Source organism: Triticum urartu, chromosome 1A (genome assembly GCF_056163025.1).
Source record: "Triticum urartu cultivar PI428250 chromosome 1A, HENAU_Tu73, whole genome shotgun sequence".
In the NCBI taxonomy this organism is placed as follows: domain Eukaryota; kingdom Viridiplantae; phylum Streptophyta; class Magnoliopsida; order Poales; family Poaceae; genus Triticum; species Triticum urartu.
This window is the reverse complement of record NC_141873.1, coordinates 530406796-530550974: the sequence shown is the minus strand read 5'-3', so window position 1 is coordinate 530550974 and position 144179 is coordinate 530406796. Positions and strand designations below refer to the sequence as shown.

Genomic DNA, 144179 nt, shown 5'->3' with positions numbered 1-144179 from the left:
CTTGTTGCTCCAGCCGCCCAAAGCAGCGTCGGTCGTGCCGCATGCTCCTGCCTCCCATGGTCGGTTGTGCTGCCGCGGAGGCCTCACCGCCCCCTACTATTTTCACCGCTGGCCAGGCCATCCCTCTACTCACCCACACCCCCTGTTATTTTGAGGCGACGGCAGCCTCACACCGCAGCGAACCAGTAAACCCTTGTACTCCTCTACGCGTGGGCATCCACTGCCGCGTCTTCCCCGGCTCCACGTCGTCCCCTTCCTAGGCCTCGCCGTCATCCACCGCCCTGGTGCTCTCGGTGCAGCGTGGTCAACGTGGTCAAGGAACGGCTTCCATCAGACGTGGACTGTACGTGGAGAGGCTGACAGCTGGGTCCACGGCCGCAGCAAGGAAGTGCCTCCTTATTACGCGCAAAATAATTATTCCTCCACCTGACAGCGGGGACCCACCGGACGGGCCACCGTATGTCGCGAAAAAAACATTTCCCCCTGACTGTTGGGACCCACCAGCAACATCTTCGCACGCAAGGAAGTGCGTCCGGGCAAAAAAATACCGATTTGCCCCCCTGACTGCTGGGACCCAACAGCTACATCTTCGCACGCAAGGAAGTGCCTGACAGTCGGAACCCACCTGGTCGAAGCGTACGTAGCGTTGTCATTCTGGTCGATGTAGAGGCGTGCACGTGTCGTAGCAGAGGCGCGCACGTAGCATGTACACATATGTACAGCGGCCAGGGTGCAAGAAAGTAAATACGGCCACGTACGTACACACGGGGCGGGGTCTCGAACGCCTACTTGCGCGTACGTACGGCCAGGGCTCGTGTACATGGCTGGGTCGGAACAGAGAAACAGCGTCGTCGTCGTGTTCATGGGGAGCCAACCGGCTGGGTCAGAACGGAATGCGTCGTCGTGTTCATCGGGAGGGCTTGGACGGAACAGCCGATGGAAACGAGGCCTGGCGTACCGCAGAATAGAGGAAACAGCCTTGTGTTAGACCGGCCACGTTCGAAACGGGATCCTGTTCATCGGGAGGGGTCTGGCGTACCACAAAACGGAGGAAACGGACCTCCTACGGTCAAAACAGGGATCCTGCTGATCGGGAGGGGTGTGGCGTACCGCAAAACGGAGGAAATGGACTTGTGTTGGAGCGCTATGGTCGAAACGGGTGTCCTGTTCATCAGGAGGGGTGTGGCGTACCGCAAAATGGGACTCCACGGGATACTGTTCATCTCCACCATCGACCCCCTCCAGCCTCCACGGGCTACTGTTCATCCACCGTCGACCTCCTCCAGCCTCCACCTGCGACTGTTCATCCACGGGCTCCTGTTCATCCATCCTCCACCGCGCGCTACTCCACCGGCTACTGTTCAACCAGCCCTCTCCAGGGCTCCTGTTCAACCACCCCTCCACGGGCTACTGTTCATCCTGCCCTCCACCTTCTACTGTTCATCCTGCCCTCCACGGGGTGGTCCTATTCATCCTGCCCTCCACGGGATCCTGTTCATCCAGCCCCAACCGGCTCGATCGATCGGGGTACTGTTCATCCAGAGGCAACACCACGGGGTCCTGTTCATCCACCCCCACCGGGAACTATTCATCCACCCCCCCACCCCCCCCCCCCCCCCCCCGCAACGCTCACTGTTCATCCAGAGGCAGCATCTATCGGCTTCAGCTAGCAGTAGTAGCGAAGAAATCGCTCGATCGGGTTCAGTTAACAGCCATCGATCAATCGCTCGGGTTCAGTAACGCGTAGCCTGCAGTGCAATCGCTCGGGTTCAGTTAGAGCCCAACGCCTCGCTCGGGTTCAGTTAGAGCCCAACGCCTCGCACACACGCGCGTATGTACGAGAGAAACGCGCATCGCTCGGCCCCCGACCACCCACCGTAATCAGAGACTCCCTGATATTTTCCGCGCCCTCGCTTCTACCACGGTTTTTTCCGTCATGGACGGCCCAAAGAATGTCATGCAGCTGCGTCTCCGGCCCTCCCGGGACGAAAAGCCCATTTTCTGTCATGATTTTTTGTCATAGAAGTAGGACCCCACCACATCTATGATGATACCGTGTTTTGTCATAATTATTGTCATAGAAGTGTCATAAGTATGCCAGAAAAAAATTTCGTTCGGCCCAAAATGTCATGCATGTGTCTTTTTTTTGTAGTGATCACATCACATAGCATACCCTACAAAAACAAGTTAGACGCCCTCTAATTGTTGTTGCATGTTTTACGTGGCTCCTATGGGTTTCTAGCAAGAACATTTCTTACCTACGCAAAAGCCACAACGGTGATATGCCAATTGCTATTTACCCTTCATAAGGACCATTTTCATTGTCGTCACCCGGTACTCCCAGAACAATTCTGGACTCCACTACCCTTCGTCCAATATATCGATATTCACCTCCGGACCATTCCAGAACTCCTCGTGATGTCCGGGGACTCATCCGGGACTCCGAACAACCTTTGGTAACCACATACTATTTCTCATAACAACTCTAGCGTCACTGAACCTTAAGTGTGTAGACCCTACGAGTTCGGGAACCATGCAGACATGACCGAGACATCTCTCCGGACAATAACTAACAGCGGGATCTGGATACCCATGTTGGCTCCCACATGTTCCACGATGATCTCATCGGATGAACCATGATGTCGAGGATTCAATCAATCCCATATGCAATTCCCTTTGTCTATCGGTACGTTACTTGCTCGAGATTCGATCGTTGGTATCCCCATACCTCGTTCAATCTCGTTACCGGCAAGTCTCTTTACTCGTTTCGTAACGCATGATCATGTGACCAACTCCTTAGTCACATTGAGCTCATTATGATGATGCATTATCGAGTGGGCCCGGAGATACCTCTTCGTCATACGGAGTGAAAAATCCCAATCTCAATTTGTGCCAACCCAACAGATACTTTCAGAGATACTCGTAATGCACATTTATAGTCACCCAGTTATGTTGTGACATTTGGCACACCCAAAGCATTCCTACGGTATCCGGGAGTCGCATAATCTCATGGTCTAAGGAAATGATACTTGACATTAGAAAAGCTTTAGCAAATGAACTACACGATCTTGTGCTATGCTTAGGATTGGGTCTTGTCCATCACATCATTCTCCTAATGATGTGATCCCGTTATCAATGACATCCAATGTCCATGGTTAGGAAACCACAACATCTATTGATCAACGAGCTAGTCAACTAGAGGCTCACTAGGGACATGTTGTGATCTATGTATTCACACATGTATTATGGTTTCCGGTTAATACAATTATAGCATGAACAATAGACAATTATCATGAACAAGGATATATAATGATAACCATTTTATTATTGCCTCTAAGGCATATTTCCAACAGGACCGACATTCCATGACCGCGTTCATGAGACTGGTTCTACCGACGTGCTTTGCACACAGGTGACTGGCGGGTGTCTGTTTCTCCAACTTTAGTTGAATCGGATTCAATGAACAGGGTTCTTTATGAATATCAAAAAGCAATCACTATACCACGTTGTGGTTTTGATGCGTACATAGGAACGGTTCTTGCTAGAAGCCCGTAGCAGCCACATAAAACTTGCAACAACAAACTAGAGGACGTCTAACTTATTTTTGCAGGGCTTGCTGTGATGTGATATGTTCAAGATGTGATGATATATAAATTGTTGTATCAGATGATTATGTTTTGTAACAGTTATCGGCAACTGGCAGGATCCATATGGTTGTCGCTTTATTGTATGAAATGCAATCGTCATGTAATTGATTTACTTCATCACTAAGCGGTAGCGATAGTCGTAGAAGCAATAGTTGGCGAGACGACAACAATGCTTTGATGGAGATCAAGGTGTCGAGCCGGTGACGATGGTGATCATGATAGTGCTTTGGAGATGGAGATCAAAGGCGCAAGATGATGATGGCCATATCATATCACTTATACTGATTGCATGTGATGTTTATCCTTTATGCATCTTATTTTGCTTAGTACGGTGGTAGCATTATAAGATGATCTCTCACTAAATTTCAAGGTACAAGTGTTCTCCCTGAGTATGCACCATTGCTACAGTTCGTCATGCCAAGACACCACATGATGATCGGGTGTGATAAGCTCTACGTTCATATACAATGGGTGCAAGCTAGTTTTGCACACGCAGAATACTCGGGTTAAACTTGACAAGCCTAGCATATGCAGATATGGCCTCAGAACACTGAGACCGAAAGGTCGAGCGTGAATCATATAGTAGATATGATCAACATAGTGATGCTCACCATTGAAAACTACTCCATCTCACATGATGATCGGACATGGTTTAGTTGATATGGATCACGTGATCATTTAGATGACTAGAGGGATGTCTATCTAAGTGGGAGTCCTTAAGTAATATGATTAATTGAACTTTAATTTAACATGAACTTAGTCCTGATAGTATTTGCATATCTATGTTGTAGATCAATAGCTCGCGTATAGATTCCCCATTTTATTTATGATATGTTCCTAGAGAAAACGAAGTTGAAAGATGATAGTAGAAATGATGCAGACTTGGTTCGTGATCTGAGGATTATCCTCATTGCTACACAGAAGAATTATGTCCTTGATGCACCGCTAGGTGACAGAACTATTGTAGGAGTAGATGCAGACATTACGAACGTTTGACAAGCTCGGTATGATGACTACTTGATAGTTTAGTGCACCATGCTTTACGGCTTAGAACCGGGACTTCAAAAATGTTTTGAACAACATGGAGTATATGAGATGTTCCAAGAGTTAAAATTGGTATTTCAGACTCATGCCCGTGTTAAGAGGTATAGGACCTCTGACAAAGTACTTTGCCTACAAGATGGAGGAGAATAGCTCAGCTAGTGAGCATGTGCTCAGAATGTCTGAGTACTACAATCACTTGAATCAAGTGGGAGTTAATCTTCTAGATAAGATAGTGATTGACAGATTTCTCTAGTTACTACCATTGAGATACTAGAACTTCGTGGCGAACTATAATATGCAACGGATAGAGGAAATGATTCCCAAGCTCTTCGCGATGCCGAAATCGGCTAAGGTAGAAATCAAGGAAAAGCATCAAATGTTGATGGTTGACAAGACCACTAGTTTCAAGTAAAAGGGCAAGGGAAAGAAAGGGAGACTTCAAGAAGAATGGCAAGCAAGTTGCCACTCCCGTGAAGAAGCCCAAAGCTAGACCTAAGCCTGGAACTAAGTGCTTCTACTACAAAGGGAATGGTCACTGGAAGCAGAACTACCCCAAATACTTGGCGGATAAGAAGGATGGCAAAGTGAACAAAGGTATATTTGATATACATGTTATTGATGTGTATTTTACTAGTGTTTATAGCAACCCCTCGGTATTTGATACTAGTTCAGTTGCTAAGAGTAGTAACTTGAAACAGGAATTGCAAAATTAAAACTAGTTAAGGGCGAGGTGACGATGTGTGTTGGAAATGACTCCAAGGTTGATAAGATCACCATCGCACACTCCCTTTACCTTCGGGATTAATGTTGAACCTAAAATAAATGTTGTTTGGTGTTTGCGTTGAGCATGAATATGATTGGATCATGTTTATTACAATACGATTATTCATTTAAGTTGAAGAATAATAGTTGTTCTGTTTACATGAATAAAACCTTCTATGGTCATACACCCAATGTGAATGGCTTATTGAATCTCGATCGTAGTGATACACATATTCGTAATATTGATGCCAAAAGATGCAAAGTTGTTAATGATAGTGCAACATACTTGTGGCACTGTCGTTTAGGTCATATTGGTGTAAAGCACATGAAGAAACTCCATGCTGATGGGATTTTGGAATCTTGATTATGAATCACTTGATGCTTGTGAACCATGCCTCATGGGCAAGATGACTAAGACTCCGTTCTCCGGAACAATGGAGCGAGCCACTTACTTATTGGAAATAATGCATACTGATAAACGAGTAGAGATACTTGCCGGTAACGAGATTGAACTAGGTATGCTGATACTGACGATCGAATCTCGGGCAAGTAAGCATACCGATGACAAAGGGAACAATGTATGTTGTTGTGCGGTTTGGCCGATAAAGATCTTCGTAGAATATGTAGGAGCCATTATGAGCATCCAGGTTCCGCTATTGGTTATTGACCGGAGATGTGTCTCGGTCATGTCTACATAGTTCTCGAACCCGTAGGGTCCGCACGCCTAACGTTTGATGACGATTCGTATTATGATTTTATGTGATTAGATGTACCGAAGGTTGTTCGCAGTGAGTCTCGAAATGGTTGAGACATAAAGATTCATATATTGGAAGGCTACATTCGGACACCGGAATGGTTCGGGTCTTTTCGGATAAGTTTCGGAGTACCGGGGGTTACCGGAACCCCCCCCCCCCCGGAAGTTATTGGGCCTCATGGGACTAATGGTGGAAGAGAGGAGGCAGGCCAAGGTGTGGCGCGCGCCCCCCTAGCCCAAACCGAATTGGACTAGGGCTAAGGGGGTCGGGGCCCCTTTCCTTCTCTTCTCCCTCTCCTTCCCTCTTCTCCTACATGGACTAGGAAAGGAGGGAACCTACACCTACTAGGAGTAGGATCCCCCCCCCTTGGGAGGGCCCCTTGTGGCTGGCCCTCCTCCTCCTCCCCTCCTTTATATACAGGGGAGGGCGCACCCCATAGACACACAAGTTGATCTTTAGCCGTGTGTGGTGCCCCCCTCCATAGTTTTCCACCTCGGTCATATTGTCGTAGTGCTTAGGCGAAGCCCTACGTCGGTAACTTCATCATCACCGTCACCACGATGTCATGCTGACAAAACTCTCCCTCGGCCTCAACCGAATCAAGAGTTCGAGGGATGTCACCGAGCTGAACGTGTGCAGATTGTGGTGGTGCCATGCGTTCGGTACTTGATCGGTTGGATCGCGAAGACATTCGACTACATCAACCGCGTTACTAAACGCTTCCGCTTTCGGTCTACGAGGGTACGTGGACACACTCTCCTCGCTCATTGCTATGCTTCTCCTAGATAGATCTTGCATGATCGTAGGATTTTTTTTGAAGTACTACGTTCCCCAAAAGTGGCATCCGAGCCAGGTCTATGCGTAGATGTTATATGCACGAGTAGAACACAAAGGAGTTGTGGGCATGGGTATATACATATTGATTGTCGTCACTAGTTGTTTCTTGATTCGGCAGTATTGTTGCATTAAGCGGCCCGGACCAACATTACATGACCGCGTTCATGAGATTGGTACTACCGACGTGCTTTGCACACAGGTGGCTGGCGGGTGTCTATTTCTCCAACTTTAGTTGAATCGGATTCAATGAAAAGAGTTCTTTCTGAAGATCAAAAAGCAATCACTATACCACGTTGTGGTTTTGATGCATAGGTAAGAACGGTTCTTGCTAGAAGCCCGTAGCAGCCACGTAAAACTTGCAACAACAAAGTAGAGGACGTCTAACTTATTTTTGCAGGGCTTGCTGTGATGTGATATGGTCAAGAAGTGATGATATATAAATTGTTGTCTGAGATGATTATGTTTTTTAACAGTTATCGGCAACTGGCAGGAGCCATATGGTTGTCGATTTATTGTATGAAATGCAATCGTCATGTAATTGATTTACTTCATCACTAAGCGGTAGCGATAGTTGTAGAAGCAATAGTTGGTGAGACGACAACGATGCTTTGATGGAGATCAAGGTGTCGAGCCAGTGACGATGGTGATCATGACAGTGCTTTGCAGATGGAGATCAAAGGCGCAAGATGATGATGGCCATATCATATCACTTATATTGATTGCATGTGATGTTTATCCTTTATGCATCTTATTTTGCTTAGTATGGCGGTAGCATTATAAGATGATTTCTCACTAAATTTCAAGGTACAAGTGTTCTCCCTGAGTATGCACCGTTGCTACAGTTCGTCATGCCGAGACACCACGTGATGATCGGGTGTGATAAGCTCTACGTTCACATACAATGGGTGCAAGCCAGTTTTGCACACGCAGAATACTCAGGTTAAACTTGACGAGCCTAGCATATGCATATATGGCTTTGGAACACTAAGACCGAAAGGCGAGTGTGAATCATATAGTAGATATGATCAACATAGTGATGTTCACCATTGAAAACTACTCCATCTCACATGATGATCGGACATGGTTTAGTTGATATGGATCACGTGATCATTTAGATGACTAGAGAGATGTCTATCTAAGTGGGAGTTCTTAACACTACTAGGAAAAGGGCTATAGATAGGATTGACACTAATGGCACACGAGGGAAGTAGTGCGCCACTACTATATACTAATAGCGCACCAGTTGGCGATGCGCCATTAGTGTGGAAGACACTAATGGCGCACCAGAAAATAGGTGCGCCACTAGTGATAATTTTTTTTACATACATACTAATGGCGCATCCTATGTCTGGTGTGCCATTACTAGTTCTAACTAGTAATGGCGCACCAGACATGGAGTGCGCCAGTACTGAATTTTTTTTATTCTTTTTTTTGCAAATCTACTAATGGCGCACCGCCTCACCGTGCGCCATTACTAGTTTAGACTACTAATGGCGCACCCTGTAAAAGTGCGCCATTAGTATATATATATTTTTTACTTTTCTGCAAAACTACTAATGGCGCACCACCTGTAGGTGCGCCATTAGTAACCGGGTTACTAATGGCGCATGTGCAGGTGGTGCGCCATTAGTAACCTGGGACCCCAACAAGATATTTTGGACAGCCCCACACCTACCCACTCACTTTCCCCACTTCATTCCCTCCACCTCCTTCTCCAAGCTTTCGGCTGCCTCCTCCTCCTCACCTCATTTCCACCATAGATTCATCAAAATTAAGTGGTGAAATTACCTTTTTTTGATAGGTAAGTAAGGGGAAAGCTATCTTCATGATGTAGATCTACTTTTTTTCTCCCTAGCTCGCTCCAACAACGTGCACATGCACTTTTTGTGGCCTAGCTAGATCTATGTGTGTTTGTGGTGTTGCATGTGTTTGTGGTGTTGCATATATGTTTGTGTTTGCAGGTACCGGTATTTGAAATGCGATAGTTGCCAATATTTTGCCGGAATGTTGATTCATTTCCGTTTCGGCGAGAATTTTGGCACTATGCATTCTTTTTGGTCCTATTTTTAGGGAAGGTCATGCCAAATTTTTTGTTGGTTTTAAAATATCGTTTTGCTCTACCCCGAAGGCGACCATGGTCCGCACGATGACCGAATAGGTTTTTGAGCTCCGCGAAGGCCGAGATGCTTCAAAAGAACAAGATGGAGATAAGATGTCCGTGTCGAAGATGCAAACTGAAGAGCCTTATTGCGGACCCGGATTCCGGGCAGGTGCGGGACCACCTGCTCTTGCGTGGTTTCATGGATGGCTATCGATGGCAAGGTGATGAAGATGACTATGAAGTCGTCTGTGGGGGCCGGGCAAGAAATGAGGAAGGGCAACAAGACAAGTACCACCGCGGCGAGGGCGGGCGAGAAGACGAAGAATCTCCAGGACATGATCACGACGGTGATGCTGTACACAGTCATCATGTAGAAGATGTCGTACATGATGATGAGGAAGATCAAGACGAAGGGCATGATCATGAAGATGAAGATGCCGGAGCAGAAGATGATGGAGGCTGGGTGCAGGACCCTCATATTCAAGAGCTGCTTCACAAGCAGACGGATAACGCAAGAGCTGCCGCCCGAGAGAAAGCCAAGCTGGATCAACTGGAGATAGACGCGGTTACTCCATTGTATGAAGGATGCAGGCCCGAGGATACCCACCTGAAAGTAACGCTCATGGCTCTGGAGATGAAGGTAAAACACAAAATGACCGACGCATGCTTCGACGAGAACATGTCATTCTGGCACGAACGTCTTCCCAAGGGGAACAAGTGCCCGACCAGTTTCGAGGAGGCGAAGAAAATCGTCTGTCCTCTGGATTTACCGCATGTGAAATACCATGTGTGCATGAACAATTGCATCATTTATCAGGACGAGCACGCAGAGTCTACCATATGTCCGGTGTGCGGCGTCACTCGATACAAGAAGAGGAAGAAAGCTCCTCGAAAATCGGTGTGGTACTTTTCGATCACTCCTCGTCTGCAGCGGTATTTCGCGGACCCTAAGGTAGAAAAGCTCCTGCGTTGGCACGCGGATAGGGAGGAGAAGAAGCGGGAAGATGACGGAAATGATCCGGAGATAAATAAAAAAGACAAGATGCTGAGTCACCCTAAGGATGCGAGCCAGTGGCAAGCGTTGAACTTCGAATACCCAGAATTTGGGAAGGATCCAAGGAACATCGTGCTGGGCGCGAGCATCGATGGAGTCAATCCGTTTGGCAGCCAGAGAAGCACACATAGCACGTGGCCTGTGTTTGTGTGGATGTACAACCTTCCCCCCTGGTTGTGCATGAAGAGGAAGTACATTCACATGAGTATGCTAATTGAAGGGCCGAAACAACCAGGGAACGACATCAATCTGTATCTGGGGCTGCTGAAAGAGGAGCTAGACACGCTGTGGAAAACGCCAGCCAATACGTGGGACGCCGCAGAGAAAGAATATTTCCCTATGAGAGCCGCACTGCTCACGACGGTGCACGACTATCTCGGTTACGGATATCTCGCGGGGCAGGTAGTCCATGGATTTTTTTTGGATGCGTAAGGTGCATGGATGACACAACGTATCGCCTGCTAGATAGAGATCCCGGGTCTTCAAAAACCGTGTTCATGGTGAAACGCAAGGATCTGTTCGATGGTGAAACCGAACCCCGAAAATGCCCGCTTATGAGGAGCGGCGAGGAAATAGACGAGTTGTTGAAACATTGGAAAGATTGCCCACTGCCGGGAAAGAAGCAAAAGGTGCCAGAGCCGGGAAAGAAGCGAAAGGCGCCAGAGCCGCTGCTGAAGGTATGGAAAACAAGGTCTGTTTTCTGGGACTTGCCGTACTGGAAGATCCACCGTGTGCCTCACAGCCTTGATGCCATGCATATCATGAAGAACGTGTGCGAGAGTCTGCTTGGTACCCTGCTCAACATGCCAGAGAGGACCAAAGATGGGCCGAAAGCAAGGGCAGACTTGAAATCAATGGGCATCAGGTAGGATCTTCACGCTAATGATGATGATGATGATGATGATGAGGCGAAGCAGGACACAGAAACTCGTCGCAAAGGCAAAAAGGCCAAGAAGACCGGAAGTGACTACCCTCCCGCATGCTTCACTCTAAGTCAGGAGGAGATCGAGCAGTTTTTCACCTACCTCGTAGGAGTAAAACTTCCTTACGGTTACGCGGGGAAGATAAGCAGATACCTAGACCCAGCAAAGCAGAAGTTCAGTGGGATGAAGTCTCACGACTGTCACGTGCAGTTGACTCAGATACTTCCAGTTGCAATCCGTGGGATCATGGACGCACACGTCCGTGAAACGCTATTTGGCCTATGCAACTTTTTCGACGTCATCTCTCGGAAGTCGATTGGCGTCAGGCAACTCAGAAGTCTATAGGAAGAGATCGTGGTGATACTATGCGAGCTTGAGATGTACTTCCCGCCCGCATTCTTCGACGTTATGGTGCATCTGCTGGTCCATGTCGTGGAGGATATCATCCAACTCGGGCCGACGTTCCTGCACAGCATGATGCCGTTCGAAAGGATGAATGGTGTCATCAAAGGATACGTTCACAACATGTCACGTCCAGAGGGAAGTATAGCCAGGGGCTTTCTGACCGAAGAGTGCATATCCTACTGCACGAATTATCTAGGCATCGAGAACCCCGTTGGTCTGCCCGTCAACAGGCACCTTGGCAGGCTCGCTGGATGGGGTCACCATGAGGGTCGCCGCGAAATGCATGTCGACTTCGAGGGTCGACTCGCCGACTTTGAAAGAGCAAACCTAGTCGCGCTACAACACATAGACGTGGTCGATCCTTGGGTGGTAGAGCACAAAACCTTTATTGAGAAGACGTACAATGACCGAGGCCAACAAAGGACGGACGAAGATATAATCAAAGAGCACAACTCATGTTTCACGCGTTGGTTCAAGCAGAAGCTTCTGTCATACCCTTTACATGAGGATTCTCCTGCGGAAGAACAACTCATATTCGCCTTGTCACAGGGCGCCGAGCACAACCTGATGACCTATGAGGCGTACGATATCAACGGCTACACATTCTACACCGAGAACAAGGACATGAAGAGCGATGGTTATCAAAACTCCGGGGTAACGATGGAATCCTACACCGGTAACGACAAGGACAGATACTACGGAAGGATCGAGGAGATCTGGGAGCTGAGCTACGCTGGAGAGAAGGTCCCGATGTTCCGTGTCATATGGGCCAAGAGCGTCCTAAAAGAAGACTGGTATTTCACCACCATGGTTATACCCGAAGCCAAATCCAAGACCACGGGCGCAAACGTCACCGCGAAAAATGAGCCATGGGTACTGGCTTCCCAAGTGGACCAATGCTTCTTCATTACCGACCCGTCAAAGCCCAGTCGTGTTGTCGTGAGGAGAGGCAAAAGGAAGATCATCGGAATGGATGGAGTAGCCAATGAGCAAGACTTCGACAAGTACGGCGACCCGAAGATCGAACATGACGACGACGATGAAGTAGCAGCACACACCACAAGAAGAAGCAGGACCACCCTACCTAAAGGACGTCCGTTCCATAGAAGAACTCCATTTGCGAAAAAGAAGGGCAAGAAGATTGTGAATAGATAGCTAGCTAAGATCGATTGTATTTAAATTGTAGTCTTCATTTCTCGATTGTATTTCATGGTCACTTTTTGATATCATGAATATTTTTAAATTTCACGGGCACTTTTTGAATTCATGAGGACACTCGATCTCGATCCCCCTCCACCGCCGCCGACGAGCACCCAGCCCCCCGCACCCTCCCCCGCTACACCACCGCCAACGGGCACCCCCCGCACCCTCCCCCGCTCCGCCGCCGCCAACGGGCACCCCCCGCACCCTCCCCCGCTCCACCGCCGCCGCCGATGATATTTTCAAGTAACAAATTTGAACATATTTTTTAAAAAATTATTACTATTTTTATGAAAAATATTACTGTTATGATTTAAACAATTTTGAACATATTTAAACACAAATAAATATCAAATAGCATTTAAAATGCAAAAAAAATTGTGAAGCCTAGGAATCAAACCCAAGACCTCCTGGTGTGTGTGTTGCATGCTGACCAGTCGAGCTAGTGGGCGGGTTCTAATGTGGATTGGGTTAGGTGCAATATAACCTGTGCTCGAACTGTAATAAAAAACATTCTAATGGCGCACCGCTGCGGGGTGTGCCATTGCTATCTAAAAAAACATTTCTAATGGCGCACCGAGGTGTGGTGCGCCATTAGTAAGCTTCCCCCTAGCTATCCTCCCCCTCCCTCGCCAGATCCCCTTCGACCCTCTCTCCCTCGCCACCAGATCCACCCGCGCGCTGCCCCGACCCACGACGCCGCCGCCCCGACCCTCACCGGACTCCACCCCCACCGCCCCCGCGCCCCCACCCCCGCCGCCCCCACGCCCCCGCGCCCCCACCCCCGCCGGACACCACCCCCGCCGCCCCCGCGCCCCCGTGCCCCCGATTCCATCTCTCCCTCTCGGTCCCTCCATCCTCCAGGCCTCCGCCACCGCCGGCCGCCAAGGCACCAACCACCTCCTCGGAGGCAGAGCCTCGGAGGTAGCGCCGCCTTGCCAACCATGACGCCGGCCACCTGCTCCTCACCAACCCCCATCAACGAGAGGAGCATCTGGTGCCCCTGCCCTCGAGTTCGTCGACGACGCCGTCCTCCATCCGCTGCCGCCGTCCTCCCGCCCAGGTACCTCTCCTCCTTCCTCCTTCCTCCCTCTCTTATGTTCCTAGGTTCCTAGGTTCAGACAGACAGTAATGACTGTGTTCCTAGGTTTAGACAAAAAGACAATGGAGAATGGAGATGCCATGCTAGTAATTCGTTCCTTTTCTTCTAAAATTGACAAATTTATCAGTCTCTGTTCCCTGGGTAATGATGAATGGATTCGGGATGGCTGCAGATAAACACCTGCAACGCCTTCTACTGTGACTACTTCACCCCCCAACTCCACCTGTAATGTCTGAATTTTGTTACTGATGATGATAACAGTAAAGTTTGTGCACTGTAAATTGACATATGGAAGTAATCTGTTAATCTGAATTTTGTTACTGATGATGACAGGAGATTTGTGCACTGTAGTTTGTTAATCTGGACAGCTTAGTAGCTAATGCATTCAGTTAACCAAAGTTTAGTTCTTGTGTACTGTTATTTGTTAATTTGTTACTCCATTTGTTACTGAGTTTTTCTCTTGGGGTTTAGTAGTGAGAACATGCATGGTCCAGCATTCAGTTGGAGTATTGCCTAGGTTCAATTAGGTTCAGTAGTGCTACTAGGTTTAATATCGTTGCTCCTGTGCTATACTTTGGCAGCCTGGAGTATTATTTCCAAATTGGAGTAGTAGTGACCATGTAGTGTAGTGTTGTGTACTGTAGTTCCCGCTCTTCTCAAATTGGGGTATGTAGTGTAGTGTAGTTCCCTCCTCAAATTACTTGCAAGCATATTGTAACTATTTTCACTCTGTCCTGAAGGTTTTTGACTACACAATCTATGGTGACCCACACTCTGTTGGTTCACACTCATTGAGTTCGCTCGTGAAGGTATTATATGTTCACATGGTACATTTATGTTTTTCAGCAGCTAATTGATGGTTTGATACATGATACATTTCATGCACAGGGTGCTAGAGCTGCACTTAACTTGCTAAAATCATCCCCTTGTTCTTACTGGTTATAGAAATTCATTGCTTGTCCTATGTTTTCTGTCAGGGTATTGTTCAAGAAGCTTGCTTGAGTTTGTGTCCTTTAATTTGTAAATCTGCAGTTCTAGCCACATTTAGGATAAGTTGTTGTATATACAGTCATAAAGTTCAGCAAGAACAGGGCATCAACAATGCTACTCTAGTATCTAGTTGGGGAGGGACAAATGGACAGGGCATCACTGTAGCTGTACTGCACAACAAACTATTAGTCTTAGGATTAACACTCCTCATATGAGATGAGAGGATTTTTTTTTTAAATGGCTTCTTGCAGTTTTGAAAATTCAGTTTATTCGGTTACTAAAAATTCAGTTAATTCAGTTAGGGAAACAAATTTCAGAACTTTTGTTTGCTGTAACATATTGATGTGCTTTGTAAAACTTGTTCATGTACTGAACTACTAATGCCTTGTGATGCTCTGAATTACTTGTGATGCCTCTAAATTACTTGTGATCACATTGAGAAAGACATGCAAAGATGATGATCAAAGATATATATTTCAGATTTGTATAGTTTCAGAGATTTGTATGACCAAAGATACAGTTCAGATTTGAATTGTTTCAGAAATTGGTATGACCAAAGATGCTATTGTATATAAATGGGCTGCTGTAGAACTGTTCTTCATCTTTACAGTGCTGTTGTATAGAAATATGCTGAATTTTCTGCTCTGATTGTTGCTCAAAGAAATTTAGCAAAAAAATGGGGTCCTGGGAGATGCCGCTGCTGCTTGAGGCCCTTGAGAGGCCCTTCGTGTCGTGATGATTTTGCAGGTACCCCGAGAGGCCCTTGAGTTTGCCGGAATGTCGATTAACTTCTGTTCCGGCAAATTCGGGTACTCCATATGTCCTATTTTCAGCAAAGGTCATGCTTAAATTTTCCGTGAATTTTAGCATGACTTTGCTAAAAATCGGACATATGAGGTACTTGCTACTAATGCATGGGCCGGGGTATCTTAGTACTTAATTAAGTAGGATCAACTGCCCCTTTATTCTTGCTGCATTAAACCATAGGTGGCAATAGAGCCAAGTGATTAGGCCCAACTTAGAAATTCTCCTCAGCATCGATAAACCCTAGATGATAAACCCAACATAGGTGGCAATAGAGCCAACTGATTAGTGCCAAGTGATTAGGCCCAACCTAGGGTGCCTCGGCATCGATAAACCCTAAATGATGAAAACTTAGCATTTAGGGTGCCTCGGCGTCGACAAACCCTAAATGATGAAACCTTGGCTTTTAGGGTGCCTCGGTGTCGATGAGAACCTAAATGATGTATGCTTAGGCTTTTAGGGTGCCTCGGTGTCGACAAACCCTAAATGATAAAAGCTTAGCTTTTAGGATGCCTCGGTGTCGACAAACCCTAAATGATGAGACCATGATCTTGTTCCTTGACAATAACCAAATTTTTGACCAAACTTTTTTCCTATTTAGAGCGAAACATGGCCCACAACGATGAGGCCGGCGGTTCGGGCGGCAAGCAATTCTGGGAGCTGTCCCAAGAGTTGGAGGAAGAACCTCACCGCTATGAGGACGCCGCGGAAGACACCGATCCTAACTACACAACCCCTAGTGGCGTCGGGGATGACACCACTGATGATGGCGCCGCGGATGCCACCACTGATGATGGCGGCGCACGCACAGATGGCAGCCAACCGAAGAGGCAACGGAAGGACCGGCGCCCGAACATGCTCGGCACCGCCAGGGAGGAATTTGCTGAAGTGAACTCCGACGGGCATCCGACGGCGCCCAAACACGTAGTCAAGGGGTACTCGATTCAGCTCGGGTGCATTCTCCAGAGCACCGCCTCGATCAACACCGAGAACCTAAGGCATAAGGACCGAGGGAATTTGCGCAGCCTCCTCTTCACGAAGCTGCATGAACGATACAAGTTCCCCGCTGAGTTCGCAAACACACGCCTCTCGGGTAATAAAGTGAACGGTGCCGCCCTCACGACGATGAGCACGGCCCTGTCTACTTGGAAAAGCACGGTGAAGGCAATGATTGACAAAGGTGATAGTTATGAGAAGATCAAGGCGAAATATCCTTTGATGAGCGAAGATGACTACAAGGAGTTCAAGATCAAGTGCGAGAGCCCCGCAACCTCCAAATCAAGTAAGTGGGGGAAAGAAATGCGGCAGTTGAACATAGGGGTCCACCAACTCGGTCCCGGCGGTTACAGAGTGGCGGAGCCTGTATGGGACAAGGAGGACGCGGAGCATGCCGAGCAAGGCCTACCGCCCCGCTTCGAGAAATACAGTGACAAGCAGACCAGGAACTTTCTCAGGGCCCGGTACAAGGAGGACCTGGTAACAAAGGAGCTTACCACGGATCCGAAGACCAAGGAGCTTGAGCTTGTTCTGGTAAGGAATACACCCCCGCGTAATTAGCTCCATATGGTTGCATTCTAATTAATCCCCAATATTTCTAAATGGTTCACGTTCCTTCCGCGGGACAAAGAAAGCAGTAGCACGGGGTCGTCTCAGAGCTCCCCTTTCAACACCCCTTTGAATAGGGCGTTGAACGTAATGAAAAACAAGGATAAGCTCAGTAAGCCAACGTCAGCTGGTCGTGTGGCCGGCAAAGGCTTGTCCACAAAATGGTCGTCATACTATACCGCTGGTGGGCGAAAGGAGAAAAAGACCAGCTCGGAAAGCTAGTCGCGCGAGGTTGAAGCACTCAAGGCGCAAGTGGCGCGGATTCCGGAGATGGTCCAAGAGCAAGTGCAACAACAACTGGGATCGACACTCACCGGCATTATGCCTACCTTGATTCATGGGATAACAACGTGGATTGCGGGTGGCCAACAGGGGCCGCCCCCGATTCCCAGCTTCACGGCCAGCAACTCGCACAACGCGCAGGCGGCGCCATTGGTGTCTCCGGCGGCGGCGGTATTGGTGTCTACGGCGCCGGCGCCATTGGTGTCTCCGGCGGCGGCGGTATTGGTGTCTCCGACGCCGGCATTGGAGCTTAATGCACCCGGGTGTACGCCGGCCGGCACCTCGCCAGCAAGCGGCCCCTCCGTCAGTTGCACGCCCGCCGTTGGCGGTGCCTCGACATTAGCCGAGCTCGACGGCATCACAGTAACTAAGCCTCTCGGCCGAGGACTTCATCTCCTTGCCTTTGACTGGGCATCCCTGACGCCCTACATGTTTTCGCAGGGCTTCGCCGACGTTCCTTGCACTCTCCTGCACTTCGTGGGCGGCGAGTTGGTCGATGTCGCCAAGGGCAGAATCGTTCAACCGGGCAACCCGTGTTCCATGGTAATCCGATGCCACCCACAATGTATAGGGTTGAAGTGGTTCGGGTGCTACCAGGCTGCGACGAGCTGTTACCTCCGATTCGACCCGCTGGGGCCGACGAAGAAGATGAGATGACCCTCGGCGCCTGCGTAAGCTGGCCCCTGCTTTGGCCGAAGAGCCAGATTCGTTTGGGGGCGGGGGACACCACCCCACAGACAAGACCGCCAGTCATGCCGGCACCAAGCCATGGCAAGAACGCCGCAACGCTACCAGACATGCCGGACATCCCTATGGCACAGGATCCGGACATGCATATGGCACAGGATCCGGATGACGAGACAATGACGATGGTACATTTACCAACGTTGATAAGTACTTTGCCGAACATGGGTACGGTGACGAGTTCTGCGGGCCTCCTTCTCAAGAACCCAAACAAGACGACCGCGATCTAGCTGGTACGGCGGAGAAACCCAATTGCAACAGGCGTCGTCTGGTGTTCAGTTCTCAGGAGACGCCTCCAGCTGCCGCCTTCACCGAGCCTCAGATAGCGGAGGTGCCAAATATTATCATCCCCAACACGCTCAAGAAGGCGGTCTATGAGCAGAACTCAGTCCCATTACAGCAGATCAAGAAGAAGGGCCGGAAACGGCCGACTAAAAAGGGCGCTGGTGCGAGCCAGCCGGCACCGAGTATGATCCGTGCTCAGGACGGGCCACCTTCACCTAAGGATATCTTGAGGAGGGTGCATGTGGCGGGTAGGGCGATGCTACCGACAAATATGCTCAATGCTACAACCGGTGCTATGCGGAGTCTGCACGACAGTGTTCTTTCTTTGGAGAAGCGGCATCTCAGAGAGAATGATGTGGCATACCCGGTTTTCATGGCCAAGGTGCCAGAGGGCAAGGGCTTTGTGGATGGCGCCATCGGGGGTACGATCGTCCTGCGGTTTGATGACATCTTTGCTATGTTCAACCTTCATCCGCTGCACTACACCTTCGTTCGGCTGTTTTCGCTGAGTATGGAGATGCGGATCATTAGAGACAAGACCCCGGACATCAGATCGTCGACCCCTTCTACATGCGTGCCAAGCTCTTGAGCAGCGCTGGGGACCGCCAAGTCGCGAGTTCACACCTCGAAGACGTCATTCTGGCAAACCCAGATAAGGATAACTTCCTTGTGGCTTACTTTCCCGAGTAAGTCATCCCTTAACCGCCCCATAACATATGATTTCTTAGATTTCGATCGTTCTTTTTTTTCTAACATTCCGTGTTCTGTGTAGTGACACACATTGCACACTCATCCTCTTAAGCCCGAAATATTCCATGGCCACGTATTTCGACCCGAACCATAACTCCAAGATAGACTACACAAATATCAAGAAAGTTCTTGATGATGTTCTCCCTGGCTACGCCAAATCTGGAGGCACCTTCATCAGGGCAGTTCGTAAGTACGGCAAGCACGTGTTCGCCCACAATACGATGTTCTGCTGCGTCAAGCAGCCGCCTGGCGGTCAGAAGGATGCCTACTACACCCTCCATCACATGCGGGCGATCGTAAGGGACCATCATCACCTTTTGCTACCAAATAATCTCAAAGATTGGGCCGCGAGCTTGTCGGCAATTCAGGACGCGGACATCAGACAAGAATTCTTTCGCATCCAGTCGGAGTTTGCGGACATCATCCATCAAGATGTCCTTCATACCTCAGGGCAGTTCTTCCTCAGATATCAACCGTCCAACATTGAGATAGATGGAATGCTACAAATGCAGGCTGACAACGCCCGCGATTTCATGACCATCACGACAGACGGCGGCTTCATCCACGCTCCTGTCCATGAGTCGAGTCGAAAGTAGTGATGTGTAGTTCTGAAACATTGATTGGCTCATGTTGTAATTAAACTTTAATGAATTGTATGTCTCTTTGGTTTGGACAGTCGTTCAACTTAGATGTAATCGATGCTATTTATTAGTAGGACCATGAATCGTGCTATTAATGTCTTGCTTTTCTCTTCCGATCCTTTTGTTGCATACTTATATATTGCTTATGTATGTATTGTCTGTTGTTTGGCTTGTGCATAGAGATGCCGTCGTATGTCGTGTACAAGGGTAAGGTTCCCGGAGTCTACGACGACTGGGAGGAGTGTCGGAGACAGGTTCACCGTTTCAGCGGTAACAGTTACAAAGGGTACACCACTAGGGCGGAGGCCGAATCTAGATACGCCCACTATCTAGCGGGAGAGAGGAGGGAGCGTTGGAGGAACCGGATGAAGACCAGTTTGATCGCGATGATGCTCATCGTGATGACCGCAGCTCTCTTCTATGTGATGGTAGTTTAGATGATTGATATCGACTTGTAATGTGAAGACAAACTCGATACTCGCGGTCTCGAGACTTGTAATGTTTTATCTTTGTTCGGTCTTTTGAATTCAGAGACTAATATGATGAATTGTACTCGGAGACTAATCTTCTATTGTATTCGATGAATCTGCTGTTGCTGTGTGCTACTGTCTATATTCTGTCAAATAATATATTTTGTAACCTGTGCAAAAATCAGAAAAGTAAAAAAATCAAATATTCATACTAATGGCGCATCACCACAAGGTGTGCCATTAGTATGCCAAAGGATACTAATGGCGCATCAAGACAGAGTGTGCCATTAGTATGCCAAAGGATACTAATGGCGCATCAAGATAGAGTGCGCCATTAGTATGCCAAGTATACTAATGGCGCATCTATCCGCAGTGCGCCATTAGTGTGCCAAAGCACATGGTTAAATATGGCCCCTGGGAGGCACACTAATGGCGCATGGTGTTATATACTAATGGCGCACTTGGTGGTGCGCCATTAGTAAAAATTACTAGTGGCATGCTACTAATGGCGCACCAGTGATGCGCCATTAGTAGGCAAAACTGGTGCGCCATTAGTAGGCCTTTTCCTAGTAGTGTAAGTAATATGATTAATTGAACTTTAATTTACCATGAACTTAGTCCTGATAGTATTTGCATATCTATGTAGTAGATCAATAGCTCGCGTATAGCTTCCCCGTTTTATATATGATATGTTCCTAAAGAAAACTAAGTTGAAAGATGATAGTAGAAATGATGCGGACTTGGTCCGTGATCTGAGGATTATCCTCATTGCTACACAGAAGAATTATGTTCTTGATGCACCGCTAGGTGACAGAACTATTCCAGGAGCAGATGCAGACGTTATGGACGTTTGACAAGCTCGATATGATGACTACTTGATAGTTTAGTGCATCATGCTTTACGGCTTAGAACCGGGACTTCAAAAATGTTTTGAAAAACATGGAGTATATGAGATGTTCCAAGAGTTGAAATGGGTATTTCAGACTCATGCCCATGTTAAGAGGTATAAGACCTCTAACAAAGTACTTTGCCTATAAGATGGAGGAGAATAGCTCAGCTAGTGAGCATATACTCAGAATGTCTGAGTACTACAATCACTTGAATCAAGTGGGAGTTTATCTTCCATATAGGATAGTGATCAACAAAGTTCTCTAGTCACTATCATTCAGTTACTAGAACTTCGTGACGAACTATAATATGCAAGGGATAGTGGAAACGATTCCCAAGCTCTTTGCGATGCTAAAATTGGCTAAGGTAGAAATAAAGGAAAAGCATCAAATATTGATGGTTGACAAGACCACTAGTTTCAAGTAAAATGGCAAGGGAAAGAAAGGGAAACTTCAAGAAGAATGGCAAGCAAGTTGCCAGTCCCGTGAAGAAGCCCAAAGCTAGACCTAAGCCTGGCACTAAGTGCTTCTACTACAAAGGGAATGGTCACTAGAAGCGGAACTACCCCAAATACTTGGAGGATAAGAAGGATGGCAAAGTGAAAAAAGGTATATTTGATATACATGTTATTGATGTGTACTTTACTAGTGTTTATAGCAACCCCTCGGTATTTGATACTGGTTCAGTTGCTAAGAGTAGTAACTCGAAACAGGAATTGCAAAATTAAAACTAGTTAAGGGCGAGGTGACGATGTGTGTTGGAAATTATTCCAAGGTTGATAAGATCACCAACGCACACTTCCTTTACCTTCGGGATTAATGTTGAACCTAAAATAAATGTTATTTGGTGTTTGCGTTGAGCATGAATATGATTGGATCATGTTTATTGCAGTACGATTATTTATTTAAGTCGAAGAATAATAGTTCTTCTGTTTACATGAATAAAACCTTCTATGGTCATACACCCAATGTGAATGGTTTATTGAATCTCGATCGTAGTGATACACATATTCATAATATTGATGCCAACAGATGCAAAGTTGAAAATGATAGTGCAACATACTTGTGGCACTACCGTTTAGGTCATATTGGTGTAAAGCGCATGAAGAAACTCCATGGTGATGGGCTTTTGGAATCACTTGATTATGAATCACTTGATGCTTGCGAATCATGCCTCATGGGCAAGATGACTAAGACTCCGTTCTCCAGAACAATGGAGCGAGCCACTAACTTATTGGAAATAATGCATACCGATGTATGTGGTCCAATGAGTGTTGAGGCTCGCGGTGGGTATCATTATTTTCTAACCTTCACAGATGATTTAAGCAGATACGGGTATATCTACTTGATGAAACATAAGTCTGAAACATTTGAAAAGTTCAAAGAATTTCAGAGTGAAGTGGAAAATCATCGTAACAAGAAAATAAAGTTTCTACGATCTGATCGTGGAGGTGAATATTTGAGTTACGAGTTTGGCCTTCAATTAAAACAATGTGGAATAGTTTCACAAACTCATGCCACCTGGAACACCACAGCATAACGATGTGTCCGAATGTCGTAACCGTACTTTATTAGATATGGTGTGATCTATGGTGTCTCTTACTGATTTACCACTACCATTTTGGGTCATGCATTCTATTAGACGACACCGTATGAACTGTGGTTTATCAAGAAACCTAAGTTGTCATTTCTTAAAGTTTGGGGTTGCGATGCTTATGTGAAAAAAAAAATCAGCCTGATAAGCTCAAACCCAAATCGGAGAAATGTGTCTTCATAGGATACCCAAAAGAAACTGTTGGGTGCACCTTCTATCACATATCCGAAGGCAAGATATTCGTTGCTAAGAATGGATCCTTTCTAGAGAATGAGTTTCTCTCGAAAGAAGTGAGTGGGAGGAAAGTAGAACTTGATGAGGTAACTGTACTTGCTCCCTTATTGGAAAGTAGTTCATCACAGAAATCAGTTCCAGTAATTCCTACACCAATTAGTGAGGAAGCTAATGATGATGATCATGAAACATCTGATCAAGTTATTACCAAACCTCGTAGGTGTTGGAAATATGCCCTAGAGGCAATAATAAATTAGTTATTATTATATTTCCTTGATCATGATAATCGTTTATTATCCATGCTATAATTGTATTGATAGGAAACTCAGATACATGTGTGGATACATAGACAACACCATGTCCCTAGTAAGCCTCTAGTTGACTAGCTCATTGATCAATAGATGGTTACGGTTTCCTGACCATGGACATTGGATGTCGTTGATAACGGGATCACATCATTAGGAGAATGATGTGATGGACAAGACCCAATCCTAAGCCTAGCACAAGATCATGTAGTTCGTATGCTAAAGCTTTTCTAATGTCAAGTATCATTTCCTTAGACCATGAGATTGTGCAACTCCCGGATACCGTAGGAGTGCTTTGGGTGTGCCAAACGTCACAACGTAACTGGGTGGCTATAAAGGTACACTACGGGTATCTCCGAAAGTGTCTGTTGGGTTGGCACGAATCGAGACTGGGATTTGTCACTCCGTGTAAACGGAGAGGTATCTCTGGGCCCACTCGGTAGGACATCATCATAATGTGCACAATGTGATCAAGGAGTTAATCACGGGATGATGTGTTACGGAACAAGTAAAGAGACTTGCCGGTAACGAGATTGAACAAGGTATCGAGATACCGACGATCGAATCTCGGGCAAGTATCGTACCGATAGACAAAGGGAATTGAACACGGGATTGATTAAGTCCTTGACATCGTGGTTCATCCGATGAGATCATCGTGGAACATGTGGGAGCCAACATGGGTATCCAGATCCCACTGTTGGTTATTGACAGGAGAACGTCTCGGTCATGTCTGCATGTCTCCCGAACCCGTAGGGTCTACACACTTAAGGTTCGATGACGCTAGGGTTGTAAAGGAAGTTTGTATGTGGTTACCGAATGTTGTTCGGAGTCCCGGATGAGATCCCGGACGTCACGAGGAGTTCCGGAATGGTCCGGAGGTAAAGATTTATATATGGGAAGTCCTGTTTTGGTCACCAGAGGAGTTTCGGGGTTTATCGGTAACGTACCGGGACCACCGGGAGGGTCCCGGGGGTCCACCAAGTGGGGCCACCTGCCCGGGGGGGCCACATGGGCTGTGGGGAGTGTTCCTTGGCCTACATGGGCCAAGGGAACCAGCCCCACTAAGTCCCATGCGCCTAAGAGATGGAGAGGGGGCAAACCCTAATGGGATATGGGCCTTAGGGCCCATATTGGTGCGCCTCCCTCTCCCATCCCCTCTTGGCCGCCACCCTTGTTCCCCATCTAGGGCTGCCGCCCCCCCTAGGGGTGGGAACCCTAGAGGGGGCGCAGCCCCTCCCCTTCCCTATATATATTGAGGCATTGGGCTGCCCACAACACGCGATTCGATCTCTCGTTGGTGCAGCCCTGCATCTCTCTCTCCCTCCTCTTCTGTGGTGCTTGGCGAAGCCCTGCAGGATAGCCACGCTCCTCCACCACCACCACGCCGTTGTGCTGCTGCTGGATGGAGTCTTCCTCAACCTCTCCCTCTCTCCTTGCTGGATCAAGGCTTGGGAGACGTCACCGGGCTGTACGTGTGTTGAACGCGGAGGTGCCGTCCGTTCGGCACTTGGTCATCGGTGATTTGAATCACGACGAGTACGACTCCATCAACCCCGTTCACTTGAACGCTTCCGCTTAGCGATCTACAAGGGTATGTAGATGCACTCTCCTTCCCCTCGTTGCTAGTCTCTCCATAGATAGATCTTGGTGACACGTAGGAAAAATGTTGAATTTCTGCTACGTTCCCCAACAGTGGTTTCAGATCTAGGTCTATTGCGTAGATTCTATGCACGAGTAGAACACAAAGTAGTTGTGGGCGTTGATTTTGTTCAATATGCTTGCCGTTACTAGTCTTATCTTGATTCGGCGGCATCGTGGGATGAAGCGGCCCGGACCAACCTTACACGTACGCTTACGTGAGACCGGTTCCACCGACAAACATGCACTAGTTGCATAAGGTGGCTGGCGGGTGTCTGTCTCTCCCACTTTAGTCGGATCGGATTCGATGAAAAGGGTCCTTATGAAGGGTAAATAGCAATTGGCATATCACGTTGTGGTTTTGCGTAGGTAAGAAACGTTCTTGCTAGAAACCCATAGCAGCCACGTAAAACATGCAACAACAATTAGAGGACGTCTAACTTGTTTTTGCAGGGTATCCTATGTGATGTGATATGGCCAAAGGATGTGATGAATGATATATGAGATGTATGAGATTGATCATGTTCTTGTAATAGGAATCACGACTTGCATGTCGATGAGTATGACAACCGGCAGGAGCCATAGGAGTTGTCTTAATTTATTTATGACCTGCGTGTCAACATAAACGTCATGTAATTACTTTACTTTATTGCTAACCGTTAGCTGTAGTAGTAGAAGTAATAGATGACGTGACAACTTCATGGAGACACGATGATGGAGATCATGGTGTCATGCCGGTGACGATGATGATCATGGAGCCCCAAGATGGAGATCAAAGGAGCTATATGATATTGGCCATATCATGTCACTATTATTTGATTTCATGTGATGTTTATCATGTTTATACATCTTATTTGCTTAGAACGACGGTAGTAAATAAGATGATCTCTCATTAAAATTTCAAGAAGTGTTCTCCCCTAACTGTGCACCGTTGCTACAGTTCGTCGTTTCTAAGCACGCCGTGATGATCGGGTGTGATGGATCCTTACGTTCACATACAACGGGTGTTGACGAGCCTAGCATGTACAGACATGGCCTCGGAACACATGCAAACACTTAGGTTGACTTGACGAGCCTAGCATGTACATACATGGCCTCGGAACACAGAAGACCGAAAGGTCGAGCATGAGTCGTATGGTAGATACGATCAACATGAAGATGTTCACCGACGTTGGCTAGTCCATCTCACGTGATGATCGGACACGGCCTAGTTGACTCGGATCATGTAATCACTTAGATGACTAGAGGGATGTCTATCTGAGTGGGAGTTCATAAGATGAACTTAATTATCCTGAACATAGTCAAAAGGATTTTGCAAATTATGTCGTAGCTCGCGCTTCAGTTCTACTGTTTAGATATGTTCCTAGAGAAAATTTAGTTGAAAGTTGATAGTAGCAATTATGCGGACTAGGTCCCTAAACTGAGGATTGTCCTCATTGCTTCTTAGAAGGCTTATGTCCTTAATGCACCGCTCGGTGTGCTGAACCTCGAACGTTGTCTGTGGATGTTGCGAACATCTGACATACACGTTTTGATAACTACGTGATAGTTCGGTTAAACGGTTCAGAGTTGAGGCACCGAAGACGTTTTTGAAATGTCGCGAAACATATGAGATGTTTCGAGGGCTGAAATTGGGATTTCAGGCTCATGCCCACGTCAAGAGGTATAAGACCTCCGACGATTTTCTTAGCCTGCAAACTAAGGGAGAAAAGCTCAATTGTTGAGCTTGTGCTCAGATTGTCTGAGTACAACAATCATTTGAATCAAGTGGGAGTTGATCTTCCAAATGAGATAGTGATGTTTCTCCGAAGTCATTACCACCAAGCTGCTAGAGCTTCGTGATGAACTATAATATATCAGGGACATATATGATGATCCTTGAGATATTCGCGATGTCTGACACCACGAAAGTAGAAATCAAGAAGGAGCATCAATTGTTGATGGTTGGTGAAACCACTAGTTTCAAGAAGGGCAAGGGAACAAAGGGATACTTCATGAAACGGCAATTCAGCTGCTGCTCTAGTGAAGAAACCCAAGGTTGAACCCAAACCCGAGACTGAGTGCTTCTGTAATAAGGGGAACAGCCACTAGAGCAGTATTACCCTAGATACTTGGTAGATGAGAAGGCTGTCGATAGAAGTATATTGGATATACATTATGTTAATGCGTACTTTACTAGTACTCCTAGTAGCACCAGGGTATTAGATACCGGTTCGGTTGCTAAGTGTTAGTAACTCGAAATAAAAGCTACGGAATAAACGGAGACTAGCTAAAGGTGAGCTAACGATATGTGTTGGAAGTGTTTCCAATGTTGATATGATCAAATATCGTACGCTCCCTCTACCATTGAGATTGGTGTTTGCGTTGAGCATAGACATGATTGGATTATGTCTATCGCAATACGGTTATTCATTTAAGGAGAATAATGGTTACTCTGTTTATTTGAATAATACCTTCAATGGTCTTACACCTAAAATAAATGGTTTATTGAATCTCGATCGTAGTGATACACATGTTCATGCCAAAAGATAGTAATGATAGTACCACCTACTTGTGGCACAGCCACGTAAGTCATATCGGTATAAAACGCATGAAGAAGCTCCATGTTGATGGATCTTTGGACTCACTCATTTTTGAAAAGTTTGAGACATGCGAACCATGTCTATTGGTGTGTATGCACGAAGAAACTCCATGCAAATGGACCGTTCGGACTCACTTGATTTTAATCACTTGAGACATGCAAATCATACCACATGGGCAAGATGACTGAAAGCCTCGTTTTCAGTAAAATGGAACTAGAAAGCAACTTGTTGGAAGTAATACATTTTGATGTGTGCAGTCCAATGAGTGCTGAGGCATGTAGTGGATATCATTATGTTCTTACTTCACAGATGATTTGAGTAGATGTTGAGTATATTTACTTGATGAATCACGAGTCTGAATTATTGAAAGGTTCAAGTAATTTCAGTGTGAAGTTGAAAGATCGTCGTGACAAGAGGATAAAAGATCTATGATACGATCATAGAGATGAATATCTAAATTACGAGTTTGGCACAAAATTAAGACATTGTGGAAATCATTTCACAACTAATACAGCCTGGAACACCATGGTGTGATGGTGTGTCCGAACATCATAACTGCACCCTATTAGATATGATGCATACCATGATGTCTCTTATCAAATTACCACAATAGTTTATGGGTTAGGCATTAGAGACAACCACATTCACTTTAAAAAGGGCACCACGTAATTCCGATGAGATGACACCGTATGAACTATGGTTTAGAGAAACCTAAGCTGTCATTTCTTAAAAGTTTGGGGCTGCAACGCTTATGTGAAAAAGTTTCAGGCTGATAAGCTCGAACCCAAAGCGGATAAATGCATCTTCATAGGACACCCAAAACAGTTGGGTATACCTCCTGTCTCAGATCCGAAAGCAATAAGGGATTGTTTCTAGAATCGGGTCTCTTTCTCGAGGAAAAATTTCTCTCGAAAGAATTGAGTGGGAGGATGGTGGAGACTTGATGAGGTTATTGAACCGTCTCTTCAACTAGTTTGTGGCGGGGCACAGGAAGTTGTTCCTGTGGCACCTACACCAATTGAAGTGGAAGCTTATGATAGTGATCATGAAACTTCAGATCAAGTCACTCCCAAACCTCGTGGGATGACAAGGATGCGTACTACTTCAGAGTGGTACGTAATCCTGTCTTGGAAGTCATGTTGCTAGACAACAATGAACCTACGAGCTATGGAGAAGCGATGGTGGGCCCGGATTCCGATAAATGGCTCGAGGCCATAAAATCCGAGAGAAGATCCATGTATGAAAACAAAGTGTAGACTTTGGCGGAACTACTTGATGGTCGTAAGGCTGTTAGGTACAGATGGATTTTAAAAGGAAGACGGACAATGATGGTAAATGTCACCATTAAGAAAGCTCGACTTGTCGTTAAGATGTTTTCCGACAAGTTCAAAGGAGTTGACTATGATGAGATTTTCTCACTCGTAGCGATGCTAAGAGTCTGTTGGAATTATATTAGCGATTACTGCATTATTTATGAAATCTTGCAGATAGGATGTCAAAACATTGTTTCCTCAACGATTTATCTTGAGGAAAGGTTGTATGTAATACAACCGGAAGGTTTTGTCAATCCTGAAAGATGCTAATAAGTATGCAAAGCTCCAGCAATCCTTCTGAGGACTAGAGTGAGCATCTCGGAGTTGGAATGTATGCTTTGATGATGATCAAAGATTTTGGGTGTATACGAAGTTTATGAGAAACTTGTATTTCCAAAGAAGTGAGTGGGAGCACTATAGAATTTCTGATTAGTATATGTTGTTGACATATTGTTGATCAGAAATGACATAGAATTTCTGGAAAGCATATAGGGTTATTTGGAAAGTGTTTTTCAATGGAAAGCCTGGATTAAGCTACTTGAACATTGAGCATCAAGATCTATAAGGATAGATCAAAACGCTTAATGGTACTTTCAAATGAGCACATACCTTTACATGATCTTGAAGGTGTTCAAGATGGATCAGTCAAAGAAGGAGTTCTTGCCTGAGTTGTAAGGTATGAAGTTAAGACTTAAAGCTCGACCACGGCAGAATAGAGAGATAGGACGAAGGTCGTCCCCTATGCTTAAGACGTAGGCTCTACAGTATGCTATGCTGTGTACCGCACCTGAAGTGTGCCTTGCCATGAGTCAGTCAAGGGGTACAAGAGTGGATCACGGGACAGCGGTCAAAGTTATCCTTAGTAACTAGTGGACTAAGGAATTTTCTCCATTATGGAGGTGGTAAAAGAGTTCGTCGTAAAGGGTTACGCCGATGCAAACTTTGACACTAATCCAGATTATTCTGAGTAGTAAACTGGATTCGTATAGTAGAATAGATATTTGGAATAGCTCCAAATAGAGTGTGGTAGCTACATCTAGGAGATGACATAGAAGATTTGTAAAGCACACACGGATCTGAAAGGTTCAGACCCGTTGACTAAAACCTCTCTCACAAGCTACATGATCAAACCCATAACTCACTGAGTGTTAATCACATAGTGATGTGAACTAGATTATTGACTCTAGTAAACTCTTTGGATGTTGGTTACATGGCGATGTGACCTGTGAGTGTTAATCACATGGCGATGTGAACTAGATTATTGACTCTAGTGCAAGTGGGAGACTGTTGGAAATATGCCCTAGAGACAATAATAAATTAGTTATTATTATATTTCCTTGTTCATGATAATCGTTTATTATCCATGCTATAATTGTATTGATAGGAAACTCAGATACATGTGTGGATACATAGACAACACCATGTCCCTAGTAAGCCTCTAGTTGACTAGCTCGTTGATCAATAGATGGTTACGGTTTCCTGACCATGGACATTGGATGTCGTTGATAACGGGATCACATCATTAGGAGAATGATGTGATGGACAAGACCCAATCCTAAGCCTAGCACAAGATCATGTAGTTCGTATGCTAAAGCTTTTCTAATGTCAAGTATCATTTCCTTAGACCATGAGATTGTGCAACTCCCGGATACCGTAGGAGTGCTTTGGGTGTGCCAAACGTCACAACGTAACTGGGTGGCTATAAAGGTACACTACGAGTATCTCCGAAAGTGTCTGTTGGGTTGGCACGAATCGAGACTGGGATTTGTCACTCCGTGTAAACGGAGAGGTATCTCTGGGCCCACTCGGTAGGACATCATCATAATGTGCACAATGTGATCAAGGAGTTAATCACGGGATGATGTGTTACGGAACGAGTAAAGAGACTTGCCGGTAACGAGATTGAACAAGGTATCGAGATACCGACGATCGAATCTCGGGCAAGTATCGTACCGATAGACAAAGGGAATTGAATACGGGATTGATTAAGTCCTTGACATCGTGGTTCATCCGATGAGATCATCGTGGAACATGTGGGAGCCAACATGGGTATCCAGATCCCGCTGTTGGTTATTGACAGGAGAACGTCTCGGTCATGTCTGCATGTCTCCCGAACCCGTAGGGTCTACACACTTAAGGTTCGATGACGCTAGGGTTGTAAAGGAAGTTTGTATGTGGTTACCGAATGTTGTTCGGAGTCCCGGATGAGATCCCGGACGTCACGAGGAGTTCCGGAATGGTCCGGAGGTAAAGATTTATATATGGGAAGTCCTGTTTTGGTCACCGGAGGAATTTCGGGGTTTATCGGTAACGTACCGGGACCATCGGGAGGGTCCCGGGGGTCCACCAAGTGGGGCCACCTGCCCGGGGGGCCACATGGGCTGTGGGGAGTGTTCCTTGGCCTACATGGGCCAAGGGAACCAGCCCCACTAAGGCCCATGCGCCTAAGAGATGGAGAGGGGGCAAACCCTAATGGGATATGGGCCTTAGGGCCCATATTGGTGCGCCTCCCTCTCCCATCCCCTCTTGGCCGCCACCCTTGTTCCCCATCTAGGGCTGCCGCCCCCCCTAGGGGTGGGAACCCTAGAGGGGGCGCAGCCCCTCCCCTTTCCTATATATTGAGGCATTGGGCTGCCCACAACACGCGATTCGATCTCTCGTTGGTGCAGCCCTGCATCTCTCTCTCCCTCCTCTTCTGTGGTGCTTGGCGAAGCCCTGCAGGATAGCCACGCTCCTCCACCACCACCACGCCGTTGTGCTGCTGCTGGATGGAGTCTTCCTCAACCTCTCCCTCTCTCCTTGCTGGATCAAGGCTTGGGAGACGTCACCGGGCTGTACGTGTGTTGAACGCGGAGGTGCCGTCCGTTCGGCACTTGGTCATCGGTGATTTGAATCACGACGAGTACGACTCCATCAACCCCGTTCACTTGAACGCTTCCTCTTAGCGATCTACAAGGGTATGTAGATGCACTCTCCTTCCCCTCGTTGCTAGTCTCTCCATAGATAGATCTTGGTGACACGTAGGAAAAATGTTGAATTTCTGCTACGTTCCCCAACAGTAGGTCAACCAGAGTATGTTACGCACCAGAGTGGTACGGTAATCCTGTTCTGGAAGTCATGTTACTAGACCATGACAAACCTAAAACTATGAGGAAGCGATGATGAGCCCAGATTCCGCGAAATGGCTTGAGGCCATGAAATCTGAGATAGGATCCATGTATGAGAACAAAGTATGGACTTTGATTGACATGCCCGATGATCGGCAAGCCATTGAGAATAAATGGATCTTCAAGAGGAAGACGGACGCTGATAGTAGTGTTACTATCTACAAAGCTCGAATTGTCACAACAGGTATTCGACAAGTTCAAAGTGTTGACTACGATGAGATTTTCTCACTCATATTGATGCTTAAAGTTTGTCCGAATCATGTTAGCAATTGCCACATTTTATGAAATCTGGCAAATGGATGTCAAAATCGCATTCCTTAATGGATTTATTAAAGAAGTGTTGTATATGATGCAACCAGAAGGTTTTCTCAATCCTAAAGGTGCTAACAAAGTGTGCAAGCTCCAACGATCCATTTATGGATGGTTGCAAGCATCTCAGAGTTGGAATATATGCTTTGATGAGTTTATCAAAGCATATAGTTTTATACAGACTTGCGGTGAAGCGTGTATTTACAAGAAAGTGAGTGGGAGCACTACAGCCTTTCTGAGAAGTATATGTGAATGACATATTGTTGATCAGAAATGATGTTGAATTTTCTGGAAAGCATGAAGGAGTGTTTGAAAGGAGTTTTTCAAAGAAAGACCTCGGTGAAGCTGCTTACATATTGAGCATCAAGATCTATAGAGATAGATCAAGACGCTTGATAAGTTTTTCCAATGAGTACATACCTTGACAAGTTTTTGAAGTAGTTCAAAAATGGAACAGTCAAAGAAAGAGTTCTTGCCTGTGTTGCAAGGTGTGAAGTTGAGTAAAGACTCAATACCCGACCACGGCAGAAAATAGAAAGAGAATGAAAAGTCATTCCCTATGCCTCAGTCATAGGTTCTATAAAGTATGCTATGCTGTGTATCAGACCTATTGTGTACCTCACCATGTTTGGCAAGAGGGTACAATAGTGATACAGGAGTGGATCACTGGACATCGGTCAAAATTATCCTTAGTGGAATAAGGACATGTGGACGTGGCAGACCCGATGACTAAACTTCTCTCACAAGCAAAACATGATCACTCTTTGGGTGTTCATCACATAGCGATGTGAACTAGATTATTGACTCTAGTAAACCCTTTGGGTATTAGTCACATGGTGATGTGAACTAATCACATAAAGATGTCAACTATTGGTGTTAAATCACATGGCGATGTGAGCTAGATTATTGACTCTAGTGCAAGTGGGAGACTGAAGGAAATATGCTCTAGAGCAAATAATAAAGTTGTTATTTATATTTCCTTATATAATGATAATTGTTCATTATTCATGCTAGAATTGTATTAACCGGAAACTTGATACATGTGTGAATACATAGACAAAACAAGGTGTCCCTAGTATGCCTCTACTAAGACTAGCTCGTTAATCGAAGATGGTTAAGTTTCCTAGCCATAGACATGTGTTGTCATTTGATGAACGGGATCACATCATTAGAGAATGATGTGATGGACAAGACCCATCCTTTAGCTTAGCACTATGATTGTTTAGTTTATTGATATTGCTTTCTTCAAGACTTATACATGTTCCTATGACTATGAGATTATGCAACTCCCGAATACCGGAGGAAAACTTAGTGTGATATCAAACGTCACAACGTAACTGGGTGATTATAAAGATGCTCTACAGGTGTCTCCGATGGTGTTTGTTGAGTTGGCATAGATCGAGATTAGGATTTGTCACTCCGATTGTCGGAGAGGTATCTCTAGGCCCTCTCGGTAATGCACATCACTATAAGCCTTGCAAGCAATGTGACTAATGAGTTAATTGCGGGATGATGCATTACGGAACAAGTAAAGAGACTTGCCGGTAACGAGATTGAACTAGGTATGCTGATACCGATGATCGAATCTCGGGCAAGTGAACATACCGATGACAAAGGGAACAACGTATGTTGTTGTGCGGTTTGACCGATAAAGATCTTTGTAGAATATGTAGGAGCCATTATGAGCATCCAGGTTCCGCTATTGGTTATTGACCGGAGATGTGTCTCGGTCATGTCTACATAGTTCTCGAACCCGTAGGGTCCGCACGCTTAACGTTCGATGACGATTCGTATTATGAGTTTATGTGATTTGATGTACCGAAGGTTGTTCGCAGTCCCGGATGAGATCACAGACATGACGAGGAGTCTCGAAATGGTCGCGACATAAAGATTCATATATTGAAAGGCTACATTCGGACACCGAAATGGTTCGGGTCGTTTCGGATAAGTTTTAGAGTACCGGGAGTTACCGGAACACCCCCCCCCCCCGAGAAGTTATTGGACCTCATGGGCCTAATGGTGGATGAGAGGAGGCAGGCCAAGGTGTGGCGCACGCCTCCTAGCCCAAACCGAATTGGACTAGGGCTAAGCCCCCCCCCCATTTCCTTCTCTTCTCCCTCTCCTTCCCTCTTCTCCTACTTGGACTAGGAAAGGGGGGAACCTACTCCTACTAGGAGTAGGATTCCCCCCCCCCCTTGGGCGCGCCCCTTGTGGACAGCCCTCCTCCTCCTCCCCTCCATTATATACGGGGGAGGGGGCACCCCATAGACACACAAGTTGATCTTTAGCCGTGTGCGGTGCCCCCCTCCATAGTTTTCCACCTCGGTCATATTGTCGTAGTGCTTAGGCGAAGCCCTGCGTCGGTAGCTTCATCATCACCGTCACCATGACGTCGTGCTGACGAAACTCTCCCTCGGCCTCAACTGGATCAAGAGTTCGAGGGACGTCACCGAGCTGAACTTGTGCAAATCGCGGAGGTGTCGTGCGTTCGGTACTTGATCGGTTGGATCGCGAAGACGTTCGACTACATCAACCGCGTTACTAAACGCTTCCGCTTTCGGTCTACGAGGGTACATGGACACACTCTCCCCGCTCTTTGATATGCTTCTCCTAGATAGATCTTGCGTGATCGTAGGAATTTTTTTGAAATACTACGTTCCCCAACAGCTAGATGTTCTCCGAACTACTTCATGCACACTATGCTGCTGCATGTGTTACTGCGCATATTTTCATCTTAATATGTTTGAGATACTTATTCCTATAAAATTCCGATCTAGGCCAAATAATGTTTTATATTTTGAGACAGAGGGAGTTGTTTATTAATTTCAGTCCAGTGATCTTCATTTGCATCGATGTTATATCCCTATCTTTTTCCGCATCTTTCGCTGCTTTGGGAGGCTATCACTTGAGGCTTGCCCATGTCTATTTTTCTATTCTTCTTCTTTTCCTTGGTATTTTCCTCTTTTGATCAAGTTTGAGTTTTTATGTGCTTTGGGTGAATCCTGTGTGGTTCAGCGCATTGTTCTGTACTGTACTTTGGGGATTTTGGTCCCTGCCTCTTCCGCCTTTTTATGAATTGGTAGTGCTCCTGCCGTTGCCTGCAAATTTTTCTTGTAGCTTTCTATCCAGATTCATGTCATCGCCACTAGTTCAACCAGAAATGCTACATCGACGGCATTTATAGAGTTTTACAGGATGAGTTTGAGCTGGCAATTTGTGATTGGACTAAGGGGGTGCCGATTTTCATGTTTTGACCATTTGCGTAAAGTTTAACTAGATCTGACCCCGATTCAAAAATATTTCAGAATCTGATCTTTTTTTCTACCGTCATAGTGTCTGACGCATAGGCTACCGCCATGGTCCCTGATGGTAGGACTTAACTGTGCCCTTATACCTATTTAACATGAAAAATACCCTACCGCCAGGGCCTTTAGCGATAGATTGTGCAACCCTACCGCCAAAGAGCACGGCGGTAGGCATGCCACAAGTATGTGAAATATGAAGCTAGTAGTAGCTAGTGGTACTACTAGTGGTAACCCCATGCATGCATGCCAAGGCTAGCCCGTCTCTCTCTTCTCTCTTCACCCCAGGTAAGCATAAAGCTGTACCATGCAGAACTGAGTGACAGTAGCTAGCTGCTAGGGCGAGGTGCATGTATGCATGCATGCTCCCTGATGGATAGTTGGCTCAGAGCATATAGTACTATAATAGTACAGTACTATCACCAGCTAAACACAAATTAAACTAAAAAAGCAAAACCTGCACGATGGGTGCATGTTGCACATCCTACCGTCAAGAGCTTTGGCGGTAGGGTATTTTTTATTTCAAACGAATGTAACGACATAGTTAAGTGCTACCGTCAGGGACCTCGACGGTAGCCTGTTCTACCCTACCGTCAGTCTCTCCGGCGGTAGGAAAAGGGTCAAATCTCGAAATACTTTTGAACCGGGGTTAGATCTGGCTAGACTTTAAACAAAGGGCCAAAACACGAAAATTGGCCACTAAGGGGAGGGAGGGGCCCCCTCTCACCAGAAAATCAGAAGGGGCATGTTTAGTTGGTTAGGAAGGAGCCCATAAAGGCCTGTAGGACCCCATACGTCTAGCATTTTTACTGGTTCAATCTATTCATGGCTTCCATCGTATCATAGGGAAAAGGAAGGACCATTTTGTTTCACTGCCAACTAACTTTAATCGGGGAGTGGATTTTTTTAGTTGAGGTGTACCTACATCCCAACTCATTTACAACCTTTCATGTTTCACAATCTAGCCCTCGTGTATCAGACGGGATCACCATGATCCTCTGTTTCACGGAGCTTTGTTTATCAAGAAGTATTGACGAATTAAGAAACAATATAGTGTAATAGATGCAAACATGTCAATTTTAATCACAATTAAATGTATACTTTTCTTTTTAGATAGTAATTGATATTCACATAATACAGATGACGCCATTCATTACTATTTGTTCAGCTAGCACACCATGTCTAAAGAAGAACATGTCAAAACGGGCAGCTTGAAAGAACCCAGAGAGGACATTCTGCACCCAAAGCACAAATTAAGTTGCATACTGCAATTTCATCTTCTTAATCCGACGAAGAAGCCGTAGCCTGTAGCCGGTGTCCATGATCTTAATTATTTTGCTTGTCCATCATCTTAATTGATCTTAATTATCTCGAATCCAGTGTTTCATACTCGGACCAAACACATTGAGGTAAATTTCCATTTTGTGAGGGAACGAGTAGTTGTTGGTAAACTGGAAGTCAGGTTTATCTCAACTAATGATTAGCTAGCGGATGTATTTACTAAACCTGCTACTCGACAGATGCTAGACCGTTTTAGAACCAATCTGAATCTTGTATGCAGTTCAGATTGAGGGGGCATGTAAAATAGGGTCTAGCATATTATACATATACACGTATTTGTATACATATGTAATTGTATTATGATTATCTATATAAAGAGATGTGAGGCTGGATGTTAGCCACCCATGCAAAACCCTAAACCTACCTCTTCAACTGAACATGCATAACTTGTACCCTGGCAGATCACCAACTTGGAACATACCAATGATTAGCACCTTGAAGAAGGCTGGGTAGGTTGACGACGTCGGAGCCGGGCATTGTTGTTCGTTCGGGCAACGATCCGCATCTGTTATAATGGCGCATCCGGTGATTCTGAGGTGCCCATTGGTGTCTAGCAGCGGTAGCACACGACTTGTGCCGGCGAGCGGGTCGAAGAGGGCCAACCTATTGAATCTAACGGATGCGTCGATTAGTTCGTCGCGTGGGACGAGTCGCACGAGGAGAAGACCGTGGCGCGAGCCGAGCAGTGCCGCCCGGATGGCCTGATCGTCAGGGACGTCGGAGTTGGGGCGGCGAGGGCCGAGAGGAGACCACGGTGCCGGGACAAAGGACGGGAGCATCACGGGCGGAGGGGCGCTCCGTATTTCTTGTCGTCCCTGGAGGTCATGGCGCCGTTGCTCGGCGAAGAAGCCAATGAGGGAAGACGGGTGGCGCACGCCCTCCGGCCAGCGGCGGCGGAGGAAAGAAGCGTCCGCTATGAGGCGGCGCCATCGCGTGCACGTCACGGCGCAGCGGAAGAGGTCCTGGATACCCGCCACGCGCATCAGGATCGCCAAGACGACGTCGTCCGGCAGCTTCTCCATCGATCGATCGTCAGTCGTCCGGCGCGCGGTAACTGTGAACGATCTGACATGCCATCGGAGGCAAACGCAGATTGGAGTATGGTACTATACCTTTTGCGTGAGCGTTTTTTCTCCTCTCTTTCCTACTTTTATTTGCCCTGATCGTGTTACAGTTACCTTCTTGATCGATTCGCAAAAATGAAGGGCAAAAACTATCTTTGTGTTAGTATACCTTTTGCGTGAGGGTTTTCGCTGTTATCTTTCCAACTTGTATTTGCCCTGATCGTGTTACAACTATCTTCTTGATCGGGACTTGGGAAAAGGGTACCCAGAAGCCCGTGCGTGGTAGGAGTACTATTATTTGTTTGAGATTGGGTTTCCTTGTTTACTTTTTTCTAGGGAAGTTTCCTTGTTTACTTGAGAATTCCTCACTCATTGCATTGTTGGTGTTTATCAGATATCCAAGTGAAGGCTCCCTTCTGTGTATCAATATATGCAACAAAGATCCCATCACTACCAGAAACGCGACTAAGCGTGTGGGCCAACAGCCGTCAGGAAAATAAAACTGGCCGTCAGGAATATAATTCCTGTCGGCCAACCGACAGGAACAACCGACAGCTATAGCCTGCCAGGAATGAAACAATATGCCTGCCGGTCGGCCCACAAGAATATTATTGCTGTCGGTTATTCCTGACGGTTGGCTCATACGAAAGAAATGCTCTGTCAGATTTATGCCTCCCGGAAAATACATATTCCTGTCAACCACCTGTCAGGAAAGGCCGCCAGGAAATTTGTACTAGGAGGCATTCCTACCAACTTATACCTGTAGGTTCAGCCGACAGGAATTTGTGCTAGGAAAGCTGCAACGTTCGTGCATTCCTGTCAGCCGTTGGCCGTCACTGTTGCATCATGATGTTTTTTTTCATATTCCTGCCGGAAAAGCAATGTGCTTAACCCAGATGCTACAGATGTTACATTATTTCACAGAGACCATGTGAGAATAGATTTATATGACAACATCAGACTTCATATATCATCATTAGTTCCATACATATAGATCAACAAAGTACACTACAAGGCTACAATGGTACCATCCACAAAAGGACCTTCCAACTACAACAATACTAGCAAAATACGCCGGCTTGCAACTACCACCAGATGTTAGTTATCATTCCTAAACCATACTGGATACACAAGTCCACAAAAGAGCGTATGAAGACCACCTACGGTCTGATGTTATCATGTTGTTTGAGCAATCAGTTTCCGCCATGGTTGGCTGCTGCGTCAACGATCTGATCACCGACATTCCCAGTGGTGTCGTTCTCCTCGCTCGACTCCATGACATCATTGTTGCCATCAACCGCTTGTGAGCCGGCTTGAGACGAGTTATTTGTCCCCTGAATCAAGCCCAAGTAACCAAATTGTTATTTAATCTGATTTAGAACAATAAAAACACAATACTTTGTTGGATAATAAGTGGAGACAACAGAACAAAATAATTTCCATTTATTGATTAATGCTTGGCACCAAGAATGGATTTTCTTTTCATTTACATGTCCAGGCTACTTTGAAGTTCCAAATATCTTGATATAAAACATGAAAAAAAAATTGGGCATAACAGCTAAAGAATCTTATGAGAGTAGACAAGCTCACAGATGCAAACAGCCAAATATCTTGATATAAAACATGAAAAAAAATCTCATATGCAACATAATGTTGATATTGCAGCTACATCAGCGTAGACAGGTCAGAAGGAATGCACAAATTCAAGTTGAGTAGTGGACATCACACATTCATCCATATGATATAGATAACTTCAAGTTTCTCATACACTTACTTCTGGTTGCGAAACAGCTCCATGGCTTAGTATATGTAGTATATGCGCTGGCAACTCTTTTCCTATCTCCTTGAAAAGTGCCTGCAAAAGGAAGAAATGTTACTCGAGTTGATAATTGAGAAGTTGAGATCCATTGGTTTAGAATTTGGGCGTTAATTTGTACATACAGTTATGAGCTGCCCATGCATATCTACTTTCTGCTGTAGCATCTCCTTAGCACGCCTGAGTTCTGCATTTTCTTCATTAGCACGCCTTTGCAATCTATCTTTTAGAGGGAGGTACCGCAAAACTTTACGTGGGATTTTCTTTTGGCCTTCCTCGTAACGAGATGTGCCACAAAAGTCACACTTCTCTTTATGTTTGTTATCTTTGTAATACAACATGCAATTATTTTTGCACACATCTATTTTGACATATGGCATCCCAAGACCTTCTAAGAGTTTCTTGGATTGGTAGAAGTCTTCGGACAAATTAGATTCAGGAGGCAAAAGTTCATGGATTATTTTTAAGGTATCATCAAAATGTGGACATGTTGTATTGTGATTTCATAGCCAGCAAATGAGCTACAGCAGAAAGACGTGAGTGTTTTGTGTTCTCATGTACCAATTCATCGGCACTACTGACCATCCTATAAAAAGCCTTGGCAGAGGAGGTTGGATCCTCAGTAACCGGTGGAAGATGGCTACCACCTAAGTCAACCAACATATTGTCCATTCGATCAGTTTCATTACAGCCCTCTTGATGTACTAAAGGGACAGATCCATCAGCAGCAGCTACAAAACTCTCACCATGTTCTGTCCAGGTTTTGTAATTTGGCTTATACCCATGTTTATACAGGTGTTTCTCTACAATGTGCCTTTCTTGCGGAAAATAATTCCAACATTTGGCGCATGGACACTTAATTTTACCACCTTCAGCTACGGAAGAGAAGGCCCGGTCTATAAATCGTGCAGTTTCTTCAAGCCATATATTAGAAGGGACTTGACCAAACACCCATCCACTATACATCCAATCACGCTTCTCCATTATTTAACCAAGAACTCATACTGAAATAAAATTCACAGAAATGGGGCTATTTCAGAAAAATAATAGCATACTAAAGGGCAGCAGCACAAATAACAATTCACAAAAAGACAATTGTTTCAGACATAAATTTAAGAGCTCAAAGCTATAACTTACCAATATACTTGTTCAAGCTGGGAAATTACGGCGTCGAAAAGGGTGGCCAGCCAACTCCCCTAGCTGTTCACTGATGTTTCTGGAATATGAAAAGATAAGATTATTCTAGGATTTATAGATCTTAAATTCACTTTAAATAAATAAATAAATAAATAGCAGGTAGGTGTCACGGAAGCTACAACCTAGAGAAAATGAACAGTTAGATGGTCATGTACATAAGCTACATGCTAGCTGTTCACTGATGTTGCTACAGAAGCTCCAACTTACGTCTAAGAACAACCAAAACTAATCTGTCCAAATCAACTTGCACACCAAAGAACTGTACATGGTCATGTACAACTAGTTTTGCGTTGGAACCCATAAAAATTGGTGTTTGAACTTATCCAAATCAACCGTATACTAATCAGATGTGCCTAAATTAGTTCCAACGAAGCTTGTACGCTACACAAGAAATAGAGCAAACAAATCGTAGATCTAGGAAAAGAAGGTAATATATTACCAGAGATATGGAGAATGGAGACTTGTGAGGCAGCGAGTAGAGGAGTACAGGCAGCCGGAGGTGAAGACGTGTAAATCTGAATGGGGGGACAAGTACGGGAACTTGGTGGGGGGCAGATGCTGGTGCTCCGGCGGGTGGCGAGGCAGAGACCGGCACTACGCAAGTGGTGAGGAAGATGCAGGCGGAAGGACGGCCTTCCGAAGGGAGGGGAGGCAGCCGCGACGGTAGATGGGAGGATGGTGTAGCTGCTGCCACGGCGGTGGACCTGCGGATGGTGTGGCGGCGGCGGCGGTGGACCGGAGGATGGTGTGGCGGCGGTGGCGGTGGACCGGAGGGTGGTGTGGCGGCGGCGGCGGTGGACCGGAGGATGGTGTGGCGGCGGCTCCGGCTGTGGACCGGACGATGGTGGCGGCGGCGGTGAAGCGCAGGACTGGATTGGGGATCGAGAGGATTCTGGAGACTACGACTGAATTGGGGATGGAGGTTGTACGTGTTTGCCCTCTCCTTTTGTATTGGGCCTAACTCTGTGAGCCCAAACACACAGGAAAATAGACAAAAGGGTGGGCCTCTCCGAAAAAATGCGCGCGCAATAAAAACCCGATGGCGCGAAGCGGCAGCCCGCGGGCGCGAAGGGCCGAATGCGATTCCTGTGGGCCGCGACGCACAGGGATATACTTTTCCTGTGCGCCTGCTCAGAACCTACAGGAATATGGTGAAAAAACCTGTCGGTCAGTGTCTGGCCCACAGTAAAATGACATTTTCCTAGGAGTCTATGCGGGGCCGACGGGAATATATGTTGGCTCACAGGCTTAATCACGATTCTGGTAGTGCATGGGCACCGGGATTTCCAGTTACCGCGCTAATCGGAAAATACCGGGTGGGTAACTGAATGTATTTTTTTAATGAATTTTGAATCTGAACAAACTTCAGCCAAATTTAAAAGTTTGGGATTTTTTTTGTGCGGTAAGGCAGTTTCTCGAGGGGTACCGACATTTACGATTACCAACTAACTAAAACCTTGTCATATACTACTAGTTTATTACACGAGAAATATAGGTGTGCCCGTGTGTGATTGTCTCGGGACCGCATGATCAACCATGTGTGCCATGGTGAATTGATGATCGTGAGGCATGCTGGCATCACGTTGAGGTGGACAACATTGTGCGCATCTTGTCCAAGTGTGATCTGGATGATAAAAGTATTCAAATTGCCACTATAATGTCCCCACACAAAAATTGTCACTAAAATGCACCCCAACTATTTTTACTCTTATATCAACCATACAATGCATGCAACATTTCAATTTTCGTAGCAGAAGGGGGGAGCGGCCCCGAGACGGAGACGGGTATGAGGGCCGCCCGTAGCGTCCCGGCGAGGCCTCACCAAGATCGCGCCCGCAGCGTCCCAGCGAGGCTTCACCAGGACTATGCCGGAGACGGAGACGATGTTTGTCGGTGGAGGTGCGAAGAAGGTTGACGAGTGCGGGTGAGGGGTCTTTTTCTTCTTTCCATTGCTCGGATAGGACATTGACCGAGCTCAAGCCAGGGACGTCACAACTACCCGCAACATGTCGGCGAGAGATCGCAAGGACCTCGGGTGTAGGGGAGATCGCATGAGAAAGAGGATGGCAGGGAAAATCAACTTACGGCAAAAATATCATGTGACATGCAAATAGTCGGTCCCCTAGATTGTAGCCAACCGGATATCCGTGATTAGCACCTTGAAGAAGACACTGGAGTTTGCAGTTCTTCGAGCAATAGTCATGTGTTGGCTACAGTGGCACATCCAGTTGGTCTAAAACGCCCTTTAGATTCTAGCAGCGGTAGCATATAGGTTGTGCCGACGAGCGGGTCGCACAGGAGCAACTTGGTGCTCCTCTCGAACACTTCAATTGGGTTGTCCTATGGGATGAGGCGCACAAGAAGAAGACCAGGTTGCAAGCCGAGTGGAGTTGCCTGGAAGGCCCAACCATGGATGTCGGAGCAGTGGCAACGAGGATCAAAGAACCCTACTTAAGTTCAGACCTACAAATCCAAAAACATTAACTGCCAAATGCGAAGAACCCTAATTCCTAAATCAGAAATTCCTAATTCCTAATTCCCAGATCGCATCTTATCTATTGCTGATTCGGAGAGCTGGTTGATCTGCCTGACACATAGAGCGCTTCAGACTTTTATATATCTAAGAAAAAATATATGATCTACCTCACACACAGAGCTTAAGACTCGCTCCCTATGTAAGTGATCTAAATGATTTTTTAGGGAAATCTAAACGATCTTATATTACTCCCTCCGTCCTATAATATAAAAACATTTTTCAAGCTAAAAGAAAACTGACTGAATAAGGCCGTCCAGTCTGGATAGCCTCGACGATAACACAGTGAAACCAACTCGTGACCCAATTTCGAGATCAGCAAAGTGCACGCAAACTAGTTAGGTTGTCCAATCTGTGTCTACAAGCCGAATTTTTTGGACGCGAGCATGATCCTGCAGCCAAGATCGTCTGGGAGTGCTGGCTGCTGGGTTCCATTGCGGTGTCGATTGTTCGCTTGGCTTGCATGTAAGAACAGGTGCTGGACCTGAGGGCGTTTGGCCAAATGTGGACTTCCGCACCAGGATGCGGATACAAATTGATCACTTGCTGGTGTTCTGCGTCTTCGTGCGCTTGGTCTGGCACCCTGTGTTCGTTGCCTGGGAGGAGAGGAGTGGATGCCCTTGTCGGAGGACAGATCACTGCCTTGGTGCGCTTCATTGCAGCCACAGGCGATGGTCGGGAAGGATTTGCACACCGTCGTCGTCCTCGTTTGCCGGGAAATTTGGAAACACCGTAACGCAATAGTCTTCGTCAACGCTTCTCCATCTGGGATCTACGACAAGGGACGGACTTGGCAACTGGTGGGCCTGCTACATGGAGACATGTCATCTTTCTTCCAAAAGCTGTATAGGCGGACCTCTAGAGAGTAGTTGCATGTAACAAAGGCCGTAGGCCAGCCACCATTGTAGACTTCTGGATGAGACTCTTTCCTTTTCTTCAATGAATATACGATACACATGATTGTGCGTATTCTAAATATATATATATATTTTGAGTGGTCACAACATATTAATATATGACATAGTTTTGGACAGCTGAGAGGGCCGTAAATCAATGTAGAACTTTTCAAAATTTTAAATTTACTAATAATCTTGAGGATGTTATTAATTTTGTCTTTTATATACATGCGTCCAAGTGGTTCCCAATATGTGCCTCAACGGCTCAACCACCGTCTTATACAACCAACGTCCAATTATTCTGCTTTATTATGGTGGCTAGCCTACTTGAAGTACAGTTGGCATACATACATAGGCCCTGCATTGAAACAACGTATGGATAATACCGCAAAAAAAAAACATATGGATAAAGATATGTACGCACGTAGAGTTTTCTTTTCTTAAAATGGTTGTACACAAAACAGAAAATACAACCTCTAAACCATTACCTGGCCCATGTATAGATAAAAACTGTAATGCTGATTTTACTTTGTTCGATAAATGCAGTACTCATTAAAGAAATTTACATGAAGGCCAGGATGTACTCCACTATTCTATATGAGCATCGCAAATTGGTCCATCTCGCCGTCTCGGCACAAAGCAGGCTCGAGCTTGCTTAAAGGTGCAAATTACCAACTATACAATTGTTTCACCGTCATCTTCCAACAGCCTGTCAGAAGTGTCGTCGCTTAGTTCCTATGGCAGCTAGCCATGAACCGAATGGGCAGACGAAGCACGTAGCAGATGAGCAAACTTTGGCTGGGATCGTTCGTGGCCCCAAGTTTGGTTGTCGGTAACTCAGTTCAGACTTTGCTCGGCCGGGAATCGTGCACCGGCTGCGACTAGTTATGTGGGTAGTATTGCTGGGCATGAAGCCGATGACACCTGCAAAGAATACGAATCTATAGATAAGATCACTTATATTGATTTATCAATTAGATTTATATCATATGTGTTCATTGACCGTGCTGATTCTTGTGTTGTGTAGTACAATGCAAGCGCATTGGGGGTCAGAAATGTGTTTGAGCAATGTGCAAACTCGAGCCTCAAAAGTGTAGAGATATGGATCACATGAGTCCAATGAACCATAGAGGGTTTTGCACTATTTTTGCTTACCGAAGGGATGACACCTCTGGCACGCAAATCCCAGATGCATCCCAAACCTAACCGACAATGTATTGAGAAATGAGATGGGCATTAAGAGATTTTTATATATACAACATTGTAAGGCCATGCCTTAGCTTCTTTATGGTATGGTTCTTCGGCCCTATGGTATTTATAATCGAGCATCCACACTGTGTGACTCCCAATAATTGAAGTTTGGCTTTATCTCTTTCACCCAACTGCCTTTAATGGTAGTAGTCAATTAGAAGTTATAGAGCCAGCTCAGTATACAATATCACTAAGATGTACTAGCATACTCCTTTAGAGCAAGTACAATAGCAGGCTTATAATCCGCTTAGAGCATCTACAGTCGAACCCCGTAAATATCCGTTGATGCGCCCGGACGCGTCCGCAGAACAGTGACCGGTCTTCCTTCACAACTCCGCTTTCACAACGTGTGCCTCCCCCCCCCCCCCCCCCCCACACACACACACGAAACTATGGTATCAGTGCAACGTGAGAGAAACTGCATTGATCAACATATGAAACATAGCAACAAAAGAGACATAGATTCACAATTCATATGGACATAGCATCACATTTCATCGGATCAAACACAGTAGATTCATAGTAAAGATTAACTAAATACAAATCAGAGGAGGACAGGGGCATCGGAAATCACCATTTCCTCTCCGGCCCCTTCACCTTACGGTCACCTGTGCAGCTGCATCCCTCCGTGTAGGCGACGGTGGTGGGAAGGGCGTCGTCGGACGAGGAGGAGATGAAGAAAAGTTGTAGAGAAGAAGAGGCTGAGAGAAGAATCACAGGACAGAGAAATATGTGAATTTTTTTTGTACCACCAGGATGAGCAAGGGAGGCAGATAGGGTTCAATGAGTATTTGCAAATGAATGAGCAGAATATACAACATGCATGGGAGGCAGAGAAGTGCAAGTTGGGCAAGGGAACATGGAAGAAGCTGAATTACAGAACATGGACCAAACAGAGGACCTTGGGAACCTTTCCAACACCTTGGGAACCTTGCTTGGGTTGTGGAACCACGCGTCCAGGATGAGCTTGCACTTATCCTCCAGCGGCCTCATGTTGCTGAGCTTGTCACCTAGCTTGTTCAGGAGCGCGTTCACGGCCTCTGGCTCACACGCCTCCCCGGGTACCCTTTCGAAGCTCACTGTGGTCTTCTACGGCAGATCGTCGGGAGTACCCTGCATCACGCGGTGCTAGAGAACAAACTAGATCCAGGAGCTAGCACATTGGTGATTCGAGCATGTGTGTGCACGTCGCCTCCTCCTTCAAGGTGGGCCAAAGGTCATGCTGAGGGGTGGCCTCCTTGATGCACACCTGCGAGGGAAAGATGAAAGTTTTATTTTCCAGGACGTCAAGCCTGGCCTTTGCCGTTAGCTCAGTGATGCGGTCTCCAAAAGTGACTGCCAACAATACCCGATTGTGGTACTAAGCCTCCAACGCATCCATCCCCAGCATGCACTTGAGGAGAACATAGCCAGAATCCGGTCGGAGTTCTGGCTCCCCGCGCCACCACACCTCCTGCATGAACTTCCTCCCAGCCCACCAGTGTGGGTTCGCACGGCTTCGTCCACCGGCTTGCACCAGCTTAGCGGGAAGGGCAAAGACATTGCTACCTCCAGCAACGGCAGTGCTACCGCTGGCAGCAGAGATCTCACGGCCATTCTCGACGCTCTCGCCATCCATGGATATGGGGAAGGGGATTGAGAGGAGGGAGAGGGAAAGAACGACTGGGGATGGGGATTGAGGATTTAGGACAGAGACAGCTGGAGTGGGGCGCGGGTTGGTTTCCAGAAACGGCAGGGGTGTGACCGTAAAAAGAGCCTAGTCCGTGTTGGGGGGTATGTGGTGACACCAAAGCGAGTGACCGTCAAGGGGACAATAGTTTGGACCGTAGATGCAACGTATTTTCATGTATACGATCCGTAATGTAGTGTTTCTTGAGTTACGGTACCAAAGCGTTACTCGCCAGAGACATGGAGGACAAAAAGTGTTATTTTCTCTAATGTTGGAATTTTAGAAATGACAATGGGTATATTTATTACATTAACTAAAGCTTATTTATTTCTCTTCGTTTCTATCACAATAAGATGGACTTTACCAAGGATGAGAATGGATCAGAGGAAACAGAGGCGAATGCAGTGCTCGTTGGCATCAAGACGCTGTCGAGCATTTTCAGGGGGCGTATGACAATCGAGTTGGACTGCACCTCGTTGGCAAATGAGATTTTCCTTGACAAGATGAGCAGATCAGCGTGTTTTCCTATTATCCTCAGTGATATAAAGGAGACTCCGAAACTCTTCCAAGCGGTTAGAGATTCTCTAAGTGATGGTTGCATTGTGTCACCTGAGTGATTTGTATCACTCTTTTCCTCAAAAAAAAAGATGCATGTGTTGCTGATTTTACATTGTTCGATAAACACAGTATACTCATTAAAGAAATTTACAGTATGCCCCGGATGCATTACACTTTTGTATATGGGCGTCACAAATAGGTCCATCTTGCCGTCCTGGCACAGAGCAGGCTCGAGCTTGCTTAGAGGTGCAAATTACCAACTTCTTCAAACAGCCTGTCAGAAGTGTCGTCGCTTAGTTCCTATGGCAGCTAGTCATGAGCCGAATGGGAAGATGCAGCATGTAGGAAATGAGCAAAACTTTTGCTAGGATCGTTCGTGGCCCCATGTTTGGCAGTCGGTAGCTCTGTTCAGACTTCTCTCGGCCAGGAATCATGCACCGCCAGGGAATAGTTATGTGGATAGTATTGCTGAACATGAAGCTGACGACACCTGCAAAGAATACAAATCTACAGATAAAAACACTTGTATTGATTGATTTGTGAATTAGATTTATACGTATCATATATGTTCATCGGCCGTGCCTGTTCTTGTGTTGTGTACCGGGGCCAGAAATATATGTTTGGGCAATGTGCAAACTCGAGCCTCAAAAGTGTAGAGATATGGATCACATCGAGTCCAACCAACCATAGAGGGTCTTGCACTATTTTTTGCTTACCAAAGGGATGAAACCACTGGCACGCAAATTCCAGATGCATCCCAAACCTAATATGTATTGAGAATTGAGATGGGCATTAAGAGATTTTGATATATACTACGAGTACATTGTAAGGCCATGTCTTAGCTTGTGTATAGTATGGTTCTTCAGCCCTGTGGTATTTATAATCGGGTATCCAAACTGTGTGACTCTGAATAATTAAAGTTCGACTTTATGTCTTTCACCCACCTGCACTTAATAGTAGTCAATTACAAGTTATAGAGCCAGCTCACTACACAATATCATATACTCCTATTGTACTTGCTCTAAAGGAGTATATTAGTACATCTCAGCGATAATGGAGATTCCCATAATACCATCAACAATTCAACATCTCATTACTACTTGTTCAATAGAACATCAAAGGTTCAGCTAGCGGTTTAAAACTGACAATGAACACAGAGGCAACATTCTGCACCCCAAGACCAAATTATTCTGCACATGGCATGCAGTTTTATCCTCTTGATCTGATTTAGCAGGGTAACCCTTGCAACATGTGTTCCTTTCCTTGATGCTGCCCATGACCAATGTAGTAGCTGATGCTCAGACACACATAATAAACTAACTTGCACCTTCATTAAGTCTCTGCCACACGCATATCAGAAGATTTCTGTAGCTCTTCCTAAGCCCAACTCATAGCAATTGACCCAAAGATAACTGACACAACTATTGGTCCCAAAAATGAGTCAGCAAATTTTGATATAGCTCCTCTCAGTTTATTCCGCTTGATCCTACTGCCCACCAAGTGAGACATGAAGAAGGTCGGCCTATCCATCTCAAATGGCTTAGCCATCGTGACAATGCTGCAACCAGTCGGTGACAATTTCCATTGCCCCAGTTTCGAGGTCTACAATGTACACACAATCTTGATTTCGGTACTAAAATAATTGCCTAACTTCCAGCAAAAATATTTTTGGTAATTACAGTAGTATACGCAAATTCAAATACTTCTCAAATTATTTTTAAAATTTTCAGATCTCCATCAAATTCTGCTAGAACTTTTGGCCGAAATTAATGAAAACCAAAATCGCAGAAATTCAATGAAAATCGGTGATTTTGCTTATGGATTAAACAGTTTTGAAACTGAAATGCAAAACCATGTCTAGCACTAGCTCATCACATTTAGGTGAAGGATCCTCCTCGCGTATGCCATATTAATTAGCTGGATGAACTTCTATGAATCATGAAAATATTTGGTTAGTCCCTGCAAGGGGAAAACAATCGACTAGTTGGTGGATTTTCAACATATAATGGAGTTCGTGGCTCAGGGTGAATAGAGATGTACTTGAGGGGCGAACATCACAGGATGGCACCCCAAAGGAGACAAATTAATGTGAAGATAGAAGAGGATGTCGCGCTCGATCTTTTCTTAGGTTTGAGGTTTTCTTCAGTTATTTGTGAGTTTTGACCCGGCAAAAAAAGAAAATTTGAGTAAGTAAATGGTGGAGTGAATGCAGGATGAAAACGCTTCAACTGAAATCTGCAAAATAATCTAAGTCTAACTTACCCATTCTTGTTTCATGTTAGATGTTCTCTGAACTACTTCATGCACACTCTGCTGTTGCATGTGTTACTGCACATAATTTCATCTGAACAATTTTGACACACTTCATCCTACAAAATTCTGATCTTGTTTATTAGTTTCAGTCCAGTGATCTTCATTTGCATCAATGTTGTATATCTATCTTTTGTAGCCTTCTATCCAGATTCATGTCACTGCAACTGGTTCAATCTATTCGTGCCTTCTATCGTAGTGAAAAGGAAGGAGGCCATTTTGCGTCGCTACCGACTATCTTTAACCGGAGAGTGGATTTTTTGAGATGAGGTGTACCTACATCCGAACTCATTTACAACCTTGCATGTTTCATAATCTTGTGCTCGTGTATGAGATGGGATCAACATGATCCTCTATTTTACCAAGCTTTGTTTATCTAGAAGCATTGACGAATTAAGAAACAAGATAGTGCTATAGGTGCAAACATATCAATTTTAATCACAATTAACTGGAAACTTTCCTCTTTAGATAATGGAGATTCACATAACACAGACGGCAACATCCATTACTATTTGTTCAGCTAGCACACCATGTCTAAACAAGAACATGTCAAAACAGACAGCCCGAAAGAACCCAGAGAGCACAAATTAAACTGTGTAGCTCTTGTGCATTTTCATCATCTTGATCCGACAAAGAAGCCGTAGCCGGTGTCCATGATATTAATTAATTTGCGAGTCCATCAAGTTTGCCACACTTCACGTTCAAAAGAAAGAACATCTGCCACACACAAAACTTAACACTCTTGTAGCTCTTGTGCGCCACATGAAGTACAACTAACCCAAAAGTAATCGCCCAAGCAATTCCTCCCAAAAAGAGTCCAATATAGCTCCTCCAAATTTAGTCCTCTCAATGCTACCGCCTGCAAGTGATACATGAAGAAGGCCGGCCAGTAGATCTCAAACGGGATAGCAACGACAACAACACCACCAAACCAGCTTTGAACCATCTCCATTGCCCCTGTTTGGGGATCAATAATGTGCACACAGCCTTGGTTGTCATTGAGGAGCAATGCGCCGCCCATCTCACCCATGCAGATGCATTGCGCCAGGACGATCCAACCTTGTTGGGGTCAGTTTAGCTCAACGCCTAAGTGTGGAGCCAGTCTGCGTGTAGGGAATAAATCTTGTCCAGAAGTGAAATTGAAAAGCCATCAACAGGCCATGATTACAACAAGAGCCACTTACAAAGAAATGAAAAAAGATAGAGAACGGCAAAGATACAAGGTGTTGTAACAGCTTACCAGCGAAAAATTATTAACAGGCAAAAGAAAAGGAACGGGGCATGGCCTGAAACACCAAGGATGAAACGTCTTGAAACTATGTCACCATGCCATTCCACTTTCTCATTTATACAATGCTATATGGTGTACGACTTAATCGAAACCTTCTCCAGCCGAAAGAAAATGGTGTGCCCCAAGCCGGGGATCAGTCAAAATACATGTCCATGCAGCTGTGGGAAGACATGGAGACAGGGGTCCAATAGGGGCGATCTGTGGAGATGAAACTGATACATATCTTGGAGCTTCGGCGGTATGTATAGCTGATATGATTGATCCGGAAATCCTGGAATCGACGACGTGCAGTGAAGCTCTATCTTTGGCTGCAGATATTCGTTGCCAGCGTCTTGATATATCTACTGCTTGTGCAGCTCCAGTTAAGCATATCTAAGGTGTCCATCTGGGAAAATCAGGAGTAATCATCAAGGGAATTCAGAAGAAGATGGGAGGATTTTACCTCGGTGCATATCATCCATGAGAAGCGATATTGTAATGTTGAAGCTCATAATTTGTCTAAAGCAGCTACTACTTTAGATCTTGGAAGGCACATATGGCTATCTAGTAGGTCCGGCATTATTTGTATCCCGTCCAACAACTGATTGAATAAAGTGCTTTTCAACCCTAAAAAAAGAAGGTACAAGCGAACCTGGGTGAACAATGCTGAACCGGATCAACTAAAAAAATCGGGTGGCATGCTGTGTACAACAATTTAGGCTGATAGTTGCCAGATCCTAAGGAGTGGTTAAACAAGATATCCTGCAACCAATGACACTGATCAAACTTGAAGATCTTCATCTAAAAACTTCTGAATGAAAGATGCCAGCTTCTCCAATTGAAGCTTTTCCTGGAAAACAACCTAATTAATCAGAGAGAACTGCTGTGATACTTTGCTCAGTTGGCAAGCAAGATTAGGGCCCCACAACAGGAAAAGAGACAACAAGGTTCAGGTGAATGCCAAACAGGATCATAACAAAATTCATCTTCACTCTAATATTAACTTGATGTCCCCTTATATATTCACGCCCATTTCCTCTTTTTTATTTGCATGATGTGCTTGCCGCGTAATTCATCGGCATGTGTATTGATCCCACCAACACAATCAGACCCATAAGGCCATAATTCAGGTATCCAATATATAATTGCATACAAAAATATCTGATTTTAGGTTTTTAAAAATGCTTGCTCAATGCATACATGCGTCCTGGTCATCTGCCACAAGTTTTACCTTAATCTCTACTTATAGCAAAGAACGTAAAAAGCAAATTAAGCAGCAATCCAGGAGATAATGCTACATGTGCAAATGAAATGTCAATTACGATCATAATTAGCTGTGATGTTTTCTTCTTTGATAATGGGGATTCTCATAATAATACAAACGACTACTCAGCACCTCATTACTACTCCCTCTGTAAACTAATATAAGAGTGTTTAGATTACTACTTTAGTATTCTAAACGCTCTTATATTAGTTTACGGAGGTAGTATTTGTTCAACAGAACATCAAAGGTTCAGCTAGCAGTAGCACACCAAGTCTAAACAGGCACATGTTAAAACTGAAAATAAAATACAGAGGCCATATTCTACACCACTAGACCAAATTATTCTGCACAAGGCAGTTCTATCCTATTGATCTGATTTAGCAGGGCAACTCTTGCAACATCTGTTCCTTGCCTGGACGTTGCACTATGATCAATCTCGTAGCTCTTCATGATCCAGACTCATAACAACTAACCCAAAGATAATTAACCCAAATATGCGCAGGTACACGTGATAAATTAACTTGCATCTTCATTAAGTCTGCCACACACAGATCTTAAGATTCCTGTAGCTCTTCATGATCCAGACTCATAACAATTAACCCAAAGATAATTGCCACAACTATTGGTTTGCAAAAAGTGGAAGCAATTTTCGATATAGCTCCTCTCAGTTTATTCCGCTTGATCCTACCACCCGCCAAGCGAGACATGAAGAAGGTCGGCCAATCCTTCTCAAATGGGACAGCCATCGTGACAATGCCGCAAAACCAGTCGGTGACAGTCTCCATCGCCCCAGTTTGGAGATCTACAATGTACGCGCAATCTTGATTGTCCTTTACGAGCAGTTTACCGCTCATCTCGCTCACGCACACGCATTGCACCAGGCCAACCGTACTCTCCTTGGGTTGTATTAGCTCAATCATCTTGGTTTGGTGCCAGCAGTCTGCCATGCCATCTACACTCTTGTTGTCACCTTCATGTGTCCACATCTCCAGCCAGCTGCAGTCCCTGTATAAACCAAGCAGCGATAGACTTCCATCGTTGGTGACATTAAGCAGTGCACTTGAAAACTTGAAGCCGAGGGGGTTCCTTGTGAGAGGGAGCTTTGTTATAGACATCTGCATGGTCTTAGCGCACACGTTGAGTGTGTAGAAGTCTGACGAGTACTTGAAGAGCCAGTGTGCCATGCCTCGGCACACGACGATGTTGATCTGCTGGGGCACCACACGTCCGGCATACTCAACAGGTTCAAACCAGTTTCTAGACGTCCTCCAGCTCAACTCATTGGACGCGAGCACATGGAGATTGTACCGTCCGTCGTAACTGATGATTAGCACTTTGAAGGACGAGTAGACTGACGGCGACGCCCCTCGCCGTTTGGTCACGCGACAATCCGCACCAGTTAGAAGGGCGCATCCTTCTATTCGGAAAGACCTACTGCACTTCAACGGAGGCAGCGGGCGGCTTGTGCCGGCGATTGGATCACACACAGCCAGGATCATGATTTTCTCGAACATGCTGATGGCGTCGAGTGGGACGAAGCGCACAACAAGAAGGCCACGGTGCGAGGCGAGCACCACTGCCTGGCCGCTTCGAGGCTGATCAGGGATGGCGATGAAGCGGTGGGGGGAGCATGGCACCGGGGTGAAGAGCGGCATTGTAGAGCTCCCTTCTGTTGGTTCTTGACGGGGCTGTTGCAAGGCGAAGAAGCCGAGCAGGGAGGACTGGAGGCTCACGCCCTCCGGCCAGCGGCGGCGGAGGAAAGACGGGTCAGCTATGAGGAGGCGCCATCGTCTGCACGTTGCGGTGCAGCGGAATAGGGCTGCCACCTCCGTCACGCGGACCAGGATCTCCACGACAACGTCGTCCGGCAGCGTCTCCATCGATCTTCCTTGGGGGCCGGCGCGCGGTACTTGCGACCTGCGATTGTGGGCAACCCGAGGTTAATTAGGTCTCGATCTGAGGTACCAAGAACCCGAGTCGATCCCCGGGTTAATCGTGCGCGCTGAAGAAGTGTGGAAGCTGCTACCTTTTCTGTGTTGTTTGGAGGCGCTGGACTGGGAGGAAACAGGAGGACGAGGCCGTGAGGCAGATCCGGCAGACGAGGGAGGCCCTGCGCCGGTCGACGGGGAGCGAGACGGCGCTGGAGTGCTCGACGGTGAGGGGGGCTGCTGGACGTCGAAGGGTTAGCCCTGGAACGACGAGGAGGTGACGGTCGATGGGGAAGGAAGCGGCGCTGAAGTGGCTGGACGGCGACCGGGCAGCGTTTGACGGGAGGCGCTGGTCGATTGGGGATGTTGGCGGCGCACTCGAGTGGCTGGACGACGGCGGGGAGGGAGACGGCGCTGGAGGAGTGGGGGCGGCAGCGGGCGTGGGATCAAGCGCCGGAAGTGGGGTGCGGCGGCGCCGGACGGGAGGCGGCGTCCATCGCGGGGATTGGGATGAAGGAGAAGGACGACCGAGAGTCTTTCTAGGGATTTTCACCCTTTTCCTGACGTTGGGCCCATCAACTTAATTCGAGGCCTTGGGCCCTTCACAAATATCCTGGGCCGTCACTAAGGCCTTATTCAAGGATATTCGTACGAAGAACATATGAACAAGGAATTCGAGAAGAAAATTTCCTATAGATGCATTTGGTTTATAAAAAATGTATACAGGGAAACTATACGTTCACTTAAAACTCATTTTTTTGTGTAGGGACGAGGCAAGGCAAATCCTTAAAATGACAAGCGTCATCTTCAAAATCATGTACAACTCCTTATGCCTAAGTTTTGGTTTCCTCTAAACCAAACGAGCCCTACAAAGTTAGTTTGGGGTAGTGTACTCTTCTTCCAGACGCTATTTTGGGTCGAGAGATGCATGGAAGGTATATCTCGTATTGAGCGAGACAGAAGGATCTCTCGCGTCGAGCGCTATGGGTAACCGCCTGGCACTTCAGCACTTGCGCGCAAGGGAAGAAAAAGAATTGTGCGAGGATTTGATTGTAGTGTTGCTTGTCAATACGCCATCATCGAGTTCATGAGCGCGAACCATTTGAAAGAGCTCGGTTTCTTTATTTTTCTTCTGTTTTATTCGGTTTTCTCCCGGTATTTTGTTTTTTTCTTCTTTTCTTTTTTCTTTGCTTTTTTAGTTTTTCCATTCTTTTTGAAGTTGTTTCTTTGGTTTTATTTTTCATTTTTATAGTTTATTTCGTTTATTTTTTGGTTTTTATTTTTTTGCTCTTCTTTGTTTCTTTTATTTTTCATTCTATCTTTTTGTATATATCAGCAAAAAAAATCTAATACACCATTAACAATTTATCCAATGCAAATTTGACATTTTTTTAGTTCATGGTCAATATTTTTTCTATAAATATTTATAACACTATTCAAGTGCTTGATTAATATTTTTCAAATACAAGATTAAAAAATTTCAAATACAAAATTTCTGGCGCTGTTGCATGAGAATTTCTTACTTCTTATCTATTTTGCGTAGTTACTTTTTATTTAATGTTTGATTGCTTAGTTAGTTGATAAAATATTAAAAAATAATTTTAAAACATCACCTATGCACTCTTTTGTTGCAGCTTGTTATATTGTCTACTTCAGCTCACAACACCAAACTTTGTCACTTTGGTTTTCTTCGATTTCCGTTATTTTCTTTCGTTTTTCTTCATTTTTCCTTTTTTCTATGGTTTTCTTTGTTTTTCTTTGGTTTTCCTTTCTCGTTTGCTCTTTCCATCGGTTTTCTCTGTTTTTGTCTCGGTTTTTTGTTCTTTCTTCGGTTTTCTTCTATTACTCCTTCCCTTATTTTCTTATTTTTCAGCACATGTTTATATTTTCCATACACACTGTACATGTTTCTTATCATCAGAACTATTATTTTATACACATTTAATATTTTCAAGTACACAATTTACATTTTTTGAAATATATGTTTTGATGTCTACTTCTTGTCATACACATTGTACATTTTTCCTATACATCTAAAATGTTTTTTACACATGTTGTTTAAATACTTGTTCTGAAAAACAAATTGAATATGTGTTACACTTTTTTCAAATACATATTGAAACATGTTTTATTATGATACAAAACATGTTTGCAAACCATACAAACATTTTTTACATTGGACAAATTTTTTGAAAGATGTTACAAACATTTTGTTTGAAACTCATGCACGCTTTTATAAATGTAATCATTTTTTGATGGTATAAACTTTTTTTAGTTACACAAACATTGTTTACATCGTATAACATTTTAATAAAATGTGATGTACATTTGTTTGAAACATGTGTGCATTTTTGCAAATGTCACATAATTGTTTTTGACTGGAACAAACATTTTCTAAATGTTGAGCGAACATTTTTTACACCCATTCACATTTTTGTAAATGTGCGATGAACACTGTTAGGAAATTAACAAAATTATTTTTCATAATATATGCATTTAGTATTTCTTTAAAATAAAAATAATAAAATAAATACATGCATGCAATGTCAGTGTAATGGGACCACATGGTTAGTGGGCCGGCCCACTACTGGTTCCCTGCAGATGACACGATCTACCGGTGCACATGAAGCGAGACACAAGCCCTAAAAAATGAAGTGAGACATAAACCTGCCCGTCGAACATGTGAATTGGTATGTCACTTGGGACGAGGCACACAAGAAGGCCGGGCCGCAAGCCCCGCGGCGTTACCTGGAAGTCCCTATTTTTCGCCGGTGCCATGGCGGGATGGCAGCTATGACCGAAGAATCCTAGTTAAGTTCAAAGTCACAAATCCAAAACTCTGATTCATAAATCCGAAAACCATAATTTCAAACCGCAACCCTTATCTATTGCTAAGTTGAGATGCTTGTATATATCCTCATTCATCCACATCAAAAAACTATCCTCGAGTGCATGTGGCGATGGTGACAGAGATTGATGAGGTCGCCGTCTTTGGGCAGAGAGAGAGAGAGAGAGAGAGTAGGTGTGGTAGAGATGAAGAGTGCATCAGAAGAGAGAAGTGATGAGGAGAGAGATAACGGAGGAGAGCCAAAGTAACCTAATGGCCCGCTTGACGTGGCAAGTGAGGAGAGAGAAAACTGATGTACCGAGACAGTTCCCCACTCGTTTTCGGTTGTATATAAAACGCGTTGGTTTTATAAATTGAGGGACTAACTATCAGGCTAAAAATTTGCGCAACTAGATGTCAACTTTTGTAACTTGGGTGAACCAAAATATAAATTTTCCCAAAGCTTTTCTCACACACAAAGCTTGAAGACTTCCGTAGCTCTTCCTAGGCACTGGACAACTCATAGCAATTTGGCCCAAAAAATAACTAACTCAACTATTCTTCCCAACAAGAGTCCAACATATAGCTTTCTAAAAAAAGAGTCCAACATGGCTCCTCCCAATCTAGTTCGCTCGATGCTACTACTACCCAGCAAGCGGGACATGAAGAAGGCCGTCCAGTCCATACGTCTTGCCGTTGCCGTCCGTGATGGGGCCGTTGCTCGTGGAAGAAGCCATGGACGGGCGGCGCACGCCCACCGGCCGGCTAGCGGCGGAGGAGGAACGAAGGGTCGCCTAGGATGCGGTGCCATCGCTTGCACGTGCCCGCTCAGAGCAAGAGGTCCGGGACGTCCGGCACACGCAACAGGATCTCCATCACGACCTCGTCCGGCAGCCCCTCCATCGTGTTCGCCCGGCTCGCCACGTGTGCCATCCACGTGCGATTTGGAGGCAAACGCAGGTTGGATCGGAGTATATATGTGCGTATACGTATACCTTTTGCGTGAGGTTATCTTTTCCACCTTATATTTGCACCGCCCGTGTTGCAATTCCCGGACTGTTACGAGTCGGCGCCCTGATCTGATTGTGTCACAACTCTTCTTCTTGTTGATCGATCGGGACTCTACTATCGGCGATGGCGCCAACTCGGCTGCAGAGTTGTAAGCCGATCCAAAAGGTATGACGCGATATGAGGAGGAGTTTCGTTGAGAAGATATGTGACTGGTCCGTCACATCATCAATCAAGGATATAGAAGTCCAACATTGCGTCTTTTTTTCTAACTAAAAGAAAGAAGAGAAAAGAAGTCCAACATCACAGTCACGAAAAAGCCAAGACGTGTACCCAAACCCACACCCATCTGGTGCTCGCATTTATTCTTAAATTTATTTCAGAATTTTCGTCGATGTGCATTCAGTGGGAGGAGATGTTCCTGTCGACGACGAGGCGTCTACGATGACTTCGTAAATCTCAAGATGATATGCCGGGTCAGTCTTTTCGAGGTGCTCATAGGGATAAGGAATGCGTGTGTGTTTATAGAGATAAATACATGCACATGTATATGAGCGCCTGTGTCTGTATTAATGTTAAAAAAAATACTTTGTAGGCACATCCCATCGAGTCCGCTTCGTGCCACCGCCTGCCAAGAGAGACTCCTCAAAAACAATTGTTCGCGTGACACGGACAGGCAACATTTATACGTCTTAGTCAAATTAAATACTACTTGATCATATTCCGTACCGTGTGTCCTTGGTCTCTGCTTCGCGGAAAATAGCTAAAGAAAACAAGTACGAGTAGTGCTATAGGTTGGTGCAAACCATACGTCAATTGTATTTCCTTCTTTCTGGTCTATAAAGCTTATCTTAAAATTTTAGTTTTCTTATTCTATAAGTCTCAATTTGGTTGTTCCTTATCATATGTTCGGATTTTAAGATGCAATAAATCATTAAATGCAAGTATTAAGAGAAAATTGACCAATGCATGTACTTTATGCATGTATGCATTGCTAAACACAATTTTTTTAAGAAAACAAGCACATTTGCAAACTATAAAAATTGTTTCACCACTCACCATTTATCTTGGTTGATAAGATTTTTAAATTGAGTCATATAAACCGGAAAGAAGGTAGTAATCAAGTAGCGCACAGCTAGCTGCAATCTTTCCTTTTTACATCACGCATGTGGACAGCCATATTCAACATCTCACTAGTACTTTTTGTGTTCAACATTCATTCAAATAAATGAATTAACAAATATAGCAAGGAATCGAAGTCACAACAAGTACGTAGGGTGTTCGTCCTCATCATCGCAAGCTCTAAGAGCCTTGAAGATGACGTCCATGGCCTGTCGAGGGTTGAACTGCCCGTTCAGCCTGCTATCCACCAATGACGTGATGTCTCCGCTCGCCACCACCTGCTTCAGCGCCTGCATGATCTGGCTCATCTGTAGCCACTCCTTGTCATCCACAGTCCTCTGTTCTGTTATCCTGCTTCCCATCAGGATCTCCAGAAGCACGATGCCATAGTTGTACACATCGACCTTGGCGTCGATCGGCAGGCCCAACACCCACTCGGGTGCCATGTAGCCTGTCGTCCCCCTCATTTGGGAGAGTTGCATGCCGTCGCCGACGGCTTTCCTCCCGGACATCTTGGACAGCCCGAAGTTGGCGATCTTTGGGTCGAGGTCTTGAGTGAGCAGGATGTTCTCCGGCTTGACGTCGCAGTGGATGACCCACTCAAGGCACTCGTGGTGGAGGTAGGCTAGGCCCTTGGCCGCGCCCAGCGCAATCTTGAACCGCTCTCTCTGAAGGAAATATGCCCTAGAGGCAATAATAAAGTTATTATTTATTTACTTATATCATGATAAATGTTTATTATTCATGCTAGAATTGTATTAATCAAAAACATAATACATGTGTGAATACATAGACAAACAGATTGTCACTAGTATGCCTCTACTTGACTAGCTCGTTGATCAAAGATGATTATGTTTCCTAACCATAGACATGAGTTGTCATTTGATTAACGGGGTCACATCATTAGGAGAATGATGTGATTGACATGACCCATTCCGTTAGCTTAGCACACGATCGTTTAGTATTCTGCTATTGTTTTCTTCATGACTTATACATGTTCCTATGACTATGAGATTATGCAACTCCCGTTTACCGGAGAAACACTTTGTGTGCTACCAAACGTCACAACGTAACTGGGTGATTATAAAGGTGCTCTATAGGTGTCTCCAAAGGTACTTGTTGGGTTGACATATTTCGAGATTAGGATTTGTCACTCCGAATGTCGGAGAGGTATCACTGGGCCCTCTCGGTAATGCACATCACTTAAGCCTTGCAAGCATTGCTACTAATGAGTAAGTTGCGGGATGATGTATTACAGAACGAGTAAAGAGACTTGCCGGTAACGAGACTAAACTAGGTATTGAGATACCGACGATTGAATCTCGGGCAAATAACATACCGATGACAAAGGGAACAACCACTACACCACAACCTTTGATTGGGGGCAATTAACTGCCAGGAGAAATACGTGAACAAGGGCAAAATATTTGCCGGGACATCTATTACTGCCGGGAGAAATACTTCAGGGCACAGAACCTGCCGGTAGAACTTGTGGAACAAGGGCACACAGACTGCCGGTAAAATTCTAGGGGCCGTTTTCTGCCGGGACATGTAAACCACAGCATGTTTTGTGCCGGGAAGTGTCTTTAGCGCAAGTCCAAAATTGTACTGGGCCCAAGCCCGCGCTAGCGATGGAAAATAGGCGCGAGAGACTAAAATTTTGGCACAAGACGCGCCCCAATCCCCCAAATCGGCCCAATCCAAATTCACCCCCAAATCTCGCCGTGCCCTACACCAGACCGCACCTACCGCCGCCACAAGCACCGCACCACCACCACTGCCCCCAACCATCCATCGCCGCCGACCACTGTCGCCGTCGCCTCTCACCCACCGCGCCCTCGTCGCCTCTCCCAACTACCCCAGCGCCGCAGACCGTCCTCCGCTCCGTCCACTGCCGACGCCGCCCCAATCACCCCACAGCAGTGCCGCCGAGCACCGAACGGACATGGAGCACCACCGGCACCGACCGGCCCCGTCGCCGAGCCACTCCACTGCCGACCACCCTCCTCCGTCGAACGCCTTCCATCGCTACATCGCGAGATTCCTATCTCAAGCAGGCGTCCTCCCCGCAAGCTTCACCCGAGCAGCGAGCCGGTCGCCACCACTCTTTCTGCCGTCCCACCTCGCAGGTCTGTTCCTTCCTTCCCCTTCTTCCACCACATGCTCCTGCCTCATCAGCCCTTCTGGCTGCTTTAGCTCCATGGCCAATCCCTGTTGGAGATGTGGACTTCTTCATATGCGCTATCTATAGCTGGCATTGATTGAGGCTCAACCTGAGATGCAACTTTTTTTGCAGCAATCTGAGATGCTACTGTCGCTACTGATTGTTGCCTGCTTTGGGCCTTTTTAGACCTCCCAAGAATTTATCCCCTTATCTGATTATATAGTGGTGAGATACAAAGATGGAACAGGGTGCAGCACAAGGAAAGTGGCTGAGTATGGATGCGCCCCTTACCTCATGAAAAGTGGACCTCAAGATGTATTCTAGCCACTAAAACCTTCACTGGTTAGTGTTCGGTCCTATGTTATTTCCTTGCATTTGGACTTTACAGATACAGTTTTAGATATACAATGTTCTCTTGCATTAGTAGTATAATTTATGGACTGCACAGACCGACTAATTTTCTCAGTGGACGATACACCTTCAAGTTGATGTAAGCACAAGATTAAGTTAATTTATACCACATTTCTGTAAGAAAAAATCAAGTAGAATTGATTGCCACCAGAATTGCTTGGTTCATTTGTGTAACTGAGGTAGTTCTTTTGGTCACTATAAATGAAAAATCACAGAATTAGCATGTGAATTAATCTAGTCATCAATCTCCTTACATGAACACTGGATTAACATCTTCTACGAGCTCATGTTTGAGAGAAAAAAACGTCTAGAAGCTCATCACATTTCCAGTCTGACATGTAAATGGGTTACAACACGCTTTGTAGTTGTCTGTTTCATCAGAAGTTATGGTTAATGTTAATTGTTTTTTGTTCTGCACATTAGTGTCTCCTATGTTTGGTAATAAGCACATCTTATATGATCCGCTCCACTCCGCGGCGGTGGCAAGCACAGTAGTGAGTGGAGGTTGAGGGGAGATTGGGTGGCACATGGCAGTGCCTGCCGACCGGGAGAGTGCGCGGGAGGAAGAAGTAATAGAGGAAGAAGAAGAATAGTGTCGCTTGCACGTTAGCCGTCGGACGGTGACCGAACGTCCTAGAATTTTTTCCAGACCCATGTTAAATAGGTGCTCCCTTTTATTTTATTTTCTTCTATTGGGAGATGGACCTTGTACACTTGGAAATTACAAAAGATGTTTTTATCTCAAAAAAGGGAGATGCTTTTTAACGCGAGATCTTGTGATAGCCAAGTGCACACCATCTGTGTTGATGTTTTTCACCCATGCTTCTTCTAGACAGACTTGTGCATGAACTTGTTAGGATTGTTTTGGATTTTTCTATCAATCTGCAATGATTCTGTTGTTGTTTCAATCTAATCTACCAATCATGTTCCTCGTCTTATTTTGATCCTTCAGTCGCAAAGATCCTAAAATGAAATATGCAGATAGATAGATAGAAACTAACTGTGCAGCTTTGCGGCCTCGTTTGACATTGTGCAGGAAACAGAGCTTTACTATTAATTGTTGAACGAGGCCACGAGCAATGCAGCCTCTACCATTACATGTTCGCCTGTGATTTTCAAACTGATGAATTTGGAGTAGAGACACTATTGATGTACACATACCAATCACCAGGTATTACAGATTTCCAACCAGCTGTATATGCAATTGAACATTCTTTCTGGTATCTGAAACTTCATGAACTCTGAACAAATGAGTTAGATTGTAGTCACAGTTTTTGGAAAGAGGCCATCCCATTGTAGATCATGGAAAAATATTTATGAGCTAACAATTGATGATATTCATTAACCTGTTTCACTCTAAGTAAGAAGATAATGCAAATAAAAAGATACTCAAGCCTGCATAGAGTCCATTGATATGGAAAAAACATTGTGGTTGTAATACTCAGTTACTCACCTAACAGAGTTTGATCCTGCTCACACTTATTCCAGCTTTCCGTTGCTTTCCTCGTTTGATCTATGCACGTAGATAAAGGAGTTAGAAGGAGGAATTGAACACATGAAGAGAGAGAGGGGGGGGTAATAGAGAGGAATCTTCTGCAATCCATGGGGTAGAGCACAATGCGACTTCCTCTGCTCGCTGCAAACCCGTCTGCATCGTCCGTAGAGCAGAGCACAACTAGCAGCTCTGTAGCGACACAACACTTCTGCTACCCATCCAAAGAGTAAACCCTTCTTCATCCTCGCCACATGTAGTGCAGGTCAGCGTCGCACCCCTTACTATTTTCCCTAGAGATCCAACATCTTCTGTTTTGAGAAATACTACAGTTTTTGAGATTACCATAGTTTTATTTACAATGAGGTGTTTGGTTTCCCTTAAAATTGTGGTTTTAATACTACAGTATTTGGTAAATCATGGTTTTACCTCTATATTAAAAAAAGAGCCCTGGACCTCTTTTTAAAAAACAGAGCAGCCGAAAAGAACGGGCATGGCACCCTGTTATCCTCTCCCCCTCTATTCTCAGCAGCTCGCCTCGCTCTCCAAGAAAACTCCCCTTGCTCCCACGCCCTGCCCCCCTGACCGAGTGTCCTTTTTGATAACCACAAGCCTTGAGCATGGCTGTTCAGTGGAGTTGAGTTTATGCAAGCTTCGGCTGTTATGCATGCGGATGGTAAGGACTGGCCAGCTGGCTAGCTAGCTAGAAAAATGTGCTGCTCTATAGCCGTGTGCATGGATGTTCTTTGGCCGTTCTTTGGCCGGTCGCTACATGCAACGGCTAGCTCCGCTAGAAAAACAGACATTTCGCAGCTAGTACAACTAATTTTACAATGCTGTGTCAAACGGCTTCTATGTATTAATACTTTAAAATACTCTGATATGTCAATACCACGGTATTCATGCCTACTAGCTAAATTACTATAGTTTTTTGATACTTTGGTTTTTGCAATACTTTACTGTCAAACACAGGCTAAGTTGTTTCTTCATTTGTACCATCTTATCTGTTCAGGTTGGCATCACACTGGAAGATCTTTTGGTCAACACGTAGTTGTACAAGTCAACTAGGATGTCTACATGGTGATTCTTCTGTTCAGTGACAACACGATCAAGTGGGGTGAGGCTTGTCTGTGGTCTTTCAAGCAGTACAAGTTTGATGACTCTTCTGCTGGAGACACGTGGCCCTGTTTGAATAATGCAGCTTCACATGATGGCGGCGAGTCTGGTATTCAGAACATCTCATGAATATGGCAATGCCATTCAACAAACGGCTGAGCAGAAATATACAAAAGTGTGAACCTGCCATTGTTTCCTAGACATAGCTGTAGCCGTAAGTCAAGCTCATACTGTTAGTGTAGCTTAGTTTGAAGACATAACATCTTATTATCTGATGTAAATTATGTTTACCAATGTGGCTGGTTGTTACTGAACACATCTATGGATGTTGAGATCTTGAATTTTTAGTCTTAATGTGTTTGAGGTCTACAATTGAACCTTGAGTGAAATGATGTATGATGCCTGGGCATATTGTGATTGGATTCTAAATCGGGGATATGTTGCCCAGAACAGCCAGATTGTTTTTGAAACAAAACAGGATGGCATATTATCTGCCAGGCCAACCTATTTGTGCTGGCAGTTAAACTGCCGGCAAATAGATGGGCTAGGGCAGAAAATCTGCCGGGAGAAGTTTATCTGCCAGGACAAGTAATCCCCGGCAGTCGTTCTTGTGGCGGTTCTATCTGCCGGGAGAACCATTCTCCCGGCAGTTTATCTGCCCTTTAAAGAGCTTTCTCATGGCAGTTTTTCTGTCCTTACATCAGTGTTGTGGTGTAGTGAACGTATGTTGTTATGCGGTTTGACCGATAAAGATCTTTGTAGAATATGTGGGAGCCAATATGAGCATCCAGGTTCCGCTGTTGGTTATTGACCGGAGACGTGTCTCGGTCATGTCTACATAGTTCTCGAACCCGTAGGGTCCGCACGCTTAACGTTTCGATGACAGTTATATTATGAGTTTATATGTTTTGATGTACCGAAGGTTGTTTGGAGTCCCGGATGTGATCACGGACATGACGAGGAGTCTCGAAATGGTCGAGACATGAAGATTGATATATTGGAAGCCTATGTTTGGATATCGGAAGTGTTCCGGGTGAAATCAGGATTTTATGAGTACCGGGAGATTACCGGAACCCCCCGGGACTTAATGGGCCTTAGTGGGCCTAGGTGGAAGAGAGGAGAGGCGGCTAGGACTGGGCCGCGCGCCCCTCCCCCCCCCCCCCAGTCCGAATAGGACAAGGAGAGGGGGGCGCCCCCCCTTCCTTCTTCTCCTCCACTCTTTCCCCCTCCCAAGTCCTAATCCAACTACGAAAAGGGGGGGAGTCCTACTCCCGATGGGAGCAGGACTCCTCCTGGCGCGCCTACTCACTGGCCGGCCGCACACCCCCTTGCTCCTTTATATACGGGGGCAGGGGGCACCCCAGAGAGAGAACAATTGATCGTTTGACCTTTTAGCCGTGTGCGGTGCCCCCTTCCACCATAGTCCACCTTGATATTACTGTAGCGGTGCTTAGGCGAAGCCCTGCATCGGTAGAACATCAACATCGCCACCACGCCGTCGTGCTGATGAAACTCTCCCTCAACACTCGGCTGGATCGGAGTTCGAGGGACGTCATTGGGCTGGACGTGTCTGAACTCGGAGGTGCCGTACGTTCGGTACTTGATCGGTCGGATCATGAAGACGTACGACTACATCAACCGCGTTGTGCTAACGCTTCCGCTTTCGGTCTACAAGGGTACGTGTACAACACTCTCCCCTCTCGTTGCTATGCATCACCATGATCTTGCGTGAGTGTAGGATTTTTTTTGAAATTACTACGTTCCCCAACAGTGGCATCCGAGCCAGGTTTTATGCCTAGGTGTCATATGCACGAGTAGAACACAAGTGAGTTGTGGGCGATATAAGTCATACTGCTTACTAGCATGTCATACTTTGGTTTGGCGGTATTGTTGGATGAAGCAGCCCGGACCGACATTACGCGTACGCTTATGCGAGACTGGTTCTACCGACGTGCTTTGCACACAGGTGGCTGGCGGGTATCAGTTTCTCCAATTTTAGTTGAACCGAGTGTGGCTACGCTCGGTCCTTGCGAAGGTTAAAACAACACCAACTTGACAAACTATCGTTGTGGTTTTGATGCGTAGGTAAGAACGGTTCTTGCTAAGCCCGTAGCAGCAACGTAAAATTTGCAACAACAAAGTAGAGGACGTCTAACTTGTTTTTGCAGGGCATGTTGTGATGTGATATGGTCAAGACATGATGCTAAATTTTATTGTATGAGATGATCATGTTTTGTAACCGAGTTATCGGCAACTGGCAGGAGCCATATGGTTGTTGCTTTATTGTATGCAATGCAATCGCCCTGTAATGGTTTACTTTATCACTAAGCGGTAACGATAGTCGTGAAAGCATAAGATTGGCGAGACGACAACGATGCTATGATGGAGATCAAGGTGTCGTGCCGGTGACGATGGTGATCATGAAGGTGCTTCGGAGATGGAGATCACAAGCACAAGATGATGATGGCCATATCATATCACTTATATTGATTGCATGTGATGTTTATCTTTTATGCATCTTATCTTGCTTTGATTGACGGTAGCATTATAAGATGATCTCTCACTAAATTTCAAGATAAAAAGTGTTCTCCCTGAGTATGCACCGTTGCCAAAGTTCGTCGTGCCCAGACACCACGTGATGATCGGGTGTGATAAGCTCTACGTCCATCTACAACGGGTGCAAGCCAATTTTGCACACGCAGAATACTCAGGTTAAACTTACGAGCCTAGCATATGCAGATATGGCCTCGGAACACTGAGACCGAAAGGTCGAGCGTGAATCATATAGTAGATATGATCAACATAGTGATGTTCACCATTGAAAACTACTCCATTTCACGTGATGATCGGTTATGGTTTAGTTGATTTGGATCACGTGATCACTTAGAAGATTAGAGGGATGTCTTTCTAAGTGGGAGTTCTTAAGTAATATGATTAATTGAACTTAAATTTATCATGAACTTAGTACCTGATAGTATCTTGCTTGTCTATGTTTGATTGTAGATAGATGGCCCGTGTTGTTGTTCCGTTGAATTTTAATGCGTTCCTTGAGAAAGCAAAGTTGAAAGATGATGGTAGTAATTACATGGACTGGGTCCATAACTTGAGGATTATCCTCATTGCTGCTCAGAAGAATTACGTCCTGGAAGCACCGCTGAGTGCCGGGCCTGCTGCTGATGCAACTGACGATGTTTAGAACGTCTGGCAGAGCAAAGTTGATGACTACTCGATAGTTCAGTGTGCCATGCTTTACGGCTTAGAACCGGGACTTTAACGACGTTTTGAACGTCATGGAGCATATGAGATGTTCCGAGAGTTGAAGTTAATATTTCAAGCAAATGCCCGGATTGAGAGATATGAAGTCTCCAATAAGTTCTACAGCTGCAAGATGGAGGAGAATAGTTCTGTTAGTGAAAATGTACTCAGAATGTCTGGGTACCATAATCACTTGACCCAGCTGGAAGTTAATCTTTCGGTTGATAGTTTCATTGACAGAGTTCTACAATCACTTCCACCAAGTTACAAGAGCTTCGTGATGAACTATAATATCCAAGGGATGGATAAGACAATTCCCGAGCTCTTCGCAATGCTAAAGGCTGCGGAGGTAGAAATCAAGAAGGAGCATCAAGTGTTTATGGTCAGTAAGACCACCAGTTTCAAGAAGGGTAAAGGGAAGAAGAAGGGGAACTTCAAGAAGAACATCAAGCAAGTTGCTGCTCAGGAGAAGAAACCCAAGTCTGGACCTAAGCTTGAAATTGAGTGCTTCTACAGCAAGCAGACTGGTCTCTGGAAGCGGAACTGCCCCAAGTATTTGGCAGATAAGAAGGATGGCAAGGTGAACAAAGGTATATGTGATATACATGTTATTGATGTGTACCTTACTAGAACTCGCAGTAGCACCTAGGTATTTGATACTGGTTCTGTTGCTAATATTTGCAAATCGAAACAGGGACTACGGATTAAGCGAACACTGGCAAAGGACGAGGTGACGATGCGCGTGGGAAATGGTTCCAAAGTCGATGTGATCGCGGTCGGCATGCTACCTCTACATCTACCTTCGGGATTAGTATTAGACCTAAATAATTGTTATTTGGTGCCAGCGTTGAGCATGAACATTATATCTGGATCTTGTTTGATGCGAGACAGTTATTCATTTAAATCAGAGAATAATGGTTGTTCTATTTATATGAGTAATATCTTTTATGGTCATGCACCCTTGAAGAGTGGTCTATTTTTGATGAATCTCGGTAGTAGTGATAAACATAGCCATAATGTTGAAGCCAAAAGATGCAGAGTTGATAATAATAGTGCAACTTATTTGTGGCACTGCCGTTTAGGTCATATCGGTGTAAAGCGCATGAAGAAACTCCATATTGATGGACTTTTGGAACCACTTGATTATGAATCACTTGGTACTTGCGAACCATGCCTCATGGGCAAGATGACTAAAATGCCGTTCTGCGATACTATGGAGAGAGCAACAGATTTGTTGGAAATCATACATACAGATGTATGTGGTCCGATGAATATTGAGGCTCGTGGCGGATATCATTATTTTCTCACATTCACAGATGATTTAAGCAGATATGGGTATATCTACTTAATGAAGCATAAGTCTGAAACATTTGAAAAGTTCAAAGAATTTCAGAGTGAAGTTGAAAATCATCGTAATAAGAAAATAAAGTTTCTACGATCTGATCATGGAGGAGAATATTTGAGTTACGAGTTTGGTCTACATTTGAAACAATGCAGAATAGTTTCGCAACTCACGCCACCCGGAACACCACAGCGTAATGGTGTGTCCGAACGTCGTAATCGTACTTTACTAGATATGGTGCGATCTATGATGTCTCTTATAGATTTACCGCTATCATTTTGGGGTTATGCTTTAGAGACGACCGCATTCACGTTAAATAGGGCACCATCGAAATCCATTGAGACGACGCCTTATGAACTGTGGTTTGGCAAGAAACCAAAGTTGTCGTTTCTGAAAGTTTGGGGCTGCGATGCTTATGTGAAAAGGTTCAACCTGATAAGCTCGAACCCAAATCGGAGAAATGTGTCTTCATAGGATACCCAAAGGAGACTGTTGGGTACACCTTCTATCACAGATCCGAAGGCAAGACATTCGTTGCTAAGAATGGATCCTTTCTAGAGAAGGAGTTTCTCTCGGAAGAAGTGAGTGGGAGGAAAGTGGAACTTGATGAGGTAACTATACATGCTCCTCTATTGGAAAGTAGTTCATCACATAAACCGGTTTCTATGACGCCTACACCAATTAGTAAGGAAGTTAATGATGATGATCATGGAACTTCAGATCAAGTTGCTACTGAACCTCATAGATCAACCAGAGTAAGATCCGCACCAGAGTGGTACGGTAATCCTGTTCTGGAAGTCATGCTACTAGATCATGATGAACCTACAAACTATGAAGAACCGATGGTGAGCCCAGATTCCGCAAAATGGCTTGAGGCCATGAAATCTGAGATGGGATCCATGTATGAGAACAAAGTATGGACTTTGGTTGACTTGCCCAATGATCGAAAAGCAATTGAGAATAAATGGATCTTCAAGAAGAAGACTGACGCTGACGGTAATGTTACTGTCTACAAAGCTTGACTTGTTGCGAAAGGTTTTCGACAAGTTCAAGGGATTGACTACGATGAGACTTTCTCACCAGTAGCGATGCTTAAGTCTGTCCGAATCATGTCAGCAATTGCCGCATTTTATGATTATGAAATTTGGCAAATGGATGTCAAAACTGCATTCCTGAATGGATTTCTGGAAGAAGAGTTGTATATGATGCAACCGGAAGGTTTTGTCGATCCAAAGGGAGCTAACAAAATGTGCAAGCTCCAGCGATCCATTTATGGACTGGTACAAGCCTCTTGGAGTTGGAATAAACGCTTTGATAGTGTGATCAAAGCATTTGGTTTTGTACAAACTTTTGGAGAAGCCTGTATTTACAATAAAGTGAGTGGGAGCTCTGTAGCATTTCTAATATTATATGTGGATGACATATTGTTGATTGGAAATGATATAGAATTTCTGAATAGCATAAAGGGATACTTGAATAAGAGTTTTTCAATGAAAGACCTCGGTGAAGCTGCTTATATGTTAGGCATCAAGATCTATAGAGATAGATCAAGACGCTTAATTGGACTTTCACAAAGCACATACCTTGACAAAGTTTTGAAGAAGTTCAAAATGGATCAAGCAAAGAAATGGTTCTTGCCTGTGTTACAAGGTGTGAAGTTGAGTAAGACTCAATGCCCGACCACTGCAGAAGATAGAGAGAAAATGAAAGATGTTCCCTATGCTTCAGCCATAGGCTCTATCATGTATGCAATGCTGTGTACCAGATCTGATGTGTGCCTTGCTATAAGTCTAGCAGGGAGGTAACAAAGTAATCCAGGAGTGGATCACTGGACAGCGGTCAAGAACATCCTGAAATACCTGAAAAGGACTAAGGATATGTTTCTCGTTTATGGAGGTGACAAAGAGCTCATCGTAAACGGTTACGTTGATGCAAGCTTTGACACTGATCCGGATGATTCTAAATCGCAAACCGGATACGTGTTTACATTGAACGGTGGAGCTGTCAGTTGGTGCAGTTCTAAACAAAGTGTTGTGGCGGGATCTACATGTGAAGCGGAGTACATAGCTGCTTCGGAAGCAGCAAATGAAGGAGTCTGGATGAAGGAGTTCATATCCGATCTAGGTGTCATACCTAGTGCATCGAGTCCAATGAAAATCTTTTGTGACAATACTGGAGCAATTGCCTTGGCGAAGGAATCCAGATTTCACAAGAGAACCAAGCACATCATGAGACGCTTCAATTCTATCCGGGATTTAGTCCAGGTGGGAGACATAGAAATTTGCAAGATACATACGGATCTAAATGTTCCAGACCCGTTGACTAAGCCTCTTCCACGAGCAAAACATGATCAACACCAAGGCTCCATGGGTGTTAGAATCATTACTGTGTAATCTAGATTATTGACTCTAGTGCAAGTGGGAGACTGAAGGAAATATGCCCTAGAGGCAATAATAAAGTTATCATTTATTTCCTTATATCATGATAAATGTTTATTATTCATGCTAGAATTGTATTAACCGAAAACATAATACATGTGTGAATACATAGACAAACAGATTGTCACTAGTATGCCTCTACTTGACTAGCTCGTTGATCAAAGATGGTTATGTTTCCTAACCATAGACATGAGTTGTCATTTGTTTAGCGGGGTCACATAATTAGGAGAATGATGTGATTGACATGACCCATTCCGTTAGCTTAGCACATGATCGTTTAGTATTCTGCTATTGCTTTCTTCATGACTTATACATGTTCCTATGACTATGAGATTATGCAACTCCCGTTTACCGGAGGAACACTTTGTGTGCTACCAAACATCACAACGTAACTGGGTGATTATAAAAGTGCTCTACAGGTGTCTCCAAAGGTACTTGTTGGGTTGGCGTATTTCGAGATTAGGATTTGTCACTCCGAATGTCGGAGAGGTATCTCTTGGCCCTCTCGGTAATGCACATCACTTAAGCCTTGCAAGCATTGCTACTAATGAGTTAGTTGCGGGATGATGTATTACAGAACGAGTAAAGAGACTTGCCGGTAATGAGATTAAACTAGGTATTGAGATACCGACGATCGAATCTCGGAACAGTAACATACTGATGACAAAGGGAACAACGTATGTTGTTATGCGGTTTGACCGATAAAATTCTTTGTAGAATATGTGGGAGCCAATATGAGCATCCAGGTTCCGCTGTTGGTTATTGATCGGAGACGTGTATCGGTCATGTCTACATAGTTCTCGAACCCGTAGGGTCCGCACGCTTAATGTTTCGATGACAGTTATACTATGAGTTTATATGTTTTGATGTATCGAAGGTTGTTAGGAGTCCTGTATGTGATCACGGACATGACGAGGAGTCTCAAATGGTCGAGACATGAAGATTGATGTATTGGAAGCCTTCGTTTGGATATCGGAAGTGTTTCGGGTGAAATCGGGATTTTACCAGAGTACCGGGAGGTTACCGGAACCCCCCGGGGACTTAATGGGCCTTAGTGGGCCTAGGTGGAAGAGAGGAGTGGCGGCTAGGACTGGGCCGCGCGCCCCTCCCCCCTAGTCCGAATAGGACAAGGAGAGGGTGGCGCCCCCACCCCTTCCTTCTTCTCCTCCACTCTTTCCCCCTCCCAAGTCCTAATCCAACTAGGAAAGGGGGGGAGTCCTACTCCCGGTGGGAGTAGGACTCCTCCTGGTGCGCCTACTCCCTGGCCGGCCGCACCCCCCTTGCTCCTTTATATACGGGGGCAGGGGGCCACCCCAGAGAGAGAACAATTGATCGTTTGATCTTTTAGCCATGTGCGGTGCCCCCTCCACCATAGTCCACCTCCATATTACTGTAGCGGTGCTTAGGCGAAGCCCTGCATCGGTAGAACATCAACATCGTCACCACGCCGTCGTGCTGACGAAACTCTCCCTCAACACTCGGCTAGAACGGAGTTCGAGGGACGTCATTGGGCTGAACGTGTGCTGAACTCGGAGGTGTCGTACGTTCGGTACTTGATCGGTCGGATCATGAAGACGTACGACTACATCAACCGCGTTGTGCTAACGCTTCCGCTTTCCGTTTACAAGGGTACGTGGACAACACTCTCCCCTCTCGTTGCTATGCATCACCATGATCTTGCTTGTGCGTAGGAATTTTTTTGAAATTACTACGTTCCCCAACACTCTCCATGCTAGTGCCTTGCTGCTGTCCTCGCTGAACAGGTGCCTATCGAGCGACCCGTTCTCCACGTACTCGTACACCAGCAGCTTGTGCTTGCCCTCAGAGCAAAACCCCCATATCCTCACCAGGTTGATATGGTTGATCCTCCCAAACACCTTCATCTCCGCCCAAAACTCCTCCTCGCCCTGCAGCATGTTTGTCAGCTCCTTCACCGCCACCACGGTGGTCTTGTCAAGCATGCCGCGGTACACCACTCCGGAGCTGCCGCGGCCGAGAACCTCGTTGAAGTCCCCAGTGACTTTCTTGAGCTCTCGATACGTGAACCTCCTGAACTGGGTCCCCATGACCAGCTGATAGCCTGCCTCCAGCGAGCTGGGCATGCTCTCCTGGCCAGACATGAACCACCATGCCGTGGCGGCGAAGAGTAGCTCGAGAAATCCCAGCACCACGGCGAACCAGCAAAGGTAGGACAAGTTCGGGCCACTTCTTAGTGCCCCATACATGTTGACGTATGGCGGGTCGATGGCCACATCAGAGCCATTAAGATTGTAGTCGAGGACCATGGACGGCGGCGGTGCCGAGGCGTGGAGGTCGGTAGGCACCTTGAGATATATGTTTCTGGGGGCGATGGGCGACATGTAACCGTTGAAGAGGACCCCTTTCGTGCAGCACTGACCCTGGCCATTCCTCTTATAGGCGAAGGGGCGCACGAGCACATGCTCAAGCAGAGGCTCTTGCAGTATTAAAACGTGACGGTGATGTTGTACCCGATGTCGTAGCCGTAGAAATCGGTGGATGCCACCTTGACGAACGTGAACCGCTTTTCCGGTGCACTGTAGCTGGTGGTGGGGAGGCTGAAGGTCGGCATGCAGCCCTTCCTCCAGTCCCGGCGGTCCACCATCTCGTACCCCGGCGCAGGAGCATCGGAGGAACGGCTGGTGTCTGTGTCAAAACCGGCGGATCTCGGGTAGGGGGTCCCGAACTGTGCGTCTTGGCGGATGGTAACATGAAACAAGAGACACAATGTTTTACCCAGGTTTGGGCCCTCTTGATGGAGGTAAAACCCTACGTCCTGCTCGATTAATATTGATGATATGGGTAGTACAAGAGTAGATCTACCACGAGATCAAGGAGGCTAAACCCTAGAAGCTAGCCTATGGTATGATTGTTGTATATATTGTATATCTATCGACTAGCCTGGCCTCGGTTTATATAATGCACCAGAGGCCTAGGATAACAAGAGTCCTAGCCGAATACGCCGGTGGGGAGAAGTCCTTGTCTTGATCGCCAAGTCTTGTGGAATCTTCCTTGTATGCGGTAGCCGTCCGAACTGGCCCATGAGTATACGGCCACGGGGGTCCTCGGCCCAATCTAATAGATCGGGAGACGACGTGGTGAGTACCCCCTAGTCCAGGACACCGTCAGTAGGATAAAGCCAACACCCATTCTTCTTATGGCTTAGGGAGGAATTTCATCACCTACATCATAAGTGCCACTTTGCTCCACTTGGGAGCCGTTATTCTCATCAAACTCCACGTTACACGTCTCCTCAATAAGTCCCATGGATTTATTGAGGACACGGTAAGCATGAGAGTTTGTAGCATAACCAACAAATATGCCCTCATAAGCTCTAGCCTCAAATTTAGACAACCGAACACCTTTCTTGAGAATGAAACACTTACACCCGAATACCCGGAAGTACTTGAGGTTGGGCTTGTTACCGGTGAGTATCTCGTATGGAGTCTTGTTCAAGCCCTTGCGGAGGTAGAGCCGATTGGATGCATGACATGCGGTGTTGATGGCTTCGGCCCAAAAGTTGTACGGAGACTTGAACTCCGCCATCATGGTCCTTGCCGCATCCATCAACGTCCAGTTCTTCCTCTCCGCAACACCGTTTTGTTGAGGGGTGTATGGTGCGGAATATTGATGCTTGATTCCCTCATCACTAAGAAATTCATCCAAGGTGTAGTTCTTGAACTCGGTGCTGTTGTCACTTCTTATTGTCAAGATCTTTGCATTGTGTTGACGTTGTGCTTCATTTGCAAAGTCAATGACGGTTTGTTGGGTATCGCTCTTCCTCTTGAAGAAATACACCCACATGTACCTTGAGTAGTCATCCACAATCACCAAGCAATACTTCCTACCTCCAAGACTATCGAAGGATGGGGGCCCAAAGAGATCCATGTGAAGGAGCTCCAAGGGCCTCTTTGAATAAATGATAGTCGTGGGAGGGTGAGCCTTCTCATGTAGCTTTCCTTCGATACAGGCACTGCAAGCACGATCTTTAGCAAAACTAACATTCGTTAGTCCACGGACATGGTCCCCCTTGAGGAGAATTTGCAAAGATCTCATATTGACATGGGCTAAACGGTGATGCCAAAGCCATCCCATATCAACTTTAGCCATTAGGCATGTCGCGGTCTTAGTGGGTCGCTTCGAAAAGTTAATCACATATAGACCGTTCTCGACATGCCCAACAAAAGCTACTTTAAGAGTCTTGCTCCACAAGAGGGCCACGGTATCGATATCAAAGAACGTGGCAAAGCCCATGATTGCAAGTTGACGAACGGAAAGTAAATTGTATGCAAGGGACTCAACAAGCATGACCTTCTCGATCGTGAGATCATGAGAGATGACCACCTTGCCAAGTCCCAATACCTTAGAAGATGAGGCGTCACCCCACTCGACATTGGTGGGCATAGATGGAACTTTGTGCACGTCCACCACCAAGTCCTTGCTTCCGGTCATATGATTTGTAGCTCCGCTATCGAGCAACCATGATCCACCACCGGAAGCAAACACCTACAAGAGATCAATGCTTGGTTTTAGGTACCCATTTTGTAATGGGTCCTTTGATGTTAGTAACAAGGGTCTTAGGAACCCAAATAGACCATTCAATGTACTCATGAAGAGAACCAACAAATTTGGCATAAACATGCCCATCACTAGCACGACATAACACATAAGAAGGGTTAAAATCGCCGGCTTTGTTGAGAGGGGTGACATTGCCCTTCTTGAAATTGTTCTTCTTCTTCTCCTCAGGGGCACTCTCTCCCTCCCTCAGAAAGGTTTGCATGGGGGGAGGAGGTCATTTGATCTTGTCATTCTTCTTGTTGTTCTTGGAGTCGGGCACGTACCCAACCCCTTCCTTGGCCACACCTCCCTTTTGGTTGATCAAGAGATCGTTGAGGTTCTTCTTGCCTTGTATGCAAGTCGCAATACCTCTCTCAAGTTGCTCCTTCAACTTCGCATTTTTCTCAACAAGATGTATATGCTCACAACACGGGTTAGTAGCATTTGCATTATCAATTAAAACCATATGAGGAAAAGTTGCTTTCTCCTTAGTTAGCTTCACTTGGAGTTGATCATGAGACTCCTTGAGACTAGCGTGAATACCCTTCAAGGCCTTGTGGGCCTTGTCAAGTATATCAAACTCCTCTTTGAGTCTAGCAAGATCAACCCCGAGTTTGGCCTTCTCGGAATTTAGCACACGAGAAACAATGAGGACATGATCATAACCTTTCTTTAACTTAGCATGATCAACGTTGTGTGACTCCTCAAGAGCCAAACGAAGACCACGCTCTTCCTCAATAAAGGTCAATAAATCTTCAACGTCTCCCAACTCTTCAAGCCTTGTTCATGCCTCCAATGGCTTCTTCCGATCATGCTTGTCTTTCTCAAGTCCTTTTGCCAGCTCATCTCTATTGTAGCAAAGTCTCTCGTGACATCCTTGAATATTCTGGAGTTGCATTCCAACTTCTGGGTTTCAACATCCTTGACATGAGCCATGGTCATAATGTCCTTCAGTTCCTGACAAATCTCCGGTATCTCGAGGTTGTAGCTCCTCCAGCTTGGCTACTTTCAGCTTTTGGTTCCTGAGTTCTTCACGAAATGCTTCCTTGTCTAATACGGCTTCATGTAGCTCCATCTTAACTTCTTGATGTAACACTCCAGATCCTGGTGATACACCAGCTAAGGTTAAAACTTCATCTTACTAATAGGTGCTCCATCAGCCTTCTTCCATCAAATCCATTCTGAAGAAATGCATCCTTAACTCAGCACAGTGACAATAGCATTAGCGGGCAATGACATCATGGATAACCATGTTTCTGCTCTTGTCATTCCCATGAGCTATCATTCCATAGTTGATATCTCCTGCCTTAGGGTTTTCTTTGACAAAACTTCGAGTTCTCATGCTCCTTGTTTCAGTCTTTCTCCGATACACCTTGATCTCGGGTATTGACAACTTCCATAGTCTGCCAAGTTCCATAAGGGTAGCCTTCCTAGGTCATAGAAATCTAGGAATTCTTCAGAGCCTTCAAATTCTACTTGTCTTCGGTCTTTAACCGTTGTAGTTTCCATTTTTCAGATGCACGTAAGATACTCTTCATTCCGAAGTGGTCTTAGTTGTCCGATATCTTGTATCTTCTTGGAGTGGTCTCATCAGTCGAATCTTCGTGTGGTCAAAGGGGAAAAAGGGTATAGTCTCACTAAAAAGGGGATATTTGAATAAGCTCAGAAGAGAAGAGAGGTAAAAGATCTTTTGAAAAAATGAAGTTGTAGAGAAAATTTTTCCTATGGGCTTGCCAGTTTCTAGGGTCACGTCCTACAGTCAACATGTGCTCTGATACCATCTTGTAGCGACCCGACCCGAATGGATCAAGTCTCTGTGCTTAAGTGTCATCCCTGGATCGGTATGCTGACACACACAGTACTCGAGGATTTATAACAGAGGTAAATCACATGTACAAGTAACGTAAATACTATTACCTCAATCCAAAATAGCGGAAGAAACAAGGTTGTGGATTCCCATCAACACCAACGGCAAAGTTGAGTGTAGAAATCGTAACCCTAACATATCACTTACTCTTCGTAAGAAATCCTGCAACATGAGACGTTGCAGCCACAGAGGGTCAGTACATTGAATGTACTGGCAAATTCACACCAAAGGATAATGATGAATAAAGGCTATCACTACATGCATATTTGGCTGGTGGAAAAGCTCTATGGTTATAGTGTTTTTGCGAAAAGCCAATTTTATCCTACTGCAAAGGAATACATTTTAATTTACTATCATGGTGGTTGTTAAACATTGAGAATGGTTGACAGCATTCTCAATCCCAATTAAGTAACATCATTAAAACCCAACAATATTCATTTAAAGTAACGTGATGAGATTCACATGATAATCCAGGTACTAGATACTCAAGATGTCCATAACCGGGGACACGGCTAACCATGATTAGTTTATACACTCTGTAGAGGTTTGCGCACCTTTCCCCACAAGACTCGATCTCCTCCATTGGATTTCTCACACTACATGGTGTTTGAGAAACGGATGACCGAGACATAGTCTTTCACAAGCGTTTGCACCTTACGATGGGTAGACCGTACCACCTACAACCCCTACATCTGCTAGTCTACCACTGTAAGAGTTCACACGTCTTAATCAACTATGCTAGAGCCCATAATAGCTTGTGGCTGCACACAGAAGTTTCTAGCATGAATAATCTTATGATCCCTTTGAGCCTGGGTGGCGAACCATAGGAGGATCACACGGTAACCCCGGGATCTCCTAGGACAACACTGGTATATCCCCAGGTGTCCGAGCAAGTCCACTGGTATATCCCTAGGGTGCCCCAACCAATCCACCCACATGTGTATTAAAGTAGCCACCTTAAGTTAAACCTTAGTTAACAATAATCTCTCACATCTGTCATGAAATACTCTCAAACCCAATCCACGTCTACGAGCATAGCATGGCAATATAAGCATAACGTAATAGTAACTCCCAAGGGTTTGATAATAAACAGGTAATAGGTTCCTACCTCACCAACTACTTCCCAACCCACCAGTTAATGACATCCTAACCATGCAATGTTTGAGGATTGGAACTAATGCATAAAATTGGGTGATAAAGAGTATGATCAAAGTGTGAACTTGCCTGCAATATTGTAACGCCCCGAGACCGATGTGCCAAGTGTCGTGCAGTTATTCGCTGTTGTTGCGTTGTCATTGCTTGCGTGTCATGCATCTCATATCATGTCATCATGTGCATTGCATTTGCATACGTGTTCGTCTCATGCATCCGAGCATTTTCCCCGTTGTCCGTTTTGCAATCCGGCGCTTCGTTCTCCTCCGGTGGTCATTTCTACCTTTCTTTCTTGTGTGGGGATTAAACATTTCCGGATTTGACCGAGACTTGTCATGCGGCCTTGGTTTACTACCGTAGACCGCCTGTCAAGTTTCGTACCATTTGGACTTCGTTTGATACTCCAACGGTTAACCGAGGGACCGAGAAGGCCTCGTGTGTGTTGCAGCCCAACACCCTTCCATTTTGGCCCAAAACCCACCTAACTCTGTTCCATCATCTCGGTCGTTCGATCACGATCGCGTGGCCGAAAACCGCACCTCATTTGGAGCTTCCTAGCTCCCTCTACCTATAAAAGAGCACCCCTCCCCGAAATTTCGGATCAATTCGCGGATGAAACCCTAGCTTCTCCCCACTCCGCCGCCGGACGTGTCCGTGCCCGCTGGACGCGTCCAGCCTCCACATCACCCGGACCAATCGCGCGCCGCCACCTCAGCAGCGCCGCCTCCCTCCTCCTCTAGCGCGCCGCCACGTGTCTCCCCAGCGCCCCACTTCGCCGCCGGCCCGCGGGGCCCAGATCTGGCCCGCGCGAGCCCGACCGCGCCGCCACCCAGCCCGAGCGTCGCCCGTCGCCAGCGCCTCGCGCCTCGCTGTCCTTGCTCCACCGCCGTTGAGCTCACCGGCCGGAGCCGCCGTCTGCCGCACGTCGCCGGACCTCCGCAGCCTCGCCCTGGCTGGATCCGGCGCCATCCTCCTCGGATCCGCGCGTTCCCTGCCCTCGCCGGCCTCCTCCGCCCCTCCTTGCCGCTGCCAGCCGGTGAACGGCGCCGCCGCCGCCCCCCTGCCTCCCTCGATCCAGGCGGGATCGAGGAGGACGCCATGCGCCTCGTGGGCCCCTGCGCAGCTTCCGCGCCGGCCCAGCCTTCCGCACCAGCCTGCCTCCTTCCGCATGGGCCGAAGCTCCAAGGCCCAGCTTCCCGCAGCCAGCGCCCGAGTCCGGCCCAGCTCCAGCCGGCCTCCCTCGGCCTCCTTCCTCCTCTGTTGGGCCAGGCCCAAGGGTGAGCCGCCCCAGCGCCCCCTCCTCTTGCTATTTTTTTCCCTGCTGCTGGGCTAAGCCAGATTCGGCCCGTGATGTGTTTTTTTTCAGCGCCTGGGATTTTTCCTATTATTCCCGAGACAGCAGTTTCGCAGTATAGTCCCCCTAGTTCATGCACTTAATAACTCATGAACCGTGCATCGGATTAAAATGTTTTATATATGAAACTTGCTCACAATTTTGTGTAGATTAATAATATCCAACTTTCAGCTATGTTTGAAATATTTAAAATGTTGTTTGCATTAATTTGCTCCTATGCCATGCTAAAATGATTTAATTCATAACTAAATAACCGTAGCTCCATTTTTAATAAACTTTATATGTAAATGGGGTAGAAAAATGCCTAGTTTAACGTGGTGGCATCATCTTGCATGTTTAACAACTCTAAAATATTGTTTAGGGCAGAACAGTACCAAACCTAATTTATGCTCATGAGGAGTTTCCGGAATTGTTGTTCGTTGCTTCCGGCCTCATTTAAATTTGCCTAGATAGGTAGTTTTGTTGTGCTTCACCTCTTGCCATGTTAATCAACATTTAATCTTGTTGGGTACATAAACGAGACAGAACTAAATAATTGATGTGGTGTTTCGTCAATATGCAACCCGTTGCATATTGAGCTCCACTAATTTGTAGGATTGTTTGGGCCCTTTGCCATGCCATGCTTCATTAAACCGGACATGCATCATACTCGTTTGTGCATCATGCCATGTTGATGTGTTGGTTGTTTACTATGTTGTGTGCTTCTTTTCCGGTGATTGCTTCTTCGGGTTGGTTCCGATAACGTCGTGTTTGTGAGGACCCGTTCGTCTACGTTCGTTTGTCTTCTTCATGGACTCGTTCTTCTTCCATGCGGGATCTCAGGCAAGATGATCATACCCTCGAAATCACTACTATCTTTGCTATGCTAGTTTGCTCGCTCTTTTGCTTTGCCACTGCTACGATGCCTACCACTTGCTTGTCAGCCTCGCAATTGCATGATTGAACCTCTAACCAACCATTATCCTAGCAAACCGTTGATTGGCTATGTTACCGCTTTGCTCAGCCCTTCTTATAGCGTTGTTAGTTGCAGGTGAAGATTGGAGCCGTTCCTTGTTGGAACATCTATTTACTTGTTGGGATATCACTATATTACTATGTTATCTTAATGCATCTATATACTTGGTAAAGGGTGGAAGGCTCGGCCTCTCGCCTAGTGTTTTGTTCCACTCTTGCCGCCCTAGTTTCCGTCATATCGGTGTTATGTTCCCGGATGTTGCGTTCCTTACGCGGTTGGGTTATAATGGGAACCCCTTGATATTTCGCCTCGATTAAAGCTTTTCCAGCAATGCCCAACCTTGGTTTTACCATTTGCCACCTACCCTTTTCTTTCCTTTGGGTTCTGCAGACCCAAGGGTCATCTTATTTTTAGCACCCCCACGGGCCAGTGCTCCCTCTGAGTGTTGGTCCGACCGAGTAGACTGCGGGGCCACCTCGGGGCAACTTGAGGGTTGGTTTTACTCGTAGGATGTCTCATCTGAGTGTGCCCTGAGAAAGAGATATGTGCAGCTCCTATCGGGATTTGTCGGCACATTCGGGCGGTGTTGCTGGTCTTGTTTTAACCTGTCGAATTGTCTTGTTGTACCGGGTTACCGAGTCTGATCGGTGTGACTCGGGTGGAGGTCTATTCCTTCGTTGACCGTGAGAGCTTGTCATGGGCTAAGTTGGGACCCCCTGCAGGGATTGAACTTTCGAAAGCCATGCCCGCGGTTATGGGCAGATGGGAATTTGTTAATGTCCGGTTGTAGATAACTTAAACCTTAATTAATTAAAATGAATCAACTGAGTGTGTTGCCGTGATGGCCTCTTCTCGGCGGAGTCCGGGAAGTGGACACGGTGTTGGAGTTATGCTTGCGCAGGTTGTTCCTCTAGTTTCTCGCTCGCGCCTTGCCTCCTCTTCTCGCTCTCTTTTGCGGATAAGTTAGCCACCACATATGCTAGTCGCTTGCTGCAGCTCCACATACTTGCCTTATCCATTCCTATGAGCTTAAATAGTTTTGATCGCGAGGGTGCGAGAGTGCTGAGTCCCTGTGGCTCACAGATACTACAATTCCAGATGCAGGTCCAGGTGATTCCGCTCCAGGTGACGAGTATGAGCTCAAGTGGGAGTTCGACGAGGACTCTCAGCGTTATTATGTTTCCTTTCCCGATGATCAGTAGTGGTGCCTAGTTGGGGTTCGATTCAGGGCCTTGTCGCATGTTGGGTTCTTTTCCATTTTGGCGCCGTAGTCGGGCCATGAGTGTTTGTTTGATGGATGTTATTTATGTACTCTGATGTGACGTGGCGAGTGTAAGCCAACTATGTTATCTCCCCCTTTTATTATGTATTACATGGGATGTTGTAATGATTGCCTGACTTGCGACATTGCTTTCAATGCGGTTATGTCTCTAAGTCGTGCCTCGACACGTGGGAGCTATAGCCGCATCGAGGGCGTTACAAATATTGATGAAGATGATTTGCACTCATAACTCTTGATAGTTCTACTCGTCACACTCCGGTCAATCTATCGTAAGCAAGCAATAGTAACCACACATAAGCAATCACTCAAAAGATCAGAAAGAACGAAGAAGACGATTCGGAAAACTTCAAAACCAAGCAAATAACTCTTGCAACATAAAACAATTTCTAACAGTACCAAAATTATGTGAATTTGGCCTTATTAGAATGTTTAGGTCAAGAGCTTCGATTTGCAAAAAGAATCAACTAAATCGGAGTTACGAAACTCAAGTTATGATCAAACGAAGTTTGAATTGAAATCTGGTCTAATCCAAATTTTAAAACTTTCAAAAACATGTTTGAGTTGTTTTACTGGATAGAGGAGATCATAACGAATACGTGGGCGTTGGTTTCGTTGAATTTGGGATAACGAGTAAAAAGATGTGGTTGTTTTAAGATTAGGGACTAATCTGTAAAAAAAATCACAGACGGGTCCCTGGCAGATATAAAATAAAACAAAAAGGCTATTTAACGAACGTTCGCTAACGAACGAAAAACCGTTCGCTCCAGATCTAATCTGACGAGCGTTCTCTAAATAAGTAAACCCTAACAGAACCGGTTTTATAGGAAAAAAATGTTCTAGGGTTTTTGAAAAGAAACCAGAGTGGTTTATTACCGGTTCGGCTTTTCAACAAAAACCGACAGTGGCGGCTATGAACTCCGGCGAGTCCGGCGTCGGGCGTGGTCGCCGGCGGTGCTCCGGAGGCGTGGGGCGGCGCAGCATGGGCAGCGGCGTCGGGAGCGGCGAGCGGCGCGGCAGGTGGAGGGCGGTGGCGGCAAGGTGCGACCAGGGCGGCGGAGATGCGAGCGCCGGCGACGGCGAGATCTGCGGCGGCGGCGTGACTACGAGGAGCGGCGGCGGCGGTGAAAACGGGACCCAGGGGTCCCTGGGTGGCCTTTTAAAGGGGCAAGGGAGGGCGGTGGCATGGGGAAGGGGGCACGGAGGTCGGGGCGGTCACGACAGCGGCGGCGATGTCGTGGTGGCGGCGGACTCGGGAGAAGTCCCGGTCGGGGGCGGGAGCGAGGCTGGCGCGCTGGGCTGGGCCTTGGCCTGGCAGGAGCTGGGCCGGCCTAGTTCGGCGGAGGGAAGTATTTTTTTAAAACATTTTCCAAATAATAGAAATAAAAAAATTGAAAGAAAATATTATATAGGCATATAATATACCAAAATTTTCAGAAAAAGATTTCCAACAACATGGTCATTTTTATAATGCCAAATAAAATCCACACAAATTCAGATAATTCAAAGAGTGCTACTGGTCTATTAAAATCCAACAAAAATCATTTAAAAAAACAAAATGATTTCAAATTAATTTTTCTCCAATTTTCTATTGTAGGGAATCATGTTACCCTAATTTCCATATATTTTATTTTTGGAGAAAAATAATTTGAATAAAACTCAAATAATTCCAAATTGAAAATAATTTCAAAAGGGCTTTGAATTTGATCCTTGAAACTCCCAACTCATATTTCATATAATTTGAAGAAGTCATTTTATCTTCTCTCATGAAAATCATTGAGTTGCATGAAGTTTATGAATTGAAATATTTCCAAATGAAATTCAATTATTTTCAAATACCCTTTCATTTAATTTAAATGGAAGAAGTCATATCATCTTCGCTCAAGGGTTTTGTATTTGAAAATAATTTGAATTCATGGAGATCAGAAAGCAAATATGAAAGTTTGGGAAAGTCCTTTTATTCCCTCTCATTTAACTTTCAAAAAGTTTTGAATTCACTCACTTTCAGACAATCAATCAAACAACAATCAATCAATCAATCTATTTTTTTTAACATTCCAAAATTTAGAATTTTGGAATGTTACAAACCTACCACCCTTAAAATGGATCTCGTCCTCGAGATTCAGAGAGGCTAGCAAGAAATAGGTTAGGGTTTGGGGGTCTCCTCAAAATCCATCGATCATCACACGGGGTCTGGGGTGCTACCACCCTTAGAAGCATGGTTACTGTTCCATCAAAACTCATATACTCCATCCTTATTCTTGACAGTGTCGGTCTTCTCAGATCCTCGAGAAAACTCCTCCTTTGAGCTCTTCCGGTAACGGCATAACCTTTTCCTCAATTCTTTTATCCTTTCATCTTGGTAAGGTTATTCCGAGATCGGGTCTTCTTAGCTAACGGGTCTGGCGCCATTACTAAACAACTATCGATATCTCATGGTGGTCAACCATTAATGGTTTCTCCTGCAGGAAATGGGTCTGGGTTGATCCTCACCGTATAACCTACGGTTGGCAACAACTGCCGTGTACAAGGGAAAAATACTTATACAATTCTAAGTTTAAACAGGGTTTTGATCGTCGTCTCTTTACTATAGGTAAGTCACTCAGATTTACCATCCCATATAGCAAGGCGAATAATAAGAGTAAGTCGGTATGGTGATCAATCCATCCCGCACCCAAATCATTACCTTGTATACGGTTTAGCGAATCTCGCATTCTAACACTCGGTCATCCTCACAAGCATTGCAGAATTTCTCTTGTCGACGGACTGGGTTCGAATAATTCCATGGATTCTGCAAGCCAAACAAACATCTATCATTCCTTCACAACTCTCAGGTTTTGCGTAAACTCCTATAAAATCGTCGGTTGATAAAGTCGTAACTCTTTCCAGGGTTTTTTCCTTCAGCAAGAGTGTGCTTGCTTCTTGGCAGGTCCTGGGGCCTATGGGTTATGGCCCATCTCATCACTTGTGATCCTTGAACTCATCCTCGGGGCAACTGATCATTATTCCAACATCCAACTTCTTAGCATCCTTAAAATTCATCCAATTGTACTATCTCTTTTCCTTCTATTGGCACCAAACCCAAGACGTGAGTACTCAGACTCATCATGGAATTTCCATTGATCCATATTTCCAACATCATACCTCCTTTATATCCAATAGTAATTCATCTCTTCATCCTCATGGGATATCCCACATACCGAAATAAAAACTTATACTTATGAAATCCATATTCTACTTCGTGGAACATCATTTTCCTTTCCAGGGTCAAGCGTCCTTATAGGGGAATATTAGCCATCTCTGCATGGCACTTCTTCAACTGGGAAAACGTGAAACACATCATGAACTCCTGACAGTCCTTCGGGTGACTCCAACTTGTTGGCCACTTCTCCCATACGCTCCAAGAGTCGGTATGGTCCTACAAATCTCGGGGCTAACTTTCCCTTAACTCCAAATTGTTATCTCCTCGCAGAGGGAACACATGAAGACATGCTCTGTCTCCAATTTCATAGACTACCTCCTTGCATTTTTAAGTCTGCATAACTCTTCTACCTGGACTGAGCTACCTTCAGTCTATCTCGAATCAACTTAACATTCTCTTCTGACTTCTTGATCACATTTGGTCCAAACAACTGACGGTCTCCAACTTCATCCCACATACTCTTGGGGCATCACACATGTCGAGACAAAACTCGTATTCATTTTGTCCGAAATCCACTCAGTGGAGTATCCTTATCTTTTCCAGGGGTCAAGGGTTCTTACAGGGTACTACCACCCTTAAAATGCACAAATCTTCCATAGACCATATTTCTCATATCCTCAAAATGGTCAAAATCCTTCTTCATAGAGTAACAACTCATAAAACCCAAATCTTTACCAACGATGCTAACTTTATTGATTCTCCAATGATTACAATCTCTTGCTTTTCCATTACATGTCTCAACTCAACACCTCAATATAAAAGAAAATGTTCTCACTTCTACTACTCCATTTCTTTTGTTGCAAACTCAACTATCTAGCACAAGTTTCCTTCTCCTTGGGGCATTCTCTGGCAAAGTGCCCTGCTCCATTACAACTAAAACATATTACTTCTGACAAGTATCGAGGTTTCCTTTTTGGGCAATTGTTGAGGTAGTGCCCTGACTCCTTGCACCTGTAATAGGTGATACGACTCAGGTCCTTCTTGGAATCCAATCTGCTTCTCTTCCTAGACCTTTCCATTCCAATTAAGGCTTCTATTTCCTGTGGGTCATACTCTACTTCCTCTGTCAGGAATTCTACTAGATCCCCATTCAAACAATTCTGGGAGATGTGTCCTTCTTCTCCACATGAATAGCAAGACTTGGTGCAGGGTTTAATTGGTTCTTCTTTGGGTGTGTCCTCCATCTCTTCCTTCATCAAAGTTTCTTCTAAAATTTCCATGAGGGCTCCTTTCATTTCTTCTTTCTTCTGTTGGATGGTTCATTGTACCATGGGGTAAATGTGACACTGAGCAGGATAGTGGGTAGTCCCTTCACACAAGAAACAAGAAATCTGCCTAATTGGGCATTCTTCAACTGGGTGACTTCCTTCACAATTAGGGCATTCATCCTTGTGTTCTTTATGGGTGTGTCCTATTTCTCCACAAATCCTGCATGCACAAGGTTTCTTCATATCCTTTCCATAAGACTTCAACTTCTGGGACACAAGCCGAGATGTTGGCAGAGTCAACTTAAATTCTTTCCAAGCGGTTACTCCTTGCCATCCATTGATGGTTTGGTACATCCTCCACCAAGTAGCAGCACCTCTTTCAAAGCACTGAAGAGCATGCTGGATCATATCCTTTCCAACTATAGGGTTATTCTCCATGTGATCCTCCATGTTCTGAATCCATCGGTCTGTCTCCAACTGACGCATCGGTCCAGAAAATACAAGCTCATCTCCATTCATCATCTATTGGGTCCATGGGTTATGGGGTGAGATAAGAGAGATAGAGAGGGATACACACAACACAAACAAAAGTTTTGAAAAGACAGATTTTATTTGTGGCTATCGGGAAAAACATCAAACAAATGACAGCTCACAAACGTCGCATCTAATGTAGGTATATAACAGGGGTTTGGTCTTCTAAAGGTCAATAAATCTTCAATGTCTCCCAACTCTTCAAGCCTTGTTCATGCCTCCAATGGCTTCTTCCGATCATGCTTGTCTTTCTCAAGTCCTTTTGCCAGCTTATCTCTATTGTAGCAAAGTCTCTCGTGACATCCTTGAATATTCTGGAGTTGCATTCCAATTTCTGGGTTTCAACATCCTTGACATGAGCCATGGTCATACTGTCCTTCAGTTCCTGAAAAATCTCCGGTATCTCGAGGTTGTAGCTCCTCCAGCTTGGCTACTTTTAGCTTTTGGTTCCTGAGTTCTTCACGAAATGCTTCCTTGTCTAATACGGCTTCATGTAGCTCCATCTTAACTTCTTGATGTAACACTCCAGATCCTGGTGATACACCAGCTAAGGTTAAAACTTCATCTTACTAATAGGTCCTCCATCAGCCTTCTTCCATCAAATCCATTCTGAAGAAATGCATCCTTAACTCAGCACAGTGACAATAGCATTAGCGGGCAATGACATCACGGATAACCGTGTTTCTGCTCTTGTCATTTCCATGAGCTATCATTCCATAGTTGATATCTCCTGCCTTAGGGTTTTCTTTGACAAAACTTCGAGTTCTCATGCTCCTTGTTTCAGTCTTTCTCCGATACACCTTGATCTCGGGTATTGACAACTTCCATAGTCTGCCAAGTTCCATAAGGGTAGCCTTCCTAGGTCATAGAAATCTGGGAATTCTTCAGAGCCTTCAAATTCTACTTGTCCTCGGTCTTCAACCGTTGTAGTTTCCATTTTTCAGATGCACGGAAGATACTCTTCATTCCGAAGTGGTCTTAGTTGTCCGATATCTTGTATCTTCTTGGAGTGGTCTCATCAGTCGAATATTCGTGTGGTCAAAGGGGAAAAAGGGTATAGTCTCACTAAAAAGGGGATATTTGAATAAGCTCAGAAGAGAAGAGAGGTAAAAGATCTTTTGAAAAAATGAAGTTGTAGAGAAATTTTTTCCTATGGGCTTGCCAGTTTCTAGGGCCACGTCCTACAGTCAACATGTGCTCTGATACCATCTTGTAGCGACCCGACCCGAATGGATCAAGTCTCTGTGCTTAAGTGTCATCCCTGGATCGGTATGTTGACACACACAGTTCTCGAGGATTTATAACAGAGGTAAATCACATGTACAAGTAACATAAATACTATTACCTCAATCCAAAATAGCGGAAGAAACAAGGTTGTGGATTCCCATCAACACCAACGGCAAAGTTGAGTGTAGAAATCGTAACCCTAACATATCACTTACTCGTCGTAAGAAATCCTGCAACATGAGACGTTGCAGCCACAGAGGGTCAGTACATTGAATGTACTGGCAAATTCACACCAGAGGATAATGATGAATAAAGGCTATCACTACATGCATATTTCGCTGGTGGAAAAGCTCTATGGTTATACTGTTTTTGCGAAAAGCCAATTTTTTCCTACTGCAAAGGAATACATTTTAATTTACTATCATGGTGGTTGTTAAACATTGAGAATGGTTGACAGCATTCTCAATCCCAATTAAGTAACATCATTAAGACCCAACAATATTCATTTAAAGTAACGTGATGAGATTCACATGATAATCCAGGTACTAGATACTCAAGATGTCCATAACCGGGGACACGGCTAACCATGATTAGTTTATACACTCTGCAGAGGTTTGCGCACTTTTCCCCACAAGACTCGATCTCCCCCGTTGGATTTCTCGCACTACATGGTGTTTGAGAAACGGATGACCGAGACATAGTCTTTCAGAAGCGTTTGCACCTTACGATGGGTAGACCGTACCACCTACAACCCCTACATCTGCTAGTCTACCACTGTAAGAGTTCACACGTCTTAATCAACTATGCTAGAGCCCATAATAGCTTGTGGCTGCACACGGAAGTTTCTAGCATGAATAATCTTATGATCCCTTTGAGCCTGGGTGGCGAACCATAGGAGGATCACACGGTAACCCCGGGATCTCCTAGGACAACACTGGTATATCCCCAGGTGTCCGGGCAAGTCCACTGGTATATCCCCAGGGTGCCCCAACCAATCCACCCACATGTGTATTAAAGTAGCCACCTTAAGTTAAACCTTAGTTAACAATAATCTCTCACATCTGTCATGAAATACTCTCAAACCCAATCCACGTCTACGAGCATAGCATGGCAATATAAGCATAACGTAATAGTAACTCCCAAGGGTTTGATAATAAACAGGTAATAGGTTCCTACCTCACCAACTACTTCCCAACCCACCAGTTAATGACATCCTAACCATGCAATGTTTGAGGATTGGAACTAATGCATAAAATTGGGTGATAAAGAGTATGATCAAAGTGTGAACTTGCCTGCAATGTTGATGAAGATGATTCACACTCATAACTCTTGATAGTTCTACTCGTCACACTCCGGTCAATCTATCGTAAGCAAGCAATAGTAACCACACATAAGCAATCACTCAAAAGATCAGAAAGAACGAAGAAGACGATTCGGAAAACTTCAAAACCAAGCAAATAACTCTTGCAACATAAAACAATTTCTAACAGTACCAAAATTATGTGAATTTGGCCTTATTAGAATGTTTAGGTCAAGAGCTTCGATTTGCAAAAAGAATCAACTAAATCGGAGTTACGAAACTCAAGTTATGATCAAACGAAGTTTGAATTGAAATCTGGTCTAATCCAAATTTTAAAACTTTCAAAAACATGTTTGAGTTGTTTTACTGGATAGAGGAGATCATAACGAAGACGTGGGCGTTGGTTTCGTTGAATTTGGGATAACGAGTAAAAAGATGTGGTTGTTTTAAGATTAGGGACTAATTTGTAAAAAAATCACAGACGGGTCCCTGGCAGATATGAAATAAAACGAAAAGGCTATTTAACGAACGTTCGCTAACGAACAAAAAACCGTTCGCTCCAGATCTAATCTGACGAGCGTTCTCTAAATAAGTAAACCCTAACAAAACCGGTTTTATAGGAAAAAATGTTCTAGGGTTTTTGAAAAGAAACCAGCGTGGTTTATTACCGGTTCGGCTTTTCGACGAAAACCGACAGTGGCGGCTATGAACTCCGGCGAGTCCGGCGTCGGGCGTGGTCGCCGGCGGTGCTCCGGTGGCGTGGGGCGGCGCAGCGTGGGCAGCGGCGTCGGGAGCGGCGAGCGGCGTGGCAGGTGGAGGGCGGTGGCGGCAAGGTGCGACCAGGGCGGCGGAGATGCGAGTGCCAGTGACGGCGAGATCTGCGGTGGCGGCGCGACTATGAGGAGCGGCAGCGGCGGCGAAAACGGGACCCAGGGGTCCCTGGGTGGCCTTTTAAAGGGGCAAGGGAGGGCGGTGGCGTGGGGAAGGGGCACGAAGGCCGGGGCGGTCACGGCGGCGGCGGCGATGTTGTGGCGGCGATGGACTCGGGAGAAGTCCCGGTCGGGGGCGGGAGCGAGGCTGGCGCGCTGGGCTGGGCCTTGGCCTGGCAGGAGCTGGGCCGGCCCAGTTCGGCGAAGGGAAGTTAAAAAAACATTTTCCAGATAATAGAAATAATAAAAACAAATTTAAAAGAAAATATTATATAGGCATATAATATACCAAAATTTTCAGAAAAAGATTTCCAACAACATGGTCATTTTTATAATGCCAAATAAAATCCACACAAATTCAGATAATTCATAGAGTGCTACTGGTCTATTAAAATCCAACAAAAAATCATTTTAAAAAAAACCAAAATGATTTCAAATTAATTTTTCTCCAATTTTCTATTGTAGGGAATCATGTTACCCTAATTTCCATATATTTTATTTTTGGAAAAAATAATTTGAATAAAACTCAAATAATTCCAAATTGAAAATAATTTCAAAAGGACTTTGAATTTGATCCTTGAAACTCCCAACTCATATTTCATATAATTTGAAGAAGTCATTTTATCTTCTCTCATGAAAATCATTGAGCTGCATGAAGTTTATGAATTGAAATATTTCCAAATGAAATTCAATTATTTTCAAATACCCTTTCATTTAATTTAAATGGAAGAAGTCATATCATCTTCGCTCAAGGGTTTTGTATTTGAAAATAATTTGAATTCATGGAGATCAGAAAGCAAATATGAAAGTTTGGGAAAGTCCTTTTATTCCCTCTCATTTAACTTTCAAAAAGTTTTGAATTCACTCACTTTCAGACAATCAATCAAACAACAATCAAACAATCAATCAATCTATCTTTTTTTTAACATTCCAAAATTTAGAATTTTGGGATGTTACAAATGCTATCCGTCGAGGAAGGATGATTAATGATGATAGTTTTGATGTTGGAGGTTACCTTGTTGGTGGCTTTAGCCATGAGGCACTTGGCGGTGATGCTCTCATTGGGTGAGTCGAAGAGAGACACCCATGACGTTGTTGCAATGGCAACGGAGGCCATGGCAACCGACTCATCATCTTCATCATCGTCATCATCCTCATTGTACTCTTCTTGCACAACCAAAGCCTTGGGAGGAGTCTTCTTGGTGAAGTTGTTCTTATTGGGGAACGACTTGGCCTTGTCCTTTCGGATGAGCTTGCCACCATTGTCTTCCCTCTTCTCATACAGGCATTCCGCAACGAAATGACTCACGTTGCCGCAATTGTAGCAAGTCCTTACACGTTGCTCGACCCTTGTGCCACTCTAGTTGTTTTTGCTAAAGTTTGGCCTCGAGTTTTTCTTGCTCCAAAATTGCCTTGAAGCAAGTGCCATGTGTTCATGATATGCATACTTCGTATCATCGGGGTTTCTCTCCTCTTCTTCCTCTTCTTCTTCTTCAATGGTGAGCTTGGCCTTCAATGCAAGATTAGGCCTCTTTGCCCTTTGGGAACGAAGCACCGCATTGTCAGTGGTCTTGTCCAGAATGTTCATGGCCACAAACTCATCCAACACTTCGCTTGAGGTCAAAGTGTGGAAGTCCGGTCTTTGACGAATGACGGAGGACATGGCCTTGTGATAGGGCATCATTGCCTTGAGGAATTTGCGCTTGATCCAATTGTCATCCGTGTCCTTGCTCCCGTGATCTCGTAGTGAGACCGCGAGTTTGGTTACTCTCCGATAAAGCTCACGAGGTTCTTCATCTTCTTTCATTGCAAACTCATCGGCCTCATCTTGTACCACTTCATAGTTGGAGGGTTGAATGCTTGCACTTCCCCGATAGAGAGAGACAACACAATGCCATGCATCCTTGGCCAAGGAGAAGGGACGAAGATGAGGTAGGTCTTCGGGTGGAATTGCATCTTGAATGATGAAGAGAGCATTCTCATTGAATTGATTGTCTGCAGCTTCTCGAGGAGTGAAGTTGCTTGGATCATGTGGATAGAAACCTTCTTCAATGATTCTCCAAAGGATAGTGTTCACATGATTTAAATGACGTTTAAAGCGGTAAACCCAAGAATCAAAGTCCTCATTTTTCACAATCTTAGGAGGAGGACCGGCATGATTCAAATGAGTGGAAGGAATCGGTCCACCATAAACAAGTGGTGGTTCCACATGGGCAAAGATGCCGGTGCCATTCTTACCACTAGAAGAAGGAGCCTTTTCACTACTAGCTTCCCCCTTGTCAGGGATAGCATCCGCCACCTTGTTGGCGGGATCACCCACTTTCAACGGTGCGGTGGATAGTTTAAGCCCCTCAAGAAATTTAGTAAACATGCTCTCAACTTCGGTTGTCATGGAGGTTTTCAATGTCTCCAAGGCCACATTGAACTCCTCACGAGAGACCGAGGTTCCCCCATCGCCCGTAGACGAGACCGGATTCACACCGGAGTGTTCCTCCACACTGTCTACGGTATCAACCATACTCTTTGGACGGTAAAGTCCTTAATAAAGAGACGAGGCTCTGATACCAATTGAAAGGATCGATATGGTTGACTAGAGGGGGGGTGAATAGGCAACTAACAATTTTTAGCTTTTCTTTAACAATTTAAACTTTGCATCAAAGTAGGTTGTCTAGATATGCAACTAAGTGAGCAACCTATATGATGCAACAAGGATAGGAACACAAGCAAGCAAGAGATATGAAACAAATAAGCTTGCTCAAGTAAGGGCATGAGATAACCAAGAGTGGAGACGGTGGAGAAGAGGATGTGTTGCCGAAGTTCCTTCCCTTTGAGAGGAAGTACGTCTCCGTTGGAGCGGTGTGGAGGCACAATGCTCCCCAAGAAGCCACTAGGGCCACCGTATTCTCCTCACGCCCTCACACAATGCGAGATGCCGTGATTCCACTATTGGTGCCCTTGAAGGCGGCGATCGAACCTTTACAAACAAGGTTGGGGCTCTCTCCACAACTTAATTGGAGGCTCCCAACAAAACCGCGAAGCTTCACCACAATGGAATATGGCTCTGAGGTGACCTCAACCATCTAGGGTGCTCAAACACCCAAGGGTAACAAAATCCACACAAGAAAGTATGGGGGAAGCAAATATCCTTTGGTGGAAGTGTAGATCTAGGTCTCCTCCTTCAATCCCTAGCAAATCAACAAGTTTGGGTGGCTAGAGAGAGATCGGGCAAGAGAGCTTGAGGTGCATTAATGGTGGAGTGAGAGGGGTCAAAGGCGAGTGTGGTAGGTGGGAGAATCTCTCTTAAATACCAACCCTAAAAATCCAGCCGTTGCCGCGCTTTCAGCCCTGCAGCGGTACAACCGGTCCTTGTCCCGGTACAACCGGGACTCACGGTGTAGCTGCAAAACCCTACCAGGCGGTACAACCGGGCCACTAGGCGATGGTACCGGTTAAGAGAATGACCGGACCAACCGCCCAGCCACCGCACAACTACCGCCTCGAAACAGAGACGAGACCGGTACTTGAGCGGTGTAAGACTGGAACAACCGCATGGCTCTGAGCTCTTGGACGGCGAAGTTCTGAGTGGAAGAACCGCTCAGACCATCGGTGGTACCGGTCAACGAGGATCGACCGGATCAACCGGGCCACCATCGCCCGAGAACCGCATCAGAACAGAGCCTTGAGCGGTACTTGAGCGGTGCATGGTCGGAACCACCGTCCTAGCCTTTGTTGAGCAAGGTGGCGGTACCACCACCCGGAGGCAGCGGTAAACCGCTCGGTCAAAGCTGGAGAGCGTCAAGGTCCAGCGGTACAACCGCTCCAGGGAGCGGTACAACCGCTGGGAAGAGCAGAAACAAGAGGGAAAGACAGGGGGAACTCTCTCTCTCACACACAACTGAGGAAGACAAGGAAGGGGTGAGGAAAGTGTACGTGAACTGATTCCCCCAGAGCTTCCTAATGAGGATTCCCTCTTGATAGTACAGGTACTCTACGACCAAAGAAAATAAAAGCATAGAGGACACGTCTTCGATCTTTTCCTTCGAGAGGCAATAGCAATCCGATGTAAGCCTAAGCATTGAGAACCTGAAACATATAGCATACGATTAGACCACAAAGGGTTGTCATCATCATCCAAAACATAAAGTAGGGAAATGCCCTTTCAACCGTATTTGTTTCATGTGTGTGGTGTGGTGTTTCTTTTCTTTTGTGGTTGGTTCTCCTCGCTTCTCTTTTGGTACAAGTGCTCCACATATACCCTTTCCATAGTGATAGGACTTTCCTCGCGGCGTGTTCAGAAATGTAGACCGAGTGATTTGTGAAGTAGGGGTAAGAGTATACACTCAGCCCTGTATTTAAAAATCCACTCATGTCAAAGTTCCTGAATACCCCGTGCACACGGGCCTGTATCGTGCACACGGGGCCCCCTGCCCACGGGCTCTGTACCATGCGCACGGGACTCCCATGCGCACGGGGCTCACTTAGCCCGTGCGCACGGGGTCTGCGGTTTCTGGTCCTGAAGAGGTGGGGCATGGGGGGGGGGGGCTCGGGTTCATTCCCACCCATTCGCCCCCTCCACTCCCCAGGAAGCCTCCAGCGCCGCCGTCGTCGCCTCCACTCGCCGGAGCTCCTCCGGGCCTTGTCGGAGTTCTTCCTCCGTGGATCTGGATCCTGATGGGGTCCTCCTCCAGTTGGTCTTGTCTCCTTTGTTCTATCTCCTTGAGTCCCTATCTAATTTTCTATCTTTAGGGTTTCTTGCTCCCTAGATTCGTTTGGCCTCAACTAGTTTGTAGATAGAAGTCTAGTGCTTAGATCCTTTGGTCCCTCTGCTGCACCCACTCCCGGAGTTCTTTCTGGTAGTGGCTGGCGCTGGGAGATCCTCGTGTCCACGGGGTGTTTGACCCCCGTGCGCATGGGGCCCCGTGCCCACGGTCCTGTACCGTGCGCACGGGACCCCGTGCCCACGGGGTCTAAACCCCCATGCGCACGGGCTATCCAGGAACTTTTGCCTAGATTTTTGTCTATCTCCTTGCCTTTCATTTTGCACTTGTACTCATTTGTGTCTCGTTCTTTGTGTTGTTGGGTGTTTGTGTGTGTTTCAGACTCCGCTGACAAGAGGTCTGAGCTTCGTCGCAAGCGTGCAAAAGGAGGATCAAAGGACTTCACCATTGCTCGTTGTCAGCCGTCCGGAGGCATGGGTCAGGGGTCTGGGTCAGGTCCGGGCCGTGCTCGTCGTGCAGCCTCAAAGCGGCCCGTTGTTGAGGCTTCCGATGAATATGAGGAAGAATATGACTCACAAAATGATGAGATATAAGAAGAAGATGATCGTGGTGAGGAAGATGAAGAAGAGGAAGAGGAGTCTAGTCCGGAGAAAGTCACTCCGGGCAGGCGTGACCTCCGGAATATGCCTCTTGTCAAGTGGACCAAGCCAGAGATCTGGGCTGAGAGACAGAACCATCCGTATGTTAAGGCCACGAGTATGGGAATGGATCCCCGTTTCAAGAATGGGTTTCAACAAAGAATCTATCATGAGCTTCTTATGACCAAGTCAAAGAAGTTTGCTCCTCACAAGCAAGTCAACACTGAGAGTTTGCGCGACAATGATCATCTGTATCCCGGTTTGTACTCCGCTCTGGGATGACTGGGTCTGATTCCGTTTGTCACCTTCAACCACCCCTACAATGAAGATCTAGTGATGCAGTTCTTTGCCACTCTGTACTTCTCCAATGATTCTGCTCGCACCCTCACATGGATGTCTGGAACGCATCAGTGCTCAGCTCCTATGGCAAAGTTCTCCAAGATCATTCCCTACCCGTTCATGGATGAAGAGACTGATTCTGATGAGTTTGGCATTGTTCGGGAAAGTGGGAAGCGCACTAAGGGTGAGATTGCCTTTGCTTACAAACAAGAGAAGTCGTTTGTCACTGGGTCAATCAAAGACCTCTTGCCCCTCTATGACACCATGCGCCATATCCTGCAGTATACCCTCACTCCAAAGGCCGGGGATTCCCATAACATTCGGAGCTCCATGCTTGATGTCTTTGTATATCTTCATCAGAAGAAGAAAGTGGATGTTCTGGATTTCATGTACTACAAGTTGTGTCAGTGTGTACAAGAGAACAAGACTTTGATCTATGCTCCATTCATACAGGCGTTGATTGAGACCGTCTGTCCAGCAAAGTACATTGCCAGCTTCAAGACTGCTGTTCCCAAGCGCAACTCCAACTGGACCCCAGCTGCTCCTGCTCCCTATGTGCCCATCAAGAAGGGGCGCAACCCTAGGCCTGAGGATCATGCTACTTACACTCCAGGCATGTCCTCTACTGCACGGATCCCTCGTGGTAAGGCCAAGTCTGTTGGCTCTGAGTCCATCTTTGCCAAGGGAGAGAAGAAGTCGTTGTTCAAGACCTTGAGCAACATGTTCAAGATGTGTCAGTCGATTCAACATCGTCAGATCAAGGAAATCAACAAGGAGAAGCTTGTTCAGCGTGAGCAGGAGGCAGCAAGGGCTGCTGCTGGTGAGGAGGTCGGTCCAGGTTCTGAGGACGTCGACAGTGAGGCCACTGCTCAGTCTTTCCTAATGGTCGGGTGGCGTTTTGATAATGATGATGATGCCTCGAGTGCTCCTCCTCTTGTCTAGTGGGTCTCAAGTCACCATTTGTCTCCTTTTTGTTGTCTTGATGACAAAGGGGGAGAAGTGGTGTGTGTGGTTGTGTGTTCGTGGGTGTGTTGAGATCTCAAGCCTCGTGTTTCTCGCTGTTGGTTGGTTTTAGTTGGCTTGAGATACTCTTATTTCCTTTCCGTCTGTGTGGTTGTGAGCCTCTAGCGTTATTGTGAGACTCTAGCTTTATTATTGAACCTTGCTATTATCCTCTTATACTTATTGGGTCTCACATTATTTGCTCACCACACTGTGTCATGAGATCTAGGCACCGTTATAGGTTTATTTTGATGAATCTCATGACTTATCAATAATGATCTTGGTCGAACCTCCTATGGGTGTACTAGATGCATTCTTGTTTTCGGGCACACATATAGGGGGAGCTATCATGATCATTATTTGTTCCATGGCTTTCTATCTATTTATCCTCTTTGCCATGCTCTAACCACGTTGTCATCAATGCACCAAAAAGGGGGAGATTGAAAGTGCTAATGGCACTTAAGCTATATTTTGGTGTGATGACAATGTGGTTAGTTGAACTAATATCGGTTGCTAAACTTTATCTCAGGTTATTGGTTCTAAGTGCCCGCGATGGAGATGTGCGACCCCCCCATTTCAAAAAGGATAAAGGCGTGGTCTTTCGACGCTTCGAAGGTTTAGTTTTGGTTTGCTTCGAATCATAGGAAAGACCGCACTATTAAGAGGGGTCTGTGTGGATAAATGTCGTGTGGGAATGCCTTTGCCGAGCCTTACTCTCTTACACTTCCCACTCCGACCACCTCAAATGAACCTAGTGTGTGTGCTGTGGTACTCAGAAAGTTGCAACAGTAAGTTACTGGGTACCCCGTGCGCACGGGGTCTTTTGACCCCCGTGCGCACGGGGTGGTGCGATTGTCTCTAGATACCCCATGCGCATGGGGCTGACTTAGCCCGTGCGCACGGGGTCCAACGGGCAGAAATCCCCACCAGCCCATGAACACTATAAAAAGGCCCTTCTTCCACCTCCAACCCTTAACCCTAATGTCTTGTTGAGCTCCACCATTGCTACACCCCATTTTGCTCAATACTCTCAATCCCTCCACCCAAACTTGTTGAAACTTTGGGGATTGGGAGAGCAAGACCCGATCTACAACTTGACCAAACCAAATCGCGTTCCCCGCAACATTTTTTCTCCATTGACTTGTTACTCTTGGAGCTTGGGCTCCTAGGCGGTTAGAGGTTCCTCCGGAAGCTTCCTTGCTTGTGGTGTGCTCCGGAGAAGTTTGTAAAGGTGTGGTGGTCGCCTTCAAGACCAACCCCGAGTGGTTCGAGGCTCATCCGTTGGGGGTGACTCGAAGGAGAATACAGTGAGCCCTTGGTGGCATTCCGCAAGCTTTGGCTCCGGCACCGCTCCAAACGGAGATTAGCTCTTCCCCAAGGAAGAGTGAACTTCGGGTTAAAATCCACGTCCTCGTCTCACTTGTGGTTAATTATTTCCCGCACCTTTCTTTGTTGTTGTATGCTTGTTGGCTTGCTAAGTAGTTTGTTGCCTAGCTTTTCTTCTTGGAGCTTGCTTGTCATATAGGTTGCATTCATCTAGTTGCATATCTAGTGAACTCTTTTATCCGCTAAGCCTTAAAATCTACAAGAAGGATTAAAATTTGTAGTCTCCTATTCACCCCCCCCTCTAGTCGACCGTATCAATCCTTTCACCACTGCTGTTGTTGCCCGCTGCTACTATGTGCGTTGGTGTTGATGTTTGTCACTGCTAGCGCCGCCGCTGCCCATTGCAGTTGCTGTTGCGCCAGCCTTGCTAGGCAGGTGTGGTGCTGGCCGGCCGTGGCGGTCGTTTGCGTGCCTCCGTTTGCCTGAGCCACATGGACCCCACAGGTGAACTAGCCTGTCATTTTCGTGCTTAGTCGCGGATCAACTCCAGATCAATGGATTTGTTACTCACTTGTCACAAGTTGGTGATTATTTGTGGATTTTGGCAAAAACGATGGCAACCTGTTACGCTGGCCATAAATATGGTGGTTCTGAGCAATTTACTCAGTGGGATCCAATACCACTTACATCCACATCAGGTTAGGCCTCTCTAATAGGTGCCCTATTTTTAGGGCACCAAAAACTGCTTGGTGTAAATTTTACAACACGAAAACAATGCTTTTTAGGCACTAAAATACGTCCAACCCAAGATGTGCCTTAAAATAGGGCACATGCAAACTTTTTTTTGAAAGAACATTGCATAGATTATTTTAAACATTTAAAACATCCAAACATTACAAAGATTTAAACCCTAAACATAAAGTTCATCCTATTACTTGATCACCCTAAGACATAAAGATCACTACTTCTTCATCACCTATAAAACATAAAGGTTCTAATCGTCCGACATATAGTCGGTGTCGACGGAGTTCCAAAGCGACATGGTCTCCTCCTTAGAGGAGTTCAACTCTCCTCCTCCTCCTCCCCCAACTCTGACTCGAGGTTCATCAACATCGAGGGGCCAACCTCATCCTCCTTCCTCACCTCCCCCTTCTTCTCATGGTCACGCTTCTAGAACAAATTGACCCATGGAAAGGATGTTCCGCCGGTCGAAGTTGCGCGAAAGATTTCTCAACGGCTATTGGAGTAACTTAATATAAATCAAAGATCCAATCAAAGGAAAAAATGTCCTTGCATATGAGATGACAATCAAGCGTGTTATAAAATGATCATCATGAAACAGAACCGAAGTGGCCACTTCCTAACCCGGATTGGGATGTTGTTTCTGTAGATGGATCTTTTGATGCAATGACCAGAGATGGTGGAGTATTAGGGCCTGTTCTGATCTCCTCCCAACTCCACGAACTCCACGATTCCAGCTTCCCATCCCAGCTTCTCACTCCACACAACGAGATAGCTTCATTCGACAACGATCGCTGGCTTCTCCCATTGACACTATGGGCTGCAGCATGGGTGGCCTGCCTTGGCGCCATAATGGTCCAGAACCAGCAAAGGTTGGCCAGCTTGTGGAAACAGGTAGCGAATCGTTATGTTTGGTGGCTGGGAATGAGCGAAACGTTATGTTCGGCGGCCAGGAACGAATCATTATACTTGGCAGTGGCATTTCAGGTGTAATTTGAGCGAACTCCAGCTTTTGGTTTCGGTGGAGCTGGGCCGACGCTGCTTCAGTTTTTTGCACTGCGCGAGCGCTCAGCTCCGAGAAGTTCACTCCGCGGAGCTCGGACGTTCGGGGGGACTTCACGTGTGGAGTTTTTGAATTTGAGAGCTGGAGAGAATCAGAACAGGCCCTTAGTAATCGTCAGAAATAATATGAAACAAGCTATAGTGTGCGCCTGCAAACATCTTCCTAGGTGTGATGATGCTTTTAAAGAGGATCTATTGGCAATATAATCAAAGAGGGCATACTAGTAGCAAAACCATATACATCCCTGCCATTGGTGTTACAAATTGATAGTGGCAAAACTATAGTGGCGCTGTCGGGCAACAATTTGGATCGATCCAGCCTTGGCCACCTTGTGGAGGAAATGAAGGTACTAGTCAGAGGAGATCGAGAACTTGATCTAGTAAGGACTGGTTGTACTCAAAATAGGGTTGCAACTTTCTTAACTAAACTTTCAAGGAGGGGTCATCCAACCGACATGTGGTTACACGACTCCTTAGTGTTGTTGTTTTATTGGCTGCAGATTGCAACCCTGTTATCTAATCAATTAAATTCTCGGTTTTCAACAGAAAAAGTGACATCTACATTTGTTGTGAATTATGATGGAGTTAAATCTAATGGAGGCATTCAAAAAAAAATCCAAAGTGGGCCCTCGGTTCTTTTTTTTAAAATAATATAAAGTTTGGCCAAGTGTATAGAAAAAATTGAGGAAGTACAAAAGTTGCATCAATGAACTTGGAGGCAACTTTTTTGAAATATGCATTACATTTTCCCTTCCGAGTGATGTTCCAATTTCAAAAATTGAGGAAGTACAAAAGTTGCATCAATGAACTTGGAGGCAATTTTTTGAAATATGCATTACATTTTCCCTTCCGAGTGATGTTCCAATTTCAAAAATTGAGGAAGTACAAAAGTTGCATCAATGAACCTGGAGCCAACTTTATAATTTTATTGAATATCCGAGTGTCATTTATGAATTACATAATGGTGGCAAAAATATATGACACAATAGAAGGGAAAGATAAACTTAATGATGGCATGAATACGATAAACATCACATTTGCCATGAAAATACATGACAAAACATATAGGAATCAACCTGATGGTGAGAACATCTACCCTCAAAGAGTAAGAGAACGAGAGAAAAAAAGGAGCCAACAATGAACTCGGAATAACAAGACTTAATGGTGACATGAGTATATACGAAAAAGCAAACATGGAAAAGAGAGACTCTAGGGCGACATGAAATGGTATGGAAAAGGAGACTTAAAGGTGACATTATAAGATATGAGAAAATAGATATGATTTTTTAATGGTAGCATAAAAAGATATGGCAAAATAGACATAGGTGGTTGGAGAAGGAGAAAACTTTTTTCAATTGGGTCAATCTAGTCAAAGTTGAGCGTCATGGAGTGACATGTTTGGATGTTAGTTTTTTTTTTTGCATAGTTGTTCGGACGTTAGTTTGTCTAGGCTATCAGTAGTATTCTATATACGTGGATTGATTTCTTTTCTACAATTCCTATGTATATGCAGGATGTCATGATGAAGAGAAAGAATATCAGTTGCCATAGCAACAGAAAAAAAGGAAAGAAGTTGGAGGCTTGGATCCACAAACCATGGAAACATCTGCTCTCAAAGAGGAAGAAAACAAGGACACCAACATTGACAACAAAAACTCGGAAAAGGAGTTTTTTTTTCACCAAGGAGAAAAGGAAACTTAATGGTGGCATAAAAAGGTATGACATGATAGATGGAACAAAACTTAATGGTGGCATGAAAAGATAGGAAAAGAGAAGCTTGACAGTGGCATGGTAAAAATGACAAATAGATAGGTGAAACCCGAATGGTAAAAACTAAAAACCTCTCAAGGAGGAAGAGAACGATAACAACAAGGCAAGAGGAGAAAAATTATAGAGAAAAAGACCAGCGACGAAAATAAATTTGGAGATGCGGGGGATCGAACCCCGTGCCTCCCGCATGCAAAGCGGGCGCTCTACCATTTGAGCTACATCCCCGTTGGTTGCAGTTTTGATAAAACGGTTCTAATCATAATTTACTTCTGCTACGCGAGGACTAAAGCGCGATGGGCCACCCTGTGATTCGGGAGTACCGGCCGACTTGTTCTACAGGCCTTGACGGCCCGCGGCATCCTGAAAAACCGCCCAGCACCCGGCCAGGAGAGGGTTCAGCGGGGTTGGAAAGATTATTAGTCCCACCTCGGCCGCAGGGGGCGAGCGAGTGGAGGCGAGGCGCTTAAAGAGGGGACGGGGTGCGCCGTGGAAGAGCATGATCCTTCAGGCAGCAAAGGGAAATGAGGAGTGGTACAGGCTCGCTTAATCATGCGAGAGGGGTGCCCGCCCCAATAAGCCTGTTACGACACTGGGGCATCCCCGTGATTCACCATCTGATCCCGAACTCAAAATTTGAATATTTTCCTTTTTGAACACTTTTTTTATTTGATTTCTTTGGTTTTCGTTTGCCTGCTTCCCTTGCTTGTTTTGGACCTGGATTTTTGTTTTGATTTGATTCTCTTGCTTTCGTATCTCCTTGTGTTTCAAAGCTTTTTGTTCCTCCTTGTTTTTTTTTCTGCAGCTTTTCGTTTCTCCTTGTTTGATTGGGTTATATTTTCTGCCAGGGTGATCTTGCGCTTGATAGAATATTGCTATATCTGTGCTGATGGAGCTGCGTCCGCCACGGTGGCGATCAAGACCTGACGCGCTTCCGTCCCGATCTGGCAACATGATATTCCTTGAACGAATAATCTACAGTGCATATCGAGTGCTCTCTCGTACACGCAATCTGCCGCACTAGCTCAAGGCCAGGGTCCCCTAAATCATTGCCCAAAGACTGCCCCCCTCAATTACGGAATTGCTGGAGAGAAACTGCATCACTCTACGCTAAGAAATCTCTCGCGGGCAAACTTTCCTCTCCTTCAGAAAACATGGCCTCTCCCTAAAATGGTCATAGTACGGCATAATTGGCTGCGTTGCTGCAGATCTTTTTTACATAATTATATAAAAAAACATTATATTGTCATGTGTGCCGGATTATATATACACTGAATCCAGTCTTCAGTTTTTCTTTTGTTACTAGAATCCATGCTTCAATTAGTTGTTTCAGAAGTCCAAACTCGTTTTCGGAAGAGCAACAACGGAAACAAAAAAACTGAACCTGCAGACCATTCGACATTCTCACTTCCGCTTCGTCGACGACTGGTTTTGTGCTTTGCTTCTTTTCATGATGGAATGCTTCCATGGAGAGAGGCAGACAATAATATTTCAACAGTATACTTGCTGGTTCTTCATCCCAAACGTTCCATGTCCAACACGTGGTGGCTCGAAAGCATGTCTTGGCTTGAAGCAAACGATGAACCCTTCTTCCTGCGGTTAGCCTTCTACCACCTCTAGGTTTTGCATCCGGATCAACCTTGGTCGACGAGCATTCCAGTGTTTGAAGACGTCTGGTGTTGTGTTGTCAAGTTGCACTTTTTTGTGAATCGTTTTCTGCGAGGTGAAGACCTCCTATGGTCTTCGGACCATGAAGACACGGTGGATTTAGGCCCTTGCCGGCGAGAGGGCTCCGTTTTGTTTTTTCGAGCCTCGTTAGGGTTTTTGTCATGCTCATGAAGACGAAATGGTGGCGACTTTCTGAAGATGAAATAAGGTTCTCCCTGTCTATTCCTATCCCGATGGTGCTTCTAACGTCGTCGGAGCGCGTGTGGAGGCGCGTCTTCGGCGGATCTAGTGGGATCTGATCGGCGTTTGTCGAAGTTGGATCCGCTTGCATCTGGTCTTTCTTCGTGTGCGTCCATGCGTCTGCAAGTCGGATTCTTCCGATCTAAACTTCTCTTCATCGGCGGCGGTAGCTGTTCTGCTGTATTGGTCCTGTGGGGCCTTAGCATGATTGTCATATTTGTGGAAGTAAGATAATTGCAATAAAAGTTTGGTTGGTTACATTTTTTTGGAAGGTGTAGTTCTCAAAGAATAATAAAGAAAATGCAAGGAATTAAAAAGGACCAATTTTCATTTTACTACAAATTCAATGTAAAATACTTTTTGTTTGTTTGTGAATGTAAAAAGAAAAAAGAAAACTTGTACTTTGCAGTACTATTATGAATTACACTTTGTGTTTTAAAGTCTTCCAGTTTCTATAGGGTTCACCAAATAATAAATTCTCTAATTGTATGGCTCGACTTGTAAATCTATGTGATGCGTGTCATGCACGATATGATCTATCCGATGAAGGTACATATCAGCCATACTTGTAGCGCTAACTAGTTCGCCGACCCTAACCCCCCGCACCCAAAAATGGTACACCTACATACAACTTCTACGTAACCTGCGTAATCTCTTTCCCCACCAATCAAACTGCCCCCCTGATTTCAAGGGTAGACCCGTGTCCCCAACTAATGGCCAATAAAAATATGCCAAATTAGCTCATACGTAAGATACGTAACAAATATTACGTAGGTGTAGCATTGCTCCCCACACCCCATGCTGCAACAAGACTCCTCTCGACGAATGTTCACCTTCTTCCTTAATTTTCAAGAGGACGAAGCCAAATGGGAGTTGTGGCAAAAAGAGATGCAAAAGTGGCAACCATGTTACAGAAGAATGCCATTACCTCTTCTTCTTTTTTTGCACTACTTAGTACCTTCTCAATATACTGTATTTAGCAACGAGTAAACACCGGCCGCTTACATACAATTGGCTTACATAAGGATCACAAGCTAATAAAATGCTTTTACATAGCTAGTAGTAGCTCTATTATTCGGCTCCAGTTAACATTTTAATCCTCCACCCCTTTTGCTCTGTTTCTTATGAATGTACATTTATTCTTGAGCAAGCTGCTCGCACGCTACACATGCTAAATTCAATTAAACAGATAAAATTAATTAATTAAACAGAGAGTTATTGCTACATTTCTTGTCTTTCTTCACCTCTGCGCTCACTGAAAACTCTAATTAGGTTGCCACAAACTTTCACACACGTCCATGGACATGGACGTTCCCAAGCAATGCAGCAATATATCCACATCCACGGTGCTGAATCCATTTCATTTCTCGATGAATCCGGTCAACCTGAGGACGAGGTTCCTGATGTTGCGGAGGTCCCGCCCTTTGAGCGTCCTCCCTTTCCCGCTGCACATGGAGTAGGCCGCCGTCGACCTCCCGGCGAGCCTCCGCCGCCGCTCGGCCAGGACGTGCGGCGGCACGTTCCTCTTTGCGTCGTTGGTGCATCGGACGTCGCCGTCGCTGCAGTCGTCGTTGCCACTGCCGCTCCCGTCGGACGTCGACCAGGAGCGAGACCGCCGCTTCCGGTGAGGCACGGGGACCGGGGCAGACAGCTCCGGCGAGGATAGCTTTGTTATGTCCCCGTCGACGTTGCTGCCGTCGTCGCCGTCGCGGCGGTGGTCGGAGTTGTGCTGAGGCCAGAGGACGTCGGCTTCTTGGAGCTCCTGATCCATGGCCTCCCCGGCCGTGTGTCCGGGAAGGCAAGGGCTGGGGCTGCCATGGCGAGGGGGATATATAGCGAGCGGAGGTAGGTGTGCTGTGGAAGGAAGGGGAAGGAGAGGGAGAAGCTGGCGTGTCTTGGTGAGCAAGCAGACTTCCTTGGGGAGTTGGCAACTGGATCGGAGGAGTAGTGGCGCGTTAGGACAAACTTTGCTAGCTGTGGCTGTGGCTGCGAAGGAAGGGGTTGAGTTGGAGTGCGGTGCACCCTATCCTCGGCTGCCACGTGGACGTGCAAGCTCGCTCTAGCCCTCCGAGCCTCGGAGTAAGTCGTGTACGTGTACGTATTTGCACGCGTATTGTCCTACTGACCAATGACGGAATTCTCTCCTCTGTAAACTTGCTTCGTTTGACCAATATTTGACAGAATTCTCACACGGCAAGATAAGTAGTATACCTTGGTTCGGAACTTGGTGCAAATCCCATCGATAGCAACAAGTTTTTTTTTTCTTTTGCACTTTCATAACATATTCATTGAACGCACGCATAAGATTATTTTCGAGGAATTTATGCACGTGCTTACGCGTACTAAATTACTAGATAGACTAGATTGATGCCACGTACAGACCGGTTCAAATCCATTTGACCATTTCTGATCTACAAATTGAAGTGGTAGCCCCAAACATAGGACGTGTCATCCTTCGATAAAGCCGGTCATCCGCAGCACGGAGTTGCGCAGGTGGCGCAGGTCGCGCGCCCGCTTGCCGTGCCTTGCCGCCCCCGACCGCAGCAGCGTGTACGCCGCGGCGGCCTCCCCGTCGGAGACCAGCAGGTGCGGCGGCACGACGATCTTGCCGCCGCCGTCCTTCTCCGCCAAGTCGTCTTGACGATCAGTGCCGTCTTTCCACCGTAGCAACAGCACGGCGGCCCTGCTGGGAGTGGGAGGAACGTCCACCGGCCGAGACCGTGCCGCGCGCCGCTGCCACGACGTGGCCGGGCTCTGCACGCTCGCTGACGCCGGCGCCGGCGTCTTGTACTGGTCATCGTCGGCGTGAGCGTGGCCCACGTAGTACTCCGGCCAGAGCACCTCGAACTCGTCGAGCTCTTCCATTGATTAACCGCCACCACAGTAGGATCGGACGGGGTGGCGGCTGGCACTGGCGAGAGCCAGGAGGAGGCGTGCCCAGAGCTGCGATGGAGCAGTGCTCGAGACGCGGCGCTATATATCAGCGGGGTAAACGGATGGCATTCCGTCCCACCGCGTCTGGTCGATCGCGACGGCGGCCGGGCGCTCGCTCGACGGAGTCCGCACGTCTGGTGGTATGAAGGCGGTGGGGGAGAGGTGTGGATCCCGTTGGCGCCGTCCCGCCGCGGGCTCCGGACGCGGCGCCGGGATCACACACGCGCTTCTCCCTCTGGGGCACGCAACGTGCATCCATGCCGTGCTCGCGGCGTCATCAGCACCCGCGCGTATGTGCATGCGTTGGCTAGGACGTGACATGTTTTGCTATGAAGAAGGCCCGCGCTAGGCGCCGGCTGGCCGGCCGAATATTTCAGGCCGGTCGCGCGCGATCCGTCAGATCAACCAACTGCTTTTTTTTAGCAAAGATCAACCAACTGCTGACCGTCTGATTTATTCCTTTCGCCCCTTACTTCATCTTCCCCGACGCGCACACAGGAAGAAAAAAAAAGGAGAGGACAGAGCGCCGCCCAGCTTCCAGGATCCCCGCGCGTCGCTGCCCCCTCCCCGTCACCTCGCTATCCATCTTCTTCGCCCGTTTGCCCTCCCTGCACCACCCCGCTGTCGCCGGGCGGTGGTTCGGCCATGGCTGCTTGCAGCTCCGGCAACTCCAGCCGTGGATGGCACTGACACGTAGCCTCGGCCGACAGCTGTTGCAGCTCGCCGTCTCTATAGTTGCAGCATGGTGCACCACCCTCCGCCGTCCTCGTCGTCGACGCTTGCCACACGCACCGCCGTCGTCTACTGGGTCACCATTCCCACAGTCACCATCGCAGCAAAACAACTCATCGGTTGTACCATTTCAGTTTGCCGGTTGCAGCAAAAAATGCGACGGCGCTGCGGGTTGCTAGCTTCTGCCGTTGCCGGTTCCAGCAATTCAGCATCGTGGTTGCAACATTCTCGCGCCCCATCATCATTGGCTCACTCCTTAGTTCTAGCAATACTGTTTGCCGGTTCTAGCAAATCAGATCACTAGTTGCAACTCCTCGGTCGACCGGTCAAAAAAAAAATCCTAAACCACTAGTTGAATGTGACACAACGTGCTTTTATAAATGTTATGATTTTGAAAAAAAATTGCGAGCTTTTATAAAACGTGTGTAAAAGTTGAAAAGACTTCATGGATATGGAAAAAAGTTTGAAAACAAAGTTTGCGAATTTAAGAAAATGTTCATGAATTTAAATGGAAAAAAGTTCGGGTAGGGCGTCCAGGTTGGGCGGGAGGTTCTGTCTCAGAGTACCTTTTTTCGACATCGTTCAAATGGACCAAAAAAACTCTAGGGCCTTGTATCACCATTCCAAGGCACCATGCCAAGTTTTTGTGATATCGACAATTCTGCATTTTGAAATAATGTTCGTGCTTTCAAATTTTATTAGGAATTTAGAAAATAATCATGTATTCAATTTTTTTTCTACACAAATACAAAAAATGTTGGCAGAAATTCAAAATAAATTGGTTTCAATTTTTGTACATATCTTCTGATTTTTGCTTGACATTTCAAATTTCGGAGTGTTTTTCAAAAAATGATTGTCTTCAAAATTTTGTTCGCTCTTTTTAAAATATGTTCGTGTTATGACATTCTGAGCAATTTTGGAAGACACAATTATTTTGACATATATGTACAATTTTCTAAAAATGTGAATATTTGTACATTATGAACAAAATTTTAAAAAGCGAAGATTTTTTAAATTTTTGAACAAAATTTTATAAGCGTGAGAATTTTTTGAAAAATAAAAAAATAAACGAAAAAAGTGATAAATGATCGATTCAACAATGGGCTGGCCCAGCCGCGAACTGAAGTAGAAGAAAAAAAAGTAAATATGGACAAGCATTATGATGTGTTAGTTGGTTAGTGTGGTCCTCCTTAGAACAAGTGGTCTTGAGTTTGATTCATGTTACCTGCACTATTCTTTCACTTAAAAAGAAGCTGGAAAAGACGGGTGAAAAGACCATCCTATCTCAGTCGTCAATGTGTTTGGGGGGGGGGGGGGATCGAAGCAAAAGTGTTTGTTCAAAGGTAATAACAAAATCCTCCCATGTGTTGTCTTTAATTAATGGATAACAACAATTGAAATGCTATCTTTCTTTTGTAATATAGTGCACAATAAAGAGTTTTATCTTTCTGTACCACTTTCTTTATTTTGTGCATCTGACATCTTTCTATGTATCGCCATCGAATTACATTTTGTCTTTCTATGTATATGCGTCATCGAATTACATTTGTCTCCAAGAATATTGCATGTGAAGTGGATTTTCAATTATTTTTCTGTCTAGCTATCTTTTTGTTACATGTAAAACTTGATATGCAATATGTTCATATATGCAACCGGTAAAAGCACTCAAATGCCCGTGGCAACGCACGGGCATTCTACTAGTCTTATTAATTGAAGCAACAGTAGGTCGCTCGGTCTCTAGGTCAGACTATCTAGCTTGGACCTCTTGACAGGATGTGACCAATTTTTTGTTTGGGTAAGAGGCAGATTTGGTTGGCCTATATATAGGGGTCTTCTTTCCCAACTGGAAGAAATTTTCTGGATGAGTTTTTTCTCGTTCTTGTAAGCTCTCCCCTCCCCCAAGACTCTAGTAAAAAGAGAAACTATCAGTATAACGTTGACACAAAAGAAGATGGACATGAAAAATAATGATACATGTCCAAGAAAGAAGTCGAGATCAAAACGAAGGTAGAAAGTGCAACGGGCAGAATCTAGCAAAACCATTCTTCTTGGAGGTGGTGTTTCTTATGACTTGGGCGATTTGGTACACAAGAAATGATTTTATCTTTACAGGGAAAGTGCCTAATTTGTACAGCTGTAGGCATAGATTCGGAAACGAGGCTAAGCTCCACAGACACAGAGCTAGTGGGAAGGCCCATGCACATTTTCAGGCATGGGTTCATAGCTACTTATAGGTTCTCCTGTTTGTTCATTTTTGCTCTGTACAAAAATATAAATATATGGTCGCTTTAGAAATGAAAGATCGAAACACTCCTGCGAAAATCATACGTCCAAAGCTTATTTCATTTTCTACGGCGCGAAACGCCAGCCATTGCTTTTTGCAACTGAATGAATAATCATGTGCCCTCAGACATGTCTCTTGGTAGCACCATTACTTTTGCTACAGCGCTGCAGCTCGTGACTTGCGACCCTCCCTTTCCTTTCCGTTCCTGCTCCGACCGCCGTCGGGTTCCACTCCGGTGAAACTTCTTTCTTCTTTGCTGGCACGAGACTGTTTACGCCCTGAATGAGGCTCGCGTGCAGCTGATGGGATCTGAATGAGCCAATGCACAGTCGACCGCGTCCGTGTATAAACATGGCCTGCCCACTTTCAGCATGCCTGCCTCGTTCTGATATCATATGCTACATGATCTGCGCTGTGCACCTCCGCTTTCAAACTTGAAACAAGGCCTACCATCAAATTGATATGTATACGTGGCCTCTTTCTGGACTGCTGGAGGTAGGGGCCTGGTCTAGCCCTCCGGATTCCATCGACAACTCGTCAGAGTAGCGTAGCAGTGCATAAAAAAGCTGGAGATGAATCGATTTTTACAGGTCGGATGGCCGAGCTCTGAACCTCATTCATGTGACACGCCATGACTCTACTTGAAGCCCGGCCGACTCTGAAACTCTGGTTCAGCGCTGAAGCGCGACGCACAATCATTCCCGGAGTTGAGTTCAGATCGGCTATTACTTACTAGCATACCTACCCCATCCCTGGCTTTATCAGGAACTCAGCTACTCTCGGCCAGGAATGGTACGTGCACAGGCCCCCAGCTGCTCATACGTGCTCCAAAATCGTGCGTTAATGTCGACGGACCGGCATGGCGTAGAAAACTAGGAATGGACGGAATGATTCGCGGCCCGCGACGCGCGACGCCCATGGCTCCATGTCCGGGTACGTGCGCGCTGCCCGCACATGGCGCCTGTCCGTCTCGTCTCGGCCTGCGCCTGCAGCGGCACGCCGTGAAGGTGAGGGCGCGATCGGTCATCTCAGCCTCCGCTTTTCCGGTCAACTTTCGCCAAACACGGAGGGCCCGTCAGGTATCTTTTGTCACATCACCTGGGACCTCGCCTCGCCTCGCCATGCATGCATGCCCATGATACGGCCGGCCGGTGAGGTGATGGCCCCCTGGCGCCGCGTCTGCACTGCATGCCTGCCTGCCCCTCCACGGCACACACACGAGCTCCAGGTCGAGCTTCAGCTCTCCTCGTCTAGCTTCGTCTGCGTCCGGCGTACGACGGCCGGGTCGAGGGGGTATATCGGACGAGCGATTCAATGCACGAGCCTCTGATCGATCGATCGCCGCACTGTGCGTCTTCCCTGTAGAGATTGGTCCGTCGGATAGTGGGTGATCCACCACACCCACATGTGCGCCGATCTGTCTTTGGAAAACTCAGGCACCTTTTCTCCCTCCTCCGGTTTGAATGCATGCTTTACTCCGGCCCAAAACGAACAAAAATTCGCTACAGTGTCCCCAGATGCTCTTGTCTCCCGCCTGTACGTACGATCCCACACTGCATGTGCACGCACGTACCCTCCATGCATACGTATGTGTATGTGTGTACGCATCGTAGAGCCAGTATGTAGCTAGCTGCAGCTAGTCTTCTCGTTGTGGCAACGAGCGATGAGGAGAAAGCCGGCCGTCCAGGACAGGAGGTGGCTCCCAGATGAGTAGATGACCAATCATATGATGCTTCGCTCACTCACTGGCACTCGGGCGGTGATCTCTCAGCTCAGCCGCATGCAAATGCACCGTACTGTGATCCTACAAAAACTCATCGATCGGCGGCACGTACTGCAACTGCTCGACCGACGAATACTGTCGACCAGCCCTATGAGCAACGGGTCGATGAGCTCCAGTTGCGTGGAGCCGGCCGGTCGATACGTCTACAGACTAGAGAGCACAGGCTACAGAGAAGGAACCCTCGCCTCAATAATTCAGAGTCATGCGGCTAGAGGCACATCGATCACGTGCATGTGCATGGCTACGAAACTAGCTTCTCCCTCTACTGTATACATGGTAGGTCCATCCCCACATGCATGCACAAGCAAACAATGCGTACGTGCGTGCGATCGATAGATGTCGACTTATATTAGCTCGTACTAAACCGGCCACTGTTCGGGATCGATCTCTGTAGTCTGCATGCTGTAGCTGTACCACTCAGCAGGGTTGGGTTTCCACAGTTCGTGTTGCTGTGGCCAGGCAAGAGCCGAGACAGCAAGACTGCAATTAACAAGCCATGCGAACCTCATCTGTCCAGTGTCCCGGCTCACATCACTAGGCAACCTAGTATCCTTTAATGAAGCCTTAGAGTGGAATGTCGTCTTTCATCGTCTTGAATCCTACAGGATTGTATGAGTGTTTGATTGTGCATACAAAAACGCATGATTCTTTTAAAGAGGTTTGAATGGATGGGATGTTTCATATGAAATCTAGTGCAAATGAATCCTATGAAAAACTTCCTATGGTTTACAATCCTACGAATCAAACAACCAAGGCCTCTTTTGGTTCATAGGATAGGATTATCGTAGGAATAGGAATTTTGTAGAAAATGAGATGACATGTATCTCAAATCCTATTAGTAGGAATAGGAAACGAGATGTCATTTGGTTGACACCAAAGGAATTTTTCCATTGAGTCTAGGCTCATTTTTAGGCCTCCTTTGGTTTGTAGGAATTTTATAGGAATTCTATAGGATAGGATTTGCAAAGGAAAAATTCCTTTGACGCCCTTTGGTTTATAGGAATGGATTCCTATTCCTATGTAGGATAGGATTCAATCCTTCACATTTTGGAGGAAAAAAAACATTAGCCTAGACTCAATGAAAAAATTCCTATCCTATGCATCAAATGACATCTCTTCCTCTATAGGAATTGAGATGCATGTCATCTCACTTCCTACGATTTTCCTATTCCTATAAAATTTCTATCCTATGAACCAAAGGAGGCCTTATTTTCCTATGAAATGTGGAGGATAGGAACCAATCCTATGTAGGAATAGAAATCTATTCCTACGAACCAAAGGACTCTAAAGGAAAAAATCCTATAAGAATCCTATCCTCTAGAATTCCTATGAAATTCCTACAAACCAAAGGAGGCCCAAGATAGGAACAATTCCTAAGGATTAGAATCCTCCAAAATTCCTTTGAGAATCCTTTGAATCAAAGAAGCCCTTACTTTTTACAAAAGTATCGTTTCTAATCGACACGGCCCACTCAAAGTTAGCGGAGTAAATTTGTTTTGCCAAATCTTTCTAATTTTTGTTTACATACTACATTTCAACTACATATTAATCCAAATATAAAAAAAAATAAGTTTCACACAAATCACAGATATTACAAATTCATAGTTTAGAAACCAAATTATTCAAATTCAAACACAATGAATGGTTCAAATGAATTAAAGAGCATGATAAAATCACAACTACAAAGTGCTATGGAGATGCTACTCATGCTCAAATAGATCATCTTCGAGTTGGGTATGAACTTCTCAGTTTCCAATGCTACGATGCCTTGCGAGGAATCTCTATATCATTTTTTCATCGTTCTCTGGCTCAACATGATCCTAGTTAAAAATGTACCCAAAGTTCTCAGGCATGCCTCTCTCATTTTCAATGATCATGTTACGCAAGATGATGCAGCATGGAAATCCCTACAACATGTCATGATTTGCCATCGCACCTTGGGGTTCCAATACTCAGCATGGTCACGACTGATGCCAAAGCTCTTCTGAAGCACATCGAAAAGTTGTCTTCACATCCTTACTTGTCGACTCTTGAGGCATTGCAAAGTGAAATCTCTTGTTACCTTTAGGACGTGGGATTGTCTTGACAAATATGGTCCATGGAGGGTAGGTGCTATTTGCAAGGTAGTAACCATTCGTGTACTCGTGACCATTGACAGCATAGTTGCAAGAGGAGCATCTCTGCCAAGCCTAGCGAATAGTGGTGATCTCGACAGCACATTCAGGTCATTATGAGAGTAATGACGTAGCTACGGCTGGGCCAAACCAGGCTATGGCCTGCCCAGCCCAACGAAAATTCAGTGAAGAGTAGAGCAAATTTTGTGGCAGAGTACGAAATTTCAGAGGATTTTCTTGATCTAGCCTCCTCTGGCTCGCCCAGAGCTGTGCCTATAGCTCCGCCAATGCATGAGAGCTAAACAATCCAAAGAACGAATGTGAAATCCATAGATCGTCCGATGCAACAACATCAAGAAATGATTGTTGGATTGTTGCAGTGGCCATTGTATTAACCTTTTCATCTTGTAGGAAAATTCTTTCATGTCTAGTGCATGCAGTCAATTGATCCAAGCATCCTATGTCATCCTCGTTCCGGGCTTAAAGCCCGGTGTCTTCATCATATGGTGCTATCAGGTACTATGGCCCAAAGATCTCAATCACGGCGTTGGGTGCATTTGAACAGCCATCAAGATTGTATCTTCTCTAATGCGGACATAGTCGCCAACGTCGTTGGCCGAACACCTATATGCTAGCACTCGAACAGTCGTGATACACTTTATCAAAGGGCTCACACGTATCTCTCCTATGCACTCCTCCTGAGTTTGAGCAAATCAGCATGCTTCTCCACGGCTTTGCAATGGTGAGAAAGAGACTTGTATGCACCCGTAGTCACAAGCGGAAATACTTTTCTAGATAGGTTGGATTGATATCAAGATAATCTCTCACAATCTTGGCATGGCCCTCTGCTCTATCCCGGTTCATGTGTATATGGCCGAATTGTGATTCTCTTCTCGGCCGCCGAAAATCCATATTAAAGATCCATGCTAATGGCCATTTTGAAGTCATCATTGTCTTCTTCCTCCAATGATGCAAAGGATAGAAAGAAGGCTCACTGTATGCTCTACTATGCTTTCTTATGATGGCAGATTGATACTTATCAAATCTGTCTTTACAGCATTGCCAATCTTCTTCATGTGCACCTTGGTACTGTAGACTACGGCAACCAAACACGCCTCAAGGAAAGAGAGACCAAACACGCCCCAAGCGAAAGACAGACCATCACGGCCAGTGTGAATAAATATTACGGGGAGCAGTCCGATTTCCGCGCGTGTGAATCGGGGAAAGACGGGGCCATTTCTTGGAATTTCCCATGGTTTCTTTCAGCAGATCGATCGATCACATCCGGTGCCGGCCGGCCGGCCGGCGAGGCCCCGATCGAATCAAATGGAGAGAAAGGTTGGTGGCGGTAACAGTGGATTTCCCCGGCAAAGCCCGCACGCACGCACGAACGCTGTTCTTCCCCTGCCTGTTTCTGTAGCCTGCACGGGCAGGGGCAGCCAGGCCCCAGTCCCGTCACCTCAGGTCAGTCAGTCAGTCAGTCAGACGCCCCCACCGCCCTCACTCACTCCCATAGCCCAATCAATAAACCATGGACGGACGGACGAGACGACGTCAAAAAGCGACACCCCCCGGCCCGGGCCGCAGACGCAGCCACCCAGCCACCCAGCCAGCACCCACACGGACGCGCGGCACGATGCCGGCCACCGCCGTCGCGCTCCTCCTCTGCTCCCTCCTCGCCGTGGCCGGCGCCGCCATGGACCCGGCCGAGCGGGAGGCGCTGCTGCGCGTCATGGAGGCCGTCTCCTCCGACCGCGACTGGCGCTCCTCCTCGGGCACCGACCCCTGCGCCGCGCCCTGGCCGGGGCTCGAGTGCAAGCCGGACGCCGCCGACAAGCGGCTGATGCGCGTCACCCGGCTCGACTTCGGCGTGCCGCCCAACCCGGCCTGCAGGGAGGCCGCGGCGTTCCCGACCCACGCCTTCTCCGCGCTGCCCCACCTCCAGTCGCTCTTCCTCGTCGACTGCTTCAAGAACCCCGCCAAAACCGCCGCGCTCGCCCTCCCGCCCGCCGCCAACCTCTCCGCGTCCCGCCTCCAGCAGCTCAGCATCCGCTCCAACCCCTCGCTGTCCGGCACGCTGCCGCCGCAGCTCGCCAGCCTGCGGTCGCTACAGGTGCTCACCGTCTCCCAGAACCCGCTCGTCCGCGGCGAGGTCCCGCGGGGCATCGGCGAGCTCGCCGGCCTCGTCCACCTCGACCTCAGCTACAACTCGCTCACCGGCCCCATCCCGGCGCGCATCGGCGAGCTACGGAGCCTCCAGGGCCTCGACCTCAGCTACAACTCCTTCTCGGGCCCCATCCCGAGCAAGCTCGGCCGGCTCGCGCAGCTGCAGAAGCTGGACCTGAGCTCCAACAACCTCACGGGCAGTGTCCCGGCCACCTTCTCCGGTCTCAGCTCCCTCACCTTCCTGGCGCTGAGCAACAACGGCTTGAGCGGCCGCCTGCCCGCAGGCCTCGCCGGCCTCCGGGACCTCCAGTACCTGATCATGGAGAACAACCCGATGGGCGTGCCGCTGCCGCCCGAGCTGGGCGGCATCGCGCGGCTGCAGGAGCTGCGGCTGGCCAACTCCGGCTACTCGGGGTCCATCCCGGAGACGTTTGGGCGGCTGACGAGCCTGACGACGCTGTCGCTGCAGAACAACAACCTCACCGGGCGGATCCCGGCGGGGCTGAGCCGGCTGAAGCGCATGTACCACCTGAACCTGAGCAAGAACGGGCTGGACGGCGCCGTGCCGTTCGACGGCGCGTTCCTCCGGCGTCTCGGCCGGAACCTCGACCTGAGCGGCAACCCGGGGCTGTGCGTGGACGACCGGGCCGCCACGAAGGAGGTCGGCGTGGGCGTCTGCGGTGGCGGCGACGGCTCCGGCGCTTCCCCCGGCAGAGCCATCGCGAGGGGCGGCGCCCTCTGGCCGTCGGCCTCCGCGCTGCTCTGCTGCTGCCTCTTGCTCTGAGACCCGCATCGCATGGCTGATGATGTAGTAATCGCACTGATTAATCGCTCGCTCGGTCGCTCCCTGTACGTAATTCTGCTGCTTTGTAGTAGTAAGTAGTAACGTCGATTTGTGCAAGGATTCGTCGATTTGTGGTGGCGCGGCACAGTGGGCAGTGGCGCGCATAGGGTTTTGTCTCGTGGCTTGTTAGGCTGGGCCATGGCGGTCAACGAAAGCGCCGGGGACTACTGGAGTGCTAATCATACTGTCTTCATGCATCGTGTGCCTGTGTCCTCTGTTGCGTGGAGCCGATTGAGCTGGTCTTGCGCTGCATTTTGCACCAGTTTTCAGTCGCTGGTCTGATCTCCCTGTAGCACTGTAGTACTCACCATGGCTTTGTTGGCACCAGAGTTTTAATATGTCATTTAGCGGTGGCTTGGCCATCAGCTACGAGCAACTCCAACATCCTCCAAGAACAGCCAAACCGTAAAATACAGCTCTAAGTGTTGCAAATATACAGCACTGCGGCTGCTGCATCAAAAATCTGGCGGCTCTAACCGGGCATGCACCTCCGCTGCCTTCTATGCTGTTTGAGTTCAGTCCGTAGATGTCCTCGGATTCCCTTCCGGACATGCACCTCCGCTGCCTTCTATGCATTTTCAGTTCAGTACTAAACCGATGCACCTTCAGAGTTCAGGCTAGCTAGTGTTCAGTTCAGTACAAAGTATTGTGGTCAGAGTTTTGGCACATTCCGGCTAGCGAATGTACAGAGTTTTTGCACGTTCAGTTGGTTCTTTGTTCTTACAAATTTGGTGTTTTGTAAGTTTACCTGACAAGAAAATAGTAATTTTCAAGTTGACCAAGCTGCACATGCTTTCTAAAATCAAGTTTCATCATCCGTTGGACAAGGATTTCCTTGCTGTTGTTTGATTTAGTAACTGAACATACTCATTTGGTTCTATTTTGTCGAATCATGTAATTATGCATGCCACAAATACCTTGATTCAACCAAATTATGAATGTCATGTTTCATATACTCCTTCAAGTAGATGTGTAATAAAAGAGAATGGCAAAAAGAATTGATGGATGGATTTGTAGTTCAATTCAATATATTTTTTATTATGTGCGCGGTGATCTTGCAAAGTTAAATTCTCTTCAAACTTCATATTTTGTTTAATACATATGCAATTGTGGAGAACAAATTTGTGGTGTGGTGCCCTATTTTAGGGTAGCTATTGGAGCAGTTGTGCCCTATTTTAGGGCAGCTGTTGGAGACATCGCCTTGTTGTGCCAAAAAAAAAACGTGTTTTCGTGCCCAAATTTTTTTATAACACCTTATTTTTTCCAAAAACAAGGCTGCTATTGGAGATTCTTGGACATCAAGAGATAAGAGAAGGATGTTCCTACAAGGCTCCACAGAGTTCAGCGATCGTGGGCCGTCGGATCGCGATGCTTGATGGGTTTTGGGCCGTTGGATCGAGAGGTGGGAGGATCTGGGCCGTCGGATCCGGAAGAATCACTGCTGGAATGAATAGTAATGGCAACAAAATGTAAATACCATGCCCCCACCAGGGCATTTCGGTCATTTCGCGTGGTGGGGGATAAAAGGGGGCGCTGGAGACCTAGCCGCTCCTCCCTCGCTCGCTCCTGCAGCCGCCTCCCTCCTCCCTCGCTCGCGCCTTCGCCCCGCGCCCAGCTCCTCCCGCCTCGCCGCCGCCTTCGCTCCCCTCCCGCGCGCCTCCTCTCCCCTCACCTCCCCTCCCGCGCGCCTCCTCTCCTCCCACCCACATCGCCGCTGCCGCCTCGAACGGCGCCGTCGGCGGCCAGATCCGCCGCAGCAGAGCGCCCCCCCAACGACGACGAGCAGCAGAGGAGGGAGGACGAGGAGCATGACGGCGGCGGCGGCGGGGAGTAGCAGTAGTAGGCCAAGGCGGCGTAGCAGCCCGCAGCCTCGCCCTCTCGTCATCAGAAGGGAAGGGAATAGAAGAGGGAGAGTGAGCAGGTCAGGCAGCGGCCAAGGTGCTCGTAGATTCGCCGGCAATGTCGTCCGACCTTGGCCTCCGAGTGCTTATGCTCTGCCTGCTCCGCGCCCACGCAATGGCCTGCTCGGGATGCCACCCCCCTGCTCCAACCCTAATCCCCTCCCCTCCCCTCACGTTGTTGCTGCTTTTGGTCACGCAGGTGCACGGACGCGTCCCTGCTCCTCTTAGCAACTGCTGCAGGTGGACGAGGCACGAGCCCTCATGGCTCCTCCCTCCTCCTACCCTCCTGAACCTGGTGAGCTCCACCCCCTCTTCTTACCCCTGCACATCTATCTTATCTAGCCAATTCTCAGATTTAGCTAGGTTCCAAAAACCTACATTTATATATATCACTGCAAACTAATGTGCTCCAGGCTTTAGTGTTTTATTTTGATGGACCAATGTGCATCTTCTCCGAGACAGAAAATTAGGGGGAGTGATAGCTCTTGGATAGTATAGCCATTATGATAGAATAATAAATAAAACTGTCGATTAATGGCTTATTGCACTGGTCTTAATAATAGAATTTCAGCATTGTAAGAACACCCAAACATGCTCGTGGAAGCAATCTGAGGCTTTCAGCCGATGCTTGGACCATATTACGAGCCTTCCTATTTGCGTAGAATACCTTTGCCGAAACTATGCATTCAACAGATAATACCTGCACTGGATAGTCTAATATGTGGCGTACCACTTCACTATCGATATTGTCTTGCACTTCTTAATTCTATGCTACATTGTATCATTGTTAAACAGACTATGCAATTTCTTCTAGCACCTGCGCCGTTGGATGGATGGTGTTTACGGAAGAATAGAGGTCTTCCCGCAGCACTTCACGCCCGAGAAAGAGCCCATGGACGGTGCTGATGGTCTGTCCACAAGTAAGAGCAACATGGATCCGTCACCAAGGTGATGATACTCATGGCAGAACGAACAATGGCTGTCAAAGGCTTGTTTAATTTTCAACCTCTTCCTTTAATTCTGGGTGTACTGACACGCTTAGCTTGCTGTTCCTGTCCTGTAATAAACAGTCCACATAGGCGTTCTTGGACCCCGAAACGAGTCAAGGGAGTTTATCGCTTCTGTTGTCTATTCCTTGCATTAGGTGGTCTTCCAGCAACAAGGATGATGACAAGGTTACAATGTTTTCTAACTATATCGGACCTCTGTTTCTGTCATGTATCACGAATCCTGTCTTACAAGTACACCGACGGTTTTCACTGTTATCAGACCGAATTGACAAGAGCTGAAGTAGAATCATTACGAAGCGAAATTGCCGATGCCGATGAAAGGGTGTCCCAGCTAAAAGCCCGGTATGATGAAGTACCCCTTCAATATTCAGCCTCAACGTCTGTGTGGATTTTCACCTGAACCTAAGTGTCTATTTATATTCAGTGTTTTGTTCTCCGTCAGATGTGATTCATACAATTTAGGGCCTCTTTGATTCATTGGATTGCAAAAACACAGGAATAGGAAAAACGTAGGATTGGAATGGCATGTCCATTGGATCCCTATAGGATTTGAGTTTGTTTGATTGTGTCATGGAAAAAACAAAGGATTTCTTCCAAGAGGTTGAAGTGGATGTTAGAATTTTTGTGAAATGTAGTACAAATGAATCCTTAGGAAAGAATCCTATAGTATTCAATCCGACGAATCAAACGACCAACGTAGGAAAAATTCCTAAGGATTCTAATCCTTCAAAAATCCTATGAAAATCCTTTGAATCAAAGAGGCCCTTAGCATTGCAGGTTAGAAAATATTGACGAAGCCTTGAGATATGCACTCCTTTCGGGTACCTCCATATCAGAAGTGTACGTAAGAAACCAGTGCACTTTTGTTTGCTTGCCCCCAAAACAGCTTCATTTGTGTGACAGCTGTTCAACAGACTGGTGACTCTAAATGATCTCTTGTGCGTTGCAGAGATGGACTCAACTTCCTGGGGAGCCACCTATCATAGACGACGCCGATGTCGATGACTGGCTTCCTCACTTTGTTGTCCTACAAGGACAGTGTTTATACTACTATCTGAAGTGTACTGGTAAGATGAAGCTTTTGACATACTGGTCATGGTCATCCAATCACATTAATACGTTGCACTACTGCTCTTTCTTGACATGCTGAACCTGAATCCATGTAATCAAGTTACAGATGAATACACACCATACTTGCTCACTAGACACTAAAAACCACATTTCTCATGGTGGCGTGTTCTTTGCCATACTGAACCTTAATCACATTTCACTTGGTGATGTGTTCTTTGTCATACTGAACCTGAATCAGATTTGTCTTTGAATTGCTGCAATACATTAAGTTGGCACGAACAGTTCTATTTAAAGATATACTATCTGAGGCGTGAAAAAGAAGATGGCATAGGTTGATAGTCTAGCTGTTTTATAATCCCTTTTATTGAGATCAGATGAAGTTTAGTCTGGTCTTGCTCTCAATTTCTCTGCATTGTTTGGTATCCAATTTAGCGTTAGGTTTCAGATAGCGGAGTAATTGATGAGCAGCACACATGAGCATGATGAGCGGCACACATGAGCACATATGGTTCTGCACACACAAGGAAACTTGCTTCTATGCACACACACACACACACACACACACAGGAACATACACATATTTTTTAGGTACTCACAAACATGAAAGAAGATGAGGGATGGCAAATGCCTGCTCGTCATGAAGCATATCAGCATGTGGATTAATAAATAGAAGGGGAAGGAAACTTGCTTCTCTGCGTTTTTATTATAGTTTAAAAGGGCAAATTGTCAACATTCTAAGTGTTAGGAAAGAAACCTACACACTCCATGTGTAAGTATGTGCTTCAGATTAATGCTCTGAAAGTATTTAACTTGCTTACTAATAATCCACACTCGAATATATTAATACTCACACAAAAGTAGATAGGCCATGGCTAGCAGCAAATGTATATGTCAATTTATGATCTTTTTTACATGATAATAACACTATCAGCATGCTAATTATATGTGTGGAATTTAGAGTTATCACCATGTGACTGTGTGAGTATTGTCACAAGTTATGATTATACCAACCTACAATTTTTACTCATTCTATAAAATGACCATGTGAACACCCACTTTATACGAAGCCACAAAGACTATGAAGTTGTGTTCTATTACAGATCTATGTGATTAATTTTAGATAGTTGTATTAATGAACACAGTCATATTTTTCAATTAGCCCTCCTAGCTAAAACCACCAACAATTAAATCAATGTGATGCTTCTACTGTTTTTTCAGAGACTCGCAGTTAAACAAGAGGAATTAGATGCTGATGTTGATGTTAATGTTAACTACATAACTCAAGTTGATGCTAACTATATAACTCAAGTTGATGCCAGCAACGATGTTGATAGTGACCCTCCGCCTCAAGTTCTATATTAGAAAAAATACTAATGGTATGTTTTCATGTAAATTGGCAGAGGCGAACCTTGTGTCTGCTACATCGATGAGTTTAGTGGCTATTGTGTGTGGTGGAATAGAGTCAAGTTATATAATCACAATACCCATAACCTACGGAAGATAATCAAAAACAAGAAAACACCCAACTATTATTATGTCTTCCACATGGCGGAGACCTTTGCAACCCCTGGGAAAAGAATGGTAACCTTTTAGAAATACTTTGTTGTATTTCATTCACTAATATGCAGCAAACTCATATGTTGATCAAGTTTTTTTCTCACCTGCAGTGCTTTAATGAATTTTCATGTAATAAATAGAGAATCAGGGTATTATAACCCCTTTCTGCTTCTGCCTATTCAATTTGTTGGCCACTTAAAAGTATACATGGATCCTTGTCTTTCTCATTTTAATCATCTAGGTTCCAATTATTTCTTCTAGCCTGCTCATGCCTTTAGGCTTACACTATATTAATTCTTCCGCGCATACCATCTAAAATATGCAGGTAAAAACACAAGATATATACAGGTAAAATCAATACAGGTAAACCCACTCAGATATAATATTTCTCACGCGCATCACTTCTTTTACCTCGGTAGTAGAAAAACAGCGGCAAACACAACGCTCTCACTTATTTTTGTACATTTTTCCTATTTTTTAGTACAGTTTTTCCTAGAAAGAAGTAATTTTTCCTCTCACAAGCGCATGAATCATTTTTGATCCGACGGCTCGGATCTGTCCATCACAGGATCAAACGGCATTTGTGTTCTATTGCATAAGTGTGTCAACTGCTTAACTGATTCATGTCCTGGTTGTTATTGGGAACTTGTGTGGTTTATTTAAATATTTCAGTATCACAAGTATAACATCATGAATCCTGTATTTTGCAGGCTACTGCCGCTGATAATGACGATGACAACAACGTTGACCTTTTTGGAACCAAAGAAGAGAAGAAGGCAGTTGGAGAGCATGCTGCCAAAGTGAAGGGTTCTTGCAAGAAGAAAGAATGTATGTTATCCTACATTCTTTGTATTTTACAGTCTCATTTGTAACTTTCCTGTATTAGTTATCTTGCTGGTGTCATGTGTTGAATTTCCACAATCGTGTAATCCAGACTTGCTAATGGTTTGTATTTTTCCATTTTATGGCAGATGACTGTATAATTTTACCATGTAATTTCTTCTCTTTTATCGATGGAGGAGGTGGTCAGAAGATTCAATTATTCTTAAACTCCTCCACTTCTTCTGCAAAAGTTTGGTGATTTTTCCAAGGGGGCCGATCAAAGGATCTACTCAACTGAGGTATATCTCACAATCTTAATGTGAAGTTTAATGTGTTTTATAGCTATCCAAAATATGTCGATGAACTGGTTCTTATTATCTTACCTAAATAGCTTGAGCTCGAGCTAAGACGTATTTGTTCTTGCTTGCTTTTTCTGTTGCTGATATTCAGGCCTAACGTCACCGAACTTTGCTACATCTTACATTGTGAGAAATAGCAAAATAAGTATTGTATTAAACAATAGTAAGTCAGTCTACAATGGTTGTGTAACATCCCATCATTCAGTTTGCCAGATACTAAATTTATGTTTTTGCAATCAAAAGTATTCTTCTGATTCCCCATAAGCCTCAGCTCATCACGGAAGCATGTTCAGAGTTCGTTTGCGATTCACTTCACCACTTCCTTATGCAACTCTATCCAGCGGTGACGTGTTGGTGGATGGCCCCTTTCGCCGCCGTACCCATCTTGTCGTTCATGTCACTTGATGATGTAAACCTGGTGTCTTTTAATCCTTTTCCATAAACCAGGCCCTCGGGAGTTTATTGCAAGCCTGGTTCCACCATACTATAATGCAAGGCTGGTTTTTATTTCTTCATTTGTTCTTTTTGGTGAGCAGGCGAGCTAATTTGACCATTCCTCTATTTGTTTCATCAACTAGATGCTTTAAAGGATTTGAATGGAGTTTATTGTGCGAACCCCTACTTCATGCAGTGGGCTTGACTGGATCTTGTGGTTTTCTTGCCAGAGACTCCCTGCGCCACCATGGTTTTATGTGTACTACCTCTGCAGTGGAAACTTCTGCTACAATGTGCATCGACACCAGAGCCATGTTCCCTATCATGCTATGGTGCTTAGCATCATCATGTATTTCCATTCGGTGTAGTTGAGGGCTCCCAAAGTTTGTGTTTCCAAATGATACCTCATTTTTCTCTTATTTGTATTGTTTCACATAGTTTTCCACTACAGGGATAAAGAGCTATAGAAATTTATGTAATTTAGCTCCGGTAAATGATGCTAAACTGTAATGTCTTGAAAATATGCTTCCTAGCCACTCACATGGCTACGTGGTATTTACTTTCAGGAATCTGGATAGACTAAGACTGATGGTAAGATTTGATGGTTATCCAAGTAGTTACCTAATACTCCCTCCTTTCCGAATTACTTGTCGCAGATATGGATGTATCTAGATGTATTTTAGTTCTAGATACATCCATTTCTGCGACGAGTAATTTGGAACGGAGGGAGTAGCACTTAGTATTAGCTCTTCCCCAATCATATCATATACAGGTAGTCTATAGTTCTATATTCAAGATGGTTGTTGCACCCTTTTGGCCACTATGGTATGTAAGGTCAGGTTGCATTAGTCTATGTTAGGATAAACTGGCTAACATATCAGTGATATAAAGTCGCTTCATGTGTACTTTATGTAACCTCGGACATGTGTACAACCTATCACTTGTCCATGTTGTTCTTTCCATACACAACTTTTCCATGTGCGGTCTTAAATACAACTTGGTCTCACACCTATACCTGAGAGCTCTCTCAAGTACAAATAAACAGGAAACTATATGCTGAAAAGTATGGTGATATTTTCAGTTACTAAATTTACTGAATTTGTGATCCCAATATTGCCAGCAGAATAGTGAAATGACAGGGATTGCTCTATAGCAAATTTGCAGTGTCCTTGAACTTTGTGATGTTTCCTAGGGCAACTGGTCTGGTCCAAACTAATAAATGCATGGGTTTTCATGTTATGTTCCATGTAAGAAGTTGATCTATGTTTCTTATGTATTTGCCTTTAGCTCTCTTGTTCATTGCATTGTTGCTTGCTGATGTTCTTACATTATTTTCTGATCGCTTTATTACCGGGTTGAGAATGACTGCACCCGCAGGGGTGCGGCAAGCCGCACTTCTTACCTGTTGTACAGTCAACAGAGGAGCGCCGGAGAGAGAACCCATTGGATGCAGAAGCCTGAAGGAGTCCATATAGTGCAGGCTGGTCAAGCGTGAGGTTAGTAGCATGCAAACTACTAACTAGCTATTGTGATTAGGGATACCTGTCAGTTAACTCCTTGTTCGTGCAAGCTAACCTAATTGATTACTTAGTAGCTACGTAATGGTATGTTTTAACTTTAGAATGAGAGTAATCACTAGAGGATTGGATTCATGGTTGCAATATTTAATTTCTATTAATTTGCTTTTATATATTATGAACTTCAGTTTCTTTATATGCCAAAACAAAATCGCCAATTTGGAAACCTCTGTCAGTGTCAAATAATTAGGCATATAATAAGGTGAAAAGAGTGGTAACAATAAGATTACTGCTTGATGTACAGAGTTCAGGTTATCACACCATATGAAGTGAAAGCGCCGTTGGGACTGTTCACGGTGCATAGAACTTCCATGGCAGCACGGGCGATTCCAAGGCCCACTTGAGCTCCTCCTGCTGATGTCAGACGGTGAGGTTTCTCAACCTCCACTCTATTAGCCATGTAAGATTGCTTTGCTAGAGATCATTTATTTCTTGCCATCCATTCGTTATAAACTTGATTCTTCGTCACGAATGGATCCTTAATTATGTGTGTCATGTTGTTTCCCTGAAAACGGACGATCGAGTCACATTTCTTATTTTCTGTTGTGAGTTGAGGAGCTTGCGGTTTTAAAAGTATGTCTCAGTTGTAAGAATGTGGAAATGATGGACAGGTAGCAGTTTTTTTATATTTTCTATTTATATCCAATATTAAGTAGTTATTAACTCCATGGCATAGGACTGTACTTTTTGTAGATGTAGTAGCTTTTGATTTCCATTTAGTTATGGCTTTATCTCCGCCTTTACATACTGATTAGGATTTCCATTTAGTCAGGGTCACAAAGTCTTTGTGGCAGGTTTCTTCCCTTTGTAAATGTGAAAGCGGCTTGTCCGATCTATTCACAGACTTGCTCTGCTGCTTTGTAGCCCAACTGATTATGTACTCTTGATCGTCCTCATGGCATCTGTCAACTCCATTGTGAATCGTCTCTTTATCTTAAGGCTGTACTCGCTATGCTAGAATGATAGATGATATAGTAAATACATCTTTTCTTTTTACAAGGCTCATATCGTAAGGAATGTCGTGTACTGTAAACCAAGTTCAGTACGTTGTCTATTAAATATATGAGAAAATTCCTTATTTGACACTATCTTAAAATCTACTTCCTTATTTGACATTGGAAAAAAATTCTTCCCTATTTGACACAATTTCTAAATTTTATTCCCTATATGACATTTTCGTTCATTTTGAGCCTAAATGACATCTGAAAAGACTCTTTTGCCCCTCATGTGATATGTGTGTGGGTGGGGGGGGGCAATAGCGCACACACGTAGCACCAGTGCGAGGGAGGAGCACAAACGCAGCAACACATACACATCCACCAACACACGCACGCGCACACACACACGCAACAACACGCACGCGCACATGCACACACACACAGCAACACACATGCACACACACACACATGCACGCAGCACACACACACACACACACACAGCAGCAGCAGCACATAGGCACGCAACAGCACACACACGCGCGCACACGTACACACGCAGTAGCAAACACACACGCAGAGGCACACATATGCAGCAGCAGCACACATGTGCGCGTGCACCCACACACGCAACAGCACACACCCGCCAAGAAAAAACAGCACACACGCGCGCACACATGACACACATACCGCATGAGGGGCAAAATCGTCTTTTCAAGTGTCATTTAGGCTCAAAATAGACGGAAGTGTTGTATAGGGAATAAAATTTAAGACTAGTGTCAAATAGGGAAGAAAAACTTTTCAAGTGTCAAATAAGGAACCAGATTTTAAGACAGTGTCAAATAAGGAATTTTCTCTAAATATATTGTTTCTTCTTCAAAATGTGATGCTCCAGTTCAGATAATTAGTAGTGCATATTTTGGCTGATATTTCTACTACAAAGCACTTGGTGGTGATGGATAAGTGTCGGACGGGTTGGGTTTCTTGTTTGAAGAGACTTGCATTGTTGACTATTATAGCTTTTTCTGTGTAACTTAACAAGTGTTAACATATTTTTAAAATATTACTATAATTTTGAAATTTGTTCACATGTTTCAAAAATGTTCGTTCACTTTTAGAAGTGTCGCACATCTATGTCCCGCTCCTATCATATTCTTCACTGCATGTTATCCATTATGATTGCAGATAGTATTAAACTTGGGTTAATACTAACTTAGCACTACCTGTTTTGAAAACGTTGGGACCGGCACCCTCGCGCCAGGGCACGGACCCGATCTAGTGACCTATGGGCACTAGTAGAAAACAGGGCTTTGGTCATGGGGCAATATTCACATTAGTCTCGGTTCAGTCACGAACCGGGACTAATGTGAGCATTCGTCCCGGTTTTTGCGGCTAAGGCATTAGTCCCGGTTCACCTGAGCCCTTTAGTCCCAGTTTGAGACACGAACCGAGACTAAGGGGTGCAATGCCCTTTAGTCCCGGTTTGTGTCTCAAACCGGGACTAAAGATTAGCCCTTTTGGTCCCGGTTTGAGACACGAACCGGGACTAAAGGGTGCGATGCCCTTTAGTCCCGGTTTGTGTCTCAAACCGGGACTAAAGATTAGCCCTTTAGTCCCGGTTTGAGACACGAACCGGTACTAAAGGGTGCGATGCCCTTTAGTCCCGGTTTGTGTCTCAAACCGGGACTAAAGGGTGCGATGCCCTTTAGTCCCGGTTCGTGTCTCAAACCGGGACTAAAGGTCTAATCTTTAGTCTCAAACCGAGACTAAAGATTAGACCTTTAGTCCCGGTTTGAGACACGAACCGGGACTAAAGGGTGCGATGCCCTTTAGTCCCGCTTTGTGTCTCAAACCGGGACTAAATGTCCCATTTACAAACTCTACCCCCCTCCCCCCCCCCCCCCCCCCCGCGGTGGATCGCCTTTTTTATTTTGAAAAAATCAAAAGAAAATGATAAAAACTTCAAAAAATAAAATCCTTCAAGAGGTAGTTATATTACTACATCTACTAGTTAGGAAAATTTAAAAACTTAAATTTGGACATGTTTTGCAAAAAATTTAGGGAAAATATAAAACGGCTATAACTTTTGCATACGATGTCGGAAAAAAACGTATAATATATCAAAATGTTCGGAACAAAAATCCGCATCCGATGGAAACCGCCTACGGCATGTTTGCAAATTTTTAGAATCCTCAAATTCTAAAAGGAAAAAAAGTTATGCTCAAATTTCAGTTTTTTTTGAATTTATGTTAAATGTGGTCAAACTACTTATTCAAGAAGTATTAGTGTTACTAAATAATTATTCAATAATATTAGTGTTACTAAATAATTATTTCAGTTTTTTTGAATTTTGGTCAACTATGGTCAAACTACTTATTCAAGAAATATTAGTGTTACTAAATAATTATTGATTTTTAGAACAATAGTTTCAAAATCAAACAGTGAAATGTGTGACTTCATGCTCAAGCTAAATTCCTGAGGGTTAATAGGATTGTCATCTTACTATTGTCAGGAAAACAACAAGTGCAGACTTGGAAACGAGGGAGAATAGAACCCGGAAGTTAAGCGTGCTCAGGCTGGAGTAGTGAGAGGATGGGTGACCGTTCAGGAAGTTAGATGATTTGGAATGATGAGGGGTGATTAGAGATTAAAGGTTAAGTTGAGCAATGATGAGGGGTGATTAGAGATTAGAGGTTAAAATAATTCAGAAATTTTAAATTCAAAAAAAATTTCAAATTTTTTTTCAAAAAAATCATAAAATTTCCTTTAGTACCGGTTGGTGTTACCAACCGGGACTAAAGGTGGACCTCCAGGCAGCGGCCACGTGGAGGGCCTTTAGTCCCGGTTCTAGTTAGAACCGGGACTAAAGGGAGAGGCTTTAGTATCGACCCTTTAGTCCCGGTTCTGGCCCTTATGAATCGTGACTAAAGGCCCTTTTTCTACTAGTGGGGGGCAGCACCTTGCCCGGTGCATTTCACGAAGACATTTGTTTTGAAGCTGCTATCCAAACAAACCATTGCTCAATGGTAGCAGTGGCCCCATTCTTAGACTCTCGTCACTAATTCTTTCCTTTTTCTTCATGATCTCTCCCAAGCAAAAATAAAATAAAAATACTAGCATGCAGTGCCTCGGCCACTACCATTTAAACACTTTTGTGAGTGAGGAACCGAGCTCCTCCACAAGATCATGTTAGCCTATGTAGACAACACCTTTTATTTGAGATGTACTGATTGAGCCGATGTGACAACTGAGGCAGATGTCCAACATGTAGCACTGGCCATGCCCTAAAAAGCTAGTGTAGCAGAATATGCCCCCATCTAACGCTAAATCATGAAAAATAATAATGATATAGTCAGATATCATATATGATTGTCACATGTATATGTCATAGATAAATATTTGAATCACGTATAGCTACTAGCAACCAGGACAACAACCACATGTTATTTTATATCAGTTGCATGGAACATAGTTTTTTATGCATGTATGTCAACCAATAAGCACCCATCCAAAGCAACAATCAGTACATAACTTCACATAACTATAGGATGCCCTAGCACATAACATCCAGCTAACATAACACCCAGCCATAGCAAATTAAGTGCAAACTTGCACCCAACAAGACACAAACTTGCAAAGTACATAACCGGAGATTGTCCATTCTAGTACATGACTTAGACAACAAAAGGTACATAACTTGGACAGTCTAGCAACTGGCGGGACTAAAGGCACACCTGCACACAAAAACAATAGGATGACAAACTACAAACAAATAGCCTTATAGTTGCACAGTGCAATGCAAACATTGAATCAGTCTAAATCGACAGAGGCTGAGTGAGACTCATCTTGGAATAGCATGATTATCTTCCGATTCTGAATACAAAGAATTGGAAGAAGTAGTATTGATCCTATTAAGAATAGAGTGCATGTTCTTTTCCCTCTTATTCCTAGATGGTGCAAACATCTTCCTTCTTGTGTGTGCTTGTGATGTTGATGTCTCTTGTTGAGCTTGAGCTTCATTACCAAATTTTTTGCATACATTATCATCGAGAACAATCCCAATAATGAACTCATTGTCTTCATCCTCCAGAACATCATTGATGGTCTTCTCTATGGGGTCTCTATTCTTCTTCTCTCTTTGATGCTTCATCCTAGAGCTGAATTCGACGAAGACGAGATCCCTCAACCTATCTTATACTTTGCTTTGCTTTTTATTCGTGAACATATTTTTAGTGTAGTATAGGAAAATTAAGTGTAGGTAACAATAATCAAGGAACACATGGTCACATATGAGAACACAAATCAACTATATTTTGTAGACTTGTAGAGTTATAGTTCCCTTCTTGTCTTTGTTCAAATCCCAACTAATTTCTCCCACAAGCTGAAGATTTGCATGTCAATGTGATGTGCTTATACTATGCCATCGTCCTGAGTAGTCTACTCATCCCGCCTCTTCATGTCGTCTCTAGTACTTTGTTATAAGAGCAGCTAAACCTTATTTGGCCACTACAGGAGCAACCGTTAATGGTCATTATGGAGAAATCCTTTACAAGGGAGATAGGTTAGTTATCTCTTTTTAAGTATTTTCGCATGTGCTCAAAGTATGCACACTAGAAGAGATGCACCGTGGAGGAACTATAACCTTATCCTTATTTTCTAGTGTCCCCAGAATGCATTACTTGTTCCAAAATAAATAATTTATTAGCAAGTTATGATTTAGAATTAAAATATGAGTATGATTGAACTGAATGAAACTTGCTTAGAAAGTTAGAATAAGTATACCTCCCAAGACCTATTGTCGGCAGTGTCTTCATCTTCAGTACCAATGTGCCTCTCTATAAGAAGTTCAGAATACAACAACACATAATCGGTATTTAAAAGGAAGGTGCACTTATGAATCCCAAATACAAGAATTGTCGTCTCAAGTAGCCATGTCTCCTCTTGGCCCTTCCTCTTATTTAAATAAATTTTTGTCGAGTGCACCTTAAACATAATGTCATTATTGCCATGAAATTTCAGGAACACTATACAAAACACTCTTTCTGAAAAAGGCGTCTTGTGTAATGCACCAAACATTACAATGGTGACAAGACCTGCTACATCCCCCCTCCAGTATCCCTGTTGATAATAGGGAAAACTAATTGATGTTTGTACTTACATCATGGTAATATGATTTTTAATTCTAGAAAAGTATAATCAACAAAAAATCAAGTTGTTTGGAGAACATCAAAGGTGTTGGGCAAAACTCCTAAGTTACAATTTTGTAAAGTGTCATCGAAATAAAGCACCTACACGAACAATATTTCATTTAGACCTAGAATAGTTTCATTAGACATGTGTAGGCAGGTCAACACCATTTCCTGAACTTTCTTTAAAAATTGTTCTCTGCATGCTTGCATTAGACATGGTCTCTGCATAGACATGGTGAACAAGTCTAACACAAGAGTGGGATAAAAAATGTTTGACAAAAGTGTGTAATTAATGTTTGACTTTATTACATCAAGTGAGATATGTAATCTAGTGACAGGAGAGGAAAAGATACATAGCTTTGACCACATAACGAATCATAGTTTTCAACATAAAATGTATAACTTTTGTGGTAGCATGAGTTAAAGAATTTTAGTTATTCTTTAACACATAGATACCAAAGCTAGCCACACATTTAATATGTCTAAATGTTATAGGTTTCAACATCAAGCTATAGGCTAGCACAACACCAATAGAATAGTTTGATATATCATTCTGAATTCTAAGGCCTAAACTATAAACCCTAATCATTGATTTCTGATTCTAAATACAACAATTAATCCTAAAAAATATACTAGCATAAAACGGCTAAACCTACAAAACTCCATCAGAGGAGGGTGATAACACTTGGAATCTTACCGTGTCGGATCCTAGACGATCTTGTCGTAAGGGTTCCTCCTAGGTGATGTACTCCATGGATGGAGGCCTCACTAGACTTAAGCAACACTGGCATTCTCATCCCGACATCCGTCACCCTCTCCTAACCGCCCAGTCACCTTGGTCGATGGCGTAGCCCATTGGATCTGCAATGGTGGCGCCCAGTTTGAGGGAAGCTTGGTTCGATAGCGTGGTCTGGAGGATCTACCACGGCAGAGTCTTGGGTCGATGTTGTGGCTAAGTGAATCTGCCATGGCGCCGACTCGGTTCATTGGAGGACTTGGTCGACGGAGTTCACTAGTGAAGACATAGTGAATGTCTCGCGTGCTCAGGAAGGCGAACTTTGCAGCGACGGTGCTAGGGTTTGTCGTGGTCCGGGGAAGGGAAAAATGAATAGGGATAAAGGAGAATCTGAATAATATGAGAAGGGAATTGGTTGCAGACCGTGGTACTCACTAACTAGAAATGCTTTAGAGAAAGCTACCTGCGCTGGAGAGAAACTAGAGACGATTTTGTTCTACTAAGCACCTCAACATTTTCCTACAGGAGGTTTCAGAATTCTAACAACCTCAAACACTTTCTATAACAAGAATAATCAGCTCCGATGTAGGGATTACATGCCTCTTAAATCTCTTGGGTCACAACCACCACCAAGGGACACTTCTAATGCTTGTTTCTACACTAGCAGCTAACCAGATGCAATGGTATATCACCAGCTTTGTGTACAACTTCCAACACGTATGCATTTCCCCTCCCGAACCATTGATTGAACATGCTTGTCCTCTTTTTTTAAGACCACCACTAATGTGAACCAGCCACCTTCGATGCCATTCCATCCTAATGGAGAACCACATGATTCTATTGCTCGTTCCACCGAGAAATATTCAGAGGTTGGTGCGTAGGATGATAGTAGTAGGAGAGTTCATAGGTTAGTGGAGGGGTGAGACTTGGGTGAAATAGCCAATTGATATAGCATAAGGGATAAACTTGTGAATGCTGTAAATTTGGTTTTCCACCGGTAGTTCTTGGTGTCTCCTATGCTTACATCTATGAAATACAAATTTGTGTGCATGGACCAAACTCTTAGAAATAAGAGTATATATTTCAACCACATAGATGCAAGATGTGGAATAAGCATGCGTGCCTAATGTACTACCAGTAATGGTTGCTCTATCTCATTCTGAGTATGTTTTCTCAGTGACCTCACCCTTGTGCAACTTTCCTCTATGTATATGAATCAGTGAGCCTCGATGTGGATATTCGTCTATTATTCATCGTGCATCGCTATGTCGGGCTGAGAGTCTCATATGGCTTGTAATCGATGACAAAAAGATGAGTTAGATACAACCAATTTTTTTCTTGTTGTGCCCTCTTTCTGACTCAAATACACAAGGAAAACGTTCTTAAACTGGCTGATTTTCTGACTGCGTCAACCACCTCATGAGGCGTCCGATCGGGCTCGATTATACGACACTCGTCTCGCACGCAGACTCTCGCCACGTTTCCATGGGCCCAACCAACCACACAATCTTCTCTTCTTCTCTTTCGGTGATCGTGATCCACCCGTTTCTCCTTCTTTCCAAACCATATCCCCTTTCTTCATCCCTATCCTCTCATGAGCTTCCTCCACCTTTAGCGCAACGCCCAACGCCAGTGCTTCTGTGCAGCACCCATCGGCGTTGCCGATGATGCGATGGCAACACCCGCCGGTGCTGCAACGGCCGGCGGTTGCATCCGTCGTTGCTGCGAGGAAACGGGGCGTCCATGCCGGCGCTGTCTGCTGCAAAGCAACACGGTGCGTGAGCCGCTACAAGGCGACCGGTGCTGCGAGGGATCGGTGACCGCCGGTGCCAGGCCACGTTGCGGCAGTGGGGCATCGCCCGCGCCGCCGGAGCTGCAATGAAGCGCCGCGAGGTCGTTGAAGCGCCGTTGGAGTTGCACCGGGACCGTTGAAACTTCGATGGGGTTGCATTGAAGCGCCGTCGGTGCTATGCGGCGCTGCCATGGACTGGTGCGTGGTGATGCCATGGGAGCTGCCTGATCCTTCGGCTGGGAGCGTCTGAATCGGACGGCCCTGGGGGGCGGTTTAACTCTTCCTCAATTCAGCCGGCTGACTGGTAGCAGTCGCCAATACACAATGCTTCCAACTCAAATCCACAGTGTATACATCCGACTGCAAATTCGAACTATAATTTGGCGGATTGCGCTTCAACTACCAAGTGGCCGGCTTGGTAAGCTACCAACAAAAAATTTCAATCAATGATTGAGTTCCAACTTTTTTTTCTGAGCCGATTGCGGTTCAACTTTAACGAGTATAGCAGTATCTTGAAATTTTGTCCTTCCGTGCATTGTCCAAACTCGAACGACTATGTTAACCAAGACAACTCCATTTCTAGATGTAGCAAAAGCATCCGCATGGGCTCTTTCCGTTTTTCGCTAGCGAGAGAGGGTGAGGTCGACGGAAGTCACGGAACAATCAACCACGATCCGATCGGGCCACCACGGTGCGCACCACACGCATCAGAGAGTAGATGCAGTCAGAGACCGGCGAGACTGGGAGTGCATGCGCGCGTCTGTGCGTCGGCCCCGCGGCCTACTTTGACGTGAAACGGGATGCCCTGGCGCGGCGGCAGCTCACGTGGTGCCGGGCGGTGGAGGTGCAAGAAAGGAAAGCCCGCACAGCGCCGCACTGTTGCCCCTGGCTTGTCCGCCTCAGTTTACTGCTGCCCCGCACGGCCGCGGGCGCGTCCGTCGTGGCGGAGCCAGCTGCCCCTAGCTCGGCATCACGACACAGCGCGTCGCACGGGCGTGACGACGAGCGGCACGGTGCGGGCACGGATGCGGGAAGGCGACGGGGGCGAGCAGGCCGGGGTTTGTGCCAAGAGGCAGGAGCTGTGGTTCGTGCTCATGTGGGGGCGCTCGCAGTGGCGTTGGGGCAGGGCCGCATGGCGCTTGATGGAGGAGACGGCGAGGGGATGGGTGCATGCCCTGTTTGGTTTGGGGACCTTTTGCAGGCAGATGGATGCATCGATGGCACCTGAGACATCAGCCCGTCCCTGCTATTGGTTCTCTCCCTCCTTGTATGTAATCGTGCTGTTTTGTAGAGCTTTAACCTCAATTTGTGCAAGAATTTCAAGTGGAATTAAGAGCTGTGATGGTGTGGCATAGGGTTTTGTCTCGTCGCCTGCTAGGCTGGGCCACAGCGGTCAACGAGAGCGCCGGGGACTTGAGTGCTAATCATGTTAGTCCTCCCACCTTCAGATTCTGCTTGTGTCATGTGGCCTACCTGTGCTGTGCTGTGTATGTGGTGTGGTGGAGCCGATCGACGCACGAGTCTCGCTGCGTTTTGCATCAGTTTTCAGTTGCTTGTCTTCCTGTAGCATTGTACTGGAACAAAATAAGGCCCGGCCCCACCCCCTTAAAATCAGGGGAAGAGATGATTAGATTAGAAAGAAAAAAAGAGAAAGACAACTGTTGGATTAGGTGGGAGCACGGATGGGAGCATGGGAAGGGAGCAGGCAAGCCGGATCCATTGTACTGAACCTGGCTCTGTGAAAACGGCCGGAAATAGTGCTATTGGCGACTCCATGGGCTGCATGTCATCAATGCAAAGGGGGCTATTAAAACTCTTGTTATTGGGTGAAATCTCTCCCCAATAATAAAGTACGGATTGACTTTGTCGAGTTTACCGTCACAATACGCTTTCTTCTCATGTCATAATACGTTTTTATAATTTTTATAGACAAAATCATAATCTAAACAAGGTGGTACTAATCTCTATATATACTACCTAAAAGAACCGTAAGGTTCCGTCTCCCTTCTTACGTCGCTCGCTATCTTCGTCCGACCTTCGCTCGCCCGCGCGTTAAGTCGTCCTTCGTCTGACTCCTCGTACACTACCAGCCTTTATTTTTCCCGTCGTCCGTGTGGCCAACATACGCAAGCCCAGCAAGGCCCAAGCCAAAGTCATGCACGCCTCGCTCGTCCCTCTTTCGCGGATCTTAAAAAAATGACGTCTCACTCGTCCCCGATTCCTCTCGCCCTCTTTCGGGGACCTCACCCGCAGTCGGTCCTAACCCCAGCGCCGCCGGCCGCCCCCACCGGCACCGGTCGTTCCGGGAAGGTTTCCTCGGCGCCATCAATGCTCCTTTATCTCCTCCTCCCCCCGCTCCTAGGGTCGTCGGCATGTGGATGACCAGGGACGACGGGGTCAATGGAGCAGGTCAGCGGAACTCCGTGGTGGAAGTGGAGGGGGCAGAGGGACGCTCACCGTTGGGAGTAGCCGAGGCGGCGGCAAAGATGCTCGGAAGTCCAAAGTGGAGGAAGCTCAAGTGGCCGGGAAGAACGTGAGATGCAGTGTGGAGGTGGTGGTGTGGTGAGGAAGATGGAGAAGGAGTGCATTTGGTTGGTCCAAGAAGCTGCAGGTGACCTGCGAGGCTGGAACTGCCGTCCACCGTGAAGGACGTCTCTGGTCACACCAATGATCTCCATGTCTGTGGGTGAGGAATAGTTGGTACTAGAATAGGAAGCTTCAGTACAAATTTCAATCTCTACATAATCCAGCATCGCATGCATGCATAACTAGACCGATGATAATTTATCTACCTACTGCAGTTTATATATTCTTCCATGGCTTTATTTCATGATTTCGGACTTCAAATTTGAGGATTGTTTGGAAGTTGTACCAACGGCATCATAACTGTTCTATATTATTCTTCATTTCATTTATCATCAGCTTTGGCTACTCGTGCATGCTTTTTTGATAATATCCATTTGGCAGCTTCAAGTGCACTGCAAGTGTCGAACTGTGCTCCAGTGAACAGCAGGCGCATTGGGGCAGTGTACTCAAACAGTGATCCAAGCAGTCACAGTAGTGGATCTGCAAATTTTTATTTTTACCTAATAATAAAGCAGATTGGATTTCTTTCGTCTGTCATGGCATTTTTCAGAAAAGTCTCTCTATTTCAGAGAATTAAACCCGCAGTCCTGTTTTAAGTTAAAACGAATCATTATTTTTGTATTTTACACAAAAGTCCCAGTTATTTATTAAAATCAACCCTTCGTCCGGATTTAAGTCACACCCGAACCGTTAATTTACATTTTTTTCGAAGACCCCCTGATGTTTTAGATAATTCATCCACGGATCATATTTAAGTCAAACAAATGCTTTTTAAAATCATCCATATCTTTTAAACCGTAACTCCGATTTGAACATGTTATATATGAAATTTTATTAGAAAGATGTGTGGAATCTAAATATGATGTTAATTTTACCTGTTAAATATTTTTAAAATATTGTTATGGAAGCAAACTTATAATTTATAGCGCCCAAGATTCATTTTTTTTCATACCGGCGGCAATCCGGATTACAAATAAATACCCAACTATAACCATATGCGGAAAAGAAAATATCGATAACTGCACATGCATACCTCTGAAAAATGTCGCAGGGGAAAACAACAGATTTCTCATCGCGAGAGTGAGAGAAAGCGAGCGAGAGAGAGGGAGAGAGAGAGGGAGAGGGAGGAGAGAGGGAGAGAGAGAGACGTCTTAGGATTATCCATATTCAACACACGTTTTTTGTTGTTTTGTGTGAACACCGAGGCCATCACCGGCGAGGGTGAGAAGGAGGATAAGCGGCAACACAAATATGATGCCTCACAAAAATAAAGGAGACGGATCTATTGTGGTTTTGAGTGATGGTTGTTGAGTTAAGAGCGTGTGTTATGTTTTCTCTCCCGTTGCAACGCACGGGCTTTTTTACTAGTAATTTTAGAAGAACAGAGGATTGCAATCTTAAAACTTGAAGTAAAAAAATCTCGATTTCTACTGTTTGGCCATAGCGTTGCGCTACGGAAAATATCCAGCTTTCGAGTAAACCAAAAAATAAGCTCTAATCTCACGGAAAAGAATGCGTGTGAATGCTCTAGTTATCTTGTACTCCCTCTATAAAGAAATATAAGAATGTTTAGATCACTAAACGCTCTTATATTTCTTTACGGAGGGAGTACTCCCGTAATTTGTAGGCCAACATCTAAAATTCATTAGTAGTATTTTTTTTTCCTATTTCCTATTTTCAGTAGGACTCTGAACGCCGTGGCATTCAGTCCTACGTTTTTCTTGCTCTTAAATTTTCGGAATTCCATGTTTGAAAAAGGCCCTACAGCTGTACATTTTAAAAATTGTGCATAATTTTAAAAGAAAAACCAAAATTCCTGTAAATAGCGGGCTATAGCGGGAATGAGGGACCTATGGGTTTTAAGAGTTAAACAGATGTTGCCGCTAATTGTGCAGCTATTCCAGAAATAGCCCTAAGTTTCTTCATAGTTTAGCGCCAGAGAGAAATTTCAGGTCTTTGAATCCTATCCTACCGCAATCCTCAATCATGTTCCAGAGACAAACAAAACATGCAACAACGGCGGCTACGATCATCAGTTGCTTCGGTTGTTGTCGCGCTCGGTCGTGACTAAGTTTTTTTACCGGAGCCGGGAGCTACCGGCGGAGAATCTGCCGTTCAATTGCTTTCTCTGAGATTCGTGCCAGCTTTTTGTGTATAAAGTAAAAATAATTTACCATGCAATACAAGCAGTAGATAAAGGAATACATCTGTGCATGTCAGATGTGTGGCAGCTCTAGATGTGACTTGGTGGATGACTGATTAAAAGGACGGCGCATGGGTTCTCTCCCCCCAAACAAAGTAGTTGCATTTTATTTGCTGATCATATTTTGAATGGTTAACAGCTTATGAACCAAATTTTCATTAATGAAATTTTTTGTACATTTGAATTCAGGGTGATAAGACCTTCAAAACAAGACCGGTCTTGGATACAATTTGGCTAGATTGAATTTTTACTGTTTCAATTAATTTCACATTACAAAAAATACGATTTTACTCATTTCAATAAACAGAGTTTACTCATTCCGAAAAAATTATTTCACTAATTTGAAATACGGATTTCACTCATTTACAAATTGATTTTATTATTTCAACCTAATATTTCATTTATTTCAAACAACTGATTTCACTCAGTTGAAAAAACTTACTTCACTCATTTCAGAGAACACATTAGATTCACTCATTTGAAGTACTATATTCCACTCGTTTAAAAAACTTATTTCACACATCACAAAAAATATATTTTCGAGCTTTGTTTCACTCGTTTCAAGAAGCTAATTTCACTTATTTCAGAAAACACATTACATTCAGTCAATTGAAATACTATATTTCACTTGTTTCAAAAAGTGATTTTACTCGTTACAAAAGATAGATTCCGCTCATTTCACTAGTTTCAGAAAACACATCACACTCACAATATACAGAAATAAATAAGGATTTTTCACAAAATAATATTTCAATTAAAAAACTATTTCACTCATATAAAAAATATCATTCAAACACATATTTCTCTGCAGTAATTAAAATCTATGAAATTAGTGAAATTAGATTTTTGAACTAAGTGAGATCTATGAAAATAGCTACTTTTTGAAATGTGTGAAACATGTTATTTTTAAATCTGACTGACATAAGCAGTTTCACACAGAGTGAAATAACATGTTTCATATGTTCCATATATAGAGTGAAATAAATTTCGAACACTGAAATAAGCAGTTTCACACAGAATATATAGAGTGAAATAAGTTAACTGAAATGTTGAAAATTAAATGTATTTGAAATCTATCCAAAATTGATCTTGTTCTAAAGGTCTTGACACCCGGAGATCAAATATATAAAATATTTCACATATGTAATTTTGGTTTAAAAGATATTAACGGTTGAAATGTCAAATGAAATTTAAATGGGTACCTTTGTTATGGGGGCCAGAGGAGGAGAGTATGTCTGAGCCATGCATGCATCGTACTGACAAAAAGTAGCCGACAAGAGTTGACAAGACGTTTCATACATGATGATGTTCAACAGAATACAAAAAAATACTATAGACAGTTGGCGGGTCCATGCCGACGATAGAAAATTAGGATATACGGCACAATACGCGTCTGGCAGATGGGGCAAGGTGGACGGAGGGGTGCACGGCGTCGCCTGTGCGTGCCTGAGCCGTGGCTCGAGCTTGTCGCCGGCGTCCTGATCCGTGGATCAGGTACGGTGCTTTCCGCTAGCGCCGGCAGTGCCCGCACTTAATGCAGTAGTTGGGTCAGTCGCTGGTTACGGGAGTGAAGTTGGATTTGCCTCTCGTCCCGGTCGATGAAGAGGTGGAGATAATGACTCCGGCGATGGCGACTGGGCGGTGCAGCAACCTCGGACAGGCTCCGGCGACCATGGAGTTCTTACTGCAGCCGATAAACAGGTTGGGATCTGCTACTTGGCCCATTATTTTCAATGGTTTTGACTCGGATTTTGGGTACTGATCTAGATTCCGTCGCTTAAAATTTTGGGTTGATTAAGTAGAACGCTCCTGGAAGAGGTGAATGATAACAACGGGGCAATGGAGCCCGTGCGGCTCCCACTTCCCGGTATCCGCGGTGGCTGAGGTTGAGGATCCAGCACCGGCCGCTTCAAGTGCTGACGGGCAGATCTGCCGGGCGGAGGCAGCAGGCGCGGACATGGCTCAGTGCTCCGAGCACTCAATAGAGCAAATTGACCCATAAACACCAGGGTGGACGCAAAGGTACTACAACTTACCATCTGAATTGCATCAAAATTTGGCACTGCAAATGTGTGTGTCCTGTCAGATATGCAAGCAGTAACTGATGAAATGAGGGTGGAACAATATACATAACCGTGATTAAATAGCATGAACACCAGCAGTATATATACGTGTGTGGGAAGGTTTTATAAACTTGTTTAGGATAATATAGCATGCACTGCAATTTTGTAAGATGTTAGTGTAGCTCAGAATTTTGTGGGCTGGAATTTCATAACAAATGGCTGTAGCAGAAAATACCACTTGATTGTTTCTCTGTTGTGACTGGGCAGAGTGTGTGTAGGTGCTGCTGCTCTAGGAAGGCCTCCTTGCCCGGACAGGGTCACGGCGCTGGAGAAGTCTGTCAGGGAATTTGTCGAGCATCCAGGTGACATAGTTATGGTGCCAAAGATTGGAACAAGTTTTGACACGCTCGGAGAAGCTTATGACTTTTACAATTTATACTCCTGGGAGAAATGATTTGGAATATGATATGGAAAGAGCAGGCTAAACGTTAGCAGTACTAAGTGTATGCAAGAGATAGTCCGTGGATGTGTGGTACGGCTAATGTTACAGCAGAAATTGATTACTAGTTTTTCATAGAGAACAGATTTGAAAATGCCTGTGACTGAATCTGACTTTTTGTTTGTTCCATCAGGGGAAGCCAATTGTTGAAAATACTCGTTCCTGCCGGTGTGAATGCCCAGCCCTCATCAGACTACTGCGGAAAAAGAACAATGGATGGTACATAGCAGAGCATCGACATGGGCACAACCATGCACTTTCCCAAACGTATGGACAGACAATACACTGGCCTACGACAGTGAGCGCGGAAGCACGGATCTGCGCGATGGACACATCAGCGGTGGTGAATGAGGGACAGCTCGTGTCAGGCCTCAGAGCTCTGAACTGGAAAGATGAATCCACATGCTTCTATCTGGAATTAGAGGTGAGGAAAATACGTTTCATTTTTTCTTTAGCTTCTTAGAGTTAATTTTGCCCATTTAGAATCCAGACTACTGTAAGTTGCTTTTAAAATCCTGGGTGAATGGTCCAGTTAGACTGATGGATGTTGTTTACTGGAATAATAATTTTGCATTGTATATTCATTCATTAGTTGAGAGTGCAGCATGTTGTTTACTGGATTCAGTTAATTCAGTTGATTGATGCAACTGAAAGAGTCCTGCCTGGATGTTGTTTACTGGAAATAACAGTTTTTGATGGTCTAGTAATTTATTTATTGGGAGTGCAGCATGTTGTTTACTGGTTCGAGTTAATTGAGGCAAGTAGTCAGGTTGCGATTGGTGCTGCTGCCCCCAGCATGGCACCTTGCCCATATCGCGTGAGCGCTTTCAAGAAGGCAGTTAGGATGTTTGCAGAGAACCCGAGCAATAATGTTATCACTCCAGCGCTTGGGACAAGTATCGACTCACTTGGCGAGGCGTACAATTTATAGGACTTGTATTCTTGGGAAAGGGGTTTTTGGATTTGACATGGAAAGAGCAGGTTGAATGTTTAGAGAACGAAATGCATGCAGGAAATAGTATGCGGATTCTCGGTACGTATGACATGTGGAGCACTATGGTTACTTATTTGGCATTCATTTAATTGGGGTTGATTTTTAATTGATTCATGATTGTTATTGCTCTGATAAAATAAAATACATATGTAGGATAAAGCTGGTGTTGAGAACACGAGGTCTTGTCGTTGCGAATGCCCGGCTCTAATAAGACTGCTACGGGCAGAGGACGATGGGTGGTACATTGCAGAGCATAGGGGGAGTCACAACCATTCCCTTTCACTGAATTTTGGTGAGACGATCCACTAGCCCTCGCACAAGCACATTGATGTGTACAACTGGTGAGTACATGTTCTTGTCTCTCTGATCGTACTTTTTTCAGATCTGAAACTGCACTGCATCAGTGGTGATTGAAATCAAGTTCTCGCCGGATTTCCGTAGATTGAGGAGGTGAACGACACGTAATGCTTGAGGGGTCCGTCTAGGACACCGGTGGCCGCGGATGCCAT

The 144179-nt window shown here is 45.4% G+C and overlaps 5 protein-coding genes, 1 long non-coding RNA gene, 2 other non-coding genes and 2 pseudogenes across 9 annotated transcripts; 5 read left to right on the top strand and 5 right to left on the bottom strand.

Moving 5' to 3' along the window:
• Positions 1-51136: 51136 nt before the first annotated feature.
• On the bottom strand, positions 51137-55345 carry LOC125537590 (uncharacterized). The gene is made up of 2 exons (XM_087528911.1): positions 54928-55345; positions 51137-54818 (listed from the first exon to the last, which is right to left on the bottom strand). The coding sequence occupies exon 2, from the start codon at positions 54779-54781 to the stop codon at positions 53456-53458; it is 1326 nt and encodes a 441-aa protein (XP_087385037.1). The 5' UTR covers positions 54782-54818; positions 54928-55345; the 3' UTR covers positions 51137-53455.
• Positions 55346-59923: 4578 nt separating this feature from the next.
• On the bottom strand, positions 59924-74661 carry LOC125537621 (putative receptor protein kinase ZmPK1). Its single transcript, XM_048700949.2, has 2 exons — positions 73727-74661; positions 59924-60452 (listed from the first exon to the last, which is right to left on the bottom strand). The coding sequence occupies exons 1-2, from the start codon at positions 74362-74364 to the stop codon at positions 59924-59926; spliced, it is 1167 nt and encodes a 388-aa protein (XP_048556906.2). The 5' UTR covers positions 74365-74661.
• LOC147992270 (uncharacterized) lies at positions 61484-65513 on the top strand. 2 transcript variants are annotated; one of them, XR_015615231.1, is made up of 5 exons: positions 61484-61915; positions 62083-62292; positions 63398-63532; positions 63887-64118; positions 64866-65513. It is a non-coding gene; the product is annotated as an uncharacterized LOC147992270 (long non-coding RNA). The 2 variants fall into 2 exon arrangements; XR_015615230.1 differs by lacking the exon at positions 63887-64118 and having other exon boundaries at positions 64866-65510.
• LOC147992269 (uncharacterized) lies at positions 68308-68873 on the top strand (annotated as a pseudogene).
• A 28670-nt stretch (positions 74662-103331) lies between the features above and the next one.
• Positions 103332-103404, bottom strand: TRNAA-UGC (transfer RNA alanine (anticodon UGC)). Its single transcript has one exon. It is a non-coding gene; the product is annotated as a tRNA-Ala (tRNA).
• A 291-nt stretch (positions 103405-103695) lies between these two features.
• On the top strand, positions 103696-103801 carry LOC125533287 (small nucleolar RNA Z279/snoR105/snoR108). Its single transcript, XR_007294210.1, has one exon. It is a non-coding gene; the product is annotated as a small nucleolar RNA Z279/snoR105/snoR108 (small nucleolar RNA).
• A 2459-nt stretch (positions 103802-106260) lies between these two features.
• LOC125525858 (uncharacterized) lies at positions 106261-106907 on the bottom strand. Its single transcript, XM_048690868.2, has one exon. It carries the CDS (start codon positions 106853-106855, stop codon positions 106445-106447), a length of 411 nt encoding a protein of 136 aa, XP_048546825.2. The 5' UTR covers positions 106856-106907; the 3' UTR covers positions 106261-106444.
• A 383-nt stretch (positions 106908-107290) lies between these two features.
• On the bottom strand, positions 107291-109151 carry LOC125525849 (protein S40-1-like). Its single transcript, XM_087528899.1, has one exon. It carries the CDS (start codon positions 107947-107949, stop codon positions 107533-107535), a length of 417 nt encoding a protein of 138 aa, XP_087385025.1. The 5' UTR covers positions 107950-109151; the 3' UTR covers positions 107291-107532.
• A 7317-nt stretch (positions 109152-116468) lies between these two features.
• On the top strand, positions 116469-118138 carry LOC125525842 (uncharacterized). The gene has a single exon (XM_048690849.2). The coding sequence runs from the start codon at positions 116568-116570 to the stop codon at positions 117879-117881; it is 1314 nt and encodes a 437-aa protein (XP_048546806.1). The 5' UTR covers positions 116469-116567; the 3' UTR covers positions 117882-118138.
• A 2533-nt stretch (positions 118139-120671) lies between these two features.
• LOC125537575 (uncharacterized) lies at positions 120672-122125 on the top strand (annotated as a pseudogene).
• Positions 122126-144179: the final 22054 nt, after the last annotated feature.

What these genes read in the sequence shown, in the direction of transcription:
- LOC125537621 (XM_048700949.2), bottom strand. Translation starts at nt 74,364, where the DNA reads ATGTCGCCCATCGCCCCCAGAAACATATATCTCAAGGTGCCTACCGAC. An exon ending in AAGGCACTAGCATGGAGAGT is followed by an intron (nt 60,453 to 73,726) that starts GTTGGGGAACGT and finishes TTTCCTTCAGAG; the next exon opens with AGAGCGGTTCAAGATTGCGC.
- LOC125525858 (XM_048690868.2), bottom strand. Translation starts at nt 106,855, where the DNA reads ATGGATCAGGAGCTCCAAGAAGCCGACGTCCTCTGGCCTCAGCACAAC.
- LOC125525842 (XM_048690849.2), top strand. Translation starts at nt 116,568, where the DNA reads ATGCCGGCCACCGCCGTCGCGCTCCTCCTCTGCTCCCTCCTCGCCGTG.
- LOC125525849 (XM_087528899.1), bottom strand. Translation starts at nt 107,949, where the DNA reads ATGGAAGAGCTCGACGAGTTCGAGGTGCTCTGGCCGGAGTACTACGTG.
- LOC125537590 (XM_087528911.1), bottom strand. Translation starts at nt 54,781, where the DNA reads ATGGAGACGCTGCCGGACGACGTTGTCGTGGAGATCCTGGTCCGCGTG.